Here is a 144,179-nt window from a genome sequence, read left to right on the forward strand (position 1 = left end):
TACTCTTTTCAAGCTTTGCATTAGATTAAAATAGTTTTTGAACATACTATCTGATATCCAGGGATTATTCTAATTGGCAAGAACCCTTACCCTGCCTTGATAGAGCTCTTAGTCATGCTCGACAATTCTGCTTAAGCATGGCTAAAACTACCGGTAGGCTATAATACAGTTGGTGTAGATTGAACCAAGCAGGGTTAAAACTGGCCTAGCCAAGGTTTCAGTGTGGGCTAAAACAGTTCTGCTCTGTCCATATTGCTTGATCAGGCCACGTGTGGCTTACATGTGCACAGTTGTTTTAGCCTTTTGGGAAGGGCATGTTTGGTGCTGGCATACAGCAGATCATGATTTTAGTGAACTTCACTTGGCTATCTGCATCCTGATCTGAAGTAGAGTGATGCTTCTTTTCAGTAGGAGGTGTGGTAGTGTAGATGCAATGTAACTGAAGGGAATTTTGATAGACGACTTAAGATACTTTTATGCTTTCCCTTTCAATATTCTTATTACAGTTGGGAGTGAGCTTATAAAGGTCACTCCTATATTAAAAGTTCTCACCCCTTATTTTTGTTATCAGTTAGTGGATGAATTAACACTACATTGAAGAAATTTATGTTGGGGGCAGTGCATGTGTGTGTCTCTGATTTTCAAATTGCTTTAATCCAAGGAAGAAGGATAGAGACTTAATGAAAATTGCAGTTTTGGGACTGTATATCACTGAATGTACAAGTACTGAATCTGCTGTATTTTTCCCATTTAATGTTAAACTATTGTATTTTTCAACATGTTTAGATAACTGGTTTTTGCTATTCATTTAATTTCAGAATATCTTAATATTGTTTGCTGTCTAGGTCATAAGAACAGCCGTACTGGGTCAGACCAAAGGTCCATCTAGCCCAGTATCCTGTCTACCGGCAGTGGCCAATGCCTGGTGCCCCAGAAGTCATGAGGAATTTATTGATATTGCAGATGTTCAGAGGCCCTGTTTTAAGTGCCATATACGCTGACTATCCCTGCCCTGAAGAATTTATAATCTAGTACACATGATACATGAAGCCTGAGGAGAAAGGGATCTAATTAAACATACTGTTTAATTTACATATGCAGTATCATATTTTCCTCATTTGCTCCTTAACCCAGTCAGCAATGATTTCAAATGTGACTAATCAAAGAGGTGATTTAGTCCCTTGTCACTTTGAAGAACTTTGAGTTCTTAAAGTGCTATTTGTGGGCTGGAGGGGAGGACGAGGCATGTCTGAGGGTAGCAATCTCATCTTTAGCTCCACTGTCCTTTTTGAATAATATCCTGTTGCTTGCAGTGTATCTGCACCAGAAAGAATAGTAAATAAGTACCTGCCAAAATTCCACAGAGAAATGAAGGAAAATAATTGCTTACAGACCTGTATTCTTGTTAACATTACTTATTCTATCTTTGGAAGAGTTTTTTGCCTAATTTTGCAATATTTATATCATAATAGATTTTATAGTATGCAAAATCTAACTAGAAATCTCACCGTTAAATCAGAAACTTTGTAACTTCAGACTTCACCTGCCTTACCTCAGTTGTTTCATCTGGTTGTTTTGAAGAACAGAATTGTAACAACGGAGGGAGCAATGTAATTTCTCCTTAGACGGATTAGTGGTTGTCACAGCACTGTGCCTTGATGTTCTTGCATGGTAACTGTGGGTTAGGGCGCAATATAACAAATGTGTGTGGGTTAAGGAGAGATCGGAAGTTGAGTTCTCTGGTGTTGGGAATGAATGAGAAGGCTTAATAGGGTTGGTGTTAGTTTTACTGGGGAAACAATGCTGGCAGAGATTTATAGAAGCAACTAATTTTGTTAGCCAAGGAGTATTGGCTCTTTTTACAGACAAATTACAGTTTTAGCAGGGATAATTTGAATTTACTGAAGCTGTTAGATTTTACTTAATCCTTGGTTTTGTTGGCATTTTTTACTTTTTTACATTAAAAGTTTGGTACAGATTCATTTTACTTAAAACTTACTACATTACAAAAACAATTTTTTTAACCTGCCAGCCATATTTCCTTCTGAAATATTTTCATAAAGCTTTGTCTATTTTACTTCAGAGCCTTCCATTCCCCAGCCCATTTACAGCAATAAAATGCTCCTCCAAAAATACGAAGTAATTCTCTCATCAGACAGTCAGTTTCAAGATTTAACTCAACATGCTCTCCAAAATAGAATGTTTTGGGACATGAAGAAAGCTGGAGTACTGAATGGCTGATGTGGAGGTATTTATTTAACAATGGTGAATAAGTGTTCCATTTTAAGAATTCTGCATCAAGAAGTATTTAAACTGCATCAATTTACATCATATGACTATTATCCAATGCTATATCATTCTGGTTTTAAAAACAAATTGGAAGGATTGTATGTCACATCTAAAATTTGGATAATTGACTTGGGAATTAAATAAAAATTGGTGGTTATAAGTGGTACTTGTGAAATTAAAGTGCACAAGAGAGAAAGATGTTACATAGTATTGACTTCTTCATATATTCCAGTTAAATAGGAACCAGTAAGAAGAGATATGTACAAGTTTGATAATCAGTATTTATATAGTGCATAACTGCAAAATATTAAATCTGTTCCGATCCATAAGATCTCAAAGTGCATTGAAAGTTTTGCCGAAATATAGTCTCAGTGCTAAATGAATACCTCATAATTTACATTATCCTTATGTACAGGTATTCATTTCATTCATATTAAAATTAAACAGATGTAGTAGTAGTCTGATATTGACTGTTAACAGAAATACCCCAGCAACAATACTTTGTGTTATCTGTAAGCAAAAAAAAAATGTACAAAACAATAGTTGTAATTCTAGTAACTAAAATGTCATTTTGTTAACTGTGTGGAATGTATGTATGTATGTTTTGGTGGTATCTACCATGAAGATACCACTGGAAATATGAACCATCCAATTGTAATTATCTTAAATGTTCAAATAAAAATTAAAAATGATATGCATGATATCAGTTTCAAGATCTGAAAATGAATGAACGTGATTCAAAAAATAGGAAATTAATGACAGTTTAAATGTAATCTTTAGATTTTGATTTGCACCGTTATTAAGGCTGCTATTCTCTCACGGTGGTCGTGGAAGTCACGGATTCTGTGACTTTACGTGACTTCCGTAGTGGCTGCTGCAGCTCTGCCCGAGCAGCTGGCCATGGGGCTGGCTGCTCGGGTGCCCCATGGCCAGCTGCTGCTGGAGCAACCTAGGGCCAGCTGGCCCCGGGAACTGCCTGAGCAGCAGCTGGCACAGCTGGTCCTGCAACCGCCTGGATAACGGTCCTGGGGACCGCCCTAGCCACAGCAGCGGTCCTGGGACACCCAGAGGCCATCCAGAGAGCAGCAGCCTGGGGCAGTCAAACCCCCTCTCTCTCTTCTCCCCCCCCCCCCCAAAAAAAAAAAAAAAGCAGGGGCCACCCAGAGTTGCAGGGGCCCAGAAGTAGAGATTTAGTCAGGTATTTTTTGTATAAGTCATGGGCTGTGAATATTTACCCAGAAATATCCGTGACTTAAATCTTAGCGTCGACCATTATGACTGGAACAGTTGATATCTCTTGCAACTATTAGTTTAGTTTGCAGTTTCAGGCAGAGAATGCTGCATTTTTACCCTTGGTTCATGTTTGGAAGGTTTTCCTCGCAACCAAAACTGTAAGACTATAATGTGAAATACGATTCTGCAGCTAGCTGTGGATGCAAAATCACAAGATATGCAGGTCCCTACCTTTAAGTACTTTGAGTGTTGCTTCCAGGTTTGAAAAATCCACTTATGCTTGGTGAGTAGAAAACATCCCTATGAATTATTTTGTCTGACAAAATCTAAACTTTATTTTTTCTTAAGTGTCTATTCTTGAGGTGATTCCTGTTTTAATTACCTTGTTCTTTTCCCATGCCCCCCCCAAAAGTGCCAAAGAACCCCAAACAAATCCCAACCCCCACTCTTCTAACCTTTTTTTATGGTCAGGAGTAGTTAGTTCAGTATAGGGCTCTTTAGAAAGAAGACTCCCGTTTTTCTCATGCTTGCTGGAGTGGTCTGTAGAGAATGGATTTTCTGGTTGCGTTGTCCTTCCCTGAATTAGCTTTCTTGCAGAGCAATCCTTGCTATGTCTTTTGTTTCAATACAAGCAGCACTGAAAGGGCAGAGATGCACTTTGAGAGAAATAGAGGTCCCGTGGTATGAGACCAATCAATGGAGAATATTTTCTGCAGTAAATTGTCCTTCGTGGAAGGAGTCTGTTCTACAAAAAAGTAAGAACTACCCATGCTTGTGTTCCTTGAGTGAGCAGAAAGTCATAGCACTGTTCTAGGGTGACTTTTGTAGACTTAGAAGACTTGGTGGCTCTTCCTCTGTATAGCGATATGCTTTGAACAAGAATTTTGTAGCTGTTAAAAACAAACCCCTCTTCTCTCCCCTTCCTCCCCACCCAAATATTTTGATTAAATGGAAACTCAGGACTTCCCTATGTCCCGAAAAAGTTCCTAGGGCACTGGGAAACCATGTGAAAAACTGATAAACCAAGAACGTGGTTGGTTTAGCTATCACAGTACCCTTCTATGAACTTTCCTATGAAAGCTTAAGTTTTATTCACTACACTTGGGTTGCCAGGCTTTTATTTGAAAAAGACAAACGCTGAGTCACTATTTAAATGTTTCCCTGCATTCCCATGTATTTTGTCTGACTTATATTGATTATTTATGTACAGATTCCGCCACCTTTACTTTTAGTGGATGTTCCTGTTCAAATCAGTGGGACTAATGAAGTCAGGCACTACCCAGCTTCAGCAACAGTGACAGAATCTGACCTTAAATTGTGAACTCTGAAGGAGGGAGAGAATTTTCCTTTTATTTTTGTGTATTCAGTGCAGTATCTATCATGCCATATACACAACAAATAATTTTACAGTTTTTGTCTGGAAATAGAGGAGTCTGGAACTCTGGAAAATGTTTGTCTAACTAGCTACTAAGATATTAGTGGAGATTGCTTGGGTTTTGGAAAGAGACTTTCTAACTTTTTTACCCTCTCAGCCCACCTTGGTGCACTGACACTTTCACCCTGTTCTACAGTTCAGTGAGAAAACATTGCTGAAAAAATGAATTATTTTCTGGGATCACTAGAGGGCATCATTTGCAAATTTATTCCAAACTTATCAAGTGTACAAGTATAGAAAGTGGCAATAGCCACTAGTCAGAAATATATGCAGCCTAGATTCATATATTATTTCATAAGAAATGTCGGATTCCTAGTTTTTAAGTCCAGAAGGGACCATTATGATCAATCTAGTCGGAGCTGCGTAACAGGCTATTGAACCTTACCTTGTAATTCCTTCATGAAGCCAATCAAATGGACAGTTTGGTAAACCTTTCTGTTTTTTAAAAAAATGCAGCTGCAAATAAGATGATTTTTGCTTGTGTGCGTGTGAAATGTCTTCTAAAAATATTGCTTCCCTTACATTTTGAACCCAAACTCTGATAATGCTTAGACAAAATTCTAATTTGGAACAAATTTTTATTTAAATAATTTCCTGTTAAACATACACAAGACAGAAAAATCTGTTTATTTTACAAATTTAATTTGCACTATATTAAAATGAGTAGTTTTTTAATAGGTGAAAATTGCCATATTTTATCTTTAGATACATTGGAAATGTTTCTGCTAGTTGATTTCTATAAATATTCATTTTAAAGTTTTTCTTTTGATGTGCTATATTACCATTTGTACTGTTTGGAGCACTGAATATGTCATCTCGTTAAAAGGTATTACATGAGGTGATGTTTCCTGAAGCTCTCTGATCTTGTCTGAGCAGGTAAGACTAGACAATTGCTTGTGGTGAAGTTTGTGTCTACCACAGCCAGACCACTTTGATCAATGAAGCAGGGTCAGGCTTGGTAACAACTTGAATGAAAGATTTCAGGCAAAAGCCTGTGCTGCATGGATGACGTTGGTGTTCTGTTTGAGTCAGTGTTGCACCAATGTCCCACAGTTGTCATCGGGGCACTGTCACTGGAGGTGGTGGTGTTAAGGTAAGAGAGACAATCAAGGTTCTTACCATTTGTAATCATTAAAGATTCCATGACACTTCTAAATGTGAATCTAGGGCATTTTTCACAAGGTAGGGGTGTTACTATGTATTTGAAGTCAAATTGAGGGAGAATTTAGATTACATCCATAATTTTTAATTGTGCGCGCTATTTTCCTGACCTAAAGGAAGTAAAGACCATCATATACAATTAACAACTGTATATTTGTACAGTTTCCTGTTGGATATGCTGCTTAGGCAGCTTCCTAATTCTACCTCAGTACTGGTTGTATTTCAGTGATTGGCAAAGCGATTCCTATAGGTGTGCATATATACGTATGGTTTCTACAGCATTTGGGGCTGAAGTTACTATGTAATGTAAGGTGATATTACTTAGTAAAACAAATCTTATTTCACATAATAAAACATTCATATGTAAGATGAAACTGCCCTATGAATTTCACTGGCTTTGGGATAGTCTGAGGCTGAATAAAGCAAGATTTCAAATTGTATTCTCACATTTGAAAAATGTTTTCCTTTTCTGAACTGAAAGGCAGAAAAAGCTCATTTTGGATCAAACATTTTGACTGCTTAGTCAAAGGGGGTAAATCTTTCAGAAGTGATCAGAGATTTCCTACTAAAGATTAAATGTTTTTCTGGATACATCAGTTAATTACTTTTGAGTTATTCTTGGCATGTGATGGCAGTTTTCCCAGATAATAACCATTTAAAATGCTTTCTCTGTGGATTAGACTACATCAGAGTTTCCCACTCTGTGGGTGGTGACTTCCAATAGAATTGGACAGCATTTTGTGGGGGGAGGAAAGGTCTTGTAAAAATATAGCATAAAAATAACTGTAAATATGAGAGGAAAAAATAGATATGCAATATAAGCCCTGTAATGGTGGTATAACTGTAGAAACCTAGGTACTGCTGCAACCAATAGTGTCCTTGACTAAAGCAGTACTAAACCAGAATCTCTGTGCACTTGGATTTACTTGACACTAAACTGTTTTTATATACACACACACACACACACACACACACCCAAACCTCCATTACAAACATTTATTATAGATGACATAAAATAAAAGCATCCATGCATACAGGCCATGACAACATTGAGTCATTGAACTGGAATGCTGGCTATGTCAGCTATAATTGGTAGGGCCTGAAGGTACTTATAAGCATCATGACAGCATTGTATATCTTGTTAGGTCTTGTTAGTATCTTGTTTTTGAAGCTCACTCTGGCTAAGATAAGATTCAGAAAGGTATGTCATGAAAAGGAGGGTGGCAAGTTGTTCCGCAGATAGCTGAGAAAGGGGGGGGAAAATAGAAATATGAAGGCAAATATTTGATGGGTGGCCTTATATTAACTAATTTGAAGCCACAATGTTTTCTGAGGAGCTGATTGCCAAGAGTGTGGAGCCTTTGAAGCAGTTGCAACATTTAGAAACTATCTTTGTGACAGATGTTCAATCTGGAGGATTATTCTTAGCAAAACTTGAACCATCAAATCAATATCTTGATTACCCAAATTGATGCCCTCCAAGCATTTTGTATGGTATTTCTAAAAATCACATCAGCGTAAGGCATTTCCCACTGTAGAAAACCTTATCCTTCTTTCTTTATATCGACATATTTTGAAATCCAGATTGAACTCAATGGCAAAACTTTTATTGACTTCAGTGGGTTCAGGATTTGACCCATGATTTCAAAAGTTGCAGGACCTAATGCAGCAACTTTGTCAGATAACACTGTCCTGCTGTGTTAGTGACATGACGGGATGACAGAGAGCAATTGCTTTCAAATCTCAGGAAAAGTGATCATGTAGCAATTCTGTTTTAATGAGTCAGATGTGTCTCTGGTGCTGCACATACATATATTTTGTGAAATATCTTTGGGTCTGTTGTAAAATATGCTCTATTGTAAAACTGTGCCAGAATGCGCAACAGAAGAATGCTGCTTATTCAAGGCACTTTAGAAAGCAGGCAAGGATTTTTGTACAGTCATTAAAAACAATTCCGTACAATCTGCATGGATGATTCCAAGGCAATGATAGGTTAAAAAAATTAATCGCGATTAATGACGCTGTTAATAATAGAATACCATTTATTTAAATGGTTTTTGGATGTTTTCTACATTTTCAAATATATTTATTTCAATTACAACATAGAATACAAAGTTTACAGTGCTCACTTATATTTATTTTTGATTACAAGTATTTGCACTGTAACCCCCCCAAAAGAAATAGTATTTTTCAATTCACCTAATACAAGTACTGTAGTGCAATCTTTTTAACATGAAAGTTGAACTTACAAATGTAGAATTATCTAAAAAACACCCTGAATTCAAAAATAAAACTATGTAAAATTTTAAAGCCTGCAAGTCTACTCAATCCTACTTCTTGTTCAGCTAATTTTTGTAACGTTTGTTTACATTTGCAGGAGATAATGCTGCCTGCTTCTTGTTTACAATATCACCTGAAAGTGAGAACAGGCGTTCTCATGGCACTGTTGTAGCCAATGTCACAAGATATTTACGTGCCAGATGCGCTAAAGATTCATATGTGCCTTCATGCTTCAACCACCGTTCCAGGGGACATGCGTCCATGCTGATGATGGGTTCTGCTCAATAGCAATCCAAAGCAGTGTGGACCAACGCATGTTCATTTTCATCATCTGAGTCAGATGCCACCAGCAGAAGGTTGATTTTCTTTTTTGGTGGTTCAGGTTCTGTAGTTTCCGCATCAGAGTGTTGCTCTTTTAAGACTTCTGAAAGCATGCACCACACCTCATCCCTCTCAGATTTTGGAAGGCACTTCAGATTCTTAAATCTTGGGTTGAGTGCTGTATCTATCTTTAGAAATCTTACATTGGTACCTTCTTTGTGTTTTTTGTCAAATCTGCAGTGAAAGTGTTCTTAAAATGAACAACATGTGCTGGGTCATCGTTTGAGACTGCTATAACATGGAATATATGGCAGAATGCGGGTAAAATAGAGTCGGAGACATAAGATTAGGGTTGGAAGAGACCTCAGGAGATCATCTAGTCCAACTCCCTGCTCAAAGCAGGACCAACCCCAACTAAATTATCCCAGTAAAAGCTTTGTCAAGCTGGGCCTTAAAAACCCACTTGGGATGGAGATTCCACCACCTCCCTAGGTAACCATTCCAGTGTTTCACCACCCTAGTGAAATAGTTTTTCCTAATATCCAGCCTAGACCTCCCACACTGCAACTTGAGACCATTGCTCCGTGTTCTATGGAGAACAGTCTACCTCCATCCTCTTTGGAACCCCCCTTCAGGTAGTTGAAGGCTGCTATCAAATCCCCCCTCACTCTTTTCTCTTCTGCGACTAAATAAGCCCTGTTTCCTCAGCCTCTCCTCCTAAGTCATGTGCCCCAGCTCCCTAATCATTTTCGTTGCCCTCCACTGGACTATCTCCAATTTGTCTAGATCCTTTCTGTCCTGGGGGCCCAAAACTGGATGCAGTACTCCAGATGTGGCCTCACCAGTGCAGAATAGAGGGGAATAATCACTTCCCTCGATCTGCTGGCAGTGCTCCTACTAATGCAGCCCAATAAGCTGTTAGCCTTCTTGGCAAAAAGGGCACACTGACTCATATCCAGTTTCTCGTCCACTGTAATCCCCAGATCCTTTTCTGCAGAACTGCCACTTAGCCAGTCAGTCCCCAGTCTGTAGCAGTGCATGGGATTCTTCCGACCCAAGTGCAGGATTCTGCACTTGTTCTTGTTGAACCTCCTCAGATTTCTTTTGGCCCAATCCTCCAATTTGTCTAGGTCACTCTGGACCCTATCTCTACCATCCAGCGTATCTATCCGGCACCAACCCCTGGGGCACTCCGCTTGATATTGGCTGCCAACTAGACATCGAGCTGTTGAGCCCGATGATCTAGCCAGCTTTCTATCCATTCATCCAATCCGTACTACTTTAACTTGCTGGCAAGAATACTGTGGGAGACCGTATGAAAAGCTTTGCTAAAGTCCTGGTATACAATTCTCTCCCAAGGAGTTCAGTCACAAATTTAAGTAATGCATTTTTTTTTTAATGAGTCGTCAGCATGGAAGCATGTTCTCTGGAATGGTGGCCAAAGCACAAAGGAGCATATGAATGTTTTTAGCATATCTGGCATGTAAATACCGTGCAATGCAGTCTACAAAAGTCCCACATGAATGCCTGTTCTCATTTTCTGGTGACATTTTAAATAATAAGTGGGCAACATTATCTCCCGTAAATGTAAACAAACTTGTCTAAGGGTATGTCTTCACTAGCTGCCGGATCGGCGGGCAGCGATCGATCCAGCGGGGATTGATTTATCTTGTCTACTCTAGATGCGATAAATCGACCCCCTGAGTGCTCTCCCGTCGACTCCTGTACCCCAGCTCGGCGAGAGGCACAGTCAGAGTTGACAGGGAAGTGGCAGCAGTCGACTCACCGCGGTGAAGACACCATGGTAAGTGGATCTAAGTACGTTGACTTCAGCTACGTTATTCACATAGCTGAAGCTGCGTAACTTAGATCGATTTTTCTCCCCCCCCCACCCCCAGTGTAGACCAGGGCTTAGTGTTGGCTGAATGAGAAGTAGGACTGAGTTGGCTTGTAGGCACTAAAGTTTTGCACTGTTTGTTTTTTGAGAGCAGTTATGCAAGAAAAATCTACATTTGTAAATTGCACATTCACGATAAAGAGATTGCTCTACAGTACTTGTATGAGGTGAATTGAAAAACACTTTCATTTGTCATTTGTACAATGCAAATATTTGTAATAAATATACACTTTGATTTCAATTACAGCACAGAATACAATATATATGAAAATGTAGAAAAATATCCAAAATATTTAATAAATGTCAATTGGTATTCTATTGTTTAACTGCAATTAAACGTGATTAATTTTTAATCACGATTAATTTTTTGTTAATTGCATGAGTTAACTGCGATTAATTGACCGCCTAATCAAAGATATTGCATATAATGCCTCATATCTTCACTGTTTCATAAACCACCAAGCATTTGCTGCTAAGGACACACTTGAAAATCTGAAACAGGTCCTTCATGAAGCTGTGAAAGTAGGGAGCTGCTTCCTATGACTTCTTGCATTGTGCTCTGATTACATGAGTTCTCATCACCAGCAACTTTTTGCACTGAAGTAAATGACTTTATGGGATAAAGTGCTCATCAGCTCTTTGAACCAAAAGTAGTACAGGTTTTCCTGAATGATCAGCAGTCTCTTCTTGAAGGTGCCTTCCATAATTCATCTTGAGTAGCACACTAAGTCTACCTTGCATCAAGCTGACCACTTCTCTCCAGCAAGGAATTTGTCATGCACAACAGGGTAGAAGCTTTCATCAGAATGCTTGGTATTTGTCTTCCTGGAGTGAAGAGGAAACTTTCATTCCCTTGTTTCGGATTGTCTGGAGGGAACTGAGGAGATGGTCAGGACCCAACAGGGACTCCTAAGCACCAGGTAAGGAATGTTCGAATATAGCTGCAGGGCTGTTTTCTGCACAGAGGGGAACAAGGTGGACTACAAACCCTGTCATTTAGGATACTGTTGACTTGGCAGCACTGATTGGGCTGTTGCAAGCAAAACTGACAGACCTCTTATGTGACGAGACCATGCAACTGACTTCCTTTAGAACTCAGCAGATCTTGGCCACGTCCAAAGAAGCGCCACTGTGCTTGATTAGCAGAACCCATGAAAGTTCCATTCCCATATCTCTAAGTCAGATTTCTCAACAATTTTTGGCACGTAGAAATCAAGTATGGTAATCGCCTGTTGATCACAAGTGGCTTAGGATTGTTCAATCTTGTGTGGAACATACTTTGTCACCATGACAGGCTCTTCCACTAGATTGGATTGTGATTGTTTAAAATGTTGTATCTTTTAATGGGGTTCAATTTTTGAAGCTTCATCCTTAGCTGTTACAGTTACAACATTTTGCCTGCTCAGAGTAAGGCTTAGAGGGCTTGAAGGAGGGAACAAAATATTTCTTACGATGGAAAGGGATTATTGGCTCTGAATTTTTTTTTAAAACCCTGGACTAGACTATACTTTTACCAGTTTCCCAACAGAAGGTCCATTGCTCACAGTGAAAGCATGAAAACTACTGTCCTTAAACTAATCTCAACAGTAGAAGGCAATTAAAGAACATAGATAGCAAACAGACATGCATCTTAGGGGAAACACCTGGGATGTAGTTTTGGTTTCTAAAAGTCAAAGGTACCATGGACACAATAAACTGATTAACAAAAGTCTGTCTTTATTCCTAATCACAGGTTTTCTTGTGTCTTCAGTAGCAGGAGTGTTGTTTTTAATTTCTTTTTGGTATTATTTTATAATGGAAGTGGTTATATTTGCCTGCTTTTCATTTGGATAAGAAGGATAGTCTTGTGATTAAGGCACTAGCTTGGGACAAAGGAGAACTGTATTCAATTTCCAGCTTTGCCACAGAATTCCTGTGAGATTTTGACCAAGTCTTGATCTCTCTGCTTCAGTTCCCCATTTGTAAAATGGGGATGCCAATACTTCCTTTCTCCCTTATCTGTCTTGTTTAATTGTAAATGCTACTGGAGTGGGACAGTCTCTTCAAGTTTGTACAGTATCTAGCACAATGGGTTCTCAGTCTTAGTTGGGGCCTCTAGGCATTATTACAATAGAAATTCAGAATAGTAAGTGATGATAAATATCCATTTTTATAGTTTTAAGGACTACATAGCTGTAAGTAACAGTCTGCCAGTAGATGTCAGCATTATTCTAAATGTTCTCAACTCGAGGAGTGCTTGTACAATAGTTCTTGGAAAGAATAGTCTGATGTGAAATTGACATTTTGCCTATGGAGGTATTGGGAGAGTCACTGCATTTCTAAGCTAAAAGTACGTTGGTAAAATGTAAGTGTTTTTTTGTGAGTAATCATCATGTTAGAGTACCAGACACAATTATTCAGAGACTCACTTCTGTACTGAAATTATAATAATTATAATATAATCATCCATATTAAGGATTTTTGTATTAAAGAAATATGCAATGAAGCCAGTACTGGGTAGCAGATAACCATGGTGAATTCTCCTAATGACCAGTGAAATCTCAGTCCCTATGAAAGTTAAGCAGCCACCTGTTAAAATGGCCAGAAACAAAGTAGTCTTCAGTAATGTGACCTTTGACAAGTTTTGCTTTATGTAATATTTGTATTCATTTGTAAATAATTCCAACAGTGAAATGTCACAAATTTCTTCTAGTCGACCTTCAAGCCTCTTGAGAATTCTTCTCCGATCTACCTCTCTGATCCTGTTTGTTTTCACCTCCACTTCTGCCTCATCAGTAATGCCATCCTTACTGCCCTATTTGCATTTTCTCTCACTCCCCTCTCTGTGCCATTTTTCATGCCATCATTAGGTATGGAATGCCCTCCCTCTCCTGATTCACTAAACCATCTCTCCACATTCATGTCTCTCCTAAAAGCTCACTTTTCTACAATGCCCACAAGAAGTGATTTTTAAACAAATTTTCAAAATTAACCCTTTCACTAGGCTTCCCATTGCATCACACCTTCTTGGTTAGAACTTCTGGATCTTGCAATTGGATGCATGTTGGCAGAGTTTTGCATCCATTGAGAGGTCCACTAACAAAAGAACTTTGAGTTGACATAAGGGTTGGCCTGTGCAAATCTGATTGCAGAATTAGGGCCTGTGATTGTAAATTATCTGGGGCAGGGGCCATCTTTATTTTGTTTCACCTACAGGGCTGAACACAGTCAGTGCTTACAACGAATGAAGTGATAATAGCTGATGTGAGGTAGTCCTTGATATCCATTTTAAGTGTATGAAACTATCTCTGTTAACTTCAGGGTTATATAGTCTTTCTTTCTTTCTTGTATACTGTTGTTCCCATGCTTTATAGTGATTACAGTTTGTCAGTTAAAATGTTTTATCACTTTATTTTGTGTGGGTCTTCTATCATTTGCCTCCACTTATCAGTCCTTTTGTTGAACTCCTATTTTACCTATCAATGTTGTTTCTCATTTCAGAATGATTCCTTTTTGGCTTTAGGGAGGAAGAGAAGTTGGCCATCACAGATTGTGAATCTTTGTGTCTCAAATGTACTGAAGAGATGAAAAGTGTGGTGTTCGTTCAATAATGATTGAATTCTATATTCCCTCAAGCCCCCTTTCATGTTTTTCAAAATTGTTTGGTAGAATCCAGTAAATACCAGCAAATAGCCTTTATTTTGAATTGGGAATTTCATATTCTCTTGTCCATTACTGGAACAAAATACTTTTCCCCACATGTTTTGACTACATTATAGTGGCGCCTTTCACATCACTACAGTTAAGGTTGTGTCAGCATTCTCATGATAAACTCTGTTTTTCAGGCATTTGTAACTTGGCTGTAAAAATTTACTTCAAATTGGAAACTTGGTCTCAGTCCAGGAGCAATTAAGAAAAACAAATACGGATTTTATATAAAATTCATGTGGCCAATTTGGAGGATGGAGGAAATTTGAAACTCGAGACATTGGATACTTTAAAGTGGCAACTGTGCATATGCAGTAGCTACTTTTAATTAGTGATGGGAAACTCAAGAACATGTCAGTCAGAATCCTTTAAAACTTTGGGTTCTCATATTTATTATCATCAGGCAGAGAAAGAGAGAATGTTTTAACCCTACAGATTCAGATTTTTGTTCATTTACTATTTGCCGGCAGTGTCTCTGTCACAGCGTGAGACACAGGAGGAGGTATGTACTGTCCCTTCCTGAAGGAGGTTGCAAGAGAAATAAATCTTTAGAAGTTTTCAAAAAGTTCCAGAGGTTTATAAAACCCCCAAACTCTCCTGGGTTCTCACATCTCAGTGCCAGCCAATCAAGGAGACCATGTATCTATCTATCAAAGTTACAGATGTGGCCCCTGTTACCATAGTATTTATGACTGTCACAATCTTTAGTGTATTTCTCCTCACAACACCCTGTGGGCTAGGGTTAAACTATTATCCCCATTTTACAGATGTGGAACTGAGGGACAAAGTAGCTACATGACTTGCCCAAGGTCCACAAAGGAAGCCCGTGGATGAGCAGGCACTTGAAACCAGCTATCCCAAGTCCATGAGTAGACTTAACCACTAGACCAGTGGTTTTCAAACTTTTTTTTCTAGGGACCCAGTTGAAGAAAATTGTTGATGCCCATGACCCAGCAGAGCTGGGGATGAGGGGTTTGGGGGGTGGGGGTGAGGGCTACGTGGTGAGGCCAGGAATGAGGGATTCAGGGTCTGGGCAGGGGGTTGGGGTGCAGGCTCGGGGTGGGGCTGTGGATAAGGATCTCTGGGTTTGGGGGGGGGGCGGCTCTGAGCTCGGGCAGGGGATGGGAGTGTATGGGGAGACTTTGGCAAACCAGTGAAGTGCTAGAAACCTCTATGGCTTATTGTTAAAGGTGGCCTAGTCAGCAAGCTGTAAATTGGCTATTCAGCAAACTCAGCTTGACCAAGGCAGTAGGGGAGGGGGTTTTGGGTGCCACGGAAAGGGCAGCTTGACCCCGCATCCTTCCAGATAAGAACTGTGTTGAAGTTGCTGATGCATGCGTTTTAAAAGAGTAGGATATGCCCCAGGAATATCTATTGAGGTCTCAAGGCTGCAAGTTCTGGAAAAATCCACACCTGGCTAATCAATAATCAGAAAGAACCTCTTGCTTGAAACTGCTTACTTAACAAGGTTTCTTTAAGGGACATATCCTTGTATTACTAATGTATAAATAAGGGGGGAAAGCTTGAGATAGGTGGGACTCTCCTTTGGGGGACTCTTCAGGACTGGTCTCTCCCTCTGGATGCATCTTGTGTTCCCCACCAGCAGATGGGCTGCCACTGTGCCACTCGAAAGCCACACTCAGCTTTGGTAATTATCAAAGGTTGGGGGTGTTTTACTAATCTTGTTGCGGACGTGTGTAAGTGCTTGAGACTAGTAAAGTTTAGCTTTAAGTGAAAGCACTCTCGTGTTGTCCTGTTTGTGCCAGCCATCTATTGGTCAGACGGCCGTGTCTCCCCTGATTTATTTCCTGACACCACCTCATACAGAGTAATGTTACGAAGAGCTTTGGGTTGAAAGAACCCCGAGTAACAGGGGGTTCGGGCTTACTTCGGGCTGCTCCTGGTCAGTGGTGCAGTGGGGGTGCTAAGGTAGGCTTTCTGCCTGTCCTGGCACCACGGACCGTGCTGCGCCTGAAGCGGGCAGCAGCAGGTCCGACTCCTAGATGGAGGTGTGCGTGTGGCTCTTGTCCGCAGGCACCACCAGCCTCAGCTCTCATTGGCCAGTTCCCAGCCAATGGGAGTGTGGGGCTGGGACTGGGGCTAACGCGCGCGGATCCCCGTGGCCCTGCTGCTTAGAAGCCAGACCTGCTGCTGGCCGCTTCCGGGGCCCAGCGTGGTGTCGGAACAGGTAGGCACTAGCCTGACTTAGCTGGGCAGCACCGCCAATGGGACTTTTAATGTCCTAGTCGGTGGTACTGACCAGAGCGACCCAGTGCCTTACATGCCGCAACCAAGTACTTGGTCGTGACCTGAACTTTGAAAAACGCTGCAGTAGACCATCTCTCAGCTTATGTGATTGGGGTTATACTCTTTTGCCAGGGGTGCATCCCATGAAAGTTTAGCAGCCCGTGGGCTGGACTTTTCTTCTTGAGCAGCAGGGAGGGAAGGGAACAGTTTACCCCCAAACTTCCTTCTACCTGCCAGCAGGGCTAGGGGGAGAGGGGACTCTTGGGCTGATTTCCCCACGTTCAGCCCCCTCTCAGGTAACTAGGGTCACTCTCTTATAGTCTCATATCAGCACTTATGACCCTATCCAGATCAAGTGCTCTTCTTCACTGCAGAGCCTACAGGTGATTTGTAATTCTCCTGGGCTCTGCAGCGTTGGGGAGTTACATGGTGTTCAGTGGGATCCTTCCCCCTCCGCCCTGCATCTGTGTAAACCCTCATACAGCTACAAAATTTTTCCCAGCCAGTGTTTGAGAAAGTGCCTTCCCATGCATTCCAAGCAGTCAGGGAACACTTAATGTGGCTCAGAGACTGACTGGCAGATCCTTTATGGGGCTGCAGTTCTCAGGCAGAAAAAGAAGAGGGAGGGTCACTAAAGGCTTTTTGTGATGCTTTGTACCAATCTCTGGCTGCCACCCTGGAAGACGACTTGGCTTTGGTAATACACCTTCCAGCTGGATTATAGCAACACAGTCTACATGGGAATGAAACTGTCTGACATAGAAAACTACAAAATGTACAATAGTACACAATGCAGCAGAGCACCTTCTCAGCAAGCAATTCAAAACAGTTCTCCACTCACTACACTGGCAACCTGTAGAATAAGAACTGCCCTATAACATCAACCCGATGGTCCGTCTAGCCCAGTATCCTGTCTCTGACAGTAGCCATTACCAGGGGTGTGTGTGTGTGTGTTCAGAACAGGGTAGCTGGAGTGATCCCTTCCTGGCTTCTGGTAGCCAGAGCTTTAGGGTCACCCCAAGCATAGGGTTGCATCCCCCTTGACCATCTTGGCTAATAGCCAGTGATAGACCTATCCTCCATGAACTTATCTAGTTCTTCTTCGAGTGATTGCTCACGTGTATTCCACAATAGGTGTGCGTGCTCGCCACATGCACTGGTGCCTGAAGTTTTTCCCCCAGCAGTACCCATAGGGGACTGGCCCTAGCAACCCCTGGAGTGACGCCTCTATGGCGTGGTACAAGGGGTGCTGTGTGCTCCCCCCACCCTCAGTTCCTTCTTGCCGCCAGTGAAAGTGCATCGGAACTGCTCTGCTCCAGTTTGTCAGCAGCTTTCCTCTTGAACTCTTGTTCATTCATAGTTAGTAGTACCTGTAGTTGAAGTAGTTTAGATTGGTTAGTTTAGTCTAGTGCGCCCGGGTTGGGGCATGCTCTGTGCCCCGGGCTTTAAGTCATGCGACGCAGGCAGCTGATGCCATTGAGTGACCTGCCCATGAACTGTTTACGCTGTCTGGGGGAAACCCATCTCAGTGATTGCTGCAAGATTTGCACATCTTTCAAGCCTCCGACCAAGAAGGAAAGGGACATAGGCTCCGAGCCATTCTGATGGAGTCGGTGTTGACCCTGACTCTGGTGCGCTCTGAGTCGGCACTGGGTACCGCGGTGTTGGTGTACGGTGACCCTTCGGTGCCTTCCACCAGTCGGCACCACTCCCCATCCACATGGCACACCAAGAAGGCTAAGAAGAGGTCTTCTCTGCCGAGGCACTGGAGCAAGACCGGGGGAGAGACTAGACCCTCCAGGCCCCCGGCCCATTCAGCGCAGGCTTCCCCGGATGTTCGGGTGCCCTCCACGCTGGAGGCCCTGCAAGCGGCCCGGGATGTTATGTCTCTGCTGGTACAAGGGGCACCGCCACCGTTGGCTCCCTGGTCCAGAAGCAAGCCACCACTTGGATCTCGTCAATCACCTCCTGGTCAATACCGTTCATGGTTGAGGGAAGGTTCCCGATGCCGTTCGCCACTCAGCAACCATCCCGTGCGTAGTCCATAGAATCATAGAATATCAGGGTTGGAAGGGACCTCAGAAGGTCATCTAGTCCAACCCCCTGCTCAAAGCAGGACCCATCCCAGCCAGGGCTTTGTCAAGCCTGACCTTAAAAACCTCTAAAGAAGGAGATTCCACCACCTCCCTAGGTAACCCATTCCAGTGCTTCACCACCTTCCTAGTGAAAAAGTTTTTCCTAATATCCAACCTAAACCTCCCCCACTGCAACTTGAGACTATTACTCCTTGTTCTGTCATCTGCTACCACTGAGACCGGTCTAGATCCATCCTCTTTGGAACCCCCTTTCAGGTAGTTGAAAGCAGCTATCAAATCCCCCCTCGTTCTTCTCTTCTGCAGACTAAACAATCCCAGTTCCCTCAGCCTCTCCTCATAAATCATGTGCTCTAGCCCCCTAATCATTTTTGTTGCCCTCCGCTGGACTCTCTCTCCAGTTTTTCCACATCCTTCTTGTAGTGTGGGGCCCAAAACTGGACACAGTACTCCAGCTGAGGCCTCACCAATGTCAAATAGAGGGGAATGATCACATCCCTCGGTCTGCTGGCAATGCTCCTACTTATACAACCCAAAATGCCGTTAGCCTTCTTGGCAACAAGGGCACACTGTTGGCTTATGTCCAGCTTCTCGTCCACTGTAACCCCTAGGTCCTTTTCTGCAGCACTGCTGCCTTGCCATTCGGTCCCTAATCTATAGCAGTGCATGGGATTCTTCCATCCTAAGTGCAGGACTCTGCACTTGTCCTTGTTGAACCTCATCAGGTTTCTTTTGGCCCAATCTTCTATGCCGGTCACTGTCGCCCCCCCACCAGGGTGTCTCGCTGGGTTCCGACTCACAGGGGTTCCAGGCACCGCTTTGCCTCAAGGGACCGTATACCTCGCCAGGGGAGTGGGCCCCGTCGAGACTGAGACAGATGGCACTGGAGTTCCTCATCTCCGAGAGGCTACCGTAGCCCGTCGTGATACGGGTGTCAATGCCATTTCTGTTCGTCGTCTTGTTCCAAGACCCTATCACAACACCGCTCCCGCAGTCCCAGGCATCGATTGCTGACACCTCACCGTCGCAGATCCGCCCACCGGACCAATCGCAGAGCAGCTGCTACCAGCGGTACCATTCCCCTCTACGTCAAGTTCACGGTCTTGTGGTTGGCACCGTTCCCGACACCACGTCTCCTTCTGGTCCCGGGACAGCAGTAGGTTGTACGCCAGCCCGGCCTCCCTTCATAGACGTCAGTTGATGGGACAGGCTAGTGAGGCTGAACAGCCTGCTCTGCCGATGCCACAGCAGGTGCAGTGGCACTGGGCTCCTTGCCCAGCACCGTGGTACCAATGGGTCCTGTGGCCCCCGACGCAGCCCCCCATGGGGCTCGCTCGGTGGCCGGAGCCTCGGAAAGACAGTTGGCCTCCCTTTTCCAGCCTCTCAGAAAGGAGTCGGTGGGGCATGCATCTTCAGTTCCGCGCCTGGAGGGCAACCAAGTGTGGAACCTCCAGTACCAGTGGGTATGCAGAGTACCGCGCCCGTATTCTCATCTTCCCCTGATGAGGACTCTAAAGCCCACCAGGAACTATTGAAAAGGATGGCATCAAGCCTCATCCTTCAGGCTGAGGAGGTGGAGGAACCCTCGGACTCCCTCTTCAATGTCCTATTGGCCTCGGTACTGGGCAGGGTGGCCCTCCCACTCCACGAAGGGGTAGCAAAAATTTTGAACGCCTTGTGGCAAACCTCAGCTTCCTTGACCCCCATCTCTAAGAAGGCAGAACGGAAGTACTTTGTACCTGCCAGGGAGCATGAATATCTGTACACCCGCCCAGCCCCCAACTACCTGATGGTCAAGTCGGTCAGCCATAGGGAGAGGCAGGGCTAACCAGCCCCTACTCTGAAAAATAAAGACTCAAGGAGGCTGGACTTATTTGGGAGGAAGGTTTATTTGTCCTCGAGTTTCCAGTTAAGGGTGGCGAACCATCATGCTCTCCTGGGCCGGTCTGAGTTCCATTTGGCTCTCTACCCAAATTTGAGGACTCCCTCCAGGAGTGTGACAAGAAGGACAAGCTCTGGAGGAGGAGGGTACAGCGGCTGCCAGGGCAACCCTGCAGGCAGTGTCGAATGCTGCGGATACAGCTGCAAGGTCCAGGGCCTCCGTGGTGTCCATGAGGAGGGTGTCATGGCTCCTGCTGTCTGGGCTATCCAGTGAGGCGCAGAGCTCCCTGCAGGACCTCCCCTTGATGGCAAGGCCCTGTTTGCGGAACAGATGGACGTGAAATTGCATGGCCTGAAAGATTCCCGCACTACTCTTAAGACATTTGGCCTCTATGTCCCGGCTCCGGCCAGGACCAAGTTTAAGCCTCAGCAGGCTCCCCCCAGGCCACCCACTCTAAATATGAGCCCCATTTATAAAAAGTCATGGGACTATAAGAAATGCCCGCAGAGGCAATCCCGATTTGCCCCCCCAGCCTGGGTCCTCCAAGGGTAAACAGGCTGGGAAACATCAGTTTTGATGGGACGCCCGGAGGTGATCTACCAGTTCTTACCAGGGATCCACCCGCAATAAAGCTTCCCTTCTCTTACCGGTTGTGTGCTTTTCTCCCGGAGTGGTTGCGACTGACTTCGGACCATTGGGTCCTCAACACCATCTCCCGGGACTACACCATCCAGTTTACTTCTACCCCGCCCAACCACCTTCCATCCCCGTCCCTCCTGAGGGACCCCTCTCATGAGGCCCTGCTTGAGCAGGAGGTGGGGCAGCTCCTTGGCTTAGGAGCAGTGGAAGTGGTGCCAGTGGAGTTCAAAAGCAAGGGGTACTACTCCCGCTATTTTCTCATCCCAATGGCCAAAGGGGTGCTCAGACCCATCCTGGACCTGTGAGGTCTGAACCAGTACATGGTAAAGCTCAAGTTTCGCATGGTCTCTCTGGACTACATCAACCCCTCCCTGGATCCCGGGGACTGGTACGCCGCCCTCAATCTGCAGGACGCGTACTTCCACATTCATATATTCGAGGAGCACAGGTGCTTCCTCAGTTTCACGGTTGGGCAGGAGCACTACCAGTTTACGGTCCTCCTTTTGGCCTGTACACTGCTCCCAGGGTATTCACAAAGTGCCTGTCTGTGGTGGCGGCCTACCTCAGACGTCGTGGGGTTCGGATCTTCCCCCATCTGGTCAAGGGCAGCTCCTGGTCACAGGTGCGGGATCACGTGGTGCTACTTCTGCCCACATGCGCCACCCTGGGCCTGTTGGTGAACGACACCAAGTCCATGTTAGTCCCGGTACAGCGCATAGAGTTTATCGGGGAAGTCCTGGACATGACATCGGCCAGGGCCTCCCTCCCACCAGACAGATTCAAGACCCTGAAAGGCCTCAACAGCACAGTCACAAGGTTCCCTGTGATGATAGCCAGAGCATGTTTCCAGCTCCTGGGTCACATGTTGGCGTGCACATATGTGATTCACCGTGTCAGACTCAGGATGAGGCCTCTCCAGCTCTGGTTGGCTTCGGAGCCTCCCAGGCCAGAGACAGGATGAACGAAGTCCTCACGGTGCCCAAGCCGGTGATTGCCTCCCTACAATGGTGGTCCTCCCTGAGAAACCTGCTCCGTGGGGTCCCCTTCAGGGGCAGGCCCCCGTCAGTGGAGCTGGTGTCTGACATATCGGACCTGGAGTGGGGAGCCCAGGTGGGGGACATTCAGACCCAACGTCTATGGTCCTTGCACCATATAGAAACGTCAAGGAACTCAGGCTGGTGGCCTTCCGCTTTCACCTGGAAGGCAGGTGGTCAGGGTTCTCACGGACAACATGGCCTTGATGTTTTACATCAACAGGCAAGACGGGGACTGCTCCTCTGCTCTCTACCAGGAAGCCCTCAGGCTGTGGGACTTCTGGATCGCCCATGACATTTGCCTACAGGCCTACCACCTACTGGGTGCCCAGAACTCACGGGCAGATTGCCTGAGCCGAGACCTCTCAGCACGAGTGGTCTCTACACCCAGTGGTGGTGCTCAGACTTTTCCAAGAGTGGGGAACTCCACAGGTGGACCTGTTTGCTACTCGGCAGAACCGCCGGTGTCCCCGGTTCTGCTCTGGGGGGGGTTGGGAGGGGGTTCTATTTCCAATGCCTTCCTCCTATCGTGGTTAGGCCAGCTTCTGTATGCCTTCCCCCCGATCCCGCTGATCAGCAAGGTCCTGGAAAAGATAAAGAGGGCCTGGGTTCCTGATTGCCCCAGCGTGGCCCAGGCAACATTGGGACCCTCACGAGCCTGGCAGTCGCCCTGCCGTGGTTGTTGCCATCTTGCCCGGACCTTCTCTCCCTCCACCCCAACTTGGCGGCACTCCACCTCACGGTATGGCTGCTCAATGGTTAGGCTGGGAGGAAAGGACATGGTCGGAAGGGGTTCAGCGTGTCCGCTTGGAAAGCAGGTGGCCTTCCACGCGTGGCAAAGTGGTCTCGGTTTTCCTGGTGGGCGGCTGAGCGTTTCCCCTGTGGCTGCCCTGTTCCAACTCATTTTAGACTACCTCCTTCACCTTAGAGCCCCAGGCCTGGCGCCCTCGTCGGTCAAGGTGCACTTGGCGGCTATATCGGCCTTCCACCCACCGGTGCAGGGGCACACAGTATTCTCCCAGGGTATGATTGGCCGATTCCTTAAGGGATTGGATCGTTTCTTCCCATACGTTGGGCCTCCAGTCCTGCAGTGGGACCTGAACTTGGTGCTGGCCTGGTTGATGGGTCCCCCTTTGAGCTGCTAGTACATGCTCAGTGTCGCCCCACCCGTGGAAGGTAGCCTTCCTGGTGGCAATCACATAAGCTAGACGGGTCTCAGAACTCAGGGCCCTGACTTCCGAGCCCCCGTAGACGGTTTTCCATAAGGATACGGTCCAGCTCTGCTCACATCCTTCATTCCTCCCGAAGGTGGTCTCCGCCTACTACATGGATCAGGTCATTTTCCTGCCGGTCCTCTGCCTCAAGCCCCATGTGTCCAGTGAGGAGTACCACCTCTACACGCTGGATGTGAGTCTTCACAGCTGTTCATCACCTCAGCCAAACGCCTAAGGGGTCGGCCAATTTCCACTCAGAGGCTCTCCAACTGGATCACCTCATAACTTGGCGGGAATCCCTCTGCCATCAATTGTGAGGGCACATTTGACTAGGGCGCAAGCCTCTCGGCTGCCTTTTTAGCCCATGTCCCCATTCAGGACGTTTGCAGAGCTGCCACATGGTCTTCAGTTCACACGCTCACCTCGCATTATGTAATAGTCTCCCAGACCAGGGAAGACGCTGGGTTCGGCAGGGCTGTGCTCCATCCCAAGAGTTTGTGAACTTCAACAGTTATAGCTTGGAATCATCTACTGTGGACTAACATGAGCAATCACTTGAAGAAGAAAAGACAGTTACCTTTTCCGTAACTGGTGTTCTTTGAGATATGTTGCTCATGTCTATTCCACATTCCGCCCTCCTTTCCCCTCTGTTGGGGTTGTCTGGCAAGAAGGAACTGAGGGTGGGGAGAGCGTGCAGTGCCCCTTATACCGTGCCATAGAGGCACCACTCCAGGTGTTGCTAGGGCTGCTCCCCTATGGGTACTGCTCGGGGAAAAAACTTCCGGCACCAGTGCACGTGATGAGTGCGCACACCTACTGTGGAATAGATCTGAACATTTTCCAGTTCCACTATATCTTTTTTGAGATGGGTTGACAAGAACTGGACATACTATTCAAGGTGTGGGTGCACCATAGATTTATACAGTGGCATTATGATATTTTTTGTTGTTATTTTCTATCCTTTTCTTAATAGTTCCTAACATTCTGATAGCCTTTTTGACCACTGCTGCTTATTGAGGTGAAGTTTTCAGGGAGTGACTCCAGGATCTCTTTCCTGTGTGGTAACAGCTAATTCATATCCCATAATTTTGTATATATAGTTGGGATTATGTTTTCCGATGTATATTACTTTGCATTTATCAGCACTAAATTTCATCTGCTATTTTGTTGCCCTGTCACCCAGTTTTGTGAGATCCCTCTGCAACTTTTCACTGTCAGCTTTGAATTTACCTCTCTTGAATAATTTTCTATCAGCAAATTTAGTCACTTCCAGATCATTAATGAATATGTTGAACAGCACAGTTCACAGTGCAGATCCTTTGGGGCCCCTGCTGTTTACCTCTCCATTATGAAAACTGACCATTTATTCCTACCCTTTATTTCCTATTTTTTAATTACATTAAGTTCAAGGTCTCAGTCTTTATCTTCAAGATGCTTAACCATCGGGAACCAGAATGCCTAAAGCGTCATCTGATCTTTGAGACAAGGACCACAGCTGATAACTCTGCTCCTCTGGCATGATAGCACTGTTAACAGCAAGCGTAAAGCTCATCTGTCCAGGAGACAGCTTTCTTGAGGGCTAGTCCAAGTTTACAAACCAATTTCCACAGGTTCTAAGAACTACCCCAAACCTCACCACCTTCCATTCTAAATGCAAACCACCTTTCTTTAACCTGCCTTCACCAATAAAAACAGAGCACAGTAGCCAGAAATAAAATTGTCCTCTTTACTGCAAGCAGTGACTGGGAAAGGACAATAAAGAGCTTTCCTTATCCCATCACCAGCTCCCAGTTTCTCCTGTAGAGAAACCCCAAAACAGTATTTTTGTGGGCCTTCTGAGTGTGATTTTGAGTACAAAAAGCACAAAGAGAGCAGCCTTGGTTTCCTTCTATTCTTCCCCCTGGATACAATAGAGGGTTATTGTAGCTCTAGTGACTTGTGGGATGAAAGACAGGAGCTGAGAGAGAACAAAAAATGTGAATACAATTGGTTTAGGCACTTGCCTTTATGGAGAAGCTTGGAAAGAAAGATATTTACTGGTTTCTCTTTGTTTTGCAAAATAACATTTTACATCTGAAAACAACATTTTGGATCTAGAGCAACTTTGAGTTTCATGGTTAAACTAGTTTTTAACTAGACTTCTTAATTCTCATGGACGCAGCCAACACATTAATGATGAGTGCTTTAGAAATGCTGATCAGTTCCTTAAAAATGGCTATGTAATCACAGTAGTTTATTTTGTAATATTAGATCAAACTGAGAAGTTCGAGCTAGTAATTTCAATAAGGACCTGGGATGGGGTGTACCAGACACTGAGGCCCCTTGCTGGAGGACTTGTGGTCCTACCACACCCCATCCTAGGGAAGTGCAGGAGAGGTGAGTCCGCCAAACTGCCTAGAGTGGTAAATCAGAGAGGCTGTAGGGAGCAGCCAATCCAGGCCCAGCAAGCTAGTGTAAGAGGAGCTGCAGGGCTAGAAAGGTTCAGTTGCTGGCTGGAACCAGAGGAGCAAGGATAGTGCTCTTAGCTAACTGCCAGGTTGGACAGGGCAGTTGCTGGCAGGGATTGGGGAGTAAGGAAGGAGCTCCTGGCTGGCTGCTGGGATTTAGTACAAGATCTTCAGCCCTGAGGTAAGGGTGAAGGGGCCCTGTGGAAATTGGCCCATGGAAATGCAGTAGATTAGTACATGGGATGCAGCAGGAGGCTACTATTTGTAGGGTCCTTGGGTTGGGACCCACTGTAGTGGGTGGGCCCAGGTGTCCTTCCCCCCACCCCCTCCCGTCCAAAGGCAGTGTGGCTAAAGCCCTGAGAAGGGACTGCATTCATGGAACATTGATACCCCGGAAGGGGAATGAACTGAGCTAAAGGACTGTCCCAGCTGGAGAGCTGGGGCAGTAGTCAAAGGGTTTCCAGGGAGGAAGCCCTGGGAGCACTGGTCCATTCTAGAGCAGGAACAATAGCAATGCTAGCTCAGAGGAGAGGGCTAAGAATTGAGCCCAGGGAGGCTACAGAAGAGGATACCAAAGAGGGTACTGGGGGATAGGCTTTGTTGGATGGACTGACTGAGGACTGAGCCCAGGGACAGGGCTGAAGACTGAGACATTGAGGGCACTGTGCTAGATCCTGTTGGACTTGTACTCCAGAAGGGTCTGTTTGTTGTTGCACATATGGACTGTATGTGACTTGGCTGGAGGGCCAAGTCACTAAAAACCTACTGCAATCTGAGAAAAGTGCAGGCATATGCAAACTCAATTGGGGCACTCAAAAGAGGTGAGTGGCAACCATCACAGGAACTTTTCTGCATAGTCTTCTCTTGTGATTGGATTGCCTGGGGGTGTCTGTGCATTCTGAATGCCTGTTTAGGTTCCTCCACAATGAAGTAAGATCAAATATCAAGATTTCTCATTGATTTTTGTTTGAATAGAGTATTTCCTGGAGAATCAATATAACTGAAGGAACTGTAGCATATTGGGCTACCTCACAGGTCTCCCTGGAGACGATATTGGTTTGCTTCTGGGAGGCAATCTTAGCTCAGGGAAAGACATGTAGCAGATCAAGGATTCCTTCTGACTGTTTTTAGATTGCAACAGCCTTTTCAAAGTTAATGCAGATTCAGTCGAAGACCCTGTAATGTGTCCTCTTAACTACAAGATGTCTAGCCAACCCACACTCCTCAAAGACAACTATGTCTCTTTCCAAAATCAGTAAATTCACACGCAGACCCATGATTAAGAGAAAAGATGTTTTGTGTCTGTTGAAAATATTCAGAAAAGAATATTGCAAAGTGAGATGTTCTGGATATATAGACTCAACCACTGAGGTGCTGAGATACCACAGTAATGGATATGGTGCAGCTACATGGGACCTGATACCCATTTTATCCTGGGGCCGCTTTGGGAATGATTTTCACCCACTTTCAGACCCCTTTACACTGCCAGCGTGGCTTAGGGGATATGAGAATCAGGCCCACTGGTGCTGAAGAATTCAATTTCAATACTGCAAAACTAAGGCTATGTCTACACTAGAGAGCTTACTGTAAAACTATAAGATCTCTTGTGTAGCCACTCTATGCTGACAGGAGAGAGCTCTCCCGTCGATATAATTAATCTACGCCCAATGAGTGGCGGTAGCAATGTCAGCCGGAGACATTCTCCTGCAGACACAGAGCTGTGCATACTAACAATTATGCTGGCATAAATTGTGATTTGGGGTGGAATATTCACACAAGTTTTGCTGACATAAGTGGTAGTGTAAACATAGCCTAAAGAATGTTTCTTTTGGAAAAGACTGGATAGCTCCAGGGGATGAGTAATGGGATACAAAAGCCCCTTCTTTAAGTCCTCTGTTCATATCCATCCACACTACAATCTGATAGCTGTTTGTAGGCCTGTGCACAGCTGCCGCTTACTCCTTTCTCTGGGGTTGCTCAACCTCTGCTCAGGCCTCCACCCCTGCCCCACCTCTTCCTGCCCAGTTCTGCCCCCTCTTCTGAGTGCGTTCCATTCCCTCTCCCCCCCAGCGTCTCCTGCACACCGTGGAACAGCTAATGGTGGTGGGTGGGAGGCGCTGGGAGGGAGAGGTAGGAGTTGATTGGCAGGGCCACCGGTGGCTGGGAAGGACTCCGAGAGGTGGGGGGGGGGGGGGGGAGGAGCTGGCTGCCGGTGGGTGCTCCAGCCCTGTGTGAAAATGAGCTGACAATCTGTCTAAAATGAGATTTTTGAGCCTAAAATACAGTAACTCCTCACTTAAAGTCATCCCGGTTAACACTGTTACATTGCTGTTCAATTAGGGAACATGCTCGTTTAAAGTTGTGCAATGCTCCCTTCTAACGTTGTTTGTCAGCCGTCTGCTTGGTCCACTGCTTGCAGAAAGAACAGCCCATTGCAGCTAGCTGGTGGGGGCTTGGAACCAGGGTGGACCGGCAGCCCTGCTCCCCTAAGTTCCCTGTGCAGCAGCTGCCCAGCAGGCTAGTAATTGCAGCTGTCCCTCCCCCCACTGCCATGTGCTGCTCCTGTCCTCTGCTATGAAGCTGCTCCCTGGAGCCTCCTGCTTGCTGTGTGGGGGTTGGGGGGAGGGGAAGGAGGGACTAATGTCAGGGTGTCCCCCTCCTCCCTGCTCCTTCACCCAGCTTACCCCATTTCCATAGAGCAGGGGGACGACAGGACAGGGCTCAGGATGGAGGGAGCTTCCTGGCAGCAGCTTCTGTCTCAACTTGCTGATCTACTTAAAAAGGCAGTGTACTTAGAATGGGGTCAACATACTTAAAGGGGCAACGCGCATCTCTCTCACACACAGTGTGTGTCTCTGTCTGTCTGCCATGCTGGCTCTCCTTCCTCCATTCGTGCTGCCTTGTAGAGTGTGGGGCTACATTAACAACAATGGGTTAACCCTTGAGGTCTCAGCTGAATGCTAGTTCAACATTTAGCAGTAAGGCATTCCCTTCACCACCTCAACCAAGCTTCACAATCATCATTGCTGTGTACCACTATTAAATTGTTTGTTTAAAACGTATACTGTGTGTGTAATATATATATAGTCTTTTGTCTGGCGAAAAAAAATTCCCTGGAACCTAACACCTCCTATTTACATTAATTCTTATGGGGAAATTGGATTTGCTTAACATTGTTTCGCATAAAGTCGAATTTTTCAGGAACAGAACTACAACGTTAAGCAAGGAGTTGCTGTACTTGGAAAAGGATATTGTGCAAAACCACAATTGAGACCAGAAATTTAAAGTCAGTGATCTGGTTTGCCAGTCTTTGGTCCTCATGCCAGATTCCAGCCTCGACTTTACTCGACTGCACCAGTTCCATTAAGGCATCATAAACCTCAGAAGCTTGGTACTTCACTGGCCTTATGCTATCAATGTGGATCTTCCAGCAAGTGTCGACCTCATGGTCAGATTTTTAACACTGTTCATGAGGATCTAACATCTGATAGTTGATGCTGAAAACAGGACCTATATCCTTTGCAGTAATCCGAAGAGAGATACTGCATCTCAAGAAGATGACACTGCATCTGACACAAACAAGTTGAGGGAATGGCAGCACCAGGCACAAAGGAAACTCTTGAATTCAGTGCAAGGATCCTTGCCTGGATGCCACTGTTTCTTCCCTTCATGTTCATGCCACTGTCATAGCCTTGGCTGCAGAAGTCCTGAAGCTTTATTTTAGTCTCATTCAAAATGTTCATAAACAGTTCTGTTAGGCCTTTTCTAGTAGAGGTGTCCACAGACCGGAAACAGATAGTATTCCTTTACTTGGATACAGCCATCCTTGTCGTCAACAAATCTTACTGTAAATGACATCTTTTCACTGTGACTAATGTTGGAAGTGAAATCCATTATTACGGCATAGTACTTCACTTTGCCGAGCCGTATCAATATATTGTCAAGCACCTTCCTTGTCATAAGGTTAGTCATTTCGTTTTGAATTGTTTTACTGCGGTAATGCTCCATAGCTTCTTTACGAACTGCTCAACGTAAGTGCTCATGCATGTCATCATCGTATTTCCCAAGGAGATCTACCAAACTGAGAAAATTACCATTATGATCAGTGAACATCTTATCCAACAAGTCCCAGAAAACCTCTTCCTTGCAAAGAATAATTTGGCTGACTGAGATCAGATGCTTGAGCATGTTCCTCCAACGGTGAGTTTCTATATTAATAATGCACTGGTTTTCTGCATCTATGCATTTATTCAGCTTGAGCCTGGACTTGATCTCCGTCCACTTGGAGCAGGCCGTAAAATGGCCAGGTGACTTTTCATGTTGCTTCACAGCATCGGCTAAGTTATGCCAGTAGTTGTACCCAGAAAGTGCAAGCACCAATTTGTCAAATATTTTGCAACAAAACCAGAATACTTTGTCAGTTGATTTCGTGTAAACTAGCCAATGCCGATTCAGTTTCTCACTATTTTCGAGCACTCTTTTGCAGTGTGATTTTTTTTTTTTTTTTTTTTGAGAAGTGTTGCTTCTGCTCTTTTACTGGAAATATCATATCCTCAATTTTGCCCGGCCTGTTAAACATTGTACGATTAATATCAGCAGAGTTTAGGACCACTGGCCATAAAGCAGGATCTGATATATCGATTTGTGGTATGCAATTTTTCTCACTGTGTGAGGCTGATTCTTCTTTATTGTTTTCTCCGTTTCATGTAAACCAGATTTTTCTTTGTCATTACTCTCCTTTTCATGTGAGCTACATTCTTCTTTATCATCACTCTTCTTTACCTCTCCAGGAAAACTGGACGAGTCTCCATCACTTTCCTCACAGTTCCATTCCTTAGGATCAGGTAAATCTGCTAATTCCTTAGTAATAGGAATTCCATCATTTATGCTTTGGTCCTCAATTTCTTCTGTACTGGGATGATCGCTGCTGCCTAAAGCCCAGCCTATGTTGTACTGTTTCAGATATTTTCCCATCAAATTTCCCCTCGCTGTGAACTAGATTGCAATTGAGCATTTTGCTTCCTATTCTGAGCTTCTAAAGGTTTCTTCAGGGGCATCTTTTATTTTCTACAGGGAAAAACAGACACTATTAGGGAGAGTAAAAGTCTGTTCTGCAGTCTTAGAAAGTCCTCAAACATTATGTATTAAGCATGGCAAAAGAAATAACAGTATTTCTTTTATATTGTTGTGTAGAGAGGGGTTTGATAGATATCTCTGACATCTTGTTTAATATGTCCTTCATTAATCACTACTTACACTCTTCAAGTCTTAAAACACAAATACAGTTTCACAATTACACAGTAAACCAAGATTCACAATATTGTAGCTGGGCTATCACTTCATTCTTGTAACTCACTAACTGACCGGCGATGCTCCACCCCTTTTTATTACCCTTGAGGGCATGGCTGACATTCTAGGAGGTTCAAGGAAAATGTAGTTTTCAAAGTATGGAAGGTTCCATGAGATTCTACAAAGGTCTAGAACATTTTAGGAGGTTAGTGGAAAAAAATCCACATATGGAATACCTGAAACATTTTACTTAAAACATTCTATTGTCTCTTTTGTCGCTAACAACAAAAACAGCACCCTGAGCCTGGTGCCCTCCAAGCCCAGCATCTCACATGATTGCCTGGATCACATGCCCCTGAATCCAGTCCTGCTTGCACCTTCCTCTAAAGTGGCTGGTGTTGGCCAGCGTTCAATGCATGCTGTGGAATTATATGGGCCACTGAGCTGATCCAGTCTAGCAATTTCTATGTTCCTATAACCAGAAATTGACATTAACTACAAGCATAACAAGAAATTGACCCATCTGTTTTTATTGTCCAAATTGAATGAAATGCAAAGATTAATAAGTGGCTGAAATGGTCAGAAGAAAGTTAGACATTTAATAGTACTTCATTTTCAATTAAAAAGTCTTATTAATAAAAGAGGTAAGGAGAATTTTAAAAACAGTACCTAACCGCATAGGCGCCAACTCCTCCTGGTGCTGGTGGCTGCTCCATTTTTTTTTCCCCACCCGTCCCCAAACCCACCCCCATTCCTACCCCTTCCCTAAAGCCCCCGCCCCAACTCTACCCCTTCCCTGTCCCTATTGGACTCCTTCCCCAAATCACCACCCCAGCACTGCCTCTTCCACACCTCTTCCCCTGAGCACGCCGCGTTCCCTCTCCCTCCCACAGCTTGTTACGCTACGAAACAGCTGTTTTGCGGCAGCAAGCGCTGGGAGGAGACATGGGGACGTGGCGCGCTCCGGGGAGGAGGTGGAGGTGAGGTGAATTGGGGTGGGGAGCTTGGCTGCTGGTGGGTGCAGAGCAGAGCACCCACCAATTTTTCCCCATGGGTGCGCCAGCCCCTGAGCACCCACAGAATCAGCGCCTATGCCTGACCGTATCTTTTAAAAATGATTGTCTATCTTTCTTGGGAATGCAAAATTAAAACCACTATGGTATATCTAACTCCCCCATCTCATGTAGGATTTCCACCTTTGAAATGCAAATAAACTGGCACCTCCACAAGGCAAGCCCGCCCCAACCCCAACCACAAGGCAACTCCGCAATCTCCCCCTTTCAACAGCCACTTATCTACATGTGTTCTCTCTCTAGATAATTATAAGATTGAGAAGACATGCAGTGTTCTCACTGTCTTGCACAACTCAAACCCTCTCCCACACAAGCACAGTGCGCTTGCGTGTTGGTGGGCAGACAGCTGCAGTATTTTCAACAGTTTTGATCTATTATCGCTTAAACTGCGGAAGTGGGAATGCTACAGCATCTTTAGCTGGACACAAAAACTTTTAACATGAGTTATCCCAGTGTATAGTGGTGATAATGCAAATCTTTAGACCCATGTTAAAAAAAAAAAAAAAAAAAAAAAAAAAAAACCCAGCAGATTAAATTATTTTTCTGGCAAATCCTACTCTCATATATTTATTACAAAGAATATAGTATGTAAGCAGGGTCTGAATGAATTCTCCCCTGACAGCTAGTTGGGAGGGGGAGAGAGTTCAGGAGCAAACTGTATTTACATGAACACACCTACTCTCCCAAGATATCCAGCAAATAGAGCTGTGTTGCTCAAAGCGATTAAGTTTGGCTGGTGTTGGGTTACAAATCACTTCAATACTGAATACAGGGGTAGTAAAATTTTATCAATGTTGTTGTCTTTATTGTATGAATAAAGGTGAGCAGAACTGTGCTTAATCTGTCCCAAATGAGGGGGTCACCCTCAGCTGAAAAGACCTTGTTAAGCCAGGGGCTCAAAGGCCGGACCCCTGTGAAACTAAGAGGGTTGCGAACAGATATCCTAGCTAGGAGGTGTGGATGCTCCATAAAGGTCCCAGATCCAGTTTAACCTATTCCTTCCACTGTTTAAACAGGCTCCATTAGGAGCTTTTGTTATTTCAAGTGCTTAAATAAGAACTGAAATCACTTGTGGTGGGACAGCATTTCTGCCCAGCCTGCTAAAAAACTGAAAGTCACTAAGAGCTGACAATCACTAAGGCTTGGTCTACACTACCCCCCCTAATTCGAACTAAGGTACGCAACTTCAGCTACGTGAATAACGTAGCTGAAGTTCGAAGTACCTTATTTCGAATTAGTTGAAACTTACCTTGGTCCACACTCGGCAGGCAGGCTCCCCCGTCGACTCCGCGGTACTCCTCTCGGCGAGCTGGAGTACCGCAGTCGACGGCGAGCACTTCCGGGTTCGACTTATCGCGTCCAGACTAGACGCGATAAGTCGAACCCAGAAGTTCGATTTCCAGCCGTCGAACTTGCCGGTAAGTGTAGCCAAGGCCTAAGAGACTGACCTGCAGAGGTCACAACAGAGAGGCAGGTGGCAGCAGAAGGTAACTGATAGTCAGCTGGCAGGAGCAGCCAGGAGTGGCTGGCGGGAGCGGTGAGCAGGCAGCTGGCAGGGCGGCCAAAGGAGAGGAACTGCTGCTGGTAGGGTGGCTAGCTAGAGCAAATGCTCAAATGGCAGAGCAACAAGATGCCTTCTTCCTGTAGGAGGTGAACCTACACCGATGCACCTCTGAACCCTGGATCCTCACTGACCAAGGACAACCGCTGTGAGTGGGATATGGTGAGGGAGCAGAGGGGGACCCAGAAAAGGAACTTTTGGTTGCAGAACTCAAGAACATGAGGCAAAAGGCACTGCCCCACGCACTCTGGGGTGGGTGTCCTGCTCACGGTTTTATGATTATGAATCCTGCTTGTGGCATTTTCCCTAATTTAATGTCGGGTGACTTTCCTCCTTTCATTAAAAGTTTCTTTTCTACACTCTGACTCTGTGCTTGCGAGTGGGGAAGTATTTTCTCTCAGAGGCGCCCGCGATGATGTGTAATTTTGCTGGGTGGGGGCTTGAGTTGGTTCTGTGTTGTATTGTTGAAAAGAAACCCACCCCTAGATATTGAACCCAGCCCTGGTTGCTGCTGGCTCCACCTGGCAGAAAGGTTATAAGTATATGGCTTTTCATCACAGTATCCCATAACACTAGAAAATTGAACATGCCTGAGAGAGTCCAGATGAGGCTGCACAGGACACACAGGAACTAGATTATTTTATAAACTTTTCTTCCAAGTCCCATTCAGGGTCTCTTCTTGAGCTTTTGATCCCTTCTAACAACCATTCTGCTGCCTCTGCTTCCCAGAGGAGGTACATTTTGCCAGCATGCTTTGTTTACAGTTTTGCTGGGGAAAGAACTGCTTTTTCTAGTAGTGAAGTTATAATTGGGTGCTTTGCCTGAATGCTAGAGTTCAAGTGAGGAAGGAAAGGGAAATTACTGGGTTTAAACAATAATATTCACCAGCTTGCAGAGATTTTTTTTCTTTAAAATCAGATAATCTGAAGGCAACAGTACTTCTCACATCATTGTTATTCGTTCCTCTAATTAATACTGTCAAGGCTGTATCCCCACTTTGAACTTTAGGGTACAAATGTAGGGGCCTGCATGAAAACTTCTAAGCTTAACTACCAGCTTAGCTCTGGTCCGCTGCCACCATCCCAAGGCTAATTTCCTTCCCTGGATAGCCTTGAGAGACCTTCACCAATTCCCTGGTGAATACAGATCCAAACCCCTTGGATCTTAAAACAAGGAGAAATTAACCATCCCCCCTCCTTCCTCCCACCAACTCCTGGTGAATACAGATCCAACCCCCTTGGATCTAAAACAAGGAGAAATTAACCATTCCCCTCCTTCCTCCCACCAACTCCTGGTGAATCAAGATCCAAACCCCTTGGATCTAAAACAAGGAGAAATTAACCATTCCCCTCCTTCCTCTCACCAACTCCTGGTGAATCAAGATCCAAACCCCTTGGATCTAAAACAAGGAGAAATTAACCATTCCCCTCCTTCCTCTCACCAACTCCTGGTGAATCAAGATCCAAACCCCTTGGATCTTAAAACAAGGAAAAATCAATCAGGTTCTTAAAAAGAAGGCTTTTAATTAAAGAAACAAAGGTAAAAATCATCTCTGTAAAATCAGTATGGAAATTAACCTTACAGGGTAATCAAACTTAAAGAGCTCAGAGGACTCCCCTCTAGTCTCAGGTTCAAAGTACAGCAAACAAAGATAAACACTCTAGTAAAAGGTACATTTACAAGTTGAGAAAACAGGAAAACTAACATGCCTTGCCTGGTTATTTACTTACAAGTTTGAAATAGGAGAGACTTGTTTAGAAAGATGTGGAGAACCTGGATTGATGTCTGGTCCCTCTCAGTCCCGAGAACGAACACACTCACAACAAAGAACACAAACAAAAGCCTTCCCCCCCCTCTCCCCCCCCCCCAAGATTTGAAAGTATCTTGTCCCCTTATTGGTCCTTTAGGTCAGATGCCAGCCAGGTTACCTGAGCTTCTTAACCCTTTACAGGGAAAAGGATTTTGGAGTCTCTGGCCAGGAGGGATTTTATAGTACTGTACACAGGACAGCTGTTACCCTTCCCTTTATAGTTATGACAAATACACTGATAACCATCCTTCTTTAAATGCAGAGGGTCAAATCCTGGACCAGAGTATTTAAAGAGCAAACGCCTGTTGATTTCAATAGGACCAGGATTTGGTCAGACCATGGTCTTTACCAGCTAGTAATATATGAGGAATGACATCTTCACTTCTTTGGACAAACCTGAAATCTAAGGGCTAAATTCTGCCTTTGAGTATGCATGTTCATCACCCCTTGCACAAATTTATGATGCAGGGTAAGGAAGCCAATGTTATAGCAGAGCAGTACCTATATACACCTCTAGCACAATATAACGCAACCTGATATAACACGAATTCGGATATAACGCGGGAAAGCAGCGCTCTAGGGGTGCGGGGCTGCATGCTCTGGCGGATCAAAGCAAGTTCGATATAACACGGTTTCACCTATAACACGGTAAGCTTTTTTGGCTCCTGAGGACAGCGTTATTTTGGGGTAGAGGTGTATATGTAATAGAATAGAGGTGAATAGTTAATAGAAAAGGTACCGGGAGATCATGCTTGAGAATAGGAAGCCTCGTTCCTGGGCTTTGTAGGAACAATACAATTTGGGATCTGCATATAGCTTCTTCTGGCTGCTTTCTCTACATCAGCTCTTAACAGTCTCCTTAGTTGATATATATATATATATATATATATATATGTGTGTGTGTGTGTGTGGTATATTAAATAAACTGCAACTCTGGATTATGTTTACTCTATATTTCCTGAGTCTCCCATCTTCTGGATGATTTTCCCACCTCCATCAAATTCTTCTCTTGTTCCCCCTGTTTCTTCATTACCCTCTCTTGTTTTCTTTTTTTAATCTTGATCTCTAATCTTCTCCCACTCCTGATTCATTACACTGAGTCTGATTACTTCTCTCCCCCCCCCCATCCTTTCCTGGTTTACTTCCTCTTTCTTTCCCATCATACCCCTTCCTAATTCTCTGATCCTGTCCCTGCCTTGCTGCTAGGAGCGCCGCCAGCTTTTCTGCCGCCCTAGGCGGCGGAAGGTCCTGCCCCGAAATGCCGCCCCCCACAGAGGCAGCGGAAGGTCCCACCGGCGAAATACTGCTGCGGTCGCCGCCCCCCAAATTGTAGTGCCCTAGGCGACCGCCTAGGTCGCTTAATGGGTTGCGCCGGCCCTGCTTGCTGCTCAGAAGTGCTGCTCCCATAGCACTGTCTGCCTATTAGAGACTGAAACAATCTGCTTCTCCAAAGGTCAATCAGATTTCCTAGGAGTGGGACAAGAAACTGTGAGTAGCTGCTTGGGGGACAGAAGAGGAGGCTGCTTTGGAGTAAGGAAGCTTCCATATAGGGTTGCCAACTGTCTAATCACACAAACCCAAATACCCTTCCCCACCAACCCTTTCTCCGAGGCCCAGCCCCCCTCCCTCCATCACTCACTCTCCCCCACCCTCACTAACTTTCACCAGGCTGGGGCAGGGGGTTAAGGTGCAGGAGGGGGTGTGGGCTCTGGTCTGGGGGGTGGGGCCGAGGGGTTCAGTGTGTGGGAGGTGGCTTGGCTGAGCCTGGGGGAGGGGGTTGGGGTGCAGGAGGGGGTGTGGGCTCTGGGAGGGAGTTTGGGTGTGTGAGGAGGCTCTGGGCTGAGCCTGGGGCTGAGGGTTGGGGTGCAGGCTTGGAGAGAGCTTGGATGCAGGAGGGGGTGAGGGGTGCAGGCTCTGGGAGGGAATTTGGGTGCAGGCTCTGGGTTGGGGCAGGGGGTTGCAGCGTGGGAGGGGGTGAGAAGGGCACCACTTACCTCAGGCGGCTCCCGAAAGCCATGGCACATCCCTCTGGCAGCGGCTCCTAGGTGGGGGAGGGGGGCAGTAGGTCTCAATGCACTGCCCCTGCTCACAGGCACCACCTCAATGGGAGCTGCGGACTCAGTGCTTGGGGCAGGGCAGTACGTGGAGACCCCCTGGTCTCCCCTGCCCCCCAGGGATTTCAGGGATGTGCCATCCACTTCTGGGAGTGGCGTGGAGCCAGGGCATGCAGGGAGCCTATCTTAGCCCTGCTGCACTACCGGACTTTTAGTGCCTAAAATCTCCTGGTTTGGCTGCAGTAGTCTCTGGGAGAAAGATCCTGATTCTAGGAGACTCCCAGTGAAACTGGGAGGGTTGGCAACCCTACTTCCATACCTTGTTGTTATAGGTCTGGTGCAATATCCATTTTGGGGTTTTCCTGCCTTGGTGATGTAAGGCTAGGTGTTGTCAACAGCACACCTTGAACAGCCTGAGGGATGAAAAGCCTTGAGGAGGAACATAGTGATCTGAAAGACTGGGTCTTTTTGCTAATTCTATCTATCCAAGATACTTTTATCATTTCACTACTACAGTATGTGAGTGCTCATATTCTTTACTGTATTTTTGCTCATAACATCCCTGTGAGGTAGAGTATTATTATCCCCATTTTATCCCCTGTTCCACAGAGTAAATCACTCTCCTTGCTTGCACACAGAAAACAGCAGCCTCAGAAGTATGGGAACTCACTGCGGCTGTCCTATTTAGTCCTGGTGGACTAGATCAGGGCTGAAAAAGAAAATTGTTCTTCCTGTTGAAAACTGTAGTGCAATATAATACTTGCCACACTTCATCATGTACCCATTTTTAGGATGGACTTAGGTCAGTGAAAATGGTTGGCAAAAGGATGAAATGTCAGCTAAGGAGCTATAATTTACAGCTGGGATTTTCAAATGGGCCTAAACATTTGGTGCCTGAATCCAATGAAATTCAGTGAAAATTGGGTGCCTAACTCACTGGGGTGCCTCTGGAAATCCCAGCCTATGTGTCGGCTGGAGTGTGTGGAAAACTAATTGATCCATTCAAGTACAATATCAAAGTTTAGCATGCTTGAAACCCATATTTTAAGTCTGGTTTCAGTGCAAATGGCAGGAGTAATTCTAGGCAGCTTTTTGGTAGAGAATATTTCTTATATCCTAATGAAAGGGTTTATCCCTTCACTGATTGCTCTGTTGAGAAATGTAATGATTTTCTCAAGTTTTTCCAGAGTAAAAATTGATGGTATCAGAACTGCTTTTCCCATCACCCAGGATGAGTCTCTGACTGCCTGATTTCCTGCTGTTGCTATTACTGTCTTTTTTTTTTTTTAAATCCCAAACCCTAATCCCCCTTCCCCCAGCAATGATCTCAGCATTCAGGATTGCTGTGATGATTTCAAAATTAAATCCCACTACTCACACGCTTGATTCTTCTCCAACTAAATTACTCAAAGAATGTATTCCTGAGACAATTCCTCTGGTGACCAAAATTGTTTTGTTCATCCTCTGGCAACGGGTATTGTGTTGCTTGCTTTGAAAATGGCTACAATTACAGGCCTTTGCTTAAAATAAATAAATAGAATAAAATCTGCACCGGTTCCAGAAGCATAGGTCTAGGTCTGATTAGCCATTTTTGTCAAACATTCTTGAACAAGAACTTGTTTTCTCAGTTGCATAGCATTTAATTACATATAATCTCTGAGGAATTTCTGAGGGCTTCATGAGTCTTCAGAGGGCCGAGACATTGTTAGTGAAGGCTTTCAATCATTGACTAATGATGGCTCACTAGAGTTGTTAGTATTAATTCCTCTGAACTTAAGTGTTACTTGGGCACAGTAAATCATGCCCTTCTGAAATGTCTTAGCAATTGTGCTGGGTTGTCTGACGCTCTGTGCCAGTAGCTTTATGCTTATTTTGCCCAAGGTCATATTGAGCTTGAATTGTGCCAGGATTATGTTAGTTCTATAATTGGGAATCAGACTGTTTTATTACGGATTCTGACTCTATCAGTGGTTAAATTGAATCTAAAACTTTTTGTGTTAATATTTGCACGATTAGCACTTTTACTTATTTATTTTTTTTGTAATGACGACAGTATCCTTATACCATCTGTGCCTTGAAGTTCCCCTGATTACAGATAGCTGTTTGGAATCTGTACACACACCATCTCACTCATTGCTTCACTGTTCACAGAATGCTAGCACTAGCAAATATATTGTAGAGAAAAATTCTTCACTGGTAGGGGATAGAGCAAATGGTCTGAAAGCTCCTTTCCCAAGGTAAACATGCCTTTATCAACCTACTTGATATCACTGAAGTGTCTAAGTATTTTACTTTTAATAGACCTGATTTTTAGGCTCAAGATGAACTACAATTTTATACTTGCAGTGAAATGCATGTACAGTTGTTCCCATTTAGATGCCTAACTCTAGTAAGAAACCCGAGTCAGATTCTGGTCTCCGTTATGCTTGTGTAAATCCAAAGCAATTCCACTGACTTGGCAGAACAACATAGTCACTAAAGTTACTCCAGATTTGCACTAGTACTAGTGTAACTGAGAACAGCTGCTTAGTCTCCCATATACTTCATTGTCTTTTAGGTTATAACAGAACCAACATAGTGGAATGGCATTGCTTTGCCATTCAAGAGGCCAAGCCAGCTTTCATTCCCAGAGTCTTTTCAATCTTGGGTTCAACAGAAGCTAGAAGAGCTGTAGTGGCAAAATACATTGCCATCTGCCACACTACTGCTGACAAAAAGAGTCCTGGCCAGTCCTCTCTATGTGATACAGAACATATATGCAAAACCCAAATAAGCAGCATTCTCTGGCCCCAGGAGTCTTATTCGAGTCTCCTGCACTGGAAGGCTGGACTGACACTAGGCTGCTGAGTTGGCATGAAAAAACAATTAATTTTAATTATCCAAAGAAGATCAATGACTAGAAGATACCATAGATTATTGTCAGTCATGTTTACGTCATGTAACATCAGAAATATTTGCACAGCAAATAATATAACTGTTGGCATGCTAATTACGGAAAAAGTTAGTGTACTGTAAATCAGTACCAAAAATTTGCAGACGCTTTTACAAGTGCGCGCACACACGGCTCACTGAGACTTGCCAGACTTCCAGAAACAGGTGGGTGGCAGTTGCTGAGAACCAAATAAAGATTCTTTATCTCTGCATGTCAGATTAATAGAATAGATATAGTTGATAAGAAAGCAGCAATAGTGCACTTTGCCACATGTCATAAGTTATTTATTCCCTATGGTAGCCAGAACATTAACAATATCCTATAATGTTGGAGCTGAATGTTCCTTAATATACAGAAGCTGGTTGGCATTGAAAGATTATTATATTTTCAGCATATAATGGTATCCACTGTAAAACTGGAGTTTCTTACAAGGCTTTGGTATCTTCTTGTGTATGTCCCTCTGTAGGTTTTCTATGATGTTCATGGTGAACATGTTGTGCCTCATATTGTCCTCTTTTGGTATCTAAAATCAGTGGTTAAAATCGATCTTGATAGGTGTGGGGAGCTTGACTGATTTGGTGGCTGTTTTCACAGTCTTGACATCATGTGGTGATGTACTGTTGCATTATCTTGTAATGTAGGTATTCATCTAGAGGAGAATAGGGATGAGAGGAAAAAAGCATTCAGGTCCCAGATAGGTTTATAGGCAGACGGACAAAGTATATATGCATGCAGTGTGTGGAGCTGCATAGGGGAACAGCCCTAGCACTTTTAACCCCATTTTGATCAGGATTAGGAACATTCCCAGGATGCAGAATATGTATCAATGTAAAAGCAAATGAAAATGTGATGCCTGGTGGGCTTTTCTTCCCCAGAAAGCTTTGGAATCCCCCATATGATTTCTGGCATTTTTAGAAAACAAAGATATTTCAAAAGTGATTTTACACATATTCTATGGATTATGTAATATCCCCCCACCAGAGTGGGGGGCAGAGCAGGGTGTGCCTGCACCTCTCCTCCTGTAGGGAAGGGGAAACAGCCAGAGACAGCAGTAGTTCTACTTCCCCTCCCTTCCTGGGGAAAAGAGAGAGAGACTGTGGGATTGGGCAGTTCTTCCTTTAGAGGAGGTGAGTAGGAGACTCCCAAACAGGACAACTCTTTTCCCCCTATACATTGCTGCTGCTGCTGCTCCTGCCTTCTGATAGGAAAGGCAGAGACCTCCAGCAATTCCTTATCTGGACATCAACTCCTCCTACTGCTCTCACTCCCGATGCCCCTAACTGGCAGGTGGGAGTGAGGAATAGAAAGGGAGGAACTCTGAAGAACCAGAGAAGGGGATGGAATTGGGGTTTGAGGGAGAAAGTGAGAAATGAATTTAGAAGCACAAGAAGGACTATTTGACAGTATATTTTTTTTCTCTTCCTTACCAGCTTGAATCTACTTTGTTCCTCATCAGCAGGAAAATCAAAGGTTCTTTTAACACTTGACATAATAGGAAGAGACATCCCAGTTTGAGACACATGAGGGAAAGTCAGAATGGGGTGAAGAGGGGAGACATCTACTTTTCCTGTGATATCCTGTTCTTGTTATGATGCAATGGAAGCTCCTGTCATCTCCCACTCTGCACCTGTGTGTCTAGTCCTTTCTCTGTTGTTATTTCCAAGGGCTGAGTGATTCCATCTGTCTCCTAATGTGATACACAGGCAGGGATTCTCCAGGTGCACTCAGAGGCTCAGAAGATGTCTACTGGCCAAGAAGGAGATCTGCTTGAAGACCTGGATGTGGCTGATACAGGAGGGCTTGCCAAAAATTCTATTGTACAACGGTTTGTTTCTATCTTCTGGAAGAGGTCCCTGTCAAGGCTGAAATGGCCAAATAGAAAGTATATGAAATGTGTTTGTTACTGGAATACGAAGATGGCCAAACAGATGTAGAGTTGAATCCTGAACTCTGGCTACTGCTGGAGGCTGTGGATGGGGAAAAGATTTCTGAGCTACAACTAGACCTGGGGGCTTTTGTGAATGCTTCCAACTTTCACTTGACGTGGCCTCTTTGTCAGCTTGCTGAGCAAAGCTCCAGAAACTCCCTATGCTGATATAGAAAGTTGATGATGTGTAGAAACTATTTGAGCCAGATTTATTCTGATGGTCCAGCCCTGGAGGTGGAAAGTCCATTCAGGGTCCTACGTGGAGGTTGTGGAGGGTGCCTCCAATTTCTCTTTCACCAAGGAGCTTGCAGGTGCCAACACAGCCCCCTAAAATGGGTGAAACTGACCAGGGAGAAGACATGGCCAGGGCAGCTGGGGGGATATGTTGATTCAGTGTGTCCTCTAGGCAAACTCCTGTGGTAGGATCCCACAGTGGAAATGAAAGCTCTCTTCCTTTGGCAGACCCTCTCAGGAGGGAGTTGTTAGAATACTGTCTAGCCTTACCCTGTTGGTGAAAGACCCTGAGTGAAATGGCCCTTTTTGGCTCAAGGCAGTGCAGTCTGCATCTCTTGGCATCAGCAGCAATAGATTAAGTCCCTGATTATCACCAATACATGATTTGTAGGAAGTTCCCCCTCTCCCGTGACAGAACTCCAAGGTGTTTCAGGTCTGGGTGACCTTTGGACCTTAGTGGCAGAATTTTCAAAAGTGCTGAGCACCCAGCAGCTCCCATTGATTTCTCTAGTTCCATATCTATTATTCCTCTCATCACAACACTTCCCAGTTCAGTAGTATCTACCAATTTCATTTATGTGTTGTTTACCCCCATACTCTTCCCTGTGTTCTCCCTACTAAGGCCATGTCTATATACAGTTTTTGGATAAGTAGGTCAGTTAGGGCGTTATTTATTTATTAGTTCACTGAAATAATTATACTGGTACACAGCCTAGTGTGGAGACAGTTATGTGGTAATAAACGATTCTACTATAAAGTAGGGTTACCGTATTTCAACACTGAAAAAAGAGGACACTCCACGGGGCCCCTGGCTCCTCTCTCGCCCCAATTCCGCCCCCATTCTAACCCCTTCTCCAAAGTCCCCACCCCAACTCCGCCCCCTCCCCTGAGCACCCTGCATTCCCCCTCCTCCCTCCCGCCCTCCGGGCTCTGGCTGCTGCTGCGTTGGGGAAGTTGCTTCAGCCCCCGCCGTGGTGGAGAGCGGCGGGAGCCGGGAAAGTTGGAGCCCGGGGAGGAGGCGGCTGCGCGCTTGGATTCCGCCCGCCGCCTCTGTGCCCCCGCAGATCGGGGGAGTTGTTAGTTTTGCTGCAGCCACTCGCACTCGGGGTCCCCCGAGCGTCTTTTGCCCGAGTGTGACCTAATAACATAACCTTATAGGAGCTATCTGTAGGAATTGAGGGTACTTAACAACTTGCAGAAGGTGCCTAGCAACTCACAGGGTCAGGTACGTAGGCACCAATCTTCAAAGGTATTTAGGTGCCTAACTCCCAACTGCCTAAGTACTTTTGAGGAGCTGGGCAATAGAGACTGATTTTCAGAAGAGCTGAGCACCCTGCAGCTCCTATTGATTTCAACTGGTGTTGGTACTTCTGGAAGTCAGGCCCAAAATGTGCTAGCAAAGAGCTCCTATGCACTACTATGATGTAATTGTCTTTAGAAGTTCTGTCTCTGGTAAGAAGTACACTAAAGTTGCCATATCTGTTATCCAGTCCCCTGAGATCTAATATAGATGCAAACAAAGGAAGAATTCCTTACAAATGTTCATAAATTTGTTTGCTGTTTGGCCTGCTGAATGCAGGCAGTCTTCCCACTGCGTCCATGGGATTGGGAAGTCATGGAGACAGCAGACTTTGTTCAATTCCTCATGCTGGTTGGCATATGCTACTCACCTTTTCATACCGGTTCTAGAGCGGATACTCCGGCAGCATGTGACATACTATGCCTGCACCTCCACTCACCCATCCCGTCCCATTTGTTTCCAACTGAAAAAAGGGACACTGTCATATTACAAATCATGAGCTCAATTCTAACCCCCTCCCTGACCCTTACATGCCACTCAGGCAGTGTAAAGCGACCTTACAGGAGCTGCAAATGCTGGATAAGAATTCCTCCGGTGCAGGGGCAGTACAGAATGAATATAAACAGCCCTACACTGCCCCTGATGTGGGTTGTTTGCAGGCGTCAGGGCTGGGGATGGAAGAGGAAGTGCCCATAACAAAGGCTGCATGTCTATCAAGGAGGTCACAGATTCTGTGACTTTCCGTGACTTCTGCAGTGGCCGGTACGGCTGACTCAGGGGCTGCCCGAGCCAGGCAGCCCCAGGACCAGCAGCACCAATAGTTTGGGTGTGGAAGGGGACTCAGGGCTGGGACAAGGATTGGGGTGTGGGGCAGTGCTTACCTCAGTGGGACTCCAACTGACATGTCCCTGCAGCTCCTAGGCAGAGGGGCTGGGGGCTCCGCATGCTGCCCCTGCCCGGCCAATGGGAGCTTGGAGCCGGCGCTTGTGGCGGGAGTAGTGCGTGGAGCCCCCCTGGCTGCTGCTCCCCCTAGGAGCTGCAGGGACATGGCGATCGGAACCAGGTAGGGAGCCTGCCAGTCCCGCCAACCCTTCCCCCAGCATGGGTCCCGGGCCATGCACTGCCAACCGCCCCCCCCAGCACCAGCAGGGGTCCCGGTCCGTGTGCTGCTGCCCACCCAAGCACTAGCAGGGGTCCTGGGTCAACGCTGCCACCCACTCCCTCCCCATCAGCGCCAGCAGGGGTCCCGGGTCCCTGACTGCACATCGTTGCCTGGCACCCCCCACCGCCACCGGGGGTCCCGGGTCACACTCTGCTGCCCGCCCCCCAGCAACAGTGGGGTCCCGGGTTGCGTGCCGCTGCCTGCCCCCCCCCCAGCGCCAGTGGAGGTCCCAGGTTGTGTGCTGCTGCCCGCCCTTCCCCCCAGCGCCAGTGGGGGTCTCGGGTCACACACCGCTGCCCGCCCCCCCCAACTCCAGTGGGAGTCCCAGGTCATGCACCACTGCCAACCCGCCGCTGCCACCTGCCTCCCAGTACCAACGGGGGTCCCAGGCCATGCGCCGCTGCCCACCTCCCTCCCAGGACCCGTGGTGTCCCTGGAGTGCCCCTCCAGCACCAGTGGACCCCCAGCCCGAGTTTTAGTTGAGGGTAGATAGGAGGGCTGTTGATTAATCGCAGTTAACTCATTCGTTTAACTCAAAAAAAGTAATCGCGATTTAAAAAATCGCCGAAAGCCGCCTGACTGCCGTGCTTGGGGCAGCAAAATACATAGAGCTGCCCCTGACCCGAACCACCAAAAAATAAAACCAATCTTCTGCTGGTGAGATGATGAAAATGAATAGGCGTCCATCCGCGCTGTTTTGGATTGTTATCGAGCAGAACCCATCATCAGAATGGACTCATGTCCTCTGGAATGGTGGTTGAAGCATGAAGGGATATATGAATCTTTAGCACATCTGGCACGTAAATATCTTGCGACGCTGGCTACAACAGTGCCATGAGAATGCCTGTTCTCACTTTCAGGTAACATTGTAAACAAGAAGCGGGCAGCATTATCTCCTGCAAATGTAAACAAACTTGTTTATCTGAGCGATTGGCCGAATAAGAAGTAGGGCTGAGTGGACTGGTAGGCTCTAAAGTTTTACACTATTTTATTTTTGAATGCAGGTTTTTTTGTACATGATTCTACATTTGTAAGTTCAATTTTAACGATAAAGAGATTGCATGACAGTACTTGTAATTGGGGAATTGAAAAATACTATTTCTTTTGTTTTTTTACAGTGCAAATATTTGTAATAAAAATAAATATAAAGTGAGCACTGTAAATTTTGTATTCTGTGCTGTAATTGAATCAGTATATTTGAAAATGTAGAAAACATCCAAAAACATTTAAACAAATGGTATTCTGTTATTTTTAACCAGTGCTATTAATTGTGATTATTTTTTTTAATCGCTTGACAGCCCTATTATATAGTAAAAGTCATGGATAGGTCACAGGGTGTGAATTTTTGTTTACTGCCCGTAACCTGTCCATGACTTTTACTAAAAATACCCGTGACTTAAAACGTAGCCTTACCCATAACATTGTGTACTATGGAAATTGTGAGTTGTGATCCAGCCCATAAGCAACCCTTAAGAGTTGCCACAAATTAGAGCTACTTCATCTCATGCTGGGATGGAAGCATTTTAGCTCTGTGATGGGATGTACTTGCCCCACACTGGACATGAACAGATTAACCCCACAACTCTGGGCAGAGGAAGTCATGCCCCTTGGTTCCTGCTGCAACTCCAACAGTTGCAGCAGAATAAAAGGGAGCAGCCCAGTTCATTCTAGGGTGACTGTTGCAGAGGAAGGATGCACCTTGCAGGCTGCAGGCCAGGAGCAACTGGATCCTCAGACTGTGGGAGCCAGAGGTGCCAAGACCCAGGCAGATGTCTGGATACCTGTGGATACCCAACGGAGGCCGGAGCCACTAGGAGCAGTGCAGGCTGAGGAACCCGGAGACGCCGAAGACATCCAGACCACAGCATCGGGAAATACGGTAGGAAGTAGCCCAAGAGAGCTAGACAGTGGACCGGATATTGAACCGGATCTTGAGCCAGTGACTCAGTGGCACTCACACTTGCCACTGCCAGGGCCCTGGGATGGGACCCAGTGGAGAGGGAGGGCCCAGGTCCTTCTACCCCGGCCACCTCCCCTCCACCCCCAGGTGGCAGCCCACGTCCCCGACCCTGGCCACTAGGCAACATAACCCTGTTAAGGAGGGCAGCCACTAGGCCATACAGCCTGAGAGAGAGGGCAGTTCTATTGCCTCTGGCCCTTCGGCCGTACTGCCCTGACAGCAAGGGTGACCCTATTGACTCTGGTCATTGGGCCGTACTGCCCTGAGGCTAAGGGATGGCAGGTAGACTTAACAGTGGGTCTGCAATGCTTGTGCCCCGCCCCAAAGGGGGACAAGTTGTACTTGCCCTGCAATAAGCTCTCCCAGCAGTCCAGAAGCCAGGTGATATAATGCCTCTTTTGTACCTCCTAACCAGTCACAGCACAGAATTGGTCTCCATATTTTAATAAAATAGCCTAATCATGTGGCAACAATTTACAATGAATATTTAAACAAAAACCTAAATGTACTCTTCGCCATTTGTTTGTTTGCTCATTTTCTCTATTTATGCAATGAAGTAGACTAGTCAGTTACACATTTGTTTATAGTGAATTTCTAATCATTTTTACTCTTGAGATGTCAGACATGGGCAAAATACTTCGGTTGTAGGTTTGAAAACACTTCAGAGGAATGTTTATATCCCAACCAATCAATGTTTTCATTTTTGGAATTTAAAAAAAAATTGAATTTTTTAATTTTAGGAGTAACTGGATAATGTGAACATCCACCGTTAGATTAGAAAAGGAAAACTATATATAAGGGATATCATCCTTCATGCTGAAGGACATAAGTCAACATCTAAGGCCCTTTCTAGACTGGGGTTTAAAGATGTGTTGTTAGAATGTGCTAGTGAACACACTCCAACTAACATTTGAAGAGTGTAGCGTAGACACGGCAGCATATTCTTTAACAAATGCTAGGCTGTAACATGACCAGCTTAACATGTGTTAAAGACAGCATGTCTTGTCTATACTAGACTTTTCAAATGTGTTAGGATGTTTAGCTGAGATATTTTAACAACACACTTTTTATTCTAGATGAGATAAGTGATGGGGGTTAGGAGAAGGAACTTCCCCTATTGGCTGGCTATTCCCTAATTGTCCACTATGGGGGTCTCCTGTACCTTCCTCTGAAATATTCAGTACTGGCTGTTGTCAGAAGCCACAACTCAGGAAAGCACTTAAGCACATGCCTGATTTTAAGCATGTGCTTAACTCCCAGTGACTTAAATAGGACTTAAGCATGTACTTATGTGTTGACATGCCTATGGATGTTTTCCTGTATCGGGGCCAGAGACAGGATACTGGGCTGCTGGTTTGATTTGGTATGACATTTCCTGTTCCTAAAAACTTGTCTCACAATCTATACTTTGGGCTTAAGTCAACTTGATGGTGTGTCCTTTTATTAGTAACGATTATAAATTAATGCTTAATAAATATAACATTTAAATAGGAAAAAGTGATGGTGTCATATTGTGAGAATCAGCTGTAAGGTCCAAAATTCCTCAGATTTACCCTAATTATCTTTCATTTGAAACAGGGTGGAGGGTGGTGCCTGTATGCATGTTTGTTGATTTGATCTTGGAACCTGAACACACAGTTCACACTGATAATTCAGGTGTTTTTTGTTTTGGTTGCTTGTTTTTGTTTTAATAAATTATCTGTCTTCTGTACCAATATAATCTCTACCACCTATGCCTGATTTTTGGAGCATAGGTTTTTATGTTAGCAGCAAATTGCTACAAGGAAAAAGGCTGGTTTATTTCCTTTCTTTTACCAGTAATAGAGGATATTTCAGAGGAAATTACTATGTATAGCACACGACAAAATATTTTGTTCCCATTGTGCTGGAATGTGTCTAGAACAGAAAAACTATACTTAAGATTACAAAAAAAAAAAAAAAAAAAAAAAAAAAAAAAGGGAAATAACAACATGGGGTTGTCTGCAGTGCAATAAGGCTAACAGAAAAACACCAGAAGAGGCATCCTGAAAATATGCTTTCTACATGCGTTAAATATTTTAAAACATGAAGGTTTTCATTTCAAAAACAGCAGACCCATTGTTTTTACAATTCCTTATTTTTCTGAGGAGAATGTTGCATTACAATATTTGTAGGACACTCCACTCCAGTTATAAAGAGAGTTGATTGTGGTTACTTTGACAAATACAGAGGAATCAGCATGTGGCTTGCCTGGATGAATATACAATTTATTTTTTTGTAAGTAAAATATCTATAAAAGCAAGTCAGAAACACAGCCTTGACATCTATTGGCTGGTTATTGGTCCATGGTACTGCAAGTACACAATACAAATACACAATAAAAAAATACATTGCATTGTACTTTGCAATTTTATAGGATATGATTACAGCTTGTGTTTTTTTCCCTCACGATAAAACTTATTGTATTGATTGTTCAGATTTGTAGCTAGCATTGTAATAGTGAACAAAATGTTTTTATGCTTAACAAAGATGAAGCGAGAAAGATATCTGATTAATAGCACTTATTGCCATATCCTGTAGTTCCAAGATAAGAAATGTACGTAATTCCCAGAAAATAGTTAGAGTAGGCAGCCCTTCTCCACTGAGTTATTTGGAATCCAGTGCTTCTTTCCTATATCCAGATCATTTGTATGGGGGAGGAGAGTGACAAAAAATAAACTATACTATGGAACATCTGCAAACACTTGGAAGGTGGTAAGGTGATAGGGAACAGCCAGCATGGATTTGTGAAGAACAAATCATGTCAAACCAATCTGATAGCTTTCTTTGATAGGATAACGAGCCTTGTTGTGATCGGTGTCGGCCCACCTACCCGCTAGGGGGCGGTGGGGAGCTACGAGGTCACTGGCCGGCCTGGGTCACGCCACCGTCAGCGGGGAATTAGCGGCGGGGCGGCCGCCAGCCAGAGTCAGTAGCGCGCCCCTCAGGCAGGGGAGCGCCGGCAAAGGTCAGTGGCGCACCCCTCCGGCAGGGGAGCGCCGGCAAAGGTCAGTGGCGCGCCCCTCAGGCAGGGGAGCGCCGGCAAAGGTCAGTGGCGCGCCCCTCAGGCAGGGGAGCGCCGGCAACGGTCAGTGGCGCGCCCCTCAGGCAGGGGAGCGCCGGCAACGGTCAGTGGCGCGCCCCTCAGGCAGGGGAGCGCCGGCTAAGGTCTGTAGCGCGCCCCTCAGGCAGGGGAGCGCCGGCAACGGTCAGTAGCGCGCCCCTCAGGCAGGGGAGCGCCGGCAACGGTCAGTGGCGCGCCCCTCAGGCAGGGGAGCGCCGGCAACGGTCAGTGGCGCGCCCCTCAGGCAGGGGAGCGCCGGCAACGGTCAGTGGCGCGCCCCTCAGGCAGGGGAGCGCCGGCAACGGTCTGTAGCGCGCCCCTCAGGCAGGGGAGCGCCGGCAACGGTCTGTAGCGCGCCCCTCAGGCAGGGGAGCGCCGGCAACGGTCTGTAGCGCGCCCCTCAGGCAGGGGAGCGCCGGCAACGGTCAGTAGCGCGCCCCTCAGGCAGGGGAGCGCCGGCAAAGGTCCCGGCGTGGCTCTGCCGGGTAGGGGAGCGCAGGCCCACCCTACACCACTGCGCTCCAGCCCAGGGCCCTGACAGTGGCAGAACGAGGGTCCCACCACTGGGTCAGCGGGGTCGTCCCGCTACATAGACTCACCACTGTGCAGCTCTGTCCCTGGGCTACTTCCTACCCGATTGCTCGCCCGAATCCCTCTGGTCCCGTGAGTGCGTCGGGGTAGTCCGCTGCTGGCAGCTCCGGCTCCCCCTCAGGCTCAGGCTCCTCCAGCTCCTCTGGGTACTCGGCTGCTGGCAGCTCCCGCTCCCCCTCCGGCTCCTCCAGTTCCTCTGGGTACTCGGCAGCAGGCAGTCCTGGCAGCCCCAGTCCGTCCTCCAGGTGAGGTTTCCACGGGTCCAGGGCCTCCCCTGGTGTGGCAGCAGGCTCTGAAGGGAGCAGCCCGCGGTCTGCGTCTGCCTCCCTCCCTGGTGCTGCCCTAACTGAGCTAAGGGCCCCGCCCTTTATACTTCCTGTTCCGCCCCTCCCCTTCCGGGAGGTGGAGCGAGCTTGGGCTGGCCCCGCCCACTCAGGCTGAGGGAAAGGCACTTTACCCTCAGGTTCGGAGGGAAGCCACCCTGGCTCCCTACATACCCCACCCCTCAAATCCAGCTCCCGAACCTCGGAGCTGGCGTCCTCAGCCTCCCCCAGACGGGAGAAGAAGTCCGCGTTGGCGTTGTCCCGTCCCGCCCGATGGTGGACCGTGAAGGCGTAGGTTTGTAGAGTAAGATACCACCGCTGCAGGCGGGCATTCGCGTCCTTCATCTTGTTGAGCCACTTCAGGGGTGCATGATCCGTAACCAGTATAAAGGGGGCCCCGAGGAGGTAGTAGCGGAGAGCATCAACCGCCCACTTAACAGCTAGGGCCTCTTTCTCCAGGACGGAGTAGTTCCGCTCCCGGGGGAACAGTTTCCGACTGATGTAAACAATAGGATGCTCCTCCCCGTCCACCTCCTGTGAGAGGACCGCCCCAAGCCCCACGCCGGAGGCATCAGTCTGGACAATGAAGTCCCGATCGAAGTCCGGGCTGAAGAGAACGGGCTCGCTAGACAGGCGGTCTTTGACAGTTTGAAAGGCCCTCTCGCAGTCGTCAGACCAGCACACTCTACGGGGGCTATCTTTGGTCAGGAGTTCTGTCAGAGGGGCCGTAATGGTTGCAAAGTGGGGTACGAACCGCCGGTAATAGCCGGCTAGGCCCAAGAATTGACGCACCTGCCTCTTCGTGGTTGGCGCCTGACATTCCTGGAGGGCTTGAACCTTCCCGATGAGGGGGCGTACCTGTCCCCGCCCCAGGGTGTACCCCAGATAAGTGGTTTCTTCGCGCCCGATTCGGCATTTCTTAGGATTGGCTGTGAGGCCGGCGGCGCGGAGGTCCCGGAGGACAGCCGCCACTTGGTTGAGATGTTCCTCCCAGTTGCTGCCATAGATGACCACATCATCCAGGTAGGCGGCGGCGTACTTGGTGTGAGGTTGCAAAACCCGATCCATCAAGCGCTGGAAGGTTGCTGGGGCCCCATGGAGGCCGAAAGGCATCCGAGTAAACTGGTACAAACCTGACGGGGTGGCGAACGCAGTCTTCTCCTTGGATTGGGGTTCCAAGGGGATCTGCCAGTACCCCTTGGTGAGATCTAAGGTGGTGATGTAGCAGGCTTCTCCAAGCCGGTCAAGGAGCTCATCGACGCGGGGCATTGGATACGCATCAAACTTTGAAATGGCATTGACTCTTCGAAAGTCAATACAAAACCGCCGGCTCCCATCTGGCTTCGGAACCAGGACGACAGGGCTCCGCCATTCGCTCTGGGAATGCTCGATAACACCCAATCCCAACATGGCCTGGACTTCCTCCTCCACAGCCTCTCGCATTCGCCTAGGCAATGGCCGGGTCGTCTCTCGGACCACCACCCCGGGGTCGGTCTGGATTGCATGGTAGGCAAGCGTAGTCTGTCCAGGCTTCGTGGTGAAGGTCCTGGGGAATGCCTTCACTAGGCAGAGGGCCTGTTCCCGCTGCTCAGCCGTGAGCGTCTCGGCTAGCTGGGGTTCCCCATTATCAGACTCTTCGGGGGGTTGTGGTCCAAGGTCTGGTTCAGGTGGGTATGGGGCAATTAGTAGTCCTTCCCGTTCCCGCCAGGGTTTTAAAAGATTCACGTGATAGATCTGCTTTCCCTTCCGGTGATCAGGCTGCCGGATTTCATAATTGACAGGCCCCACTTGGCGAAGGACTTCATACGGGCCCTGCCAGCGGGCAAAAAGCTTTGATTCCTCCGAGGGGAGCAGGAGGAGAACTCGGTCCCCGGGGGCAAATAATCGGACCTGGGTGCCCCGATTATATTGCTGCTCCTGGCCCCTTTGGGCCGTGTTTAAGTTTTCCCTCGCGAGTTCACCCGCCCGGGCCAACCGTTCCTGCAGCTGCAAGACGTATTGTAAAAGGCCCTGCGTTGAGGATGGTGTATGTTCCCAAGTTTCTCTCAGGAGATCCATCACTCCGCGGGGCCGTCGCCCATAGAGGAGCTCAAATGGAGAGAACTTCGTGGAGGCCTGTGGAACTTCCCGAATCGCCAGTAGTAAAGGGGGAAGTAGTTGATCCCACTGACGGAGGTCCTGGGTGGGGAAGCGTTGCAACATTCCTTTCAGGGTTCGATTAAAACGTTCGACTAACCCATCCGTCTGGGGATGGTAAACTGAGGCCTGCAGCTTCTTAATCCCCAGCAGGGCACATACCTGACGGAACAACTTAGATGTGAAGTTGGTCCCTTGGTCAGTAAGTAACTCCCGAGGGAGGCCTACCCTGGCGAAGATCTTCACGAGCTCTGCCGCAATAGTGCGGGCAGTGATACTCCTTAAGGGGACAGCCTCAGGGAAGCGGGTGGCGTAGTCCATCAAGACAAGGATGTATTGGTAGCCCGCCTGACTTTTCGGGAAGGGTCCGACCAGGTCCATCACTACTCGTTCAAATGGAACGCCCACGGTTGGTAATGGAACTAGGGGGGCCTTCCGGATCCCGGCCGGGGCGGCGCGTTGGCAGTCCGGGCATGACCCACAGTAATCCTTCACTTCGCGGTGGATGCCGGGCCAGAAGAACTTGGCCAGGACCCTAGCTGCGGTTTTCTCTGGTCCTAAATGGCCTGCGGCTGGGATGTCATGGGCTAGCTTTAGGACCGCCCGTCGATGAATGCGGGGAACCACGAGTTGGGTCCGGACCTCTTGAGTTTGAGGGTCCCGCTCCACACGGTAGAGACGATCTTGGTCAAGCTCAAATCTAGGCCATTGGGTAGCCCGCTGGGCCTCCACGACCTTCCCCTCTACCCGTGCCAGCTGTTCATAGGCAAACCGGAGCGTAGGGTCCTCCCTTTGGTCTCGGCTGAAGTCCCGAATGTCCACCGGGGGGCCCCCTGTCTCCTGGCCGTCCTGCCTGGGTGAAAGGGATGGGTCACCGTCGGGGTCGGGGCTCCGCCTGGGGCCTGGGTCCGTCGCAGAGGAGGCTCCCTCGAATGCCTCTTCCGGAGATAGGGACCGGAGCAGCTCGACGAATTCTGGCCAGTCCCGGCCCAGGATGATTGGGTAGGCAAGGGACGGGGCCACCGCCACATTCATTACCTGAGTCGCCCCGTCTACCGTGAGAGGGACCTGCACGGTGGGGTACGGTTTCACGTCCCCATGTATGCACTGTATCCGTACCTCCCCGATGATCTGCTCGGTGTCCGGGAGGAGGGACTGGCGGACAAGAGTCTGCCCACAGCCCGAATCAATTAGACCCACCACAGGTGTCCCGGCGATGCTCATGGGGGCTGTCAATTTGGCCGCGGATGGTGTGCGGGCCCGGCTCTCCCCGGTGTACACCTGGCCAAAATCGCATTCCATCGCCGTACAGTCTCGTTGCAGGTGGCCGTACTCACCACACCGAAAGCAAGGTCCTACCTCTGTGCGCCCCGGCCGTGCCGGGTCACCCGGGTGGCCGCGGGGTTGGCCGGGGCCCGATGAACGGGCCAAACGTCCAGACGGTGCGGGTTGTGGGGCCTCGGGCCGTCGGGGAAAAGTAGTGCCGCCGCCGTTTGGTCGTCGGGCTCGAGCGGGCACATTGACTTTGGGGGTGGACCCCCTTTCCGGCTTCTGAGCGCCGGGTCCAGAGCTTGGGGGTCGGGCTGTCGGTCCTATTGGGGCCTCGGCCTCTAGAAAGTTCTCCATAAGTGTGACTGCTGCACTTAGAGTTTGAGGTCGGTGCCGCAACACCCACGCCCTCCCAGGAGTCGGAAGGATGTGCACAAATTGCTCGAGGATGATCTGTTCTGTCACCTCAGCCACAGTTCGATGCTCGGGTTGTAGCCATCGGCACGCTGCATCCTTTAATTCCTGTGCCACGGCTCGGGGCCGGGCCCCCGGGGGGTACAGCTTTCCCCGAAACCGTCGCCGAAAAGTCTCCGGGGTGATGTCGAAGGCATCCAGGATAGCCACTTTTACTCTGGCGTAAACCCGGGCTTCATCGTCTGGTAGCCCCCGGTAAGCCTTCTGGGCCGGCCCCGTTAGATAGGGGGCAAGCAGGGTCGCCCATTGGTCCGGCGCCCAACCAGCTACTGCAGCAACCCGCTCAAAGGTCACGAGATAAGCCTCTGGGTCATCCTCAGGCCCCATCTTGGCCAGACGGATTGGTGGAGCAGGAGGGTTGGGGGTGGTCACCCCGCCCGGCTGGGCTCCACCGGGGCTCGGCCACAGGGTGGCAAGTTGCTGGAAACATTGAGTCTGTTGTTCGCGGTTCTGGGCCCCCAAGGTTTGAAGCAACTGCTGCTGGTGGGTACCCAGCTGCTGTATGAGTTGTTGCTGCTGCTGCTGCTGAGTCTCGGCCAGCACCTTGATAAGCCTTTCCATCTCCATCTTCTGTTTAGGGGCTGTCGCTGCCGCCTTGCTCTAATCCCTTCCGGCAGGGATAGGGGGCGCTACCCGCATTCTCCACCACTTGTGATCGGTGTCGGCCCACCTACCCGCTAGGGGGCGGTGGGGAGCTACGAGGTCACTGGCCGGCCTGGGTCACGCCACCGTCAGCGGGGAATTAGCGGCGGGGCGGCCGCCAGCCAGAGTCAGTAGCGCGCCCCTCAGGCAGGGGAGCGCCGGCAAAGGTCAGTGGCGCACCCCTCCGGCAGGGGAGCGCCGGCAAAGGTCAGTGGCGCGCCCCTCAGGCAGGGGAGCGCCGGCAAAGGTCAGTGGCGCGCCCCTCAGGCAGGGGAGCGCCGGCAACGGTCAGTGGCGCGCCCCTCAGGCAGGGGAGCGCCGGCAACAGTCAGTGGCGCGCCCCTCAGGCAGGGGAGCGCCGGCTAAGGTCTGTAGCGCGCCCCTCAGGCAGGGGAGCGCCGGCAACGGTCAGTAGCGCGCCCCTCAGGCAGGGGAGCGCCGGCAACGGTCAGTGGCGCGCCCCTCAGGCAGGGGAGCGCCGGCAACGGTCAGTGGCGCGCCCCTCAGGCAGGGGAGCGCCGGCAACGGTCAGTGGCGCGCCCCTAAGGCAGGGGAGCGCCGGCAACGGTCTGTAGCGCGCCCCTCAGGCAGGGGAGCGCCGGCTAAGGTCTGTAGCGCGCCCCTCAGGCAGGGGAGCGCCGGCAACGGTCTGTAGCGCGCCCCTCAGGCAGGGGAGCGCCGGCAACGGTCTGTAGCGCGCCCCTCAGGCAGGGGAGCGCCGGCAACGGTCTGTAGCGCGCCCCTCAGGCAGGGGAGCGCCGGCAACGGTCAGTAGCGCGCCCCTCAGGCAGGGGAGCGCCGGCAAAGGTCCCGGCGTGGCTCTGCCGGGTAGGGGAGCGCAGGCCCACCCTACACCACTGCGCTCCAGCCCAGGGCCCTGACAGTGGCAGAACGAGGGTCCCACCACTGGGTCAGCGGGGTCGTCCCGCTACATAGACTCACCACTGTGCAGCTCTGTCCCTGGGCTACTTCCTACCCGATTGCTCGCCCGAATCCCTCTGGTCCCGTGAGTGCGTCGGGGTAGTCCGCTGCTGGCAGCTCCGGCTCCCCCTCAGGCTCAGGCTCCTCCAGCTCCTCTGGGTACTCGGCTGCTGGCAGCTCCCGCTCCCCCTCCGGCTCCTCCAGTTCCTCTGGGTACTCGGCAGCAGGCAGTCCTGGCAGCCCCAGTCCGTCCTCCAGGTGAGGTTTCCACGGGTCCAGGGCCTCCCCTGGTGTGGCAGCAGGCTCTGAAGGGAGCAGCCCGCGGTCTGCGTCTGCCTCCCTCCCTGGTGCTGCCCTAACTGAGCTAAGGGCCCCGCCCTTTATACTTCCTGTTCCGCCCCTCCCCTTCCGGGAGGTGGAGCGAGCTTGGGCTGGCCCCGCCCACTCAGGCTGAGGGAAAGGCACTTTACCCTCAGGTTCGGAGGGAAGCCACCCTGGCTCCCTACACTTGTGGATAAGGGTGAAGCTGTGGATGTGGTATACCTAGACTTTAGTAAGGCATTTGATACAGTCTCGCATGATATTCTTATCGATAAACTAGGCAAATACCATTTAGATGGGGCTACTATAAGGTGGGTGCATAACTGGCTGGATAACCGTACTCAGAGAGTTGTTATTAATGGTTCCCAATCCTGCTGGAAAGGCATAACGAGTGGGGTACCGCAGGGGTCTGTTTTGGGACCGGCGCTGTTCAATATCTTCATCAACGACTTAGATATTGGCATAGAAAGTACGCTTATTAAGTTTGCGGATGATACCAAACTGGGAGGGATTGCAACTGCTTTGGAGGACAGGGTCATAATTCAAAATGATCTGGACAAATTGGAGAAATGGGCTGAGGTAAACAGGATGAAGTTTAACAAAGACAAATGCAAAGTGCTCCACTTAGGAAGGAAAAATCAGTTTCACACATACAGAATGGGAAGAGACTGTCTAGGAAGGAATACGGCAGAAAGGGATCTAGGGGTTATAGTGGACCACAAGCTAAATATGAGTCAACAGTGTGATGCTGTTGCAAAAAAAGCAAACATGATTCTGGGATGTATTAACAGGTGTGTTGTGAGCAAGACACGAGAAGTCATTCTTCCGCTCTACTCTGCTCTGGTTAGGCCTCAGCTGGAGTATTGTGTCCAGTTCTGGGCACCACATTTTAAAAAAGATGTGGAGAAATTGGAAAGGGTCCAGAGAAGAGCAACAAGAATGATTAAAGGTCTTGAGAACATGACCTATGAAGGAAGGCTGAAAGAATTGGGTTTGTTTAGTTTGGAAAAGAGAAGACTGAGAGGGGACATGATAGCAGTTTTCAGGTATTTAAAAGGGTGTCATAAGGAGGAGGGAGAAAACTTGTTCACCTTAGCCTCTAAGGATAGAACCAGAAGCAATGGGTTTAAGCTGCAGCAAGGGAGGTCTAGGTTGGACATTAGGAAAAAGTTCCTAACTGTCAGGGTGGTTAAACACTGGAATAAATTGCCTAGGGAGGTTGTGGAATCTCCATCTCTTGAGATATTTAAGAGTAGGTTAGATAAATGTCTATCAGGGATGGTCTAGATGGTGTTTGGTCCTGCCATGCGGGCAGGGGACTGGACTCGATGACCTCTCGGGGTCCCTTCCAGTCCTAGAATCTATGAATCTATGAATATTGAACCACTGATTTTTTTTAAGGATAACTCTTTATTATTATTTATTTGTGTTACTATAATACCTAGAGTCCCCAACCAAGATTGTTGCCAAGTTGTGTTAGACACTTACCCAAAGAGTTTACAATCTAGCCAGGCAGGAAAAACCGAGGGATGAAGAGACTTGCTCAGTGTCACCCAGCAGATGAGGGCATAGAACCCAAATGTCCTGCATTAGTGCCCTGTTCACTGGACCACACTGCCGGACTACGCTACAGGACTGTGGTATCACTATTGTTGGAGCCTTTAGGGAATCTTTCATCGTCATGCCTGGCTTGTGTATGAAAATAAAAATCAAAGAGAGAACATAATTTTTAGCACTATTTGTCCTTCAACTTTCAGACCACAATATACACCGAAAAGAATATTTCAAAAGGGGAAAAAAAGTGTACCTTTTTTCACACAGCATTTGGACCTTGTCTTAAAGATTTATGTTGAGTTTTTCATTGCAAACTTCTCCCCACTCTCAAAGGAGACCATACAAAGTACTTTTATGTTGCTGTAACCCTTCTGCCCCTCTGAGTTGGCAGCAACAAGGGCCGGGTTCAGTATCTAGGGGTTCCATTTCAATAACGCAATGCAAAACCGGCTTGAGCCCCCACCCAGTGACCTGGGACAATTACATATCACCCCCCGGGCGCCTCTAGGAGGTAATACTTCCCCTCTCGCCTGAGTGTAGCAAAAGCCTTTTAATAAAGGAGGGAAACAATGCGGCATTATGTTGGGGAAACACCACAAACAGGATTCATAACACAAACCAGGAGCAAAAGACCCACCTCCAAGTAAGTTTGGCAGTGTCCTTTTCCCCTCAGGGTCTTAAGTCCAACAACCCCAAAGTCTCTGTCCCTGGTCAGTGCCGCCCCAGAGTTCAAAAGTTTATCTGCAGAGTTTTACCCCCCCAGCCTGGGGAAATGGGGGGGGCACACGGGATGTTAAGGGGCACCTTACGTGGTCCGAGGCCGACTGCCCCACCTCTCCGTGGAGTTCTGCTGCAGCCTTTACCACGAATGGCTCTGCTCTACCAGCAGCGCCGCGCCGCTCCTCCAGCCGTCCCCGCAAACTGCTCTGCTCCCCGTTCCGTGGGCCGCTCAAACCGTCCCACAAACTGCTCAGCTCTGCCAGCTGCTTAGCAATATATCTTCAGGCTCCCCCACTGGTTAACACAGCACTCAGTGATCTCAGCTCAGCAATTTTAGTGATTTCAGCTTGTAGTAGGGGAGCCCCAGTGCTGGTGCACCATTGGCCCAAAATGAATTCAGTTCAGTAATTTCTAGCTAGATGCCTAATGGAAGCAAACTTAGCTCTGCTATTCAATAGTGGAGATAGTGCAATTGGTGTTCCAGGCCCTCAAAAGGGGCCCATACTATCAGATACATATACCTATCCCCAACCTTTCTCAGTTCACTAGGTTTTGTAACCCATGCCCCTTGTCAAGCGAGTGCTACTTAGTTAATGGTGAGTCCTTCTGTCATACAACAGTTCCACTGGCCTTGATTCACAGAATCAGGGTAACAAAACTTTATTCTTCCTGCCCCAATAACAGAGAAATTGGGGACCCCACACCAGCCAAAGTAACCACTTTCAGTTGCTGTTGTCTTATGCCAGGCGGGTGGGTGTGCCTATGCAAACAAGATCAGCCCCTGGAGTTCTTTTCCACACTCGCCATAATTCACCATCAGATGTAAGGGTAGAGCTCATCCTGACTCTGCTTACATCGCTTTAGTTTGTCATAACGAGGTGATACAGCATACTTGACTAAATGGACTTTTAGTGTGGTTGTAATAGAGCAGTGGTTCTCAAACTGGGGTTCGTGAACCCCTGGGGATTTGTGAAATGTTACAGGGGGTTCTCGAGGAAAAAATTCCCTAATGGTGGACAGAGTTGTCCCTAGGGACCCCAGGCAGCACAGCAAGTCCCTGGACTTGGACTTCCAAGAGCTAAGCAGATCAAAGCAAGCATATCTATCACACTGAGGAGACGCCTTATAAAAAATGGAAAGGGAGGTGGATATTTTTTGCTGTTTTTAAAATTAAATAGGCAGCTGTATTGTTTTTTAAATTATTATGAAGAACAAGTTTAAGCTTTGTTGTAATGTGCGTTGTTTGCCTGGACTGCTCAAGATCTGAATGCTTGTGTAGGAGGAACTCTTTGAGTTGGCTTCTTAAATGTCTTCATGCTTTTTCACATCTGATACTCCTTGATGAAACATAGGAGCCTTGTCTTATAACAGGTTTATTCAAAGTGATACAAGCTATGAAAGTGGGCTCTTGGAAGAGTGTTACCCTTTTCATAATGTAATAATACTGTAATGATACATAATAATTAATAATATATAGTGTGTAATAAGCATGTCATAAAAACCTATTTTATATTTCCAAGATCACTGCTTTTATAATTTATACTCAGGTAAAGGAGAAAATCCCTGGAAATATTCATTTTTAAGAGAGGGTTCGCGAGACTTGACATTTTAGTGAAAAGGGTTCACAGGTTGTTAAAGTTTGGGAACTACTGTAATAGAGCATGCTCATCATTGCCGTTTCTTGTGAATAATGTGACTTTTAGCCCTGGTGGTGGTCAGTTTGTGAAAAGCTGCAGCATTCGTCTGATTTTGGAGTGACAGTGTCTGTGTCTGCTTTTAGAAGTGGTTTTAGTCTAGTGGAAGGTGTGCTAAACTGCAAGCACACAAGTTCTGGTCTTGATTGTTCCACTGATTGCTGGTAATATTTCTGTGCCCTTCACAGCCACTTTTATGAACCAAGTTTTTAATACTTTGGGGAGTTTTTAATTTAATATACAGAGATATCCTATCTCCTAGAACTAGAAGGGATGCTGAAAGGTCATCAAGTCCAGCCCCCTGCCTTCACTAGCAGGACCAAGTACTGATTTTGCCCCAGATCCCTAAGTGTCCCCTTCAAGGATTGAACTCACAACCCTGGGTTTAGCAGGCCAATGCTCAAACCACTGAACTATCCCTCCCCCTGGCTACTATTCACCAGTTTCACAGATAAGATAACTGAAAGCTTACAGAAAGGCATGCTGGCAAAGTGGAAAATAGAACCCAGCTCTCTAATATAACAAAGCAAGTCACATCCACTTTGACAAACAGTCTTTCAGAAAAGATATGCCAAAATACTGTAGATGCTTCTGTAACGCACTTGAATGTTGTATGGCTCTGTCTCACTCTAGTGTCTAGGTCATCTGTAGACATTTGAGCTTGCTACCAGCTTAGAAAGCTGGTTCTTTAGCTTAAGTGGTGGAGGTTCATGCTTTTTACATCCAGAGGTCCTGGGTTCAGTCTTCCAGGATGACTCAAACAGAGGCAGTGTTATATTTGATTATGTTGTCTGGAACTCCTAAACCACAATTTACTCTCAGAGCCACAAATAGAAATCAAGAATCTCAATGCACAGTGTTCCACTGCTTGCTCACAAATACTTACGTAATCCATTGACAGTGCATGTACTGTGTCTCCTAGCATAAGTTGGCCTACAGAGAGGAAAACCGTTGCTTCTGTAATTGAAGAGACTGCTGCTATGGGTTTAAACCTTGCTAATAATTGTAGGGATCAAAAATATAGATGTATAAAAATTAGTGTAAGTAATATTTGGAATGATTTTATATTGCAGAACATAATACTTAGAAGTGAATTTGGATGTTATGCTAATATTGTATTGTTGCATGTTTACTATTTGTATTTGCTTAATGGAAGCTGTCTTTTTGAGATGGGGTATGGCAGATTTAGAGTGTGTTTGCAATGGAGAGCAAAGCATGGGAGAGTTTGTCTGTATGTGCATCTAAAGAGTGTAAAACCCTTCCTGTGTAAGCTCCAGCAAGGTCTGAATTTGATTTAATGAACTTAGCAAAGTTCATTCTCAAAGATGTAACATTGGTTTATGTATACACTATAGGGCATTGTTAGTGTGCTATAGAGCCTTTCACCTGGTGGTCACTAATATGTAAAGCTGCCCAGCTCAGCAGGTAGTAAAAAATTGTTACCATCTTATGGGTAGCCCAGATCAGTTGGGTGAGTCCCACATCACATACTCACTACCATGCATTGTATTAGATTGTAAGCCAGTGATTCTCAATCTTTTGTGCTGGTGACCCCTTTCACATAGCAAGCCTCTGAGTGCAACCCTCCCTTATAAATTAAAACACTTTTTATATATTTAACACCATTATAAATGCTGGAGGTAAAGTGGGGTTTGAGGTGGAGGTTGACAGCTCGCGACCCCCCATGTAATAATCTCATGATCCCCTGAGGGGTCCTGACCCCAGTTTGAGAACCCCTGTTGTAAGCTCTTCAAAGCAGGGACTATGACCCAGATCCTCAAAGTTATTTAGGCTCCTAACTTCCAGTGATTTCAATGTGAATAGTATTTAATAATTTCATTGGACATTAGGAGCCTACCTACCTTTGAGGACCTGGACTGATGTGTTTATACAGTGCCCCAATGTCATTTGCATCTTCCAGTGTAAGCTCCTGTAACAAGGGCCAAAATCACATTAAATCTGTTCAGTTAGAAATTTCCACACACATTGGGAGAGTGTGTGTGTATGTGTGGGGGGAGGATTTCAAAAATCAGAAGACAGATAAAAACATCATGTAATTTCATTTTTGTGGGGGCCTGACACATGATTTTTGCAATGTTATGTGCTGGCCCTTTAAAAGCAGATGTGCCCCAGAACATCTATCTGGGGCCTCAGCCCCTTTAAGAACAAAGTTCTGGGAGCTGTAATTTCCAGAGGGTATCATGTGACTGATTGTGTGACTAGGTTGAGAGCAAGGCATGTTGGGAAGAAAGAAGCAGGATAAAAGGCAGGTCTTGGGTTTCAGAAGCTGCATTTTGGTGCAAGGCATATCAAGGATGGATATAAGGAAGGACTGCTGGTGGCTCCCTAGAGGGAGCTGAAAATGGTGCCTATGAGTTACTGAGCTGAAGAAGCCTGAGAATAGCCTGGGAGGAAGTGGCTCTTGGAAATGTGAATCAGGGAAGTTCACTGCCCACAACTTAGGGTCGTCAGAGTAGAGGGAGTGCCTGGACTCCCTTGGGATGACCTAGTGGCTGTGCAAAACCCTAGCATGTAATTGGAAAAACTTTGAGGCAAGTAGTGGCTTGGGGAAGTGAAGAGTGGCTTGACCTACTGATAAGGGGAGATGGAACCCTGTGACCCTGGAGGAGAGTGACAGAACAGGTTGGCTGTGTCAAGAGGAACAAGTTGTGGCCTGGGGATGGCTGAAGGACTGCCAGGCAATCTTGCATCAATTGGGGTGATGGACAATTGAGCCTGGGGAGGACTGACTGATTGTTTTGTGTGTTGGAACTTTTTATTTGCCCTAGAAAGGAATGACTTTCTGGTTTGGATGGAGGGCCAGCCTATTCTACTAGAAGGGAAACTGAAAAACTAAATTACCACAATTAAATTGCCTATCACAAGAGGGAGACTAGATAACCTGTGGAGTGGAAACTGAGGCATGACCACACCTGCTTCAGAGAAGTTAAGAATGCATTAAATCAGTTATAATGGTGCTTGTAAGACGCTGGGGACATGTATAAAGTGGGGAGTCCACAGTACAACTAGTCTCTAAGAGTCAAAAAAACCCTTACAACCCCTAAATACTAAAACTGCACAACTGTGTAGCTGACTTGTTTTGAAATCATTAAAAGTGCTCCATGGGTGAGCAGTTGCAATTCCAGCACTGATTCTGTATACCTCAGCTGGAGGGCAAGAGGGTGAGTTTTTTTTATCTTGTACTCTTTACTGACATCCTTCTGGAATATGCTGTGTCCAGACTGATTTAAAATGCAATGAGGTTAATTATCAACAGAGGAAGAGCGTATGATTCCAATTATTTTGCTCCTTAACAGTAGGGTAACCTTTACTAGACAATTTATGCCTCAGTAGCCTTTTGTACGTCTTCTGTGGAATCTGCTTTGAGCCCTTTAATGATGAATCAGGAGGTCTGGTGTTCAGCAGAGGCAGTCAGTTACTATTTGATTATAGAAACTTTGGGCAGTTGTTCCTTGAGCAATTAAGGATAAACAACAGTCCAAAATAATAAACTAAATTCAACAGTAAGGAAGTAGGGAGACATTGGTTTGTTCACAAACCCTTTGTGGATGGCCTGATTTGATAACTTGCGATGAAAATACTTCAATGGGGAGTGTTTCACAGAGATTTACATAGTGGCTTGATATGTTTTGAATCCGATCAGCTGCAGATAAACAGTTCAGAAGTGGCATAAGCAAGGAGACATTTGCACTGTATGTCCTACTGTAAACTAGAGTAGAGAAAAAGATTAGGCACTGCTCTTGTCACATTTTGGGCCTGATACTGGTCTCATAGAAGCCAGTGGCAAAACTGCCACTAATTACAGTGAGAATCATTCCCATAATGAATAAAAGTAGACTTGACCAGTGTGTTGGGTGGTAGAACCATCTGTTTATGGAAGGAAGTGCAGGTATAATAGAAAAGTTTAGTGGCTGGACATGAGGAAGAGGGTATAATTCAGTGTTTTCTTTTCGTATTCAGCTTGGAAGCACAAGCTCCATCCTAAAGCTTGCCTAGTCCAGGCTTTCAAAGTATTGCCAAAGCACACTGCATGAAATCGTTACTGCTGCTCAGAAATGGGTGTCTCTCTGGCAGGCCTGCATGATGGAGTAGTATCCTTTCTAGCTGACATAGTCCTGTGCTTCTTGTGCCAGGCAAACTATGAGCACATCTTATGCCCTCAATGGCCAGAGCAGTTTGGGAACCCCATTCTCTCAAAACCAGCTATTTCAGGCACATCAGCTATGCCCACTGCCTTTGGTTAAACCACATCAGTAATCTCCTCACAAACCTGTACTGCCAGTTGACTGGCTAACACCAGACTGGTTAGCCACCAACCTGTAGCAGTCTGGGGTAGCCAGCTTCCAGATGGCAATAGAAATCCACTTCCAGACTGGGATAGCCTTCTTTGTGTGTGTACCCCAGTGCTGGAGGGTCTACGCAAGCTACTCTCACAACTCCATGAAGGTCTAATTCCTCATGTGGAATTTCTTGAGCCACTTCTGGTCACCCCAGCTCTCTGGGATGTGATTCCACCAGTCTGTACTAATTGTCCTGCACCACAAGTGCCAATCTGCATGTGGGGAATCTATAGTGAATGCTTCATGCATTAGTGGTTTCCATTCTAACATCCAGCATCCACCCCTCATGACTTTCTCTCTGAGACCTGCTGCCATGTTCTAAGGGTCACAAGCTGCTGCTGAAATATCCTCCTGTGCCCCATGCCCTTGTCTGCATCCTGCTGCAATAGCAGAGCAGACAAAAGCAGAAACAGTTCACTAACCTCTGCTGGATCCATATCTCCGTGGGGGTTGGAATGGAGGTCATGGACAGAAGTGAGGCATGGGCAGAGCTGGAAGTGCTTTAGTTTACTATATTGGGGGGCTATAACCTGCTGGGTGTGGGCAGGACATACAAGTTCTCCCAGAATACACTTGCCACTGTTCCTAGAGTGGCTCAAGTTAGTGAAGCACTAAAAACCTGGGGATACCCAGAAATCCTAGACCCTAACTTGGCTAACTGCCATGCCAGTGTGGATGCGATACACGTGTATGAGTTGATTGTGGCTCTGCAAACCTGGGTACCTGTGCCTGAGTACCCTGACCTGGGTACACTCTGCAGTGAAGAATTACCCCTAGTTACAACCCCACGGACTTCATGCTGGCAGATGCAGCCAGTAGGCCATAGACCTTCCCCTCACCCCACCCTCCATGCCTATGGTCCCAGTCAGTGCTAATATGGAGCACTAACTGTGCTCTCCACCTGTATTATAGTTTGCCTTTCTGCAAGGATTTAGAGGAGTGCAGAGGCCTTTTGTGCAATTTCCCCCCATTGCTCACTTCACAATTTCACTCCCCTGTGAGCTGTTTATTGTCAATCCCAGATCCCTTTCAGCATTACTGCTTTCCAAATACCTCCTACCTGTTAGACTGCTGTGTTTCAGATTACTTGCCCACAAAGGTATTAGCTCGCATTGATTCAAGCTTAATTTCATGTCCATATATCTAGTCTAACCTCCCTGGATCCTGTTACATTATTTCCGTCTTTACTAATGTTTGCCACACATTTCAACTTAATTTAGAATCATAGGACTGGAAGGGACCTCGAGAGGTCATCTGGTCCAGTCCCCTGCATTCATGGCAGGACTAAGTATTATCTAGACTGTCCCTTACTGGTGTTTGCCTAACCTGCTATTAAAAATCTCCAGTGATGGTTTAGATGATATCAACATGCTCTTTACTCCTACTTTCAGACCGCTAATAAGAATACTAAGTGGACTGGGACTAACATTGACCCTAGTAGGCTTCACTGCACACCTTATACTCCTATTTTTCATTACCAGCAAGTTGTGTTTCCAGTCTGCACATGGCCAAGGCTGTGGTGAATCATTTTTCAGATAACATCTTTCTTGACAGCTACTTCTAGCTTCTCCCTAGGGAAAGGTGGCAACCTTATCTTTACAACTTTATGTGATACAGGGCTGCTTCTCAATATACTTTGGCACATTTCTTTTGAAGTCTTCTGTACTTTATGCAGCACAGCTCTCCCTTTCTTTTGAGTAACAACTGTGCTTTTCTCATGCAAAAGTGTTTCCACTGTGCATAAGCAGTTTGAGAAACAGAACAGTATAAACACTATACAGGCTTGCTTATTGGGCACCTTTATCCAATAAGACTTAAATATTTATGCTATTCTAAAATGGAAGCATGCTGCAGAAGTAGACACTAATGAGAAGACAATTTATTTTCTCTCTTTCTAAAAGAGAAAGTATAACAAAAGCAGTTGGCATCTTCTCTCCATCTGAGCCCATCCTGCCTTGAATACACTGGGATGCATGCACATCATTTTGTTTTTCACCAATAGTCTGCAACGTACACAAGTCAAATTGGGCACTTGGGACTCTTAGTGTCTTGTGCTTTCTCTGAGTGTTTAGTTATGTAGATGTTTTCCTTTGCTTTGCATTTGGAACATGTCTTGTTAGAGCCAAGAAAACTGTCACTGTTTACACATAAGAATAATATCCTCTTTTAAAAAAAGATCCAACTGGATCTTAAAAAACCCGAACCCGAGCATTTCCTGCACTGCAATCAATTGCATTCTCAGCATGCACAATTTGTATTGTCTCAGTGAGGTGTATACTGTAACAAATAGGATGATTGTAATATGACAGGAGAACCATCAATCTCAGTTGTTTTTTTTGCACCATATAGTTATTTGTTTTACTGTTCCTTTTGAAGAGTTAAGCAAATGAGCATCCACCAACAGATCCTAAAAGAGGGAAACATACTGTGAGCTGTGCATAGACTTAAAAACACAAACACTGTCGATTAAGGATAGGGTGAATCAACTCTTTTTTAGGTTACGACTACACCACGAGCTAGGGGTGTGATGCCCAGCTCACGAACTCATGCTAATTCCATAAGAGCTAAACAGTAACATATAAACAGTAACGTAGCACAGGCAGCAGCAGTGGCATGGCTTACCCTTGCAGAGTATGTACCCTGGCATTCAGGTGGATTTGTACCCAGCCTGGCTAAGTCATGCCACTGCCACATGTGTTACTGTGGCTACACTACTATTTATATTAGTGCTAGCTCTTATCGACTAGTTTGAGCATGTGTATGTGAGCTGGGAATCATGTCCATAGCTCCTAGTGTAGATGTAGCACTACAGTCATCTGATATCAAACACCGCTCCTAAACAGATACTAGCTACAGGTCTGACCTAACTCTGAGTCAAGCGAATGGCAGACTTTCCATTAATTCAAATGGGAGCTGAATTGGGCCCTATGAATTTAGAACGCAATCCTAAAATACGTGGCTTAGTTTTTATTTCATGTCCATTCATTTCAGCAGGAGTTTAGTGGGTTCTGTTAGTTTTGGAAAGTAATCTGAATGGGAACTAAGGGCTATGTACCCCTTCCTCCAACTCTTAACTGTTGATTAATTATTTGTAGCTGTTGGTACAAATAGATGCTGTTTGAGATGGTTGTTTGAAGTAACCAGTTTCTGAAGAATAATTGCCACAAGGTATATATAAGTTCTATCTTGTTCTTGCTCTGTTTTTATTAACTGTTAAAGTTATTCTACTGTCTGTCCTCTGCCAGAATCCTGCACAGTATCCAGCACTAACAAGTGGTTTTAAAGGCTTATGAGTAGGGTCATAAACATGATTTCTGCTTGTGGAATTACTGCTTGTACTAAAACTCCTCAAGTCCAATGCACATTTGGCACTAGGCATGTAACTGTACTTTCCCAATCCTTGCCCATATGTTGGTAAATTCTCTGTAAATCTTTATTTTCCTAATGAAATCACTGAATGGTTCTGCACTCTGGTTCCTGCCTCTATCCAAAAATAGCATGAACCTTACCTGACCTCATGATGTAAATAACTGTCTACATTTGAGTTGATCATGATAAACCTGGGGTTGTGTGCAGTCACCAAGAAAACTAAACCACCTTAATTGGGGGCTAGTTGAAGTAGAAAGCAAACTTGACTGTTTAAACTCTCTCAGATCCAAAGTAATCATATAATCTGTTTCACAATCAGGACAGGTTCTGAATGCAGCATTTATTATGTACCATCTCTTACTCTGACAGTTTCTCATTATTTTCCTGTTGTGATGGGGAATCTCTTTTATGAAGGACAAAACAGGGCAATGTTTTTCAATACTGGTTTTAAAATTAACCCCCATCCTGCAGGTTTCATGAGTTGCTTGCTACAGACAGTCTGTTGCTTTCTTTCTTTTGTCCTATGTCCTTTTCCTATGAGTACCTGTTGCTCAGATGACTTCCCCAAACACTCAGCAAGAAATTGCACTCCTGAATTGAATTCCAGCTCTGTGAGAACTGAAGATGAGTTCTATCCCCCCCAATTATCTCATTCTGTCTAGCTCTTGGGTAGAAAAAATTCACTGGGCAAAGGATGCGATCATCCAGACTACCAGTATTTATCTGAATATGGAATAATTGGTCTTGAAATTCAGCAAATGCTAATTGTGAACTCAGTTGTGCTGTGAAGTATGTATGTGTGACACGGGGCAGTGAACCCACCCAATTCTCCTCCCACCGTTCCTAGTGCAAGTAGGCCAGGCTAGGTGGAGGAGAATTTGGAGAAGAGGGGAAGTGGCCAGCAGAAGGATGTTGGGATGTAGCTGAGTGACTGGCTGGGTGAGAGTGGAGTCTCTAGCATGGGGGAACAGTGGCAGAAGAGTCTAGGGGTCCTCAATCCTGAAAATCTCAGGTTCATTCTCCAGACTAAGAATCTTTCTGACAAGTTTGAAGAAAATTGGCATACCTGGAGATCTTTTAAAAAAAAAACACCCCACTCCATTTCTAGGTGTGCTTTTTAGTTATTGGCTGCATTGTTCATGGCTACTGTCATTGGTTATTTTTTTAAATTAGCATTTGATGCCTTTAAAAAGATATATAGTGTGGCTACTCATCCCTGTCATGTGACAGAGATACTAGCCTTTTTGTAACACTGACTCATCTATTATTGGAGCCAAGAAATAAAGGCCAATCTCTGCTTGCACTTCTTATTACAGTAGGCTGTGGTCTCTTGACCCTGGTGGGCCACTGAAATGTGAAGGGTCAAGTCACTAGTTTTGTGTGCAGGGTAAAAGCCTAGATGTTGCTGATGCGAGCTAACAATTAATGGTGATCTGCGGGGGTGGTCTGTAGATCATATGTGGTGGCTGGGGGACTGCTTTGAAGGAATTTGTAGTACGTAGGTGGTGGATAAGAAGATTCCTGGTGTACAAACTGCACCGTCTTTCACCCTTTCTGATGCTCCTCATTGTTATGCGGAGATCTATTTCTTTTCCCGTAGCATTCAGTCCCCCACTTGCTGTGCAGAATAAAGGTTGCAAACTGCCATGGAAGATCTCTCTCTTGTTGTCCAGTGTGTCCTACAGGAAGAGGAATAACCTTGAACCTCCCAAAAAGGAAACCAGTGTGAAACTCTGCAATGCCATAACCCCTCTTACTTGCATTGAATGCTAACTCCCCTCATATTCTGAAGGCACTTTGTCTTTATCCCAAGTCTATGAGGTCACATAATATGAATATTTCTTTTTCTCACACCATCCTCTGGGGAAAACAGTTGGATGAATGTTATTCCCTTTGGTGCCCTGTATGTCTAGGAGATGTCCACAAAACAGCACGCAAACAGTCCTTGGAATGGATGAGAGTCAGTTTTGGTCCAAATAACAACGGAAGCCCATCACACACCTAAATAAACAAGCATGCATGCCAATGAACACATTCATTTACAGGGCGATGTTAGTGGTAGAAGTAGTGTTCTGCTCCCTGGATTCTCAGGCTGAATGCTTTTTGACATGCAAATTAAAGGAACAGCTCTGCTAGGTTCAGCCACTAGACTCCTATTTTGCCCATAATAACACTAAAAGTAATAGCTTACATTTATCTAGCACCTTTTATCTAATCATCTCAAAGCACTTGACAAACTTCACTAGGTCCCCTAACCCCTGTAAGAGGTTGCTGTTTTCCCATTTTACACATAGGTAAACAGAGGTATGAAGTGGTTAAGTTGACTGTTTTATTTTCAAAGACCTGATGTGATTGCTGGTTGTAAAGCATACTGTAAGAAAGAATGGCAGTGAAATGTCTAGAGTAGTGGGGACTGGGAGTCAGGACTCCTGAGTTCTATTTCAAACTCTGTGACTCATTATAGAATCATAGAAATGTAGGGCTGGAAGGGACCTCAAAGTCATCGAGTGCAGCCCACTGCGCTGAGGCAGGACCAAGTAAACCTAGAAGACTATCTCTGGCAGGTGTTTGTCCAACCTGTTCTTAAAAACTTCCAGTGATGGATTCCACAAACTCTCTTGAAAGCCTATTCCAGAACTTAACTACCCTTATAGTTGTTTCCCTAATGTCTAAACTAAACCTCCCTCAATGTAAATTAAACCCACTACTTCTCATCCCACCTTCAGTGGACGTGGAGAACAGTCCTCTTAATAATAGCCCTTAACATATTTGAAGACTGTTATCAAATACTCCATTCAGTTTTCTTTTCTCAAGACTAAGCATGCCCAGTTTTTCCCCCTTTCCTCACAAGTCAGGTTTTCTAAACCTTTTAGTATTTCTGTTGATTTCTTCTGGACTTTCTCTGATTTTACCAATTTTTTTCTAAAATGATGGACACAGTACTCCAGTTGATGCCTCAGCAGTGATATGCAGAGCAGGGCAATTACCTCCCACGTTATACATATGACACTCTTGTTAATACATCCCAGAATATTAGCTTTTTTCACAACTGCATCACATCTTCAGCAGTACTACATTCTAGCCAGTTATTTCCTATTTTTGTAGTTGTGCATTTGATTATTTCCTTTCTACGTGTCGGAGTTTGCACTTGTCTTTACTGAATTTCATCTTATTGAAATAAGACCAATTCTCCAATTTGTCAAGGCCATTTTGAATTCTAATGCTGTCCTTCAAAGTGCTAGCAATGCCCTCCCAGCTTGGTGTCATCTACAGATTTTATAAACATACTTTCCACTCCATCATCCAAGTCATTAATGAAAATATTGACTAGTACGGGACCCAGGACTGACCCGTTTGGAACCCTGCTAGATATGCCCTCCCATTTTGACAGTGAACCATTGATAAATACTTTTTGAGTATGGTCTTTCAACCAGTTGTGTGCCCACTTTATAGTAATTTCATCTAGACCACATTTTCCCAGTTTACTTGAAAGAATGTCATATGGGACTGTGTCAAAAGCCTTGCTGATATCAAGAGAGATCATGTCTACTGCTTCCCCCACCACTAGGCCAGTAACCCTGTCAAAGAAGGAAATTACATTGGTTTGGCATAACTTGTTTTTGATAAATCCATGTTGGCTATTCCTTATAACCCTTTTATTCTCTAGGTGCTTACAAACTGATTGTTTAATAAGTTGTTCTGGTCTCTTTCCGGGTATCAAAGTCAAGCTGACAGGTCTATAATTCCCCATGTCCTCTTTGTTCTACTTTTAAAATGTCTGTCATTGGGCAAGTGATATAGCCCCACCTTTGTGAACATGTCCAGTAACTTTGGGTACCTCAGCTTTTGGGCCCCCAAAATACCGTGCAGCCTAGAAAATGTAGGCCTAAGCGACTTGCCCAAGGTATTATTATTAGACCATTTGCACTGTTTACCCCCCTGTGGGGGCTATCTACATTGCAATAGCCTGCATGGGAAGTGGGAGAGCAGCCAGTGTGAGATGGAGTGGACAGGCAGAAGTGGGAGGGGTCAGCCTACCCCCAATGCACTAATCAGCCCAGTTGAGCTTGCATAAAGGGGGAGATAAGTTATGCTAGTATAATGGTTGCTACGGTCACTGGGAGGTTGGTAAAACTATGTCCAGTGGCTCATTGACAACATTGGTATGTTGGTGGATTTGCACAAAACACAGAGCACAAAAAACACCAGCACTTAATGGAAGCACCACGTGAAGGTTGTTGACTTGCAGGCAGGGTTCCAACGTAAGTTGAAGACAGGAATTGCCCTTTTTGATCTGTCCTTGGCATACAACACGGTCTGGAGACAGGGCCTCCTCCTTAAGGTATCCCATTTCATTCACTGCTAGTGAACGATCTGCCTCTTGGCGGCAATGACTGGGGACTGCTGCTTTAAGGAACACCTTAATGGCCAACTCAGTAGACCAAGAACTCTTAACTCGGGCATCCTGCAGGACTCTGTCCTGCCCCAATACTTTTTAATCTATACACCATGGATATACCAGCGATGGAGTCAAGGAAATTCATGTATGCGGATGACATTGCCCTAGCTGTTCAGCATACAAGCCTCCATACCATCAGCTGCACTCTAACCTGAGATCTTTGCACAATGGCTGATTATTTCCAATGCTGGAAATTTAGGCCTAATCCAAAAAAACCCACGGTAACTGCTTTCCATCTGAACAATAAAATGGCTAATGCCAAACTCGATGTGCAGTTCTGTGGTGAGAGTGTCAGCCCCGAAGCTAATCCAAAGTATCTTGGCATTACACTGGACTGGAGTTTGACCCTTTCAACAACACCTTGAGAACACCTGCGATAAGGTCAGGCCTCGTGTCACCCTTATCAGAAGACTGGCCAGAAAATCATGAGGCTCCAGTTCACGGACCTTACAAACCACAATAATTGCCTTGGTATATTCTGCAGCTATATATTGTGCACCAGCATGGTCTCACAGCAGTCATGCTCAACTCCTTGACACTGAACTCAATAATGCTATGCGCATAGTGTTGGTGACACTCAAATCTACTCCAGTTGACTGGCTCCCGGTCCTATCGCACATACAACCGTCATGGATTAGAAGAGCTGCTCAGACATTTCGCTTTCTTAATTATGTCAATGCAAATACAAGAATCCCACTGCACCATGACCTGCAGGACCCACCAAAGACTAGATTAAAATCCTGCAACCCTCTATGGATCCGTATCAAGATCCTTACACCCAACTTTGATGCTGAGGCTCAATGGAGAGTCACATAAAACACTTTGACCACTCAAACCAGAAAGGTCATTGTTGATCCTGTTGAGGACCCATTGGGTTTTGATTGTCGGAAAGACTGGTGCAGATTGAATTGCATCAGGACATCTCATGGGAGATGTGGACAAACCATCTTTAAATGGAAAATGAGGCAAACACCTGTACGTGACTGTGGTCACTAGGCACAAATAAAAGAGCACATCGTATCTGAATGTCCCCTTTGTTCTTTTGCCAGGGGCCTGAAGGACATTCACCAGCTCACTGCTGTGGTAATGTGTTGGCTATCAAATTTAGATATAAATTTGTAGTTGTTGCTACATACTCAAATCATATGAAAGAAGAAGTCAAGCTAGCCCTTCTCCTTGTACAGTTTATCTCCACCTTGCGCAGTGGGTAAGCACGGCAAGACTTATGACTCAGTGTAACAATCCAATCCTTGCCTTGCTCCTGGGGCAAGCACCTTTGTGCTGTAGCAACCTGTTGGTCATTGTATGGTTACGCCTCCCTCTCCGTGACCAATCTCCAGAGGGTGGGAGTCTGTTACAGCTCTCTGCATCAGAACTTGGCTCTTTAATTCAAGCTGTAGAGACCTGGCTCAGTCCTAAATGTGTGGGCCCCTCGGTATGGCGGCTGTCATGTTACCTCTTACTAGGGCAGGACTGCAAGGTGCCACTCCAGAGGCTGAGTCTGAAACAGAACCCAGGAACCCAATCCTCTCCTTTGTCAACTTTCCTATAGGAAGGAAATGCAGTATGCTTGATAATTAGCAATTTCATGTAGGTCTATGATAATAACACAGTCATTTCAAATGACAGATGAGTGAGAGCCATAATGTGGAAGTCAAGGAGTTAAAACGCTTTTGAAACAAAATTTAAAATCAAATTAAAACCTATCCCTCTAAATGGTTTTTGTGCCACCTCAAGAGCATCCCTCTTCTGCAGTTGTCCACTGAGTCAAGGGCTCTTTGTATACTAACTCGATCTGTGTCCCTGGTCAATGAGATACAGCACCTGCACATTAAATATATATTTCCTTTTGCGGCTCTTTGCTTTCAGATTTATTGTCCCAGAGTTATCTGTTCTGGACTATACTTGTAAGCTACTTAGTCTAGATATTTATAGGCTCTAAATCCTTTTATATCTGACTACAGATTTGCTGAAATCTTGTTTAGTCTAAATTGCAAAATTGGAAACCTTATTTTGTAAGTCTGCCATTTCATTACACAGATCAAAAGCTGGGGTCTTAACAGTGATTTTTTTATGTTGTTTACCTACAGTCTCATTCCAGCTTGAACTTTCCTCTCTTTTAACCTATATTTTCCAACCAACACGGAATTTAACCTTCAATACTGAATTCTGTCAGACATTCTCTTGTATGCTAAGTAGACAAATGTAATATCCAAGGCAAATTTTCCAAATTATTGTATCCAAAATATACAAATGTAATGTTTCAGCCAAATTATCTGGCATGATAATAATGTCCTTAACTTTCAACAAGTTAGTTCCTGAAATCATGCTGGCTACACTGAATCAAACTGTGTTTTTTAAGATATCCTCATTCACATTACCTAATTCCTTAACAGACTTTTTAAGTGCCCCCTTCCCAAATTAAATCAAACGGAACCTTTTACTTCTAGTATTTTCACCTCTCCTTTAAAAGACTTTTGCTTAGCTAGCCCTCAAGAATCTCTATGACTCACTTCAAATCTGTAATAATATTTTGTACTCTACCTTCCATTCCAGGACCACAAAGTGCTTCACAACTGAATTAATGAAATAGGCCTGTTGTGTATTATCCCTCTTTCATTAAATTACTTGGTCTCAGTGCACAATGGGGAAGGGAATCCAGGTTGCCTGACTCTTAATACTGTGCTCTCACCACCAGATATGCTGCTGCTTCATTTGGCAAATCTGTGTATGCTGAAGTTTCCTCTCCGTGCAATGTGAGCTCTAAAAAAAAGCCCTGGGTCATGTCAGATCTGGGGTGCTTAATGCAACTCCACAGAATTCACTATCTTGCCATCCCTAAGTGTAACGCCAACAGACCCCACTTGTGGGCAGGATCGAACCTGGGAACTCTGGAGCCTCTACAGCATGAGCTAAAAGCCAACTGACTGTTATCTAAGACTGTAGAGCAGATTCATTTTATCTTTCTCGTTCAGTGGTCTCAGTGCCACTAGATGAGCCAGAACACCACACCCAGGTGGTGTGTGGGTTACATACTTCCCCTAGTTGAGGAAGCACTTCCCAAGCTTCAGAGACTTCCCATTTGAAATCCCGGACAAGCCCCCACTTGTAATGCTGACAGATTCTGGTCGTCAGCGGGTGGGATCGAACCTGGGACCTTTGTGCAGGAGTCTCTACGGCATGAGCTAAAAGCCAACTGCCTGTTAGCTAAGGCTGTAGAGCAGACTCATTTAACTCTCGCTAAGTGGTTCAGAACACCATACCCAGAAGGTGTGTGGGTTACATAAGCACTTAGAAACATTATTTTACAATCCTTTGCTGGTTTGTCTGCCCCATCTTCTGAACTCATGAACTCTCACTTCCCTTTTTCTGTGAGGAAAGCTCCAAAGTAATAATTTGGTGCTCGCTATCTTGTCTGACCCCGTTGTGATCATCCTTTACAGGACCTTCTCTATCCCCATGAGCTTCCTGTGTATGTTTTATTCCCCGCTGAGCTGCTGTCTACTTATTATTCTGATTGATGCTAATTATTCCATTGAGCATTAGGCCCTGGGAGTCAGGATTTCCTGATGTTGGCTGCAGAAGCAGACTCCTGACGCTATTGCGCGTGGTGTGAGAATTGGGGAAATCGGTGACTTCTGAAGGATAAATTATTTTTTTGTTTACTTTAGCTTTTGTTTATAATCTACACAATACTTTACTCCTCACCCCCACCCCCACCCCCACCCCCACCCCTCATCATAGGATTTCTGGGTAACAATAATTGCATTCAGCTGTCCTGGACTTGTTTTTAATTGCTCCTTATTTGCTGCTTATTTAAAGCCATTTTATAGCTGCAGGGGGGCTTCGTGCCTTCCTCACTGCCCTTTCAGCTCTCTTGACTGTATATGATCATTAAGCTCTGCCTACTTAGTTACCTGGGTCCTTGCTTGGAATACCCGTCTTGTATCCAAAGTAGGAGTATGGCTCAGATTCTCAAAGGTATTTATGGGATTTAGGCAGGGCCGTCCTTAGGATTTATGGGGCCCTACTCAGTATTATTAAACTGGTGCCCCTATGCCTGACTTGGGGCATAGCCACCACCCCATTTGCAGACCCCCAGAAGAACCCCCCCATTGCTGACACACACCGAGCTGTGTATGCAGCAGACGCGGTGGCAGCCCGGGACGGGGGGAGGGATGAGGCAGCAAAGGATACCGAGCCGCCCGGCCCACCTCATGACGGCGGAGAGTCACAGTTCCCCGCAGAGACCCCTGTACCCTCTCCCTCACACAGAGTGTGCCGCGCTGGCGCATTCAGCTCTGTAAATACAGCCCCTGCCTAAGGAGACTGCAGCGTGTGCTGAGAGTGTGGGCGCCAACCCATTTTTACCTGCTGTCTCAGTGGTGTCCCAAATTTTTGGGCACCCTACACAGCCACGTATGCCTAAGGACGGCCCTGAAATCTAGGCACCTAAATGCCTTTGAGGATCTGGGCCTCAGTCACTAGTAGAGTCCAGGGTCAAATAGTACTATGCTACATGCACTCTTCTTGACAGCATGCACTTCTTATCCCACTCAGCATAAGAATAACTGAAATCCCACATGAATCATGAGCTTTTTTTTTTTTTCTTTCTCTGAAAATCTCTTATCTGAATAAACATTTCCTGGTCTGCTTGAGTTCTCATACTGCCCAGGAGGTTTAACACAATTCAGCCTGAATAGGGTACAGAGTATGGGTGATTTATGATTTTGTGGACAAGACCGCGGATCTCTTTAGTTTCAATTAAACAATAGAAATATGGAAAAACAAAGGGCACAATTCAGAATAATCATGGGATTCTGTCAATGTGAAAGAGTGATATGAAGTTCACTACAATTCATATATATGTATAAAAACATACATGTGCATCTATATAGAGGTGATATCCATGTGATTAAATCGGCAGAATTTAAATGATTGAATTATCAAGTACCTAGGAATGCATCACCTGTCCAGTACTTATTCTGAACTTCTAAATCACCAAGCAGCTTCAAACAGCTGTCAGTATTTTGTTTTGTTTGTTTTTTTAAACTTTTTAAAATAATTACCCTGCCAGATTTCAGAGTAGCAGCCGTGTTAATCTGTATCTGCAAAAAGAACAGGAGTACTTGTGGCACCTTAGAGACTAACAAATTTATTAGAGCATAAGATTTCGTGGGCTACAGCCGAAAGAAGTGGGCTGTAGCCCACGAAAGCTTATGCTCTAATAAATTTGTTAGTTTCTAAGGTGCCACAAGTACTCCTCTTCTTTTTACCCTGCCAGAGTTGGTTTTCGGTATTTTCTTCCCCTGATATCATCCTGCCTGAAGACATTTAAAGGTGTTTTAAATTGATTAGGTTTTTTTTCTTTTCCTTATGAGGCTTACTCAATTGGGCTCAGGATAACTGAGGTACCTGGCTTTACAGAGAGAGAGATAGAAGACGTCATCCCTAATAAAATCTTGTAAAATTCTCTAAAATATTTTTAAAATAGTTCTTCTGTGGAATATGCAAAATGTGATAAGGTGTCATGGTTTGTTGCCACCTGTTGGGGATAACTTGCATAAACCACTTATAGCTTTGTTTGCAATGTTGTAGCCATGTTGGTCCCAGGATAGTAGAAGGACAAGGTGGGTGAGGTAATACCTTTTATTGAACCAACTTCTGTTGGTGAAAGAGACAAGCTTTTGAGCTTCCATAGAACTCTTCTTCAGGTCTGGGAAAGGTACTCAGTGTCAGAGCTAAATAGAAGGTGGAACAGATTGTTTAGCATAAGGAGTTAACATGTTGCAAGGACTATTCAAGGCACGTGGGCAGTTATGACCCCTATAGTTGTAGCACAAAGGTGGGTTAGTGGGTTACAAATTGTTGTAATGAGCCGTAAATCCAGTGTCTTTGTTAAATACTAAAAATCATGGACTTGCTAAAGGTATGAATTTAAGCTCCCAGGCTCATTGTGCAGGTTTCCTTTGAGGATGAGGACTGAGAGGTCAGATATGGAGTGATCTCTTTGTGAAAAGTGTTTGCCCAACGGTGATATGGTGTTTGTGTCTTGTATCATTTTTCATATGAGTTCATCTAAGAGCATAGTTATTGTCTGGTTTCACCTATATAGTTATTGTTGGGCATTTACTGCACTGGATGAGGTACGCCATGTATTGTGATAGGTATGTATAGGACCCATGGACCTTGAAAGGTGTGTTGTGGGGTGTTCTGATCATTGTAGCAGTGTAGATATGTCTGCAGGTTCTGCATCTGTTGTTTTGGCAGGGTCTGGTGCTGCTTTGAGTTGCTGTGTCCTGGTCTGTGGGGAGCTTGCTTCCAATGATGAGCTTGGTGAGGCTGGAAAGGTATTTGAAGGCCAAAAGAGGAGGTTCAGGGAAGATTTCTTTCAGGATGTGGTCCCCATTGAGTATGGCTTGTAATTATTTAATGATACCCCATTTGGTGACAACTAGGGGTGTGTGGTCAGATCGGTGTGTTTTGTTTTCTTTCTGTATTGAAGAAGGTTTCAGAGTAGCAGCCGTGTTAGTCTGTATCCGCAAAAAGAACAGGAGTACTTGTGGCACCTTAGAGACTAACACATTTATTAGAGCATAAGCTTTTGTGGGCTACAGCCCACTTCTTCGGATGCATATAGAGTGGAACATATATTGAGGAGATATATATACACACATACAGAGAGCATGAACAGGTGGGAGTTGTCTTACCAACTCTGAGAGGCCAATTAAGTAAGAGAAAAAAACTTCTGAAGTGATAATCAAGATAGCCCAGTACAGACAGTTTGATAAGAAGTGTGAGAATACTTACAAGGGGAGATAGATTCAATGTTTGTAATGGCTCAGCCATTCCCAGTCCTTATTCAATCCTGAGTTGATTGTATCTAGTTTGCATATCAATTCCAGCTCAGCAGTCTCTCGTTGGAGTCTGTTTTTGAAGTTTTTCTGTTGTAAGATAGCCACCCGCAGGTCTGTCATTGAATGGCCAGACAGGTTAAAGTGTTCTCCCACTGGTTTTTGAGTATTATGATTCCTGATGTCAGATTTGTGTCCATTAATTCTTTTGTGGAGAGACTGTCCGGTTTGGCCAATGTACATGGCAGAGGGGCATTGCTGGCACATGATGACATATATCACATTGGTAGATGTGCAGGTGAACGAGCCCCTGATGGTATGGCTGATGTGATTAGGTCCTATGATGATGTCACTTGAATAGATATGTGGACAGAGTTGGCATCGGGCTTTGTTACAAGGATAGGTTCCTGGGTCGGTGTTTTTGTTCAGTGATGTGTGGTTGCTGGTTCTCTCAGGGTATTTGGACGGCCCTTTTCGTGATGCAATCTATTTCCTTGATGGTGTCCTGAAAGGTGATTTTAAATGTGGCAAGGTGTTTATCCTGGACTTCCTCCTTGGAGCATATTCTGTGGTATCTGCGTGCCTGGCTGTAGATAACAGATTTCTTGGTGTGTTTGAGTGGTTACTGGAGCTGTGAAAGTAAGTGTGGTGATCTGTGGGTTTTTTGTATATAGGTGTCTGTAGGGTTCCATTGCTGAATCTGATCTTGGTATCCAGGAAGTTGATGCTGCTGTGGGAGTGTTCAAGAGAGAATTTGATGTATGCGTGGTGGTTGTTGAAGTTGTGGTGGAAATCTATGAGGGAGTTTAGGTCTTCTGTCCAGTGGATGAAAATATCATCGATGTATCTCTGGTATATCGTTGGTTTCATGGTGCATTTGTCCAGAAATTCTTCCTCGAAGTGGCCCATGAATAGGTTGGCATATTGGGGAGCCATCTTAGTACCCATGGTTGTTCTCATGGTTTGGACAAAGTGTTTGTTGTTGAACGAAAAGTTATGGGTGAGGGTGAAATGGATGTGTTTGGCCATGTGTTTGGGGTGCATATGTGAATGTTGTCTAGGGTGACCAGATGTCCCGATAAAATCCGGACTGTCCCGATATTTAACCCTTTGTCCTGCGTCCCGATCAATGTACGATCGGGATGCCATTTGTCCCGATATTCAGGTAAAGAGGCGAGTGGGAGGGAGGCGCTGACCCTATGGGTGCTCTGGGGCTAGAGCACCCATGGGGAAAAATTGCAGCCAAGCTCCCCCCTCCTCACCTCCTTCTTCCCCCACCCCCAGCGTGCTGCATCCCCGCTCCTCCCCCCCTCCAGCGCTTCCCGTTGCCTAACAGCTGTTTGGCCGCGCTTAGGGCTTTCCAGGAGGGAGGGGGGAGGAGTTGGTATGCGGTGCACTCAGGGGAGGAGGCGGAGAAGAGGAGGGCAGGAGTGGGGACTTGGGAGAAGGGAGTGGAACGGGGGCGGAGCGAGGGTAGTGCAGGGGCAGAAAGAGGCGGGGGGTGGGCGAGCACCCACCTGGCAGAGGGGAAGTCGGCGCCATAGGGCTGAGTGGCAGGCAGGGGGGTGAAGAGGTGAGCGGTGGGCGAGTGAGCGGGCTGGGATGCAAGCGGTTGGTGGGGGACTGAGGAGGGACGCAGTAAGCCAGTGGCAGGCCGGGGGATGAGGAAGGGCATGGTGGTGGGGCCAAGCAGGGAGGGGGCGGGACCTGGGGCAGAGTGGGGGCAGAGCCTGGGAGGAGCGGGGGTGGACTGTGGGCGGGGCTGATGGCACCCCAATGTGTCCTGATATTTTAGTGTGGTGAACTGGTCACCCTAATGTTGTCCCCTGTACTGTAGATATTTGAGACAGGTAGCGATCCCATCATTAGCATCCATGATGGCAAGGATGGTGTTCTGAGGGAGGCTGTTAATACTGGAGTTTCTGGAGGAAGTTGGTTGTGTCCTGGAAGAAACTGGCCCTTTGTGTGGTGAGTGGTTTGAATATGGTTTCTAAGACCCCTTCTGTAATAGTGCCATGGCCAGATAAAAGGAGTCTTCCTGGATTGCCTTGTTTGTGTATATTGGAAAGCACGTAGAAGGTCCCTGGGGTGGGTTAATGGGGGATGAATTTCTATTGGAGTTTGGGGACAGATTTGATGATATCCTTAAATTCCTGGGTAATTTGGGCACACCACCTTCAAAAGAGGAGCCTAGGAGCTTAATTCATAACTATGTTATACACTAAAAATCATGGACTTGATAAAGACAATGGATTTATGGCTCATCACAACACCCTCCTTCGTCCTGCAATTATAGAAGTCATAACTGCCCACTTCACCTTGAATGGATTCTTATGGCATGTTAGGTCCGTATGCTAAACAATCTGGTCCAGCTTGTATTTAGCTGTGACATGCTGAGTACCTTTCCCACATCTGAAAAAGACTTCTGTGGAAGCTCAAAAGCTTGTTTCTTTCACCAACAGAAATTGGTCCAATAAAAGGTATTACCTCACCCACCTTGTCACTCATAACTTTGCCACTTGTGAGGAATAGTATGATTCCAGACTCAGGGCAATGCAGCCTTAATACCACATCATCATACATTCCCTAAGTACATAACCACACCAACAGATAATCAGAGGCAGCCAACAGAGCAAGCTTCCACGCATTGTCTGCCTCAACCCTGTCCTGAAGGGACCATCTCTAAATGTGTGGTGGAGTACTTCAGTTTCTGTGTTCATTCAGTTCTACTGAGGGGCAATTAGTGCCAGTTGTGGTGATGAGGCTACCATGCAACCATAAAATAACCTAGTGATCTGGATCATACCTCAATTGTCTCTCATTTTTAGTCCTGATGTTACCTATTGCCCTCGCTTTTAGTGTTGAAAATTGTTTCCATCAGAAATAAAAAATCTTGAAGTGGAAATTATGGAAAGAGCTAATTACACCAAAGGCTAGATTCATTAAAGGATTTAGGTGCCTAACTGCCACCCAAGGTGCCTAAGTCCCTGATTTAGGCACCACTAGAGTTCGCAAAACCCTTCCTCAGTTGCTGCCTCTCCATGTAGGCACTTAAACTCACTCAGCAACTAAATTTTCACCTATTTTTCTGCCTCTCAGGATATGCACTGGTGCCTCGCTCTAGGTATTGGAATGCCTAAGCCCCAGTGCAATCCATGAACTGGGGGAAAATAGACACTCCTCCACCTAACTTGCCTGCAGGGCCCAATCTGATGGGTATGCTCATATATCACCTAACTCAACACAAAACAGCTGGGGTGGGGGAAAGGAGGCCTTCCTCATAACTCTTAGCCCAGGGGTTAGCATACTTGTCTGGGATGTGTGAGAGACTCCCCCTGTCTGAGGGGAGAAAGGTAGCAGATCCCTTTTCAAATCCTCTCATGTGAGTGAGTATGCTATTCAGTTTGGGGGCACCTCTTAAACAGGGGGCATGGATCAGATTGCCCCTTCCCTCTCCCTGGACAGCCCTGCTCCCACCTTCTAGGTGAGTGCCATAACCACCAGGCTACAGAGTCATTCTCACTCTCTCTAGCCCAATGACTCCCTAATTTATCTAAAGTGGAACAACTTCAACAGGCGAGACTGAGGGAGCCCCACATCAGCATATCCCATAGACTGGGATGGACCTAGTCCTTTACCTCAAACAGAAGAGGCTCATGTTTTTAGGCCCGGCCCCAGTTTCAGGCCCTACAGATGATCCACGTTAGATGTTGTTTCATTTAAATGTAGGGACTGATTTTGACTCTGACTGACTTGGTGTGTGACTTTGGACAAGTCAGTCTCTTTACCCCTCTGGTTCCTACCCCCAAAACCATAAAATGGGGATAATAATACTTACCCACCTTTATAAAGAGCCTTGAATTCTTCAGATGAAAGAAGCTACTATGTAAGTGAAAAGTATTGTTATTCTTTCAGTCACAACATATTTGAGGCATAACTAAGTGCAAAAAAAGGCTCCAGATTCATAGATCTGTTAAACGTTAACAAGTTTTTACTACAGAAATGCAGGATGGAATAGGATGACAAGCCTATTTTCCATACAAGAAGAGTATATGAAGCCAGCAGCCTTTCCAGTGTAACAAGGTGTTTTGAAATGCTATTAAAAATATTGTTCCTTACAGTTCTAAAGAAATGTCAAGCATCTGAGTTTATGGACTTGTCTTACAGATATTAGATTAAGCAAATATTTCTTCTCTTGCTCTCTTACAAGTTCTCATATAAACTGTAAAGTGCAGTAAAAGCATGACATCTGTTTGCTAGTTTGAAATGGTCTACCCTGATAGCTCACTAGAGGACCTAATTACAAGTCCTCTGGCACCGTTATGGGTTGCTAGGCAGAAGGGAAATGTCACAGGTTAAACAAAGCGGACAGTCTTTTTCTGGCTTTACATATTCTCTCAATGGTGTGAAATCCATGTTAACAATCAGCTCACAGTGAAAAGGTCCCACTTAAATATTAGCACAAAGATTCACAGGATTGTTTGTGTACTGTACTTGAGCAAAAAAAAAAAATCCATTTTCCCAAACTTCACCCTAGATGCTTGAAATGAACTTCTTGCAAAGATGTAGTTAAAACCGCATAAATCACATAACAAGATATTATCAATATAGTGGATAGGATAAAGAAATGCTGAAAGAAAGTTTTGAGGAACACGGATTTAAGCAAACCATGAAGAGGATTTCTTTACAAAACAAGTTTTGTTTTTCTTTTCTTTTTTTCTGGTGAGCAGGCAGCTAAGAATAGAAGCTCAGTTTGAGAACAGCGATGTCTTAAACAACTTTCATATTGTTCATTACTTCCCCTCTACTTGTATAATTTCTGAAAACTTTAGAATGTTCTCTTTTTAGCTTTCTGCACTGGGGTTCTTTAATTAGGGGAAAATCCTAGATGCTGTAAGGTAACTGTACTGTTGTTCAAGGCCTCTTAAATTTTGTTTTCCTGTGATTCCCCATATATTACGCTGACCACACCATAGGCACCAAGCATCTGATGTCTGATGCAGGTCACTCAAGACACTACCTGAGAGAGATTAATTTGATGTGGTGATTAAAATGACAGCCTTCACCAGAGCTTTATTGACTGGAGAGCTCCCTAATTATGGGAAAAAATTCTCCCAACTATTTTGTCCCTCAGAGTTCACTTCAGGATTGCTGCAGGCTCTCTCAGATAGAATTACTTCAGACACATGCTGCTTTTTCAAATATCACACACTTTTGAAATATGTGTTTGTTCCTCAGGTATGTAAACTCGTGAAGGCTCCAATTCTAATGCGTGTGTAGTTAATGCGTACATATATGGCTTAATTTTATATCTGCTATCATTACAAACCATACCGGTAGAACTAATGGACCAAGCTTTTTAAGAAAAACAGAATCCTAATGATAACATCAAGGATTTAATTGCATAATGCCTTTGTAAAAGAGAACGTCTTCCTAGTATCTTCAACCCAGGTTTGACCTCTTTCTCCTAAAGCTTTTTACTCCCTTGCATAGCTCTGTGATTTTGGCTGTGCACCCCTCTCCCTGCCCGACTCTGCACACTTTCATATCTGTGGGGAGTAGTGATTCCACCGACCTTCCTCCTGCCCTATAGCTGGAGAGGTGATCTGGGGAAAATAAGAGTGCTTAAGCTGCACCCCATGCTTCTGTCTCTCTCCCACCCCTAGTCACCTAAGGGGTGAGCATCTTTTCCAAAATTCTCTATATCCCTACGGAAAATGACAACAGAATGTTAAAAATGTAAATGACAATACTTCACCCTTGGAAGAGTTAGTCCATGTCTCTTAATTTGCAAGAACAAACACTCTAAGTGAAATTTCTTTGTCAGTGCTGATTTGCCTTAAATATAAGGTTTATAGGCAGTAAACCAAACATATAAAATATAATACAATACAAATATGGCCAAATGCACTGGTAAAGTAACCTCTCAGCTCCTATTTGATATTCCCATGTTTATACCACCCAGGATTGCATTAGCTCATTTGGCCACAGCATCACCCTGGACCCTCACATGCAGCTGATTATCCACCATGACCCCCAAATCCTGTTCAGAGTCACTGCTTCCTAGGATAGAGTCCCCCATCCTGTAAGTATAGCCTGCATTCTTTGTTCCTCCCAACAATGGCAGCTGTTCCTGACTTGTTTATGAAGGCAGGGGATATTCCCCTGTAAATAATAGAGGGCTCGTGGCAAGTTTCAAGGGCTCCTGATCCAGGAGAAAGTGTTTTTTAAACTCTCTATAACTGGGAGCTGCTGTGTGGCAGACACAGATGTGTCTCAGGCTCTAGCAGCTTGACCAGGGGCCTCTCTCTGTTCTCTTCCTGTAGTTTATACTCTCAAGGGCTTCAACTTATCCGTATTGTGAGGTCTCAGTTTGCTTCCTCCATGTGCCATTTAAGTCCAATGTATACTTGGAGCTGGGTCACCTCTAGTGTACAGTGTCCTCTGGCCATTATGGATGACATTATGGATGAAGGTGTTAGCTTGTAATTGCAGGATACTGACTCTACGCTGCTACATGATCCTCCTATGCTGCATCCATTAAAACTGGCATAAATCAGTCCTCTGGTCTGTGGTAGAGAAAGTTCCCTCCCAGCTTCTGAGCAGTTTTAAAACAAGTTGGAATCTTAGTATAGATCAGCAGCCTGAAGCAGCTGGAAAATATCCCTTCATCAGGATGTAGATGTAGATTAGGCCTCTCAGGAGCTTCCACAAGCTAATCCACCCTGGTGGCCAAAGTCTGCTCCTCATAGTGAAAATGCTACCAAATGGACCTAGACTCCTAGGCTAGGCCTGAGGATTTGGTGGATGCACCCCCAGACCAACCAGACCTTGCTCCCCTCCTGCATCAGCCACTGACACACACAGGTTCATCTCTCTGGATGAAAGCTGTTGCCCTTGGACTCTAAAGAAAGCTCAGACACTGCTGCAGCCACTTCCTTTCTTTCTCTTCTCCAGGCTCTGGTAAGTGGCTCTTGCAGTACTTCAGACTGAAAGTAAAGGGAGCAAGAACATCCTTCCGCCCACTGATGGATCAGGTTAACCCCTGTTAATATGAAAAGAACCATGAGAGTTTGTATACAAGGCTGTTGACCACTGGGTACTGACCCCTGGGTCATTGCTGGCCAACCTGGTCACCAAGGTCAACCTTCCACTAGTGGAGAAAAATAAGCTAGACGAACTGAGGACTGGAAGACAGACCAGGTTTGAGTAGCCACTGCAGACTTCCTGGCACCATTCCATGGGTCACAGCAAGGTTGATCTGCACAGAGACGGGGATCCTCATTTCAATTTGTCTCTTGTAGTCATCACATAAAATGTCTAACTTCCTTCTTGTATCCAACATAAGAAAAACAGCCTATTTTGGAGTGTGCTTCCAGGAACTGTAAATAACCCATGCTGAAATGTTTCCTTGCAGACTGTAGTAGATGCAAAGTTAACAAGCAATGCAGTTTACCTGCTGCACCTATTCTTCATGAAAACTACGCTATTCAACTCTCTGAGCAAATCTTAAGACATGATTTATGGTGGTAGCATTTTAGTGTCTGCCACAGTGATCTGAAGGGATGCAATGAAAATGCCAACACAGCTTTAACCATAGTGATGTGAACAGGCCTCTGTAATATAAGCAAATGAAACAAACATTAGGTTGATGGGAATATTTCAAAGGGCAGACACAGACGATCAGCCCTGTAGGAAAACACTTAATATGAAACTCCACAAGATAGCTGACTGCGAATCCTCAACTTCAAAAACAAAGATTGGCCTTTGAAACCAGGGGACACAGGGCTGGAATGAAAACCCCAGCCACTGCAATGTTTTGGCCTCACTTTTGATCAAGGAGCTTTGAGCTGATGTGGAAGTTATTTGATCAGGCTAACCTTTCTGAAGAATAATTGCTGGCTTAGAATTTATGAGCTGTTAATAATTTATCATAATAGAAGGTGCCCTAGCAGCAAGGCAGTGCAGGAGTTGGGAGAGATTTTTATTTGAAATGAAAGAATAGGTTACAATGGGGAAGGTTTCTTTTGGTGCAATTTAAGGAAGGGTGAATTGGATTGAGGGAAAAATAATAATCCCCCCTACTAATCATCTCAACCTTCAATTATTTCTAGGAACTAACTCTCACTGAATTCTTGTAGGATTCTGAAATGTTGTGGTCCATTTTTTTTTTTTTCATTTCAAGGTTCTAGCTGGGGCTGCAAATGAGAAGTTGCTTTCAAGTGTTTCTGGTTAGGCAAAGAAATGCTGAAAATTTTGTGAGAGATCCTGTTCTCATAAAATGCCCAGCCCAGCTTTGTAAATTTAGTAGGTTTGGCTAGTTCAGATAAGCTTTGGAGAAGCATCTGAATACTCACTCAAGCTGAACCCACACTCCAGACTGTGGTGTATGTAGCTTCCTGCACTTTGGAGGTTTTGATGCTTTGAAATGCTTTCCTGACCCTGGTATAATGGGAAAAACTATTGTGTCTCTGTAGTTATTCCTAGTGGGCAAAGAGAAGCACAGACGCTTGTCCAAGGGATGCTGAATGGGATGAATTCAGTATATATAGCGTTGACTCACTGGTTGCATGCAAATCAGTAAACATGAAAGCCTACAATGCCCAGACACTTGCTGGCAAATAATAATTTACAAGGGATGCTTTGCTGATTATGAGGACTTAACATAAACATCAAGCCTAGTGAAAGATACCACTTTGTGATACCACTCCTGCACACACAAGCTATGTCTGCAATGAGAAGAAAAGCTGCACTCCTTCCTCAAGCTAGGTGCTTGCATAGCTTCCATCACAGTCATATCTGAGCTGCTCCCAAGCATTTAAAAGCAGAAAGAACTGTTTCACAAGAAAGTGCTCATTAAGTGGCTGCTGTGGAATGCTTTGTCTGAGCCTTGCCTGGCCACATGTCAGAACAGAAGGTCCAAAGCAGCATTGTGTATGTTTGTATGTCCCTGAATCAGTAACATTCTCGCCATTTCTCCCTCTAACTCACCTCGTTTGCTGATGTGTCTGGCAAAGACACAGCCTATAATCTACTTTCTGGTGTCGGGGATGGTAAGGGATCTAAGTGTTGCTCCTGCACAGGGTCCCAAATATTCAACCAAGTTCAAAATCTTCTAAGCTGATTCCACTCACTCCAGGTTAAGCACCTTTGCCCATCTGGGGATATTAGCATATGCTAATCAGTCATTAAGATATGTGACTGATAGCTGCATGCTCAGATGTGCTGCAAATGTTGGAGATTTTCAAAGGATTCTTGAGACCAGAACCTACAGAATGGCTGCAGCAGCAGCCTCTGTGTCTGGGTTTGGCCAGAGGCCAGGGGGCAGAGACTCCACTCAAAATGAATTCCTCAAATGATGACTGATCTCCTAGATCTCATAGCTTGCTGCGTAGCGAAAATCTCTGTGGCCACAAGTCCAGGCAATGGAGCTCACTTGTGAGGGACTGGCTGTGGACCCAGGCTGTAAATCAGGTTAATGGTCTAGGTGGCAGGGACAAGAGCCTTGAAGAAAAAGTGGAGGTGCCTCTGCCAGTGATAGAAGATGGCTGAAAGTCTTCTTGCGATGTGGGAGGCTGAAGAACAGATTCAGAGTGCCTTTGAGCTGACTCCCCAGGATGACATTATCCTGACCACCATCCCAATGTCTGCCATCACTGGGATAAGGCACCTATCATTCTTCAGATGGAGAGTCAAGGAGCAGGGAAGCATCAATAATATGATTGTTAATTTTCACAACTAAGCCTCAGGCCACACACTCATTATACATGATGCTTTCTTTAGTATGCAACAGCAGCTGCACTATCACCCTTTCCATGTTAACAAAGACCTTATCCCACCCCTACTCCAGCCTCTCCAAGTTTGAGGAGTAAGCTCTCCGGCAGAGATGCTCCCACTTCTTCCGCATCTCCAAACCTCATAGAATTAGTGTGGGTGTCCTTTAGCAAAGCCAACCCAATGTACAGTTCAGCAAATACAGTGAAAAGAGATTTAGGTGAATGCATGTTTGTGACTTTAATGCTTCCTTGTGTCCAGATGAGTTGGCATTCTTTAACATAGGTGGACCCAAGGCCTCTGTGTGGGAAGAAAACACTGTAAGGATGGTGGGTGTCTCCTTCAGACAACCATCACCCTTCTACACTAAATAGGACACGTTGTCCAGGATGTTCCCAATGGATCTCCTGGAGAATACAACCCAGACTTGCTTTCTCTAATGGACACCACTCTCCCACAACATTCACCTAATGCCAACCAGGCTCCACAACAGACAAAGTCCCAACTTCTGTCTCAATCTTGGTCCGTTGCTGCTGCTTCTCTGCATCTCAAAGTGCCCCTGTCCACAGAGGTAGTGGCTGGCATAGGCAGCCAACTTCTAAGGTGGCAGCCACAAGTAAATACTAGTACAACACTCTGCCCCATCACCCACAGTGAGCACTGTGGACGTAAAGCAACAATGTTTCTTCAAGTCAAGACTGGATGCCTTTCTGGGAGGTCTGCTTTCATCAAACACAAGTTATTGGGCTCAGTACAAGTAACTGGGTAAAACTTAATGGCCTGTGATATGTGGGAGGTCAGGCTAGATGATTTAATGGTCCCTTCTGGCCTTACATTCATATTAATAGATTATATCTGACTTTCTTTACAAATCACTTCCAGCATGACTCACTGCCCTGATGAATGCTGCCTCTGTGCACCATAACCATCTGTGTGCACTCCTCCTCTTCATATGATTTTGGTTTATTGTTTACTGACAGAGATGGTGGCAACAGCTTGTCCCTTATGTCCTTACATTAAGAACCCTGGAGTCTGTCACTGCTCTCTGACTTGTCCATTTGCTTCCTGTTCCTACTGCAATAAGACCGCCACCATTAACTCCTCATATTCTGGAGGGATGATTGCATTGGTATTGGCTCCCTCAGGCAAAGGTAGCACAAATCTGATGGTGATATGTAGCATGCAACATTCCAGGGGATATCCTATTAACCTTTTCAGAGACCTATGATAGTGTCTGAAGTCTCATCATCATCATGTTCCCGTTATGCCCCTGGCATTTAGGGCAGCGGTGAAGCTCCTCTCTGTTTCTGGAAAGTTTTCAATGGTTCCCCAGCTCTGCCCCAGGTTTTTCAGTTCGGCTTCCACTGCTCTTTGCCATGTTGTTTTCGGGCAGCCTCGTTTTTGCTTGCCTTCAGTTGTCCATTTTATTGCTACTCTGGTGATGGAATCAGTTGCCATCGGAAGCACATGGCCAATCCATCCCCAACACCTCCTGGCAATGATGGTGCTCAGATCCTCTTGGCTGCACTGTGTCAATAGATCTTGGTTTGAGATTGTTCTGGGCCAAAAGTTACAAAGAATTTTTCTGAGGCAGGTTGTATGGAATGATGACAGTTGGGACACGTCATACTTTCTCATTCCCCAGCATTCTGCACTGTAAAGTAATGTTGAGAATATGCAGTTCTGATAAATATTGAGTTTGGTTTTGGTATTGTATTTTGATGATTTCCAGACTGTATTTAAGCTTCTGAAGGTGTTCCTGGCTTTATTGATTTTGTTCCAGATGTCTTGGCTTGTTCCACCATCCTGGCTGATGGTGCTGCCCAAGTATGTGAAGGTTTCTACATTGGTGAGAACATAATCCTCTATCTGTACTCGTGATGGTGAGGCAATATTAAAGGTCATGATATCTGTCTTATTGCGATTGATTTTTCAGTCCAATTTGCTGGCTTAATGCGTTGAGTCAAGTTGTTTTTTCTTGTATATGGTGTTGGGTATGTGACAGGAGAGCGAGATCATCTGCGAAGTCCAGGTCTTCAAGGGATGAGAAGGGTGTCCATTTAATGGCTCTTGGCATATCTTCTGTTGTACGCTGCATTACCCAGTCAATGGCAAAGTTGAAAAGGATTGCAGACGTGTCACACCCCTGACATTCTTCTGTTTTGACTTCAAAACTGAGTTCATTGTAATCAACACTGCATATAAAGTTGGAATAGAAGCTTTTGATGTTGATTATATAGAGAGGGATTCCATATGCTGGCAAAATGCTCCATAGGTTGGTCCTGTGAATGCTATCAAAAACCTTCTCAAAGTCTATGAAGTTTATGTAGAGCTGCTTTTGCCATTCTCAGCAATGTTCTATTATGTTTCGTAGAGTGAAGATCTGGTTTGTGCATCCACGCCCTTTCCGAAAACCAGCTTACTCTTTTCTGAGAACGCTATCAACTGCCTCTGATATACAGAGGACTATGATCTTGCACAATACTTTGCTTGGCACAGATAAAAGTGTGATGCCGTGCCAGTTATTACAATCACTGAGAGTTCCTTTTTTGATATCTTCACTATAACCCCATTGGTCCACTTATCTGGCACTTGTTCCCTTTCCCAGACTCGCTGCTAACTCAGGATTTACCTTGAACAATTCTGCATTCAAGTTATCCTTGCCAGGAGCTTTCCCATTTTTAAAGGATTTGATGGCTTGAATGATCTCTTCCTTAGTTGGGGTGTCTGTGTTGATATCAAGATCTTCTCCCTCCTGGATGTTTGCTTCCTCTTTAGGTGGCTCTCTGTTCAGCAATTCTTTGAAATGCTCTGTCCAGCGTATTTCTTGTTCTTTTTCTGTAGTTAGTAGGTGGCCTTGTTTGTCCCTTATGAAAGTGTTTACTGGTGTCTGCCATTTACCACTGATAAACCGTGTCATTTTATAGATGGTTCTTTGTTCACCACGAGTAGCTGCATCCTCTGCTTGTGTTGACAAATTATCAATATAATTTCATTTGTCCACTCTCACAAGGTGTTTGACCTCCCGGTGTGCTTGCTATACTGCTTGCGGTATTTGTCCTTTAGCTTCTGGGATTTTGTGTCTAAAACTTTTTTCTTCAGGGCTTGTCTGGTTTCTATGGTATTCCATATGCTGGGTGTAATCCACTCCTTCCTTGTCTTCTGCCTGAGCCTAGATAGGCTTCACTACTCTGTTTATAAATTGCTGTTACTTTATCCCACTTCTTGTTAATCTCCTCATCTTCATTCCCCTCCTCTTCATCAAGGTCTGCAAGTGCCTGAAGCCTGTTCTTTAACTGCAGAATGAAGCCTTTCTGTATTTCAGGGGACTTTAGCTTGTCACTGTCATAATGTCTGTGCCCTTGTTTGGTGGACCCACACTTCTCAGTTTTAGCTTGATGGAGGCTCTCACAGGGTGGTGGTCGCTGCTAACATCTGCACCTCTTCTCACTTTCACATCTGTCAGTGAGCGTCACCATTTGCCATTGATCATCATATGGTCAATCTGGTTCTTATCTCTGCCATTTGGAGCACACCATGTCAGCTTGTGGATTTTACGATGTTGAAATAGGGTTCCGCCGATGACTAGGTAATTCATATTACAGAAATCAACAAGCCTCTCTCCGTTTTCTGAAGTCTGAAGGCATCTAAATGCACTCTCTTGCCATTTTGGGGCATTTCATGCTCTATTATGTCTGTGGTGGGATGCTGCTTTATGGTGGACAGTTGGGATCATTAGCCATGTAATGCAGGTGTGCCCTCTGTCTCCTGGAAAAGAAAATGGATAATGTACTTCAAGCTGAGTTACAGGTGTGTGTAAGATGTACACTTGCTGTGTATGAAACTGAACAATAATCCCCTTCTCCCTTGAGTGCTAGCAGCCCATAATACTTCAAGTCACATGAGCCATGGCAGGGCCCAGGATACCTCTCCATCACAACCATGAGACTTATTTGGGCTCACATTGTGCCAACATATTCAGAGAAGAGGTAGGCTTTTTGTTCCTCAATGCAGCATTGTCTACTCTAGAAAGATGTATGTGTTTTCCATGATGTCCAGTACTGAGGGCATCATGAGATAGCATAAAATGCCTATATAATACCTAGCTGTGCCTGCAGAGGTTCTGGTTGGCTTTAGACGTGAACCTGTGTCTTGGGGTGACTTGAGCTTCCAAGAGGTCCGATGTGGCTTATAGATCCTGTTGGGAGGTGAACACTGTCAAAGTGAAACTCTGGTCAGAAGTTGCTGAAATGTTAGTGAAGAATATTCCTCACTTGTTCTTGTTATGAGGCTTGTTCCATTGTTTGCAAAATCCTTTGAGATGTTCCTTTAAAATAGAACTATCCAAGATTATTATTAATAATCAGTTATTTCTCTCCTGATCCTTGGGGCCATAGAGGCCATTTAAAAAGGAAATAGAATTCCAGTCATGCTCCCCTCCCAGTAAAGTCAATAACAAAACTTCCATAAACTCCAGTGGGAGCAGAACTGGTCACTTATTCTCCAAGTGGCATCAGAAGCTGCCTTAAGGCAACACCACAGGTATCTTGTGAAACAAACAATTAAGTTTTTTACCAGGAGAGCCGGGGCGGGATGGGGGGAACTATCTGAAGAAATGTGGGCATGCAACAAGTGAAAGTTTAGGAAGCAGTTTCAATAATAACTTAGCTCTTACATAGTGCTTTTCATCAGAGGAAAAAGCAGAACAAGAATGATCCTGATGTCTTCTGATTTTTAAAGCAGAGTAGTGAAAGGAGGAGGAAAATGTTGTTTGAATGGATTCAAAATATAACAGCATACGATCAGCAGGGAAGCTCTCTTTCTTTTCTCATTTGTTAAGTCAGAAACAAATATTTTTCAGCCTAAGGAATTATTTATGGAAGCTACTTTAGAAAAGATCATGCAACATTAATGCACTGGCAGGAACAAATATTGCCCTTTCAATTGTCCGTCATCATAGAAAGTAATATAACCTCAGCCAGTGCGGCAGCTAGATGGCACCACTAGCTGTAATATTTTTATTTTAATATCTGTTTTAATCAACGTTTGCTGCGAGGGTTTTCAGCTGTTCTCTTTCAGCTATTACTTTTGCTGAAGGCTACAGCTTTATAGCAAAATGAAGACAATTAGTTTTACTAAGGAATTTTAACTAACAAACTAATAAGGTGCCACAACTTAGAGATGTATACTGAATTGTTACTGAAAAGTTTAAATGTTTTGTCTTTAGTTTAAAATGTTTAAAGTGTTTTAAGTCACTGCTGTGATAATTTCAGCATTCCCTACCCCACTCTGGCTCAGCACAGTTTTTAAAAAGAGAACTTTGATACAATATAATAATAAGCACCTAAAAAAAGCAACCTTTTTCTTCTATAGTTTTATGAGGGCAATAGTTTGATTTTTGTCCATCTGTCTCAAGGAAATGAATCATGTCTGTCCTTTATTTTCCTTTCATCTTAAAATAATTTGCTATGGTCTCCAAAACTGACCAGGTGTCTAAATAAACATTTCCTATAGCCCAGCTTTGTCAATATTGAAACTGATCCATTGTTGGGTGGGTAAGTAAGTGCAGTGTAATCCTTTGCATCTTCATCAAATGGAAGGGTGTGGGTTTATTGTTGAATGTTGTAATATACTTTTCTGCCCAGGACAAGGAGTAGACAAAGTCCCTGCCTGACGGAGCTTCAAATCTAAGGCCAAGATTTTCAAAGTGGAAGTGACCGGTGTTTGAAAAAATCTTGGCTTATGACCTGGTCCTGCAAACAAATACTACCAGATATATTGCTTCCTATCACAGCTACATTGTTACCTTGTGTGCTCACACAGAGAAGTAAGGAGCTTATGGAGCCATCCCTATAGCAACTATAATAATTGCTAAACTGGAAATTAATGAGAAGAAACATTTAGGTGTCTTTAACCTAAGCGCTTTTGTTCTTTTTGGAAAATTTAATCAGTTTGCTTCCTGTAAAAAGCCACTAGAGGAGGCCATTTGTAATACACAACAACACGTTCTACTGGTCCTACAAAATCGAAGAACTAAGTTACATGTTCTCAAAAGCCATCTGCTTGCATCTCATCTATTAATTATTTACCTACACACCTAGAGAAGGAGGACTCCTTCAATACTTCCCTTTTTCTGGGTGGCCTCTTCCCTGCATATGTTGCCTTCCTCCTGTGCTGCTTTGCACATTCTTCCTGGTTCCCATCTCTTGTGCACCAGTCGCAGAGACCAGCTTCTTGTCTCCTTCAAAGTAGCAGTGGCCTTTTTGTTGCAAAGAAGAACCTGGATTCCCGCAGAAGTAGCTGGAGAGGAGGAACCAGTGTCATGTGACCTGTGGCCACAGTTTGTAAACCACAGCTTTAGATGGGGAATAGTGTTCCAAGGGGACTTGATCCATTTACAACTGGAATGGCTAGAGCCCTATAAAATGTCCTGGCAGGAGGCTAGACTATATAAGCTCATAGGTCTTTTCAACCTCTGCCTTTTACTACTTTGATTTTTAACTTGCCCCAGACCTTCATTTAGTGCCGGCACTGGAGCTATCTTATCTAACACACAATATCTTAATGAGGTTCTGATAATTGTTTGGGTTGACACTTTATCATCAGGCTGGTGGCTCAACACTTCGGTGCGCTCTGGTGCCACAGTAAGATGCATAATAACCTCTAACATTGCTGTAAACAATTTACTATCCCTTGGCCAGCACAACAAGGGAAAGCACCATTATAAATACTATAGTTTAATGCAAGTGTACTATAGACTGAGCTTTGGGCCTTGTCTGGAGGACAGCTTGTAAACTGTTAACACAATTCACCCCTGTTCTTATTGGCTGGGGAAAGCCCATGAGGCCTCGTCTTGTCTTCAGTGGGAAGGGGGGAAAGAATGTGTTTTTAATCTATGTTAACCAACTTGTGTTAAAATCTTAGTGAAGACAAGGCAATCGAAGTTTTAACTGTTGTTAGATGATCAAGGTAAACGTTGTGTGTGTGGGGGGAAATTACTGCACTTGGATTTTAACATGGGATACGTAACATGAGTTAGCTTTAAATGAGTTAAAAATACAGCTCTTTTCCTAGTGAAGGTACAGTCTAAGTGTCCTAACCTGGTTTCAACATACAGTACATGTATACAAGGCATTGGTAAAGGGATGTACTGCTTTTTTCTGATAGTGCTGACTAGTTAAGTGTCCTTAAAACAAAAAAATGTGGAGGGTATTCCTTAGAACCGTGTGTTAGTTTACTGTTAAACTTTAACCTGTATGTATGGCGTCATCAGCTGAATTTTCCCCACAAGAGGTTTCCATCAACAACTCACTTCTACAGAATGAAGTGCACCGCTGTGATCATACCTACAGCATACTTCAGCTTTAATCAATGACACCCTTGTCTGCATTCTTAAGAGGTTATTCCTTGTGATTATGGTCTCTGTTAAACACACCATCTTCTTAAATATAGATTACATCCCTGCAGAGTCACTGAACTACTACATGGAATTTATTGCGTAATCCTGGAGTACATACTACTTGTCATTGTTAGTGGTGTAGTGGGGCGGCTGCCCCACTCCCTGAGAATTTAGGCTGCAGCAGGCCAGTGGGCCTGCGCAGACGGGCAGCCAATTAGAGAGAGACTTATTGGGAGCCAATCAGATTGGAGGCAGCCAATCAGGGCCAGGCTCAGCCCTATAAAAAGGCTGCTCTGGAAAGGAGCAGTCAGTCTGTTCTAGGCCTTTGAGAGGGGAAGGCCCATCTCAAGAGATGGGAGACTAGCATCTGGGACAGCGCAGTGCTGGGCAGGCCTGGGGGAGCAGAAGGTAACTCCAGCCCGGTGGCTGCCAGGCTGCAGTAAAATCACCATAAAAACCACAGAAGCACATTTTTTTTCTATATCACTAGAAAATAAGGGCAGACCTGTTGATGAAATGCTTCTAGACCATAAGGGAGGAAAAGAACATCAGACGAGCTGGTACTGGCAAAAACTCCTGAACAGAAATAGACAACAAAGACATTTCTGGTGGCAAGGTGGATTAGAACCTAGAAAAAAGTGAAGCATCCACAAAAGTCAAACTTAGAGTGATAAACAGATGTGTTGGACTCATGACAAATAAGAAGGGCATGGATGGTGGTGAAACAGTAGCAGGACAAAATGCTATTCTGGAATAGTCAAAGTGTTGGGTAGGTTATGGACTTTTCTTCTGATTCCTATAAGATGATATCTGCCACTTCAGAGACATGACACCAGCTTCAATGATCAGTTCTAAGGTAGAGGATAGAGACAGTTACTTCTATTAACTCACCACCCTGGAATAAAAAGAGGCTGAGTCTCTCTCTCTCTCTCTCCCTGAAGCAGAGGGAAGGAAGGGCAGGTGCAGAAAGGACCTCCTGGGAGAAATTCTAGGAAAAAGCTTAGGCCATGGTTTTGTATTTTGTTGTGATTAAACTGAATAAAGAGAAACTCCAGCAAAAGGGCAAATCTGGACAGTACCCCAGAGTAAATCTGCTGTGCTGAGAGTGGAGGCATTCACACATGATCATTGAGGAAGTGGGGAAATAAAACATGGACTGATTAAATAATGAAGTAAGAAGACTGCTATTTGAGTCAGAATTTATACAGTATTACAAAAATATTGTAGGAAGAAAGTCAACTTGTGGTAGCAAATGTGAAGTTATCTACACTTTTCAGGGAGAACATGAGTGAGGCTCCCACTACTACTTAAAAAGATATTTAACATGCAATTATCTGAAAATAAATGCCACCCTTTGTGTATATAAAGAACAGGAATCAGACAAGTAAAAAAACAATGCGAGCGAGAATTCCAACAGAAGAGGAATCTGGATGTCCTCTCCTATAATACCAGCCAAAGACTTTCCCATTTCCTTAAAGATCTTCTCAGGCTATAATAAACTGAGTGAAACATCCCTGTCCCCCAAGACTAGAGGAACAAAACAAAATTCATCGGCTCGAGAAGACAGAAGAGAGCCTGTTATTCAGCTTTACATCACCCTAAAGGAAAATCAGAGTGCACTATAAACGGTACAGCTATGCATGCCAGAGCTAGGAACTGAACCATGCCTTGCACAATCCCTTGCCAAGACTCTCCTGCTTTTCCCTGGAGTTTCCAGCAGGAGTTACTGTGAGTTCATGACCACTATTGAGCTAGCTTACAATGTTTCATAAAAAATTAAATCATTAACTTGCCTTGAAGAGATTTGATTAACTCTGCACTGGGAGGTACTTGCTTGTTTTTGCAGAAGTCTGATATTTTGATTATTACAGATCCTACCACTAGAGGAGCAGCATGGCTTCAATATTTTATATGAGAGAGTTCCATGAACTAGAGGACAGAATCTAAAATAACACCTCTCATTAACCCATTGCCTTTCTACTTTCCCTCACTCACAAAAATTCTCACCCACCAGTTCATTCATTTTCCACCTTCACTCAGCCTTCTCATCCCATCTGATTTCCCATCTGACTTAGAAACCTCCCTCAACAAGTCCCTTCAGTTTCTTCCAACACAACTTCCTTCCTCTTGACTTACCCTTCTCCTTCCTGCCCAACCTGACCCTATCTACCTAGGAATCTCCCCTGCTTTAGCTTAAAACTTCCACAACACCAGGTAAGAACCTCTCATGCTCCCAACTGAACCCCTGGCTAGAAATACTCCTTCCCTTCCCTTACCCTCTGGCTCAGGAAACCCCTCCCTTAGCTTTCCCTGGCATCTCAGGAGCACCCAAGCCATCTTCACTGGGCTCAGAATGCCCCCACACCCACAATTTTATCCTGCCCAATCCTCTTGGTTTACTGACCCCTGTAATGCGATAAGGCTATTGACCTTTGTAACTCAGAACTAGATCATGTGAATTGGGACAGAAAATAAAGTCCAGTTGCTTAACAAAACCACTTGTGCCTCAGACTCTTATTACATGTTTAAATCATAGTAATGTTTCATCACCTACAGCTACTGGGGAAAGAAACATTTGTTTTTAAAATACCCTGGGGACATGCATTAGGTGGTGCAGCATTAACATATGAGCAACAGAGGGTCCTGTGGCATATGAGTATTTCTGCACTTCCCTCCTGTTTGGTAAAATGCAAACCAAGCTCTTATAGTGCTAACCTCTTATATTTAGCTAATTAATGGCTGGGTTCTTTGGTCTACTAAACTGCCCACACATACCCAGAAGAAAATTTGCTCTGCCCAGGGAGGGCTTTGCTGGCGGAAAGCTGGCTGAGGTGGCTCTGTTATATCTGTTACATCGCGTTATAGCGGGGTTTCACTGTAGAACTCCATTGTGCTCAGTCCTCCACTGCTGTATGGTCCCTGAGGGGCCTCACACCAGTGGTGTTTAGTTAGGGCTGCACTGCTGCACAGGGATGGCCCTAGCTTGCACCATTACTGGGTGGCCTTTAATCAGGGAGCTGCAACAGTCTTCCTTCTAGCCTTCCTTCTCCACTCTGAGCACCAAGTATGTTCCTCCAACAATTGTTAAAAAAGAAAATAAACTCATGTCAGTTTAAATGGGTAGGTTTTAGAGTATAGGTTTGTGTTTTGCATTTAAACTACTTTCATATGGAGATTTTGTGTTTTTTCTATTGTCCAGAATGGAAAATAAAACTATCCTTGAATGAACAAGGTCTTAACATCAAGGCATAATTAGTTCTAACACATTTAGGTCAGGGTTTATGTTGAGTAGTTCTTAGTCTTATTAGTTAATGACTATATTATGCAAGGAATTTCTGTTTACTAACCAACATGAGCCAAAGATTCTCTTTAGCAGGATCATAAAATTGGTATGACGTATCTGAGAATAGAAAAGAATAAACATGCACGCACTCTTTGTCCATTAACAATTCCGGCCTCTCATTCAAATTATGTCGCTGGCAAACTGAGCCAGAGCTTTGGAACAAAAGCAAAGGCTGCCTTTGTCATATCCATACTAAAAGAGAATAAATTCCTCATTTTGAAAATGTGGTAACAAAACTTTATAAAGTGGTTCTTGAGCCTTGACTGAGGTTTTAGTTTGTCTTTCAATGAGTGAACAACCTCAGCAAGAAAGTGTAGACTTTAAACACCAGATTCTGCTCTGTTGTATTTTTCTTTGTCTCCAAGAGCTTGTCTATTTAGATACGTAATCTATTTATATCCTTTTTGTTTGTTCAGATCCCACAGTCCATTACCTGCCTCCACTGTCATTACTCACAATTTTTTTAAATCATCAGAGGCCCGCTATTTGAGCAGAGATATCCACTCCTACTACAGACCCTTTACACTGCATAAAGGGGTTAGAGCCAGGGCCGGCTCCAGGCACCAGCTAAAGAAGCAGGTGCTTGGGGCGGCCAATACCAAGGGGTGGCACTTCGGCCGCTATTGGGGCAGCACATCCGGGTCTTCAGCGGCAATTCGGCAGCGGATCCCTCAGTCCCTCTCGGAGCGAAGGACCTGCCGCTGAATTGCCGCCGAAGAGTGGAGCAGCGCGATCGCACTGCCGCAACTTTTTTTTCCCCCCGCTTGGGGCAGCAGAAAACCTGGAGCCGGCTCTGGCTAGAGCACTATACAGGGGTGTGTCAGGCAGTCCATTCACCACAGTGGCACCTTCTGCTGGCCATCCTGAGGATTAGCTCTGCCAGTTGGTGTGCCTTATTCAGGTGGTGCCTCACCTATTGTCCTCTCACCCTGTGGACCTGCCTCACTCCAAGAACTGCAGTGTCCTTTTCATGACTCAGCCCTCTGGCTGGGTCGTCATCCATGTTTCCCCCGTCCAGGGTTACCCCAAAGTCTTTCTATGCAAACAGTCCCAGGCAGTCTTCTCCTGTGCTGCCCTAATGATGCCACTTCCCCAGTAGCCAGTATGGCAACCTGGGTCCGCTCTCTACTCTGGGTTCCAGTCCAGGGACCCTCAGCTCAGCAGTTTTGGACTCTACCCTGAGCCCTCACTGCTCTGTTATCAGACGAGACTGGTGGATTTAATTTAAGGACCTCACCTCCCAAAGGATCAATTCCTCTGTAGGGTCTATCACCTAATAGCCACAGATCAAATGAAACGTAGTTGTTTTAATGGTGAAAACAGGCAGGAGGGTTTATTAAAGGATAAGTAAGACAAGATAAGGAAAAGGGCAATAAAGCATTAAACAGAGTAATACAGCTCAGTGGTTTTACAAGTACAGTGGGCTTGAAGCTCAGACCCAACCCCTAACCAATATGGGCACAACACAAATACAATGTCAATGTTACTCAGTCTCTAGGAGTGACAGGAGCTCAGAGTAGATGGCTCACGATGCTCTTGTCTGTGTTGCTTCTAAGGTAACTCAGGTCGGGACCTTGAGGACAGCTACCGGAATCAGGAACTCGAGATCGAACAGGAGATCCTCCTCAACGATGGACAACCAGGTAAACACAGGTGTTTTGATGATGTTCGTCTTCCTCCGTTGCACGACCAAGCACAGACACGGGTTGAACTGAACATGGGCTGCCTCCTGAGTGGACAGCACCTGACAGAGTGTGCAACCCCTTTATATAACCTTTAACCAAGTCTCAGATGATGCTTTCCCGCCTTTACTGTTGCTAGGTAGATTAGGCTTAAACTTTAACCAATCAGAAAAATAGGCACCTAAAAAGGACACCAACCTTGACAAGAAGGTGGACTAAGATAGAGGGTGAAAGATAAAACAACAACCAAAAAACCCCCCAAATGGATAAAAGCTCCAACAGCTCCTTCCTTGGACTTCTCCCTACTCTTCCTAGTTCTCCCACCTTCTCTGGGAGTACCAGTTCCAAATCAACTTCCTCTTTCCAGAGAGTGACTGCAGACTACTTCCCTGCAGTCCTGTCTGTTCTCAGTTCCTGGGCTTTATAGACTGCCATCTATTCATGCCCAGCTGAACCTTCTTTTAACCAACTGCCTTCTCCCTGGCTACTCATCCAGGCATAGACAACTTGTGGCTCCGCATACTGGGGGCAAGGCACAATCTAAAGGGGAGGACATATGACCGCCCTATGTGTCTTCCCTCCCCAGTGATTCCCCCCCGCCCTACCAGGGCCACCGGGCTTTCCCCGCTCCACGTTACCTGTGGGGTGGCGGGAGGCCTCTGTCCTTCTCTCCCTGCACCTCCCCCCAACACGTTTGGCCACTCTCCCTGGCAGCCAGGTGGGGAGCGGGACACAGACACTTCAGTCTGAGAGAGCCTGGCTGGGAGGCCGTGGCGGCTTGTCTACAATATGTCGGGGGTGGGGCCCTGCAGTCCTTGAAACAGCCTCGGAGCAGGACTGTGCAAAGGTGGCTTAAAGGTGCCTTAGTCCCCACCTATCTCTGTACTGCAAATTTTGTTCTGTGCCTATGTGTAGCGTTCTGCTCTGACCAATAGTAAATTTAAACAGAATAGGAAGCATTTGCTAAATGTTTCTCCTGAGAAGAGGCATTTGCCTAGACATAGGGCCTTGTAGAAAGTGCACAACCACTGAAAGTGCTACGTAGTGGTCAGACAGTCAGTTGTCAGCTTATCTCTTCATTGAAACACAGTCCTGTCCTTCAACACCCCACCGCAAGGATTTCCTGTCCTCCCCTTTAGCACAGGGATTTGCACATGGGCCCTTGAAGAGTCAAGTTCTTTTTCAGCTCTCACCCAGGGTGAAGGCTTTTGTTGTTGCAATGTCCTCTCAGAGTGGGTAGGGGACCCCGGGTCCACCCTTTCCACTGGGCTCCAGTCCAGGGCCCAATGGTGGGCAACTCCACTTAGCACCTTGGGGTGCTAAGCAGCCAGCCCCCCCCCCGGACCACTTCCTACCCCCATCTCCTTTCGCTTCACGGAAGTAATCCTTCAGTCTAGTCTCTGAGCTGCACATTCAGTCACCAGCCTCTCATTTGTAGGTTTGCACAGATCTGTGTTGTCAGATCTCAGGCAGTGAGCTCCTGGGCAGTATATTCCTCTCAGATCAGCCCTCTGCTCCCTTCCACTGCCTGCCTCTTGAGCTGCTCTGTGCCCCTTTTTAAAGCCCCACCTCCAGCTTTTGCAGGCCCTGCAGGTGTGTCTGGGTGGGTCTGCCTGGGCCCAGAGCTGCTCCTTAACCTCTTGCTCTCCAGTGTGGTGTTCGTATACCTCATCACAGGCCTCTTCAAAAGGAACATTGGAAACAAAACTGAAGCAAGTACAAATACTGCCCAGTCTTGGAGTCAGGTTTTTGGGACAGCTGAAAGAGAGACAGAGTGAAGTGACCATTCAAAAGGAGAAAAAATCAGCATTTCACCATTCTGGAAGGTGTGAGTGTGCATAGGCCATGTGTCCAGACAATGGGTTCAAATTAAATTCGTTATTCCTTTAAGGGAATAATGTACACCAATTTATTACCTTAAATAGAGTAACCTCAACACTTTAACTTAAACATACTTAGTAACACTGTAATTGTCACACAGATACTAGGGGCAGGGAGAGGATGTTCAAAAATCAAAAGACAGACCAAATCTTTGGCCCCAAAATCATGAGAAATTTTTTAATCGTATGATTTTGTGTGGAAGGTCTGACTCATGATTTTTGAACGTTTGGTGTGGCAATACTGTGATTTCTATCCTCTGACTACAAAGTATCAAGTCATGAAATAATGGGCATTCTGAGAAAGCAGTACTGCATGGGTTAAATTACTACATTAAAGGAGAGAGTGAGAAATAGAAAAAAAGGTTGCCCCTGGTTTAGTGATTTATGTACATATCTGAAAAAAGAATTGTGCTTTGAAATTGGCTGTAGACTTTTGATGCCTCATGGGAAATTAGGGTGACCAGACGTCCCGATATTGAGCAGTTTGTCCCGTGTCCTGACCAAAGTACGGTCGGGACGCCATTTGTCCCGATATTTTGTTTCGGGCACAGCGGCCCGTTTTTATTTTTATTTATTTATTTTTTGCTTAGGCGGTGGTGAGAGGCAGGGGGAGCGCCTTTTCTTCAGTGGCATTTCGGCGGCGGGTCCTGCCGTCGCTGACGGTCTTTGGCGGCATTTCAGCGGCGGGTATTTCTTTCTTTGGCGGCAAGATTTATTATCCACCGCTGAAATGCTGCTGAAGACTGTCAGTGACTGAAGGACCCGCCGCCAGAGTGCCGCCGAAGACCCGGATGCGGTGAGTGTAACAATTGAAAAGGCGCCCCCCCTGCGGCGGTCCCAATATTTTGAAGTTATCAGCTGGTCACCCTATGGGAGATACTAGCCTTAGCAGCAAGGAGCAACTCTATTTTTCACTCTATTGCTGAGCATTTTCTGCATAGTTTGTACAGTGAATGGTAGGAGTTATTGTGCACCAACCATATATGCCCTCCGCTTCTGAACTGAAAACCGTTACTATTTGATAAGTGGTTTGTTATCAGACCATGGACTGAGTGAACCTCCCCCGAAGTAGTGATTTTAATCTCTCTGATGCTTGGGGAAAAGTTGAATGGGATTAATGCTGTACACATGTCCATGTAAGAAACACAGGCCTTGATCTTTGATTTCCTACGGCAGGGACTGTGTAGACTGTCTTTCTTCAGCTACTAGTCTAGCAGATTTAGTGTCATGACTCATGGGTCTGGAACACAGGGTTCATGGGAGCAGCCACACTCCAACCCTCCACCTGGCAGTCTGCTGACAATGACTTACCTGGGACCCATGAAGCATAGCCCCAGTGTGAAGCTCTGGTGGAGCCCCAGAGCAGCTGATTGGCCCACTGGCCTTATTTACACCAGCAGCAGGAACAGGAAGCTGACTGAACAACTGGGTTCTACCCTGGTCTGGACTGTGTGCCTTGTGCTTCCTGCATCTGCTGCTTGATTTCCTGGCATCGTGATCTGGCTTGGCTCCTGGCATCTGACTTGTGGTTCCTGGCCTCCAGTTTGTTTCCTGTCTCTGACCCCCTGGTATCCTGACCCAGCTGACTCTTGACTCCTGTCTCATGACTGCAGACTCTAGCTCTGACTGTTGCATCTTGCTGCCCACAATCCAGCCATGACATTTAGAAGCAATCTTAAAGGCAAATTGTAAAAGAAAGAAAATCTGTGCATCTTTTTTTTTTTTTACATGGGCAAACGGGATAGAAAGTTTTATTTTCTTCTGGTTGTTTTCAACGTTAGAAATTTGTGGTCTTGTCTACTCTGTTTTTGCATGAGGACTTCCAGGAAGACTGGAGAAGTAGTCTTATGACATCAGAAGGGAGACTGAAACTTGAGCCACTGAGAGGAGACAAGGGATTTTTAGTCTATTTCAAACTTTGTTGGGGTCTGAGTTAAATAGGAGCTAACAAACAAATGGTTAGGAGAAAAACTCTTTGTTAAAGATTCAAACTTCCCTATCCTTTCTTGAAGACTGAGAAAACTCCCTAATAAAGCAAAAGTTTCACAAGTTGCAACAGCTTGTACATATTTTCCTCAACAACATGGAAGCCTGCCACTTCTATTAAGAGACTATTTATCTGCCTCCATATTGGACATTATATTACAGGAGTCCCAGACTCATCAGGACACCTGGCTCCTCCAAGAGTCTGTGGTGGAACTGGAAATTATTATTCACTAGTAAGTTACTGGCATGACATGCTATCCCAAGTGTTCCCAAAGTGTAAAGAAGAGAGAGAATCCTCAACATCTGCAGACCTAGGTACAACTTGCTCAAGATAGAACTTGAGTGTGTCTGGGATTCCATGTTTAATTATTACATGGACATTAACACACACACTGCTGCCGAAGTTCATCACCACTCTACATGTGAAAAAGCAGCTCCTCTTTCACATGAACAGGGTAAGAATGTCTGCCAGGTTTCTACAGAAACTCTTACATCGGTATAGAGCGCTCTGCTTCTGTTCATTGTGCTTAGAAATCTCTTCCAAGATTACCGGAGACTTTAATTTGCTTAACCCAGACTTCCTTATGCTTGTTAAAAGAAACACATAAAACTTTTTGACAGCTTTGGTGCGGTTAGAGAAGCCACCATAAATGCACTGTGCTTCTGTGCTTTTATGAGATTCTCCCACTGAAGATTTCATATCATTTAATCTTGGCAGAGGCTTAATAATCTGTCCTTTCTATTTTTCTCTGAGTAACAGTGTCAGAAAAGCATAACTGACTTTTTTGTCAACCTTTGCAGTCATTACATTCTGGTTCTTAAAACTTGGTCACGGGCTGCGGACCTGCCACACTGTATTTCACAGATTTCTTTGTAGTTAGTGGTGGTGTTGTGCTTATGTTTATAAAAATAAAGATTTTAATGGACAAGGAAATGCTCAGGGTCAAATTGTGGCCTCGGGTATGTATTTGCAATTCCCATTGACTTCAGCGGGAGGAGTTGTCCATGCAACACTGTGTAATTTGGCCACTTTAGGGGAAATTACGGAGCTAAAACAGATGGAACTGAATTCATTTCTCGGCCACTTGAATATTTTGGAGAAAAAAAGAGGAGGAAGAGAATGCTAGCATCATATTTCACAGCCTTTGTATTTTTGAAGGAATTTAAAGAATATCACCATGTAGAAAAAATCTCTCTCCAATAAATGCCCATATAAACTTCAACTGTCAAAGTCCCATCAATAGTATCCTGGGTATATCTTGTTTAGATTACTGACAAAAGAAGAGAATCCTTTCTAAGGCTAGTGCTTCACTACAGCTTAAGCCAACATAAGTTATGTTGCTCAGGGGTGTGAATTAGGGTACGTCCAGACTACCCGCCGTATCGGTGGGTAGCAATCGATTTATCGGGGATCGATATATTAAGACGCGATATATCGATCCCCGAACGCACTCCCCGTCGACTCTGGAACTCCGCCGGAGCGAGCGGCAGTAGCGGAGTCAACGGGGGAGCCGCGGCCATCGATCCCGCGCCGTGAGGACCCCAGGTAAATCGATCTAAGATACTTCGACTTCAGCTATGCTATTCACGTAGCTGAAGTTGCATATCTTAGATCGATTTCCCCGCCCCCAGTGTAGACCAGCCCTTAGCCATCCCCCTAAGCGACATAACTTACGCTGACATAATCGCCAGTGTTGTTAGCACTATGTCGATGGGAGAGCTTCTCCTGCCGACATAGCTATCGCCGCTTGCGAGGCTGGAGTAATTAAGCCAATGGACGAGCTCTCTCCCGTTGGCTTAAAGCAGCTACACAGAGAGCTTACAACAGTGCAGCTGCACTGGTGCATTGGCGCCACTGTAAGTTTTCTAGTTTCGCCAGAGCCTAAGTTTTAGAATGACATGCTGACCTTTGGGAGTGTAACCAATGCTGTGTAGATACACATAGCGTGCGGACATGATCAATAACATGTACAGTTATCTACCTCTCTTACTGAGCCTCACATTTCATAGTAAAAATGTGAAACTGGCACTTTCTGACTCAACAGATCCGCTCCATGTACATATTTAGAGTTGTATCTGCCTACTTTAGTGGTAAAAACCATTTTTTACTGGCATTTACTTCTGTTGGTCCTGCAGAGCTATCATAACTTAGAAAGAAATGGACTCTTCTCTCTGTACATCATCAACAGGATTGTTTATTAAGTTGCTGCTAGTTACAGCTGACGGTGCAAGTGTCACAAAGGGCAGAATTTGGACTGTAGACTTTTATTATTGGTGGCATTGGGCAAGAACTCTTGAACTCAGGCTAATGTTGACATTTAAAAATCTTTTTATTGTAAACTAAGCATATTCAGTCTGGAATGATTGAGAAACATATCTTTGCAATGCCATTTTTACAGGGTAACTTTTCAGAGTAGAATTGCATTTTAAAGAGCTCACAGCTATGTGGAACAAATGACTGTGAGAAATGAAAACTTATCTGGAAAATTTTGCATGGTTCACTGCAGAGATTTACCAATTTATGTTCCCCTTGGGCATGGGTTTGTGTGATTAGTCTTTGCTCGTGGGGAACATTGCCTAGTGGTCAGGACTTAGGCCTTTTGACATACAGAGGAGGGGTTTTGGTAGGGGAGCCTGAGCCCTCCCACTCCAGATGAAGCTTTAGGAGCCAGGGCCATTGGATTGTACTCCTCTCCACTCCCCTGGAGAAAAAGTCAGCATTTTGGTGGGCTTTTCCTGCTCTGGCTTATGCTGGGGAATGAGGAGTTGTGACCAAACTTCCCCATCAGCCAGTCTTTCTCCTGCCAGTACAGTTGCTCCCCCTGGAGCTCACATCAGGGATACTGCACCACTTGTTGAGGATCTATCACTTCCCCATTAACTACTGGCAGTTGGTCGTACACCCGATTAAGGTTTCATCATCCCTGTGATCTTTATGAAGTGTGTATCTCTAATGTGGTGATATGCCAGGCCTTACCCAGCCAGTCTAATAGCTCATCTACTCGGGCCATGGGATAGGCATCAAATTTGGAGATCGCATTGATCTTTCTGAAGTCTATGCAAAACTGGACAGTGCTTTGGGACCAATATGACCGGGCTACTTCCTCTGGGGTCACTGGAGTTGGGTTAAACCTCCTGAATACCTCGGAGAAATTTTCCCAAGCCCAACCCAGATTGCAGAGTAAGCCAGTGTTGAGGCCAGCTCCACTACAAGGGACTTTGTGTTCTCCCTTATAGTAAGCTGCATATGTGCATTGGGATAGGGTTTAATATTTCTATAAATACATGCAGGAAGATAGTCTCCCTGGGGGCTTCAAGGTTTGGGACTAAGTTGTCCTGGACTAGTGTCTATTCACATGCAGAATCCAGTAGACCTGTTACCTTAGTCCTGTTTATCTGCACAGGGACCATTACTTTTGCTGGAGTGTGCTTTCGGGCATGGATTTCTGCTGTTCACTTTGTCCATTGCCTCACTCCATACAGGGGCATTTGTGATACCAGTGACCTGGGCAACTGCATGAAAAGCACACCCTTTGGTAGGCCAAAGGGTCACTAGCCAGGGTCTGGTATTTCAGGGGACCCCTCCCTAGGTGCCATGCCTAGTTCCTCCTCCTGGTCTTTGGGTTGGGGAGTCCACAGGGGTCCCAAGGACCTTTGTCTGGGCTGGGGTCAGAAAGGCTGGGGTTTCCTATCGGCTCCTCATCCCAGGCTTGGTGGACAGCTGGGCCTCTTAGAGGCTGGTGCTTCAGGAGCCACCATCTCTGCTCAGTTCCCCTGGTTGGGCTCTCCCTTGAGTCAAGGGGCCCCCTTGGCCTCTGGCCACTGCTCGGGCAAGGCAATTAGGGCTGTCTACACTGCTAAATAATTCTCCATTAGTCGGACTGCATCAGCTAGGGCCTCTGGCTGGTGTTTAAGCACCCAGTCCCTAGCCCTGGGTGGGAGTATGTGAGCGAACTGCTCCACCAGAATGAGCTTGGCAACCTCAACTCCACTCTGTGTCTCTGGCTTCAACCACCACCAGCACAGGTCTTTAGTTTCTGGGCAACCGCATGAGGCTGGGCTCCCCAGGGCATTCTCTCTTTGACCTTGGAACCTCTATTGGAAGGCCTTCTCCATGATGTTGAGATAGTTCAGTATGGCGGCTTTCACCTAGGCGTAGTCTTGGGCTGATGCTGCATCCAGTCCCCGATATGTGGCCTGGTCTGGTCCTGTCAGGTAAAATGCCAGCAGGATGGCCCTCTGGTTAGGTGACCGTTGGTCTGCCATTGCCACCATTCAGATGTTACCAAGAAAGCCTCTGGGTGGTTCTCTGGGTTCATCTTTGTGAGTTTCACAGGTACAGGTGGGGCCTCCAGGCTCGGACTTATATCCCCTGGGAGGGAAGTCCTGTGGGAACTCAAGGTCCACAACCTGTTGGACCACATGTTGCTGCTGTTCCTGCTGTTGTGCCCCTAAGTCCCAGACCAGTTGTTGCTGCTGCTGGTTCTCCATCATCCCCTTAAGTAGATGCTCTACGTTCATCTCACCTGACTTAAGAGCCAATGTCTTCTAGTCCAAGGTTGTTTGACATCTGGGTCCATCAGTCTTCCCTCTCTGCAGGGGTGGAAAAGATGCCCACATTCTCCACCAAGTGGTGATAGTCTTTGCTTGTGGGGAGCACTGCCTAGTGGTCAGGTTTGAGGCCCTTTGACATGTGGGGGGTGGGGTTTGTTAGGGGAGCCTGGGCCCTCTCACTCCTCTGGACTCTGGCCCAGGGCCTTTAGAGGGCAACACAAGGATCTGACACCCAAGAACACTTTAAAGCTGCCCTACCTGGGCCACATGCTATCTCCCCACTATTGTCCAAAGTTTGCAGTCTATCACAGGAGGCTGTGAAGGGGGGGGTCACTCACCAACTTAGCATCTCTTCAGGGCTACAAGCGTGGCATGTAGCTCTCCTCTTCTTGGGGTGGCGGCTGCTTCCTCTTATGCCTTGGCCCTCCAGCTGGGTCAGTTTCAAATCTCTCCCCTTCAGGGGTAGTCCATAAACAAAATATGGGGAATCAACACACATAAACTGGGTTAGCAGGTGAGAGGGAGAAATGCCTCCCTCTTCGGGTGTAATAGAAGCAGGTTCTCCCTTCTTTCAGGGAAGGACCTTCAGGAACTTGTTGAGGAAGAGATCCTGCCTTCCTTCAGCATTTTTCTCAGGAGCTTCAAAGTAGAGGTCCTTTCTCTTCCCTAGTCTTCCCCCAAGTGAGCTGTTCTGCTCCCTTTTAGCTCCTCCTCCAGTCTGTGCATCTCTTGCAGGTGTGGTGGGACGAGGCTGGGCTGGACTGGCTGAGCCCAGAGCAGCTCTGTAACCCATTCTTGTCCAGTGTGGGGTTTGTGTACCCCATCAGTTTGCACCCACATGCAGGTATAGAATCATAGAATATCAGGGTTGGAAGGGACCTCAGGAGGTCATCTAGTCCAATCCCCTGCTGAAAGCAGGGCCAATCCCCAGACAGATTTTTTCCCCAGTTCCCTAAATGGCCCCCTCGGGGATTGAACTCACAACCTTGGGTTTAGGAGGCCAATGCTCAAACCACTGAGCTATCCCTCCCCCCAACCAGGCTGGAAATTGAGTTGTGAGGATCATGGAAACCTGAGGATTCTATGTATTGCTGGACTCATCAGCTGAACGTTCTTCAAAAAAAGGGAAGATTTGAGGTAGGGAGTTTGTCAGCAGCCAGAAAGATTTTTGAGCAGAGGTCTAACAACCACTTGTTCCAAAGAAGCCATCATCCTGCACTACCTAGGGATAACAATGAACACAGTAAGGATCACGATAATGATTTTGCATAATAAAGGGCCTTCCTTCCTGAAGGGATCCTAAATTGCTTTACTGGTATTGGAATACCATAAAGACTGCTATTTCCAGAAATCCAAGTTATTGGAGGTTTACATTTAAAAAAAAAAATCTTTGGGGCTATTTCTATGACTTTCATAGGGTTTATCTCCCTCTGGTGGTTGTCTTAACACCTGAAAAGTCTCATTATTTCTTGACAAAAGAATATGTGCAGGCTAGTGGATAAGTCACTCTAGCTACCTTCTTTCATATGGGATACTGAGAATAAGCCATTCTGAGTTGGTGTTATTTTTTTAATTAAGAATTAACATCTGATTTCGTCTTGGGGGATGACTAATTTTTCTGGCCAAAACTTTCACATTCTGTGGCCGACTAGTTTGACTGAGGCAGTACTTCTGGGAAATGGGTGAAAAAGCTGGCAAATTGCTGGCATACTGACTAAGACATAAGACCTCTCTATGTAGAATCATGGCCCTTCATGATAAATATGGCAAATTATGTACATCACCTAAAGATATGAATAAATTCTTTAAATTTATAAAGATTTGTACAAATTGGACACAAACCTCTGCACAGATGCTTTGGATTAATTCTTCAAAAATATTACATTACTGCAGCCCAACATAGAAACTTCAATGCACCTCTAATGGAGGATGAATTAATTGAGGAGATTAAGAATATGGAAGTGGTGAAAGCCCCCAGGCCAGGTGGCTTTGCTGCTCAATTCTATAGACATTTATCTTGACCTCCTGTCTGACAAGATGCTTAAAATGTTTAATGAGAGACTCCTATAGGGCACCCTTCTCTCTATGCTGAGGGAATATCAGTTGTTCCTAAACCACGAAGAGATGTCACACTCTGTTCCAATTATAGGCCAATTTCACTTTTTAATAGTGATGTCAAAATATTGGCAAACGTTCTGGTGATGAGATTGGAGAAAGTTTTGGATTCTATCATACACGCTGATTGAGTCGGGTTTGTGAGAGGCCATCATGACTCTAATAACTTTTGACTATTTATTGATATTATATCAGTGAAATATGATGACTCCAAACACAAATTGTATTAGCCTTAGATGCAGAAAAGGCTTTTGATAGAGTGGGCTAGAGGTTTTATACCCAACAGTAATCCAGATTTGAACCCATATTTAGTTCTTGGATCCAACTATTATATTCTTACCCAACCTCTTGCATCACAACCAACAATGTGACCTTGAATACCTTCAGTCTTTTCCAAGGACTAGGTAAAGGTGCCCCCTGTCTCCATTATTTTTTTATTTGACTCTTGAGCCCCTGGCAATATCTATATAGGCTCACCCAGATACCTAAGGCATCCAATTTGGTTCCATGGAGAATAAATTGATATTATATGCGGACAGCATCCTTTTGTATATATCCAAACTGGAAACAACTATTCCAGCCTTCCTATAACTAATTCAAAAATACAATGCAATATTGGGTTACAACATAAATAGGGAACAATCGGAACTATTGTAAATATCCCGGTTGTCATTTAATGGGGCTTTTTCTCAATTGAATTTCCATAGGCAAACTGATACAATTAAGTATCTATGTATAAAAGTACCAAGAAACATTGATGAATTGATGAAGATAAGCTTAGATCCTTGTGACGTTGTGCAGTCTATATGGTTTTATAAAAACATGATAATAAGTGAATATAATGTAACTGGGATAGTTTTAGAAAAATATGGTAAAAAGTGAATATAACGTAACTGGGATATGCTTCATGCAAAAGGTCTCTTGTAAGGTATCATTACAAAGCTTATAATCTACTGAGTGTGATCATCCGATTTGTATAAATGTACCACTCTTGTATCTAAAACTAGAAATATAAAATATAATTCTGAGGGCCTATTGTAATTATGTAAAGTGTGGGCCATTAATGATGGTTTGGAATCTTGATGACTCCCATTGTCTGCAGATGGCTGGGTTTACCTGTGAGTCTTCCTGTATATGTGTGTGCTGGCAAGTGAGTAATGAAGTCTTGCAGTGACATGTGATCATGTCACCTGAACTGGAATCCATCTTTAACCTGGTGCTTTTCCAGTGAGGGGAGGTGGAAACCCAGAGGGACAAAGGGTTCCCGCCTTATGCAAAAGATATATAAAGGAGTGGAAGAGAACAAAGGGGAGAGAGGAGCCATCATGAAGAATCCCCTAGCTATCACCTGAGCTGCAACAAGAGCTGTACCAGGGGAAAGAATTGTGCCCAGGCCTGGAAGGTGTCCAGTCTGAGAAAAACTTACTGAAACATCTCTAAGGGTGAGATTATCTGTATTTAATTTGATTAGACATAGATTTGCACATTTTATTTTATTTTGCTTGGTGACTTACTTTGTTCTGTCTGTTACTACTTGGAACCACTTAAATCCTACTGTCTGTATTTAATAAAATCACTTTTTTTTAGTAATTTACTCAGAGTATGTATTAATACCTGGGTGAGCAAACAGCTGTGCATATCTCTCTATCAGTGTTATAGAGGGCGAACAATTTATGAGTTTGCCCTGCATAAGCTTTATGCAGGGTAAAACGGATTTAATTGGGTTTAGGCCCCATTGGGAGTTGGACATCTGAGTGCTAAAGACAAGCACACTTCTGGGAGCTGTTTTCAGGTAAACTTGCAGCTTTGGGGCAAGTGATTCAGATCCTGGGTCTGTGTTGGAGCGGACTGGAATGTTTGGCTCAGCAAGACAGGGTGCTGGAGTCCTGAGCTGGCAGGGAAAACAGGAGCAGGGGTAGTCTTTGCACATCGGGTGGCAGCTCCCAAGGGGGTTTCTGTGATCCCAACCCATCACAATCCTGTATTCTCTCAAATAACTAGTGACACAAATAGATGGTATCCTCTCTCCCTGAACCTGTGTGGAAGGGTTAATATAATAAAAATGAATATTCAGCCTAGGCTTCTGTATATTCTAAGAACATTTAATAACATTATTAGAGCCTTTCTGTGGTGTCCTGGTTAATGCCCATAACTATTACTTAAAAAACTCTAGCTCCCTATTGCCAAGGGAGTGTTTGGGCTCCCAGGCCTACAAAATTGCTATTATACTTTTATCATGTCACAGATGTCAAATTTGTTTCGGCATGAGAACAACACCCTTATACCCACAAGGGTGGAAACTGAACAGGTATTAATGCATTCAATTCCCCCATGGGTCTGCTCAATTCCATTTTTTATTCAATGGAGCACAATAAGGTGCCTACAGTGGTGCCTGTGCAAAAGGCCTGGGCTATCCTAGCTAAGAGGTACCAATTTCATCCTCACTGTCATGCAAAAGCCCCTATCCGGGGCAACCCAGACTTGGAAATTGGGGGAAAAAAACCCTATAATTTTGGAAGAACTGGCTGAGCAAGGGCATCATATAGATTTCCCAATTAGTCAAGGATGAGGGCTTTGTCTCTTTTCTAACACTAAAGGTATGTCTACACTATGGGATTAATCTGAATTTACAGAATTCGAATTTTGGAAACAGATTGTATAAAGTAGAATGTATGCGGCCACACTAAGCACATTAATTCGGCGTTGTGCATCCATGTACCGGGGCTAGCGTCGATTTCCAGAGCATTGCACTGTGGGTAGCTATCCCATAGCTATCTGTAGCGGGGCGGCCTGGCTCCCAGGCGCCCCTGGAAGCGACGAGCTAGAACAGCTGCCAGAGTGGGCGGAGCCACCGCGGCCTGTCCCCACCCCCCGGAAGTCAAGGGGCGGGACAGGAAGTATAAAGGCCAAGCCACAGCGCTCAGTAGCTGGCTGGCAGCGGGAGAGGACAAACGCTGGTGCCCGAGCTCCCGCGGGCCTGAGCCTGCCGAGAGCCCGGTATCCTGAGGAGGACTGGCCGAGCCTGCCGAGAGCCCGGTATCCTGAGGAGGACTGGCCAAGCCTGCCGAGAGCCCAGTATCCTGAGGAGCGGTCTGAGCTTCCCCCCGCCGAGGGCCCAGAGGGAGTGACAAACCTACCTGCTGCTCGGGGCCCGGAGGAGCCCATGATCTGCGACCCAGCAGACGAAAAGCAGGAGGAACAGGTACCCATGGAGGAGGAGATGGGAAGTGGCCCGGGGATAGCAGACCCCGAACCCATGTCAGTGTGTTGCGGTCAGGATCCCCGCTGACTGCACGACAGACGGACTGCTGCGGATAGGGCCCCGGGCTGGAACACAGTGGAGTGGGTGGGCCTGTGTTCCCCCCTGCCACCCCGCGCCGGGAGGCAGTCTCTCCTCCTCCTTGTCCAAAGGGCCTGGGCCTCTGACAGACTATTTGTTGTCTGCCCCGCCCTGACCTAGGGCCTGGGCTAACCCAAACTGACTCAGCCCCTGCATAAGGGCCTGAGCCCTGAACTGTCAATTGTGTGCTCAATCCCTGCCCAAAGGTCCGGGCTCCTAACTGTTATTCGCTTTGTAGCGGGGCGGCCTGGCTCCCAGGCGCCCCAGGAAGGGACGAGCCCCACCCCGGAACTACTACACTATCCCATAGTTCCCGCAGTCGCTTCCGCCCATTGGAATTCTGGATTGAGATCCCAATGCCTGATGGGGCCAAAAACATTGTCGCGGGTGGTTCTGGGTACATCCTCCCCCTCTCTCCAGGAAAGCAACGGCAGACAATGGTTTCTCGCCTTTTTCCTGGGTGAACAGTGCAGATGCCATACCATGGCAAGCATGGAGCCCGCTCAGCTCAAGACAGCAGTCATGAACATTGTAAACAGCTCGCGCATTATCGTGCAGTTTATGCTGAACCAGAACCTGCAAAACCAGGCGGCGAGGAGTAGGCTACGGCAGCGCGGCGGCGAGAGTGATGAGGACATGGACATGGAATTCTATCAAACCGCGGGCCCCGGCGCTTTGAAGATCATGCTGTTAATGGGGCAGGTTATAGCCGTGGAACACCGATTCTGGGCCCGGAAAACAAGCACAGACTGGTGGGACCGCATAGTGTTGCAGGTGTGGGACAATTCCCAGTGGCTGCGAAACTTTCACATGCGTAAGGGCACTTTCATGGAACTTTGTGATTTGCTTTCACTTGCCCTGAAGCGCCAGAATACCAAGATGAAAGCAGCCCACACAGTTGAGAAGCGAGTGGCGATAGCCCTGTGGAAGCTTGCAACGCCAGACAGCTACCCGTCAGTCGGGAATCAATTTGGAGTGGCCAAATCTACTGTGGGGGCTGCTGTGATGCAAGTAGCCAAAGCAATCGCTGAGCTGCTGCTATGAAAGGTAGTGACTCTGGGAAATGTGCAGGTCATAGTGGATGGCTTTGCTGCAATGGGATTCCCTAACTGTGGTGGGGCAATAGATGGAACCCATATCCCTATCTTGGCATCGGAGCACCAGGGTACCCAGTACATAAACCGCAAGGGGTACTTTTCAATGGTGCTGCAAGCATTTGTGGATCACAAGGGATGTTTCACCAACATCAACGTGGGCTGGCCGGGAAGGGTTCATGACGCTCGCGTCTTCAGGAACACTACTCTGTTTAAACGGCTGCAGCAATGGACTTACTTCCTGGACCAGAAAATAACTGTTGGGGATGTTGAAATGCCTATAGTTATCCTTGGGGCCCAGCCTACCCCTTAATGCCATGGCTCATGAAGCTATACACAGGCAGCCTGGATAGGAGTCAGGAGCTGTTCAACTACAGGCTGAGCAAGTGCAGAATGGTGGTAGAATGTGCATTTGGACGTTTAAAAGGTCGCTGGCGCTCGTTACTGACTCGGTCAGACCTCAGCCAAACCAATATCCCCATTGTTATTGCTGCTTGCTGTGTGCTCCACAATCTCTGTCAGAATAAGGGGGAGACCTTTATGGCGGGGTGGGAGGCTGAGGCAAATCGCCTGGCTGCTGATTATGCGCAGCCAGACACCAGGGTGATTAGAAGATCACACCAGGAAGCGCTGCGCATCAGAGAAGCTTTGAAAACCAGTTTCATGACTGGCCAGGCTATGGTGTGAAAGTTCTGTTTGTTGAAAACCCGCCCCCTTGATTGACTCATTCCCTGTAAGCAAACCACCCTCCCCCCTTAAATCACAGCTTGCTTTTAAAGGAAATAAAGTCACTATCATTTAAAAATCATGTATTCTTTATTAATTGATTATAAACATAGGGAGAGAACCGACAAGGTAGCCAGGGTGGGGTTTGGGAGGAGGATAGGAGGGAAGTAAAAGGGCATTCAATATAATGACAGCCTTTTGGTTGGGCTGTCCACTGGTGTGGACTGGGAGGGTGCACGGAGCCTTTCCCCCCGCGTTCTTACACGTCTGGGTGAGGAGGCTATGGAACATGGTGAGGGGGGGAGGGAGGTTATACTGCGGCTGCAGCGGCACTCTGTTATCCTGCTGCCGTTCCTGAAGCTCCACCAGACGCCGGAGCATGTCCGTTTGATCATGCACCAGCCCCAGCGTTGTAGCCTGCCACCTCTCATCTCGAGCGTCCCTTATGACCTCACGTTCACTGGCATCTTTCCTGTACTTAGATACCGTGTCCTTCCACTCATTCAAATGAGCTCTTTCATTGCGGGTGCATTCCATTATTTCCGAGAACATCTCGTCTCGCGTCCTCTTTCTCCGCCGCCTTATCTGAGATAGCCTTCGGAATGGAGGAGGGAGGCTTGAAAAATTTGCAGCTGCTGGAGGGATGGAAAAAAGGAGAGAAGTTTTTAAAAAGATACATTTTACAGAACAATGCTTATACTCTTTCACGGTGAACAACACTATTCACATTACATAGCACATGTGATTTCAGTACAAGGTCGCATTTTGCATCTTAATATTGAGTGCCTGTGGCTTTGGTGTTAGAGATCACAGACGCAGGTCCGGGCAACAGAATTCGACTTGCATGCGGCCATGGTAAGCCATTGTCTTTCGGCTTCTGCGCCCTCCTTTCCCACATACCAAGCAAAGCCCGTTGAGTCTATTTCACTATTAAATTTCATCCTATTTCTGATACTCCAATTCACAAGCTCATTCAAGTCTCCCTGCAGAATATCCCTATCCTCCTCCGAATTTGCATCGCCTCCCACCTTCGTATTATCCGCAAACTTTATCAGCCCACTCCTGCAATCGGTTCCGAGGTCAGTTATAAATAGATTAAATAAAATGGGTCCCAAAACTGAACCTTGAGGCACTCCACTAGTAACCTCGCTCCAACCTGACAGTTCACCCTTTAATACCACCCGCTGCATTCTCCCCAGTAACCAATTCCTTATCCACCTCTGGATTTTCATATCGATCCCCATGTTTTCCAGTTTAACCAATAATTCCTCATGGGGTACAGTATCAAACGCTTTACTGAAATCCAGGTATATTAGGTCTACCGCATTTCCCTTATCTAATAAGTCTGTTACTTTCTCAAAGAAGGAGATCAGATTCGCTTGGCACGATCTGCCCTTCGTAAAACCATGTTGTAAATTATCGCACTTGCCATTAACCTCAAGGTCCTCAACTAGTTTCTCTTTCAGAATTTTCTCCAGCACCTTGCACACTACAGATGTTAAACTAACAGGCCTGTAGTTACCCGGATCACTTTTTTTCCCTTTCTTGAAAATAGGAACCACGTTAGCTATTCTCCAGTCTAACGGGACCACTCCCGAGTTTACAGATTCATTAAATATTATCGCTAATGGGCCTGCTATTTCCCGCGCCAATTCCTTCAATATTCTCGGATGAAGATCGTCCGGTCCTCCCGACTTAGTCCCATTAAGGTGTTCAAGTTTTGTTTCTACCTGAGGTCCCTTCCATGGGGTCATGGTCTTGGGTACTGGCTTGGGAGGATACTTCAGTCAGGCTGAGAAAAAGATCCTGGCTGTTGGGGAGAACGGAGTGCTGTGTGCTCTCCGCAAGCTCGTCCTCCTCCTCCTCCTCCTCTTCACCATCCGCAGAATCCTCAGATGTGGCTGAGATTACCCCCGCCTCGGAATTCACGGTCAGAGGTGGGGTAGTGGTGGCGGCCCCCCCTAGAATTGCATGCAGCTCAGCGTAGAAGCGGCATGTCTGCGGCTCTGACCCGGAGCGACCGTTTGCCTCCTTTGTTTTTTGATAGGCTTGTCTGAGCTCCTTAACTTTCACACGGCACTGATTTGAGTCCCTATTGTGGCCTCTCTCCATCATGCTCTTGGAGATTTTTTCAAAAGTTTTGGCATTTTGTCTTTTCGAACGTAGTTCTGCTAGCACTGAATCCTCTCCCCATATAGCAATCAGATCCAGTACCTCCCGTATGGTCCATGCTGGTGCTCTTTTTTGATTATCGGCCTGCATGGTTACCTGTGCTGATGAGCTCTCTGTGGTCACCTGTGCTTTCCTGTGCTGGGCAAACAGGAAATAAAATTCAAATGTTCGCGGGGCTTTTCCTGTCTACCTGGCCAGTGCATCCAAGTTCAGATTGCTGTCCAGAGCGGTCACAATGGTGCACTTTGGGATAGCTTCCGGAGGTCAATACCATTGAATTGCGGCCACACTAACCCTAATTCGAAATGGCAATATTGATTTCGGCCCTACTCCGCTCGTTGGGGAGGAGTACAGAAATCGATTTTAAGAGCCCTTTATTTCGAAATAAATGGCTTTCTTGTGTGGACAGGTGCAGGGTTAATTCGATTTAACGCTGCTAAATTCGAATTAAACTCATAGTGTAGACCAGGCCTAATGTAATATTGTCACCTGCCACCCTCAGTGGAGGAGCTAGCTAAAACCTGTCTGAGTTAGCAGTGAAAGAAAGAATAGCGTATCAATGTCAAGAGGAAATATATGAATTTGAAGCAATTTGGACCCTGTTTCTTGATATATTTGGATAAAGAATTCTGAGATAGCTCAAATAATGCTAGACTTCCATTCCACCCAACCGCTCCACTTTTATTCTCCCTCTTCCCATCCCCTCCATAGTTTTTGCCTATTTGTGTCTTTTATTATATTTATTATTACTATTATTGTTATCCCCACCCTAACATGTTTTGTCGGTGTAATATTGTCTGATTTTTGAATTGTCTTGTCTTGCAGCTTGGCAAGTTGTAAAGTTGCATAATTGCATAACTTTATTGGATATCCTGTGAAATGTGCAGTATTTAGTGACATATAGAAACTGTAAGTCATTTTTACCTTTTGGGATTTTCATTATTTCTTTATGAAAATTAATAAAAATTAATCACACAAAACTGTTGTCTAAAGTTAGGCACCTAAAATCATGTTCAGGCACCTAGTTAAGAAGTGTGATCTTCAGAGAGACTGAGCACCAGTGAAGTCCCATTGACTTCAAATCTAGTCAAGTACAGCAGAGATTAAAAGTTGCTATGTGATTGCTGCTTGGTGCCCTGTATGAAATGAGTTTGGTAGTTTCATTCCAGTTTCCTGATATGCTCACATGTCAGGAGCAGTGCAAGTGGAGTTGGTAGGGGAGATGCTAGGCAAAGATTAGTTTTTGTACCAGGCTTTCGATAGGCAGGAAGAAAGAGCCATTGAAGAGCACTTATAGTGTATAGCCCGTTGGCAGTGCCAGCAAAGGAACTACCAGTTTTTTGACTGTGGTGCATAGGTACCTACATGACCTCATAGGTAGCCTAGGCTTAAGCCCAACAATATATCCTGTACTGATATGATAGAGGAAAGTAGTGGCCAACAGGAATTACTAAAATCCCAATTTGCTAAAACTGAACTTTGAAAAAAAGAACTGTCTTTGAAAATGTCAATTAGAAAACTAAAAACGGAATATCAGATGTGTGGAAAGCTGGCATTCCTCTATCCTAAAGATGTAACAAACCACAATGTGTATTTATGTGTCTGTGGGCTTTGTGGAGATCCAGTCTGGCAACTACTGGTCCTCAAAAGGCAAATTTATATGCTAATTGCAGATCAGGATAATAAATAACCAGTCATCTGATTCGTTGAACTAGTCAAGATTTAGCCAAGACATAATAATCTTTATATAGGCATTTATAAGGCAGTAATCACGTGGTAAGCTACATTTGAATCAGTTTTATAATATTTTATGTTTGTTTAGTGTCTTTTATTGCATAGCACTTTACAAACTTGAAATACTGTACAACTTTTACCTAGGGCTAACTTCACCTGTCTTCACCTTTGAGGTGACAGCATACAGCAACAGTGTTCAACAATTTGTGAATTGAACTTTGGCATGGAGAAACTACAGTGATTGGCATTATATAAATACCTAGAAAGAACAAAGGAATTTAAAGGGCTACACGTAGTCAAGACCTTAGTTTTACATCTGATCCGCTAGCAGTGAAATGCCCCCTATGGTCCTCTGGTATTGTCAGTATTGACTCCAAGATAAGTGTGCCTAGCTAGGGCTCAGATACTGTTGTGATGGGTGCAGTTTAAAAACTTGAACATAATATTACATCACCAACACCTGTTCTTCAGCACCTAGGTGCTGACTAAAGGTGTCTCATCAAGTATTGACCCTGGCAGACCCTGCTGAGTTTGTGAGAGCTGATAGGTCAGAGTCTGATATTGCATGACTACTGACTAGTTTCCACCTCACCTTGCATTGTAGTGGGGCCAAGTCAGAGAATTGCTCGTATTTAAATATAGTTCAATGAAGTGTAAGTAAATAGTTTTATTATTTATTTATTTTTATTTTTGTCATGGTGGAATAAAACTTTAATCCTTCCTATACATTTCAATCTTGACTGGCTGGACCTCCCTTCTTTATAGGATGCCATTGCCTCATTTGAAAACTTCCAACAATTGAATTCTTTCCACATACGGTGCCCCCATATGTAAATACATTTAAAAAAAATTCTGTAAATGTCCTTTAAATTTATTAGCGCTCAGGCCTTTCCTCTAGTATGCTAGATGCCTCCCATACATGTATACGCAACATATCTAGTTCAGAATCACTCTACTCCCTAGTTTGTTCTCTCATTCCTTAAGCTAGAAGCAGTCTGATCGTGTGGGTGAAGGTCACCAGTCTTGTAGCCCTCTGAGCATATGGAACAAAGAGCACTGTTCTTTCATTTTGGATCTGAACTGACATTTCTCTGCTAAAACCAATGTGGGATGTGAGAAGAGATGTAGGGTAACATTTTCAAAAGCACCCAAGTCCCATTTTATTACTTTCAGTGAGACTTAGGCTCCAAGGTGCCTAACTCCCTTTTGAAAATTGTCTCCTCACTTAAGTGCTTTTGAAAATTTTACCCATAAACTTATAAAAATTATCAGATTCATATAGCAGCTGAGATTAGTGTTTGGGTGACAAGTTCACAAGTAAAACCTTAAATGTAGCCACAAGTAATTCAAGACTGAGTACTTCATTGTAATACTATTGCAAATTCTGTAATAGATTTAATTCTGAACTGATAGTTTCCAGTGTGCCTTAACACAAACCCTAGTTTTAAAGTGCAGTTTCATTGACTGTACCTGATTTGCTTGTAATACTCACTCCTAGGAAATCCCTAGTGTATCAAGTAGCTGTGTGATCTTTTTGGTGTTCTCATTGTTCTTTCTCCCCTCATACCACCGTTTGTTTGTTATTCCCAGTTGTTGCATCATGCCTAATGTGAGATTGTAAGTTTCTTGGGGGAGAATGTCTTTCCATCAGACTTGTCATGCTCTGGGGCACTGTATTTATTTACAGACCTAGTTATTTTTTTTGCTGATAAGCATAATAGTGGATATTACACTCCTGTTATGGAATTTTTTTTTCATACTTTCAGGTTCAGTCTCTCAGGTTCAGATACAATCATTTCCCTGCCATGGATTTTCTTCCCTCTCCTATAATATTCCCAGATGGCATAGTTAAATCCCCCCATTTTGTATTTCTGCTACATCACCAGGATTCCAAACAAAAGGTCAGATAGCTTGAAGAGGTGTATACATTGTTTTTTCAGACCTTTAGGATGCATCTATATCTCTAGAATCCTCTGAAGTATCTTTCTCGCAGCATATTTTGCTATTTCAAGGTCACCTTCTTCAAATAAGCAGCCTACATTAGCTTTATTTTGACCTATCGTATCAGTGCTATCACATACCAACTTCTTTTAAAAAGTCACTTAAAAGAACTATATGGATGATGTGTCTGAGAGCAGAATTTTACATCTTGAGAATTTTTAACAGCGATGAAGAAGCAATAATTGTTTTTATAAATACAGTATTTACTTCCAAAGTTGTTTGACTTTGTCTTCTAAGCAACCCTTTACTGGAAGCTGTAATCAAAACATGAATTGCTGGGGCTGGAATACTTTGACATGGTTAGAATGCAAAGTGAACAGAGTTAATTTTGTTTGGCTACAAACATTGTTCTACATTTCTTTCACTTAGTTTCTCATGTTCAAATAGTGAGCTGAATGAAACAGCAAACTGTGCCCTGAACTATAAGGAATGTTTACAGTATGCCAATAAGTGGTGGAATTCTGCCCAGCAATATCTAGCCTTCTGGGAAATAAGACATTGTTTGCTTCCAGATACACATTGTAATCATGAAATGAAATAATTAGCGAAATGCTTAATACTCCTATTATTTTGTTATTGTTGCCTGTGGAGCCTAATTCCTTCTCAAATCCTTCTTTCTATTTCTTTTCACATGTATAATCCTCTCTTCATATAGCCTAATACTGTAGATCAGTTTTTGGCTACCAATTCCTTTAACTTTCTAAGAGTTTGTTTCAGAGAGTTAATGAAATGCAAGGGCTTTGCTTATAAGAAGCAGCCTAACTAGTTACAACACGAGAGAAGTTATGAAAATTCCAAACCTCATTGTAAGATTAAAAATAAAATGATTTTAGCACATTTAGGTTTAGAGTTAGTGCAGCTGGTATGTTCCAACAGGTGTAAATTGTTCCAATATTCCTACGACCAATTCATATAACATTTTATGGGCCTGATTTTGCGAAGTACTGAGTGCCTTCTTGAAACCAAAGTGAGTTAAGGGCATATTGCATGGTTGGACTTTCTCAGCTGGATTTTTCAACTTAATTCATATATCCACAAGGCCCTGTCTGTTAGATCAGTTTCCAGGATCCAAGGCTCATATTTTCATTTATTTGGCAACATATGGATGTGTGTAAGCAGGGTCTGAATGAATTTTTCCCTGACAGCTAGCTGGGAGGGAGAGAGATTTCAGAAGCAAACTGTATTTACATGAACACATCTACTCTGCTTAGATATCCAGCAGAAAGAATGAATGGTGTGTTGCTCAAAGTAATCAACTTTGGCTGGTGTTGTGGTACAAATCACTTTAGTACTGAATGCAGGGGTAGTGAAAAGTTGTTACCAATGTTGTCATTATTGTATGAATAAAGGGGAGCAGAACTGTGCTTAACCTGTCCCAAATGAGGCGGTCACCCTCAGCTGAAAGGACCTCGTTAAGCCAGGGGTTCAAATGCCAGAGCCCTGTGAAAGAAAGAAGGGTGGGGACAGATCTCTCAGCTAGAAGGTGTAGACCATCCCCAGGGGTCCTTTGATTGTTTTAATCTGTTCCTTCCTACAGTTCAAAGAAAGAGCTCATTAGGTGCCATTAGGAGCCTCTTTGTTATTTTAAATGCTCAATCAGAGCTGAAAATAGTTGTGGTGGAACTGTGTTCTGCAAAGAGCTGAAAATTACTAAGAGACTGATGTGCAGAGGTCACAACAAAGAGGCAGTGGCTGGTGAGACGGTGAGCAGAACAAGCGGCTATGGTTAGCGAAGCAGTGAGGAACTGCAGCTGGCGGGACAGCCAGCAGCAAGGAGCAACAGCTGGTGGGGCAGCCAGGTGAGGAGCAGCAGCTGGTTGGGTGGCCAGCCAAAGCAAGTGCTCAGATGGCAGAGCAAGCAGGTGCTTTCTTTCCCAGGTGGGAGACGAACTCACACAGATGCACGTTTGAACCCTGCGTGTCCTCTGACCAAGGACAATCACTGTGAGTTGGGCATGGTAAGAGAGCAGAGAGGGACACAGAAAAGGAACTTTTGGGTATAGAACACGAGGCGGAAGGCACTGCCCTACACACTCTGGGGTGGGTGTCCTACTCACAGTTTTATGATTATGAACTCTGCTTATGGCATTTTCTCTAATTAATGTTGGGTGACTTCCCTCCTTTCATTAAAAGTTTCTTTTCTACACTCAGACTCTGTGCTTGCGAGTGGGGAAGCGTTGCCTTTCAGAGGCACCCAGGGATGATGTGTAATTTTCCCAGGTTACTGGGTGGAGGCTTGAGCCGGTTCTGTGTTGTATTGATTGAGAGGAATCCCTAGATATTGAACCCGGCCCTGGTTGCTGCTGGCTTCACCTGACAGAAGGGTTACATATGTATTTTGTCGAGAAATGTACCAATAATGATAGACTGCTTCTCTTTTAAGAGAATAAAACAATGCATGGTTATTATGATTCCTTATTACTTACATTCGCCTTTTAAATAATGGGGCAAGGGGGACATATTTGTGATCTGACTTTAAAATAAAGCTTACACTGAATTTTTAGAACAGAATATTGTGTATTGCATCCTACAAACCTTATAGCCATGCCTTACAATAAACATTACTTTTTTATGGAGCATCATCTGTGGGCATGGAGCTGTGCAATATCTGGAGGAAAAGCATCCATCCCTCAAGGGACTTACAGTCGTATCTAACACAAAACTCACTTGAAATGTCCTCTGTGGGAATTTTGCCTCAGTGAGGAATGCAGGATCTGGTGCTGCAAGGTGCCTCCTGATTAGTGTTCAGCACACTTCCGTTGCATTGCTGCATTTCTAGCTCAAGTGTCAGTTCTCTGTATATTTGTTCTAGTCCTATTAAAAAGGAGCTCATGGGGATTTGAGGCACACATCACCTTGCATTGTCAGACCCTTAATACGACAGACAATACTGAATATCACCTTTTTCCAACTGAAGCAAAATCCCTAAACCAGAACTCTATTTTTATTGTTTTAGGACCACCTCCTTCCATGGTGCCGTGTGTGGAACTGCCACTGCAGTCAATGGGTGGTTTAAAAATAAATAAATTCATGGTTGAACTCAGGTCTGCTAATGTGCTTATGCAAGGCCAGCTTCTCTGGGCTTCTAAGGATCACTGCCACCACGCCCCTCCCCACCACTTTTCAGGCAGCCTGAGAGGCAGCTATCTGCCCCTCTCCATCAGCTGGGAACTAAGGCTCCTTGGGGCCAGGAGAATAGGCAGCATCTGCCCAGTTTTGTTAGTGCTTTTTGCAGTATTTATGCAGGGCTTTGTGGTCTTCATGTTCCGGCTTTCACAGCTTGAAGCATAGGCAACAGAGAGGCAGCTTTTCTGTCGTATATTTGATCTTGCATGTCCATAGGTGGCAGAGCAAGATTAAACTAACTTCCAGTGCAAATGGCAAGGAGCCAGACTGACAGCCCTGAATTCTCTATGTATCTACAGAACAAATTAGTCAGGGCCTGATCTTGCAAAGACTTACAAATGTGCTTAACACAGTTAATGTTCCTAACACATTAGGAACCTGATCCAAAGCCCATTAAAATTATTGGGAGTCTCTCCATTGCCTTCAGTGGTATTTGGATCAGGGCCTCTGAGGAGGGCCGTAAAGAAGACATTAATGAGATTACTCACAAAAACAGCTGAGCTCCTGAAAAGTTGTACAGCATTTTAAATATGTAAGATACAAAAGTGCTAATGTTATTAGGTACAGCAGAAGCAGTGCAAGCTTCCCTACATTGTGCTGCTATGGTGCCTTTCAGGTGATCAGGACAAAGGCAGTCTAGGCTAGTGGTCAGAGCAGGCATCAATAGTTGGAAACTGGAGTCAAGGGTCAAGCCAATGGGCAGGAACTGGATACCAGAGCTAAGGGTCAAGCTGGAGTCAGAAGCCAGAGCCACAGGTCAACCTAGCAGTCAGGAACTGGAGTAAGCTGGGTAGAGGCAAGGAGGGATGCAGGGCAGGAGCTGCAGCAAAACCAAGGTAATACAGAAGAAGTGATACTGGTGGACATGAGCATTATGCAGTCAGCAAGCTCCTGCTGCTGGCTTAAGAGCTGGCCTGCTGGCTACTAAATCTGATTGGCTGGAGGGGTCAATCAGGACACTGCTGCAGGCCAGCTGTACTGAGTCTGCCTGGAGACTAGGGTGTGATTCCTGAGTGCTTTAATTTTGGCATGAAAGGAGTGAGATGATAGTTCAATTTTCATGCTCTTGCTGTCCTGGCCTCTCTGCTGAGACCGCCAGGGCCCAATATTTATTTATTTCTTCAGTTTTTTTAAAACACATCTATAGACACCCATCTATTCTGCTCTATGTGCCTAGCTTATAAACTAAAAATCACAGCAGAAAGTAAAGGACTTTTTCTAAATGTATCTCAACCTACGGCCACCTCAACAGCTTTACTAGTGAGGGTAAAAAGATGTTCCACGCGTGCAGCAAGGCCCATCAACAAATTGGGGCTGTGGGAAACCGTTAGGGAGTGCGTTCTAAAATCCGGGATTCCTTGATAAGAACATCCTTCCAGTAACTCATTCTTACTTACATTGAGGGAGCTCCAATAGTTTTGGGATGTGGATACAACTTTACTAGTGAAAGTAATGGCATAAAAGCCATTGAATACCTATCAAATAGTAACACTTTTCAATTGCTAGTGACGTCTCTCAAATTTGACGTTAAAAGATTCTCTGACCTTTGGGCAATCCAGTTTTCCTGGACTACTATTTCAATGATATCGTGAGTAACAGTAACTTCTTTTCCTGCTTAGTCTCTTGTCTTTTGCAGATTTTATTATATTGGATTGTTGTCTTCAAAAACACCTGAAAATGTCAACTGAAAATCTGAACCCAATTAAGAACTAGTTCAACAGCTGATGTTTCATCTTTTTATTACATGATTGTTTGTTTGAGCTGACAGCATATATGCAATTTTTGCTCTCAAACACTTTACTGCTTTATGCATCTGTTAAAAGATTTAGAGCTGAAAAATTCAAGGTGTTTTCTTGTGTGAAAAAAACCCAATAATAAATTCCTGCTGTCTCAGCACATTATTTTAACAGCTATAGTGGGTGGAAAGACTGGCCGAAGATTTAACATGGTACTTAAATGCTTACCACCATTATTTTCTGGACTTTCAAATAAAAGCAATGTAGTATATATGGATGGATTTTAAAATATGCATTGTTGGTTCAGGTGTTCAAATTAAGCACCCTCTCCACAAAGTTTGGCATGTAATCCAAACTTCCCCCAAACTTGATCTAAAATAGGTTTGTTTTTTTTCCCTCTTTCTTCACAACACACTTTACATAATATGTAAGTAACTTTTTACTTTGCTGTAGGGCAATTTCCATTCCATTGTAAATAATACTTTATATCATAAAGCAATGTAAACTATGGTGAAAATTGCTACTCTGCTATTCAAGTCTTCTGAAATATTTATGTGGTTGGTGGGTCCTCAATATATAAGATTTGGGAATTTCAAAAATTAAATAGCCCTGGGGCCTGACACTATATGTAGAAGAATATAAAATGAAACCTTTCAAAACCTGGTCCTATTCGCAATTACAGTGAAGGTAAATAACCTGCCTGTTTGGGTATTTTGGGGAGGGCTAAGGTGACTGATGAAAGGCTTTCCCCCACCCCCCGGGTAGCCATGTGATGGCTAGGAGCTTTTCGTGTGTAATGTGTTTGGATTGGTGATTGTGTTGCTATGTGGTAGTGATGGGGGTGGAGGAATGTACTGCTATTTTGCCTCATATTTATGTACTGTGGTTTTAATTAATGGAAAGTGCACCAAGAACATTGCATAGACCAGCAGTTTGCAAACTTTTTGAGCGGAGTACCCCCCCCCCTTTGATTTACAATTTTTGGTTGAGCCCCCTTTTCCCCAACCCAGAAAAAAAGACAAATGCAAAAGTATGCTTGATAGGTTTATGAGTAGGCTAACAGAGACCTTAACACAACCTTAATTAAATTACCTACACCTATCAGTTTCAAATCCCAGATCCTTACCAATGGCACAGCCAAGGTTTTCTCAGCAGCAGGCTGCTTCTGCCTTACAGCCAGGCTGCACTGCTAAGACAGGGCCTTTACTGGCCCCTGTCCCTCCCCCTGGGGTTTTCAGGGTGGGAGAAGGCATGTGTAGTAGTCTCTCGGGGGGAGCCAGAGCTGGGCATGGAGGCTGCTGGGAGCAAAAATTGGCTTGTCCTCAGCAGATGTTGACAATGACCCACAGCCTGGGTGGCCCACTGAGGTAAATCAGAGGGAGGAGATTGTGCTCCCTCAACCCCACCCCTGAGGGGGCTGGCCCAGGCCCTGCTATGTGGAGATGGCACAAGCCATCTGGTGTCACTGCTTGCCCCTCAAGGGGGAGGGATGCATCCTACACTTTGAAAGTCTATGCCAGAGGTTATCTTTTAAGCTGAAACAAAATTCTCTAGCTTGTTTCCTTGCAAGCACAGAGCTCAAAATATAAGTGAATAATGAAGGAAGCTGGTTACCACCCAAAACTAAAATTAATCAGACAGGCTGGGGTTGGGAGTGGGGCTGGGGTTGGGGTTGGGGCTGGGGCCAGAGCTGTGGCTGTGAGCTGGGGGACAAGGCTGGGAGCTGGGAGCTGAGGCTGCAGCTGGGTCTGGCTGTGGCTGGGGTGGGGCCGGAGTGAGGCTGGGTGGCGCTCACACCCCACGGGGGCATCCTGGGCCCCGTGATGCCTCCCTGAATATTCCTCTGTGCCCCCCTATGGGGGCATACCCCACACTTTGGGGACCACTGATCGAGTCTGACCTCCGTATATCACAGGCCACCAACACCACCCTGCATCTGCACACAGAACCCAACAACCAAAATGAGACCACAGTATTACGGCCACCGGCAAAGAATAGGCGAGACAGAGGTGCACCGGTCCTTGAGGCCTGCCCCCCCCCCCACAATGGCAGGGAAATTATTAAAAGAAAATGGCATTCACCAGAGTCAGAAAATTGTTCTGACCCCCACCTTCCTCCCAGATTCTGGCTTGAAAATGGAAAATGAAACAATTACAGTTAAATGAACTGGATTTTTCCTGTGTGTGTTTCCTCCCCGCTCTGCTGCCCCTGTCAGCCCTGAAGGCCTCATAAGAGTGCTCATTTCTTGTGTAAGCAGGGTCTGAATGAATGCTTTCCTGACAGCTAGCAGGGAGGGGGAGAGACTTGGGTGTGTTTATGTAAATACAGTTTGCTCTTGCTCTGGTTACATATTCAGCAGATACACCAGTGTCAAAGTGATCAACTTTGGCTGGTGTTGGGTACAAATCACCTTAGTACTGAATGCAGGGTTAGTGAAATATGGTTACCAGTGTTGTAATTATTGTAGGAATACAGGAAAGCAGGACTGTGCTTAACCTGTCCCAAATGAGGGGGCCGCCCTCAGTTGAAAGAACCTCGTTAAGTCAGGGGCTCGAATGTCAGAGCCCTGTGAAAGTAAGAGAAGGTGGGGACTGGTATTGACAGGCAGGGGGCTGTACACCCACAAGGGTTCTCCCTAGACTGGTTTAATCTATTTTTCTCTGCTATTCAAAGGATAGAGCTAAATAGGCTTTATTATGTGCCTCTTTGTTATGTTAAATACCCAATCAGAGTTGAAATCAATTGCTGTGGGACTGTGTTTCTGCCCTGCCTGCTAAGAGCTAAAAATCATGAAGAGACTGATGTGCAAAGATCACAGCAGAGAGGCACGTGGCATCAGAAGGCAACTGACAGTCAGCTGGTGAACAAATGGCTGGTATGGCAGAGAGGTGTGAAGGGCAGCTGGCGGAGTGGTGCGGCGAGCGAGTGCCTGAGCAGCGGCGTGAGTAAGGTACTTCTTTACCCCACACGGAGAGGAGAGGGGGAGAGATGAACTCTACAGATGCACCTCTGCATTCTGGGTCTTCACTGACCAAGGACAGCAATTGTGAGTGGGGTACAGAGAAGGTTTGTGCACATGAAAGGGACTTTTGGGTTGTTGGACTTAAGAACCTGAGGGGAAAAAGGACACTGCCCAACCTACTGGAGGATGGCGTGGACTGCAGCCTCAGCAAGTTTACAGATGAAACTAAACTGGGAGGAGTGGTAGATACGCTGAAGGGTAGGGATAGGATACAGAGGGACCTAGACAAATTAGAGGATTGGGCCAAAAGAAATCTGATGAGGTTCAACAAGTGCAGAGTCCTGCATGTAGGATGGAAGAATCCCATGCACTGCTACAGACTAGGAACCGAATGGCTAGGCAGCAGTTCTGCGGAAAAAGACCTAGGGGTTACAGTGGACGAGAAGCTGGATATGAGTCGACAGTGTGCCCTTGTTGCCAAGAAGGCTAACAGCATTTTGGGCTGTATAAGTAGGGGCATTGCCAGCAGATCGTGGGACGTGATCATTCCCCTCTATTCGACATTGGTGAGGCCTCATCTGGAGTACTGTGTCTAGTTTTGGGCCCCACACTACAAGAGGGATGTGGAAAAATTGGAAAGAGTCCAGCGGAGGGCAACAAAAATGATTAGGGGGCTGGAGCACATGATTTATGAGGAGAGGCTGAGGAACTGGGATTGTTTAGTGTGCAGAAGAGAAGAATGAGGAGGGATTTGATAGCTGCTTTCAACTACCTGAAAGGGGGTCCCAAAGAGGATGGATCTAGACTGTTCTCAGTGGTACCAGATGACAGAACAAGAAGTAACAGTCTCAAGTTGTAGTGGGGGAGGTTTAGGTTGGATATTAGGAAAAACTTTTTCACTAGGAGGGTGGTGGAATCTGCTTCCTTAGAGGTTTTTAAGGTCAGGCTTGATGAAGCCATGGCTGGGATGATTTAGTTGGGGATTGGTCCTGCTTTGAGCAGGGGGTTGGACTAAATGACCTCCTGAGGTCCCTTCCAACCCTGATTCTGTGATACTTGGGGGTAGGTCTTTTACTCATGATTTAAGTTTATGGACCCTTTTTGTGGTGTTTTCCCAAATTAACGCCAAGTTACTTCCCTCCTTTAAAATTTTATTTTCTAACTCAGACTCTGTACTTGTGAGAGGGGAAGTATTGCCTCTCAGAGGCACCCAGGGGTGCTGTGTAAATTTCCCAGGTTACTGGGTGGGGGCTCTTGCCAGTTCTGTGTTGTATCAATGGAAAGGAACCCATAGATATTGAACCCGGCCCAGGTTGCTGCTGGCTTCACCTGGCAGAAGGGTTACACTTGTACTCCAAATGAGATGGTGCCTGGGGGCAGAGACGGGAGCATGGGGTGCGTGAGTCAGTAGAGAAGAGGTGTGTGGGGATGGAGCAGAGCAGGAATTGGAGCAGAAGGGAAGCGTGGGACCAGCACAGCAGGAGCAGTGCAAAAGGGGCACAAAAATCAGCTCACCAGTTCCAGATGAGTCTGAATAGCAGCAGTGCTCAAACTGGGGGGACCCTGGGGATTCAGCCTCCTTACTACTTTTAGGGGCTACTTCACTTCAGTCTTATGGCCCCCTTCCTTCTCATTACTGTTCAAATTAAAGCAAGCCACTTGACATTCAGGGCCCCCCTACTTTCCCCCCTGTAATTCAAGCACTGAATAGCAGGGTTTGGTTGCTGACTCTCCTGTAGATGCTCAATGAGTGGCTGATGATCCTCAGTTTTGGTTTCTGGAGATAAGTGGGGCAGAGTATGCGGCATTTGGGATAGAATGAGGGAGTCTGCCACAGGCTCCTCACCAACAATCACACCCCCCAAGGCTGCCCTGATTCCTTCTGGCACCCGCATCCCCCACTGGCTTCTCCAGGTACTACTAATGTCCAAGCTGCCCCTAAGCTCTGCAGGAGGATGGAGGAATGGAGGGATAGGCTTCTTCACACCAGCCCCACTGCTAAGGGGCACCTGAAGGGGAAATGACTTTGGGTTTTTTTTTTTTGCTGTTGAGAAAAGTCACATGGGGTTGCACAACATGGCAACTCAGAGTGAGCATCTGTGTAGAGGTGGAGTTGGGGATTCCTGGCAAGCATCCTAGGGCTCATGAGGCAGGAGGGAGTCCCTCAAGCCTAAGTGGGTTTGGGGGATACTAGTGACCCATGAGTCACAAGAGGAGTTTGGGGAAGTCTTGTTGAGCATCTGAAGGCTTCTGTGGTGGCGGAGGTTGGAGTGGACCTTGATGAGCTGCTTGTGGGTAGGGGGTCAGTAGGCTCCCAGAAAATCTCCTAAGGCTAGTGAGTTGGTGATGGTAGCAGGCCATAAACCTGAAGTCCTTCAGACTGGATGGGGTGCTCCCCAAACCGCCTCTTTAGCCTTGAAGGTGGAGGAGCTTAGTGGCCTCTGATTAGGGTCCTACAGTTTGCCAAGTTGCATGGCTTCTTTAGTTATGAAAGAGCATTTATTATTTAAAGGAGGAGGGAGAGAAATGTATAAACTGCCCCACACCTATACCTGTATGGTACAGGCACTCATGCTTATCTCAAGGATTGCCACAGTCTAAGGGGGAATATTTCTGTGGGAACTCTGTTAAAATATTGGCAGTAATCACTGAGTATATTCACTCAGTATTCACACACTGAATGCCAAATACTCCTACTTCCTAAGAATTTATTATACAGCGTGCAGTGTCATCTGAACCTCTGTTCCTTTTGCTTCCCACCATTATTATAATCTACATATGCAAGAGGGAAATTAACTTTAACGTTTTTTTCTGCTATTTTTCCTGGTGAAGATCAGTTTCTCACCATTGCACATTTCTTTATGCTTGCCGGATATGAAACAATGAAGGGAACGTTAAGCTTTCTCAAGTTGGTCTCCAAATATTTTACATGGTTGCACTAATTCATAATTAAAGCCACAGAAGAACAAAAATATGCCTCCTTCATCAATAATTTCTTTTTGTCTCTAGGCAAACCAACTCATTCCTTGTGCAGGAAATGTAAAAAATGTGGTTAGTATTGGTCTATCATTACGTAATGAGCATCTTCAATTCCCATAGACTACAGTCAGGATCTGTACTTCTAATAGGACACTATTAAGAAAATTGTCTATTCTAAAGATTGCTAGTTGTAGTTATATCTCTGAAAACAATCTATTCCCAAAGCCCTATGATCCTAAGATTTGACCTTCAGCGTCTTTTACTTTTTCGTTTTTTTAAACACGTGAAATATTTTGTATCAGATTTTCCTTTCCTTGTTGTTTGAATTAAAAGTGCCAAGAATAATTCCTCTTGCATTTGGACATGCTGCAACACTGTGGAGTTCCAATTAATTGACCGTAATTCATTATTAGCACTTTTCTTATAGAGCCTACATTTTTTTCAGATGGAGTTTGTTTGCTTATATTGCACTGAATGGAACTTCTGAGGGCCCAACGGTCATTTCCTTGGCAAAAGCCTAATAGATTAAGTGTTTGGCCCTTAAGTGTATTCAAGGTATTAAAATAAAATCTAATGGATCAAAATGCTGGATTGGACCCTAAATTTGTAAATGCATTGGTGGGGAAAAGTTAATAGAAATGTTAAAATTTCAGCTAGATTTGATTGAGAGATAATCCCAGAACCCTATGCATTATTTTAAAACGTTTCTGGCTGGCTTTTTGGTAGCAGCCATGGGCGTTTAGAGATATTATTTTGGCCACTAGATGGCTTCTATATTGTCCCAGTAATGGAATATAAGGAAACAAACGATTAAATATTAAACAAATACCAAGATCTACATTTATTAAAAACAAGAAAATGAGGAATACTTGATATTATATTTTGCTTCTTCAACGACATTAATATAATTTTTTGCTGAGTGCTGTATTTTTACTGTAAAAATTTCTGTAAAAATTATTAAATATAAAACCTCATTTGACAGTGAAAGAAAAAGATGAGAAATGTTTAATAAAGCTAAACTTCCCCACAATAATTACTTATGTAACATTAGTAAATGATGTGCATGTTGAAATGCCTTTGTGGAACTTCACAAAATTCATATAAGTTTTAGTTCTGAGCCATTTTGCAGCGCAGAAATGCCACTTTTTGCAAACAGCTGTTTTTGTATTGAAATACATTCATTTGGAAGTTTTGCATGTTTCATTGTAAAAACTGATCTTTATTTGAATTAGATTTGAAAGTCAAAATTTCAAAAATGTTGAAGTCTTGCTCAACTATTTTCAACACCCAAATGGTCTTAACTTTTTTTCTGAAATTATTTTATTTATATATATGTGTGTGTGTGTGTGTGTATATATATATATATATATATATCTGTACAGGATATTAATTAAAATTGGACCATTTTTGTGAATTTTAAAAAGAAACCCAAAACTTTCGAAGTGTAAGTTTCTTGAATTTTATTTTAAGATTTCTGAGCACTAGAATTAAATAATGCAAACCCGTAATTACTCTTTGTTATTAGTAGTCTGATAACACCCAAACAGAATCATGACCTCATTGTTCTATGCCCTATAAAAAAACCCAAGAAAGACGCACAAAATGAAGGAAATGGGAGGAATGTCAAGGGCCATGATAACCCCCCCTCCACTTGATTACATAGATAGCTATTGCCCAATTTCATGGATCAAAGTAGTTTGTACATTTTTAAACAAACTAAAAAAATCAGCTCTCCCTGACTGCTGGTCCAATCTATGTTTCATTGGTTGGCTAATTTCTTTTAGACATCACATCAGAAGTGAGTCTTGAGGAGGGTTTGAAATTACCAGGACTACTTGTGTGAAAGGATTTTTCATGTGAGTAAGAGTGTGTAGAATATGACCAGTAATTAACATCCTTGAAACATACAGTAAGACACTTTGTCCAGTAGACTAAGAGAGCTAATTTCACATTTATGGAATTTACTGGTATTATTATGGCCACTGGAGGGCTCTCATATAGTTTCACTAAATACAGTGAAAATGCACAGAATGAAGAAATAAAACATCACTAAAAAGTGATACCTATAGTGTATTTTGTAGATCTCACTGTAGTGAACCGTAGCATATTCTCTTGTTCTGCTGACACAGACATATAAAGGCTTTATTTACTGTATATTTTATTGCTGCAACAAAAATGTAAGAACATTTCCTACTAGAGAAGTACCTGAGTTGCAAATCTTGGATCTAGGACATAAGGGTTTGACAGATGCAGAGCACTGTTTTTTCCCATTAGAGGGTGAGAGAAGGGCTAATTTTGAATTTTTATCTGAACTTCATCAAGTCTGTTTAGATCTAGGGGTTTGGGTCATGCTCCTCACTATTTCCTACATTTTGGTTATATATTTCTGCATAAACATTATTTTTCTATGTATGAAGGCTGAAAAATATAACTTATGAAAGGCCGGCAGAGCACTTACTGACTGCTTTGAGCGATGGGGGTGGTGCTGAGAGCATGAAAGATAAGCAAATTTAGCAAGTGCACTGAGAGGAAGCAGTACTTCCTCAAAGTAATTCTCAGCACTGTTTCTAAGCTGTTTACTTCCTATTTTGATACCTAGAGAAACAAGAAACAAGGTTTCCAAGCTAGTCTTTGATTGGCCTTGGACTCCGTTTGTTTATCCATGCTTCCTATCAGGAAGCAATTGTGATAAGGTCTGGGACTCTGTTCTGGAAGATTTTTCCATTTTGTGTATTGCCTGTGACTGATAATGTTGGGAACATAGTACTCTATTCTTGTGCTGATTTATTAACAAAGTTTGAGGCACCTTTGCAGTTTCACAAAGTTTGTGTTTTGTTTGTTTGTTTCTGCTAAAGACTGAGATTTCAAGAAACGTGCTAAATTTTATCATTGGAAGCTGTTGCATAGTCCCCACATCTTCCCAATCCAAGAGTGCCACTGTGCCTCCATTTCCCCCTTCTGCAAATGACACATGCACAAGGCTTAGCATTCAAACAAAAATCTCCTTTCCTGAAGTCATAGTTAATAACATGAAGTTTAGAGTCCAGTTCCAACAAAAGTCTTCTAGCCTTCCCTAGTTTTCAACTAGGCAGTTGAACAGTGACAGTCCCGTAGGCCCTTCTCAATAGCTGCGTTTCCCTTTCAATGCACAGGGCATTTATTTTCTTCTTGTATTAGGGGGCTAACCTCATTCCCTGCTTCAGATTTCTTTTGTGATTGTAATATTTTTGCCTCCATCTCAGCTCCTAACCTCTTTCTCCCCCTGTATCAGTGGCTTTACTTCTTTGTTGTCCTCTCCTAAAGCTAAGTTCCTCATTAGCTCCATTCCCAGGATGCTACCTATTTACCACCACAACCCTGATCTTTCCCAAACTTAACAGACTGCCGCTTATATATCCCCTAGCAGGCCTTCTGGAACTTATGTTATTAAATCCCATTCACTGCTCTGTCCATATGACTGAGTTGCTTCCAGCCTAACTCTCCATGTTCCCTGTTGTCCCATCAATAACATTCTCTCCAGAGAACTTGGGCCCTCAGACTCTGGTTCCACTGATCACGATACATCATCCCTATTTTGCAAACATTTTAATATAAATATTAAAAACAAATAATTGATGCCCAGACCCCACCCCAGGTTCCTGGGCCAGAGGTTGCTAGCACATAAATGAGTTAGTCTCGTCTCTACCACAGACTCAGCTGGGTACATAGCCTTTGAGATAGGTTGGGCTCCTCAACAGATGACCAGATCAGGAGTGACCTCTCTGTCACTGAGTCTAGCAAACTATCTCTCTGTGGGGTCTCCTTCCTCCTTTTGGGGTTGCCCTCTGGATGGTTCTCTGTCCATTCTCTGATGATTGCTGTATCTCTGTATGCAGTCTCTGGGTGTTGTGTCTGCTGGCTCATAAGTGTCTCCTATTCCTTCAGATCACTTGCCCGCTTGTGTAGTCTCCTCATATGAAGTTGGTACCATGTCACCCCTCCTGACTCCTTTAGTCCACTCCTCCTGGTGTTGCTCTAATGGCTAGATCCTCACAGGAGTGCCTGTCTGCAGGGCCAGTAGGTCCTCAGCTGACCTGTCATACTTTAGTGCCTGGCTTCTCTGATGGTTGGCCATCTCCTCTCACAGTATGTCCATCCTTCAGGCTGCAACACATCTCCCCTCACTGGTAGCAGGGATTTGGTCCTTCACCCCATCAGTGCCTGCATTGGACTGTTTTGGCATCCCTGTGATTGGGTATTTTTACATGCCAAAAATGCTAACAAGGAGTCTGAACCAGAAGAAACAGACTTGTGTAACAGTCTCTTAGCAGATTTCACCTTACCATTAATCTGTGGGTGTGCTGGGGAAGAAGGTGTGCCAATTCCTTTATTTCTTCCCAGGCAAACGGGTCTGTTGTTGGTGAATACAGTGTCTGGAATGCCCTAGGTCTCAAAGTGGGCCTCCAGTTTGCCAATCATTGTCTTGCTTCTTGTATCAGGCAGGGCATCGACCTCCCAAAAATTTGAATAGCAGGCCATGTAATCAAGAATTGTTTTTTATTGATGGTAAACAGTTGGCTCCCATCTTCTCGCATGGTTGGGTAGGCAGCTCATGAGGTAAGTCTTTCTGTTGAGACAAGGTGAGTGAGGTAATATCTTTTACTGAACCAGCATCTGTCCAATACAGCTTTCGAGTTCAGAGCTTTCAACAAGCTTTCAATCTACACAGAGCTCTTCTTTGGGTCTGGGAAAGGTACTCAGAGTGTTACAGCTAAATACAAGGTGGAACAGTTGTTTAGCATAAGTAGCTAATGCATATTCCAAGGGACCATTCAAAGTGAAGTGGTCCATTAGAATCTCTGAAGTCATATGATTAAAAAAGGGGGTTAGTGGGTTACAGATTGGATTTATGGCTTATCAGAACAGTGTCCTTATTAAGATCATGATTTTTAGTGTCTAGCAAAGTTATGAATTTAAGCACTCAGGGTTGTCTTTTGAAGGTGTCATGCAGGTTTCCTTGAAGGATGAGGACTGAGAAGTCAGATATGGCGTGATCGTTTTGTGAAAAGTGTTTTGTGAAAAATATATTTCTTTCTGCTCATGGTTATTATATGACTGGCAGATGTCATATCAGTCTATCAAGGACTGGAGTTATTCCCAGCCAGTGAACACACTCTTGAGCCTGTGTAAGACTGTCAGTGCTCAGGTGTGAGGTATGTATTTTTTGCCTTACCGCCTTAGATAATGAGGTGGGGACAACAGCCCTCTGTCCTCAAAATATGATCCATCCTGCACATAGTTAATCTTTAATTTGAAAATATGATTCTGCTCCTCCCAATACATGGCGTTTGTCTTCTGGCCACCCTACTAGTATCACTCTCTTGACTACCTGTAGAGGATGTCCATTTCCACAGCCTCTCTGATTTCCATCAGCTTTGTTTTGAAACTGGAGATAGAGCAGCATGTTAATGGATTCAATGTCCTGGTCCTCTTCCCCCAGTTTGCTGAGTCTGGGTGTATATGCTCTGCTCGGGGCATCAGCTAACACAAGTCATCATCATAGACAACATCTAATCTCTTCCTGGTAGTGCTGGAGTCAAATCAACATGTGCTACAGTCTATATGGAGCACTAAGAAGGGGATATGCCATGATTGTCTCTAGGGATTGCAGTATGATTGCACTGTTAGTGGATGGCCATAGGCATACTGATGGAATTGCTCCACTCCAAATACCATAGCCAGAAGTGAAGTCCGTTCTGTCTCTGGCAGGGCTCTGCTTGCATAAGAGACTGGCTGCTCCTGCAAGAGCTACACCCAATCCTTTTTTCAATGCATCACAAGGGAGTGTCAGTGGCTCTCCTGGCTGGTAGTACTTCAGGACAGGGACATCTGTGTTTTGTTCAGTGTGTGGAAACCTGCCCAGTCTCACTCAACATCCTGCCTTGTGAGTTGAATTATGGGTTCTGCTAGTGCAGCCAGGTGTGGCGAGAACTTGGATAGAAAATATATCATTCCAAAGAAGTACTATGGGACCTCCTGTGGGAGTTGCTGTTCTAGGAAGGCATCTCGCATTAGACAGATCCTTAAACATGGGCCATGTAGTGGAAGCAATGAGAGACGATGAAATGCCTAGGAGGCACAATAGCTGCAGAAGTATGTGCAGTGAGACAACAGCAAAGGAGAGCAGTTGGCCAGGGTTCCATACCCATAGTGAGATACATTTAATGTGGAAGACAGCATGAGTGGGTAAAGAAGTGCTCCGCACTAGGGCAGCATTGCCAGGCATGTGGCAAGTTGAACCACTCTAGCAGTGTGTGCAAGACCAAAAGTAGCTCTCAGATTCAGTCAGGCGTGTACAGAGGGGGATGGCACATCAGACAGCGGTGATGACATCTTAAGTATGTCCCTGAGTCTGAGAACATATCCTGCTGGGACAGGAAAGCAAGAAGGGAGAATACCAACCATGTATGTAACAGTGTTAATAGTGATACACTACATGCGATTTCAGGCGTGTAGCAATGTGATTCCTCGGGGTGAATTGGACTCGAACGCACCCATTACAAAGAGCTGTCGCAATCTAATAATGTACATTGGGAACATAATGCAGTAGGAAAACGTGACCCCACAGTAACTAACCCAAAAAATAGCAGATAGGTAACATCCTGGTGGTGGATGATGAGCGCCACAAACCTCTCTTGGGGAATTCAACTATACAAGCCATGGATCTGATCATGCAGCAACAGAATTTTATAGCTGCAGTGCAAGCAGCAAAAGGAGTCCCATGGACAATGGAGACATTTTTAAAATCATATGGAAATGTTTTCAAAGACTATTGGGTGCCTCAAAGGAAAGCTGAGACTAGAAGTAGAAGTTCCACAGTGGAACCTGTGTGCTTATCACAAAGGAAAATGCAAGTAGTACTATGTAATCCAATATGCAAAGAGTTTGAAAGTCTGCAGAGCACCCGGTAGAGGCTAGTGCAGCCTGGGTAAGCAACATGATGGTGCCGATGATAAAGAAGCCATCAGGAAAATTATGCATCTGCATAGACCCAAAGCCACTGACCCAGCACTGAAAAGATGCCACTATCCACTCTCCAGAACTGATTACAACTTGCCAGAACTCTCCAAAGCTAGAATCTTTATGGTCTGTGATGTGAGGAATGGGTTTTGGCAAACAAGCCTGGATAAAGAATCCTGGACAACCTTTGCAACACCATTTGGTTTCTACAGATGGCCGTGTATGCCAATGAGCAGAAGCCTAGCATCAGAGGTGTTCCAGAGAAGACTCGGCTAAGTGCTGGAAGGCTTCCTGGGGAGAAAATAATTGCAGATAATATCCTTCTTGTAGATGCAGGGAGTAATGATACAGAAGCTGAATGCAGGTTAAGCTGAACAAGTGGAATTTTAAACATGTGCCTTTAGGGTGATCAGATGTCCCAATTTTATAGGGACAGTCCCAATATTTGTTTTTTTTTTTATATATATATAGGCTCCTATTATCCCCCACCCCCTGTCCCGATTTTTCATACTTGCTGTCTGGTCACCCTACGTTCCCTGCTTTGTCCATGTGGTTGCATGCTTCTAGCCCTACTCCTCACATTCCCTGTTTTCCTCGTGTCTCATCTAAAACAGTCCCTCCAGGGAACATGGAACCAGTTCTACTGAACATGGTACAGAATTGGCTCTGGGTTACATGCTCAGTCACATGATCTTCTTCAATCAAATCCCGTTAATGAGGAAAGAAACCTGGGGCATAGGCAGGAGCTTTGATCTACACTCCTTTTAAAGGCCCACCCAAACATCACCGTCTGACAGAAACCTAGAATGGCATGATTCCCCAGATTAGCAGCCAAATGAAAGTGTAGGAAGAAATATATAATTCATAATGAAAATGAAGTTTTTATTGGCCTGTTTATAATGATCATATTACTCATGAGTTATAAAACCACAACTGAGTTATATAGGTCATCGCAAACAAAGAGTTGTTTGACAGAACTGGAGACTGAAATCCTTTGTTTATCCACCAAATGGGTACAACATGGGCCCTAGCAGTACAGATTCCCCACAACATCCTGCTAATGTGCCTCGGCCTTGACCTCGAGTGACCATGTTTATGGATGAGATGCTAGCTGTGTTTTTATGCCCATGTAATTTTTGGCCTCTTTGCAAAGACTGACAGCCACGTTGCCAAATAGTGCTCACTATCCTGGTGTACTTTTTTCAGACTTGTCCACCATTGGAACTGGACAGGGATTGCCAAATTTATAACACACAGGCCACCTAATTGCATAAACTGGTCATGGAGTCTATAATCTAGAACTGAAAGGTACAAGATATCTGTTCTCTAGTCCCCATGTCTAATGTAGATTGGGCCCCCAAATTCTTTGTTGGCATAACTCCACTGAATTCAATGCAGACCTCAGTGCAGTTATGCCTGAGGAGAATTTGGCACCCAAAGTTTTTGTAATTTCCCTCCCTCTTTGCTTCTCATATAAGTACCAATATTGCTGGAAGGTAAACACAGATAAAATAAAAATATTTAATGGCATGGGTATTATCAATGTGTAAATGAATATGGAGTCATTGAAAATCTGTACATGAAGCATAGGGTACAGTACAGGAGTCTCAAACATGGCCCACAGAGTTATTTGCGGCCCACCAAGCTCCCCGCGCCCCTCCGGTCCCCCTGAGTTATTTCCTGCAGCCTCCAAGCTCCCCTCACCTGCCGCCTCCCCTCTCCCCCAGCGCACTGCGTCCCGCTCCTCTGCCTACCTCCAGATGCTTCCTGCTGCCAAACAGTTGTTTGGTGGTGCTTAGTGCTTTCCAGGAGGAGGGGGGAGGAGTGGGGAGCCGCGCGCTCAGGGAAGGAGGCAGAGTTGGGATGGGGACTTTGGGAAAGGGGTTGGAATGGGGGTGGGAAGAGGCGGGGCCTCATGGAAGGGGTGGAGTGGGGGCGGGGCCGGGCTGGGGCAGAGGTGGGGCGTGTGTGTCAGCGATGCGGCCCTCGCCAACGTACTAGTCCTCATGTGGCCCTTGCGGTCATTTGAGTTTGAGATCCCTGGTATAGTATATAAAGGGTATACTACATAAAGCATGAGCCTAGGACAGAATTGAGGTTTGATACTCTGTCTGTATTTATTGTCTATTTCTGATTCAGTTCCAAGTTACTATGTTGTGTGATAGTATTTCTTCCATTTCTTTCCTTTGTCTTCCACATTTTTGACAAAGATTTTTTTAACCTATTCAGATACTCGGAGAAAGTCTTTTTTTCCCCCTCACACTCCTTGATATTTTGGACCATGGGGTTAAAAATGTCTTTTAGTTTTTATTTCTTGTCTGCCACATTGGATGCGCAGCTATTACTCTCCGGGTTTTCACTGGGGTTTGTAATTCTCATTTTCAAATTGCCAGTGAATTGTAAACTTTTAAAATTTTACATTATGCCGATTTTATATCTGCTGTGTGTCGACCTGTGTTTTCTATATTTTACTGAGATAAAATAGTTTGATTATTGAGACAGTTTTGAGGGTTCCATGGTGAACTCTAGAATTCCTGAGTACAAAGCTCGTTCTCCGTCCTCTCACTCTGCAGCGATCCACTCTCTAAAAAGTTTTAGAGTTCAGGGTAAGGATTAGGCTACTCCTTAAAACTGTAAAATTCCAAT

At 45.2% G+C, this 144,179-nt stretch overlaps 2 long non-coding RNA genes across 3 annotated transcripts; one reads left to right on the forward strand and one right to left on the reverse strand.

Moving 5' to 3' along the window:
* Positions 1–20,542: 20,542 nt before the first annotated feature.
* LOC122174685 (uncharacterized) lies at positions 20,543–39,248 on the reverse strand. 2 transcript variants are annotated; one of them, XR_006176843.2, is made up of 3 exons: positions 39,025–39,248; positions 21,727–21,834; positions 20,543–20,840 (listed from the first exon to the last, which is right to left on the reverse strand). It is a non-coding gene; the product is annotated as an uncharacterized LOC122174685 (long non-coding RNA). The 2 variants fall into 2 exon arrangements; XR_010602134.1 differs by lacking the exon at positions 39,025–39,248 and adding an exon at positions 35,513–35,628.
* Positions 39,249–39,449: 201 nt separating this feature from the next.
* On the forward strand, positions 39,450–106,065 carry LOC135984221 (uncharacterized). The gene is made up of 5 exons (XR_010602133.1): positions 39,450–40,742; positions 42,009–47,080; positions 102,004–102,090; positions 104,600–104,653; positions 105,354–106,065. It is a non-coding gene; the product is annotated as an uncharacterized LOC135984221 (long non-coding RNA).
* The last annotated feature ends 38,114 nt before the right edge of the window (positions 106,066–144,179 follow it).

The sequence above is a fragment of the Chrysemys picta genome, chromosome 6, assembly GCF_011386835.1.
Source record: "Chrysemys picta bellii isolate R12L10 chromosome 6, ASM1138683v2, whole genome shotgun sequence".
Taxonomy (NCBI): domain Eukaryota; kingdom Metazoa; phylum Chordata; order Testudines; family Emydidae; genus Chrysemys; species Chrysemys picta.